The sequence below is a fragment of the Bubalus kerabau genome, chromosome 12, assembly GCF_029407905.1.
Source record: "Bubalus kerabau isolate K-KA32 ecotype Philippines breed swamp buffalo chromosome 12, PCC_UOA_SB_1v2, whole genome shotgun sequence".
NCBI lineage: Eukaryota > Metazoa > Chordata > Mammalia > Artiodactyla > Bovidae > Bubalus > Bubalus kerabau.
The window spans coordinates 91,033,947-91,172,394 of NC_073635.1; the positions used below are offsets into that span (position 1 = coordinate 91,033,947).

A 138,448-nucleotide genomic window follows, 5' to 3' on the forward strand; every position below is an offset into this window, starting at 1 on the left:
CAGGCCCCCAGCACAACCCCAACTCTAGGGTCCAAGGTCACCCTCAGCCTGGGCAAACAGAGATAGCAGTCGCATGTAATCACCCTGTGAGCCGGAACCCCTGTCCCCCCATCGGCAGGGGGACATCAGGGCTGGGAGGCACACAGGGCTGTCCAGCGCTCTGATGGGGAAGGTTCAGGCTGAGGCTGGACTGGCCCATGCACACGGCAGGGCTGTAACTGCCACGGCAGCTCCTGTGATGACTGAAGGCACCGTCCCCTCTGGGCAGGGCTGCTGCCCGGTCATCACTCGTGTCGTTTAAGATCATGATTCCTGATTCCTGTGGTCTGCATTAAAACTATGCGCCGTAAGAGGGAGGCGGTGTGGCTGGCTCTGAAGAAGCGTGAAAACCCTTGAGGGTGGGGGCCTCCACAGCCCCCCACACAGCTCCTGGCAGCGCTTGCTTGTGCTTCTCGGGGTCATGAATCTTTTCCCTGTTTCAAGGCCAGGGCATCTCTTTTGCTGTGCAATGTCTGTCCATCGTTACTGCTCACTTTTCTGTTGGGTCTGTGGTCTTTTGTATTGACTTGTTGGTATCTTCATTTACTAAAGAAATGACTCTCTGTCTTAGATTATAGTATGCGAATACCTCTGGGTTTGTGTCTTTGGCTTGTGTTTTGTTAAAGATATAGTTTATTTTTCTGTAATAAAATTTATTGATAGATTTATTTTTTAATATAGTGTTTAATCAGCTAACCCAAAGACCTTTATTTGATTTTTGAACAATTGTATTTTAAAACTGTTTTCATTAGGGCTCAGATCCCATGTATTATTGGAAGATTCTTCCAGGGATGTGATGCTATGTTGTGCTATTTTATTTTTAAAATTATTTTTATTAACTTTTGTCTTCTGGAGTTTTGTATCATACTGTAGAAAGAACTTTCCCTCTCACATTATTTTTAAAATAATTCTTATTTTCATTTACTACTTTCATGCTTTCTTTGTCTCCAGTTAAATTTCGATTTGTCTTGAATTTATTTTGACTAAGATATAAGATGTGGATTGAAGCTAATTTTTCAGATGGCTCTTTAGTTCTCTCAGACCACATGTGGCTAATCCTTTCCCTGATTATCTGAAATGGCATCTTTATCAGTAGATTCCTGTGTAAACTTGTATTTCTGGGTTTTCTAATTTGTTCGTTGATCTGTCTGAGGACCAGCACTGCGTGAGTCTTCTTCCGCAGGCATTTTTGTGGCTGTCTTTGCTTCTTTGCCTTCTCTAGTTAAAAAGGACATGCAGCCCCGTGGGCGTGTTCTCTTCAGGATCGTCTGTCTGGCGTGGCTCTGCCAGCTCTCCCACCACACACGCTCTGACTCCCTCTGCTGTAGGCCGGTTCCAGTTTTGTGATTCAACCCGACAGTCTGTCTTTTAGAAAGTGAGTTGAACTTACTTAAGAGCAATGGGTTGCTGGTCACACTTCCAGTGTCCTCAGCCTCGTGGGGTCAGTCCCTGAGCCGCTCAGGAAGTTTTCCTGTTACGCACTTGTGGTCGCTCGTCCTGTCTCTCTGAAACCCTAGTATTCAGACACTTCACTCCCAAGCTGACTACAGACCACCTCCAGCTCTTCTCGGGGGTCTCCCCATCTCTACGTTTGAGCTCCGTCCTGGCCGACAGCTCTTCGTGGGATTTAAGTTCAGTAAGCCCATATTTTAATTTCTTTCCTGTTTTCTGCCTGTTAGAAGATAGCATCCTGTTCTTACATGATGGATATGCGCTATTTTCTGAAAGGTTTCTGAGGTCAGTAATTCGACCTTTAATTTTCTATTTTTTTTTATGTAGCTGTCTGCTCCAAGGTCATGTCAGCTCATCTCTGTGAGGATGCTTTGCATCGAGAGTGACAATCCTCTGGGTTCACTAATAGGCCAGATCCCTAAACTCAAGTGTAAAGAGAGGAAACAGTATCTACTGGCCATGTTCTCTAGGTACCTGCATGTTTCACCTCAGTGTTGCTCCACTAAATTGGTAAGAATTGTGCTGACTCATTGCCCAATTCACTGACATCTTTTAAAATTAAGTTTCACAGCAAATTGTTATTCCATGCTCAAGGGCGAAGTATCACATACTGTGTGTTAGTTATTAGCTTTAACATTTAGGATTCCAGCCACGGATTAGTTTGCTTTTCATAGTTTCTCTGAGTTCCAGGAAGTTTTCTTCACACAAAAACGCAAAACCAAATATTAAATGTGTCCAGATAGAGTATCTGGTTGAGTGTGGAAGGCTCTTGGGGTCCTGCCGTCTCAGCCTCACATCCTCTGGTGACCCAGCGACCACCCCCTGGAGACGTCCATCCAGCAGGGAACACAGGAGCAGGGAGGGGTTGCAGAGAAGGAAGAGGTAGGAGCAGCAGCAGGTCCTGAAGGAGGTATGACCGGACGCTGGGGGAGGGGGTCGTCTATTGAAAAGAAAAAGGGTTAAAGTTATGAAGACAAGACCACTCGCGTCTTCCCAAGGCCTTGGGGTGCAGTGGAGGCTCTGTACTTCAGGTCTTTGGCTTCAGGGCAAATCTGCGTTTCTCCTGCAGAGAGGCCAGTGGAAGAGAGGCGGGCGGGGCAGAAGCAAGATGAGGTCAGGGTGGGACTGAATCTTCGGGTTTGGCAACCAGCAAGTAAGATGTCAGAAACTTTAATTGGTGAGGTCTCCATGAAGGCTCGAGGTCAGAAACCCGACTGAAAGGGTCCCAGAAGCTCACACAGCAAAGGACACCACTGGTGTGAGCCGGTGAACCCGCGAAGGAGGTAGGACACCTCGCTCCCCCTGGCCTGGCCCTGCCCTCCCCTCCCCAGTCAGTGACGCCGCAGAGGGAAACCGCTTTGCCTGCACCCCACGACCTCAAGGCAAGCAGCAGCTCGTCTTCAGCTGAAGACCCATCAAACCTGCTGCCTTGCGTGTCCTTGACACCAAGATACCTACCGTGATGTCTGCAGAAGGTAGGTTATTTCACCAAGGCACGGCAGACGCTGAGGCCTAGGCAGAGGGAAACATCCCTGACCCAAGGTCAGAGCCCCCGGACCCAGCTCTGTCTCCACTCCAGCCAGGCCTGCCCTGTGAGGTTGAAACACGTGTTATTGCTATCCACTGTGTCTGGGGCCGTTTTCACAGCATCGCTTTCATTTTTAAAAGTTAAGTAGCTCAAGAGTGCCTCTGGACCTAGGACAAGGTGACTCTAAGACACTTTCTGACAGTTACGTTCAATTTCGTCCTGGAAGAAACAAGCTTCAAGAACTCATCCGCTTATTTTAGTGAAGAGATGACGGTAGGGCAGAGTCTAAAAGCAGAGAGACCACACACATAACTACTTATGCTAACTTTGCCAGCGAGAAGGCCCCACCTCCCCACAGGACCAAGACACGACCTCTGCCTGGTCACCCAACAGCATGCAAGGCCAGCTGCCTCCACAGCGAGGTCACACAGGCACACGGACGGGACAGTGAGTGCCCCCAGACCTCCTTCCCACACAGAGGCCAGGACCCTTCGTTATAGAGCATTTCCAGTCTCTGCACCCCATGTGAATATGGCAGGTGACCTGCCCCCAGAGGACGCTGCAGGCACACCGCCCCACCAGCAGTAAAACTAGAAACATGGAAATTCATCATTTGTGTTCAAAACTTTTCTCTTCTTCTGGATTAATTCCCTACGAATATCTCCAGAGCAGGATTAAGAGACATAAGTGAACCTTTTTAGGACTAACATCCCTGAAAAGTGATTGCATAACTGAGGCTACAGATAACCCCACTAATTACTGGCAACTAAAACTCCTTGTTTTCAAAACACCCAACAAATATATCAGATGTATCCTGAAAGCACACTCACCAGCTGCACGAACACCCTGTCTTGTTCTTGACCTTGGAGCTCATCCAGATACAGGTGATCCCTCTGCTTAATCCTCAGCTTAATCCCCACACTGCCTCATTATCTGTATGATCATGGTTCTTTGAAACTTGTGGAGACTTTTTACGGCTCAGCATATGGTCAAATTTTGCCAATTTTGTAAATGTTCCTCATGTGTTGAAAATTTTGTGGTTTCCTGTTCCCTGAAGATATTTCCAATTTCATCTTTTTTTCCATTTAAAACACAGCGAGCACCATTGTCCTCTAATCGTATTGTGATTTCAGTAGCTGTTGTCTCTGGGAGTCAGTTCTGAGGTTTCTACTGGTTCTACTCATGTCGACTCACTTTGCAAGATGCCCATGCCCTGGAGACACTGGGCAGGTTTTGGGCCTTGGATGGAGACTGTCGTTTCTTCTTGGTGTCTTGGGATGTCTTCAACCATGGCTGCTTCAGCCAGTCCCGCGAGTGAGAGCGTCCGGCTGCCCAGGCACAGGGGCTGGGGGCAGGGACTCCCGGCTCCGTCGCTGCCCTGCAGGAGCCTGGAAGCTGCTTTTAGAGGTTGTTTCTAGTTCACCTTCCCCCAGGGCTCTCCTGTGGGGCCCCTATGTGTCTCTCACAGAGACCTCAATTTTTGGTACCTGGAGTGCCCCCAGGAAGAGCCCCCTCTGTGCTGGCTCAGGACTCCAGCTGCTTTGACAGCAGCTTCGCAGCTTTGAAACTGTCGAGCCTGAGTCAGCCCCTTGGTGCATTTAAGGTGCTCTCTGTGCTTTCAGGTGTCTCAGGTCAGAGGAGCAGCAGCCCTGACTGGACAGAGGTGTCCCCATCAAGGCCCCCCGTGACCCTAGTCACCAGAGGCCACGGGCGCACCTCTGTATTTCTCAGAACAGACATCTGTGGGCCAATTTCCCTCCAAAAGGGAGTAAGTTTGAGGCAATTTGAGATTCCTGCAAAGTAAGGATGGAGCCTGTTGCTCACACTGCCCTTGTGGAAAGGCAGAGGGACAGAAGAGTCAACTGTGGTCACAGAGCACAAGAAAAGACTTACAAACATTAAGGATTTAACCGAAACATAATGTATCACAAATGCTCGATCCTGTGTACACATCAAAATCAATCGTGTGCGAGGGCTTCATGTAGTTGTGGTATCATTGGTAACATCTCAAGACCTTACTGCTGCTAAGTCACTTCAGTCGTGTCCGACTCTGTGCGACCCCAGAGATGACAGCCCACCAGGCTCCCCCGTCCCTGGGATTCTCCAGGCAAGAACACTGGAGTGGGTTGCCATTTCCTTCTCCAATGCATGAAAGTGAAAAGTGAAAATGAAGTCACTCAGTCGTGTCCGACTCCTAGCGACCCCATGGACTGCAGCCTCCCAGGCTCCTCCGTCCATGGGATTTTCCAGGCAAGAGTACTGGAGTGGGGTGCCATTGCCTTCTTCATAAGACCTTACTAATAAACTCAATTTTCAAGTCAATATTGGACCAAAACACTGATTAAGGCTGAGCCAAACACACAATCATCATGTGAATGAGCAAATCAAAAAAGGCCCTGGTATTTATTTTCTGCAGAACATATGTAGAAACTTTTAATATTAAACATTCAAATCTAGAACCATGGAAAAATTCACTACTTAAAAGTTCACAGAATGCAAAATGGTGTCATGGATCGGGTCTTGGACAGAAAAGAACATCAGTAGAAACCAGCACTGTCTCTTGCTACAAACTGAACTCTGGGCCTCCCAAGCTCTCACTTCTATGAGTGATTCCTCAATGTGTGTGGATCCTTGTCAGTGTTTCAGATTCTTCCCTCAGGACAAGCCCAGAGGAGCTCCGGACTAGCAGACTTCTCTGCTCTAATCTTGTTGAGAACGTCCTAGCAACTGAAACTCAGCTCCAGCCGGGGTGGACTGGCGAGTGGGAGCCAGACCAGGCAGCTGATGGTGACCTTTCTGTTCCTGGGGGCAGGTCCAGTTTCTCCAGGTTCTCTGCCCTGGGCCCCACCATCAAGTCAATCAAATAGCAAACGTGAATTAAGTGGTCAGGGAAGAGCAAGCCCAGGTGGACAGTCAGCACACAGCTGGAAGGGCGAGTGCAGCAAAACTATGCATTCAAAGCCCTCAAGCATCCTGTGACTTGTCCAGCTTCTTCTCTGCCCTCCATGCCCAGGCTGTCCACACAGTGTGAACAAACTGGACAGAGTGGCTTCTGCCCCAGGCACCTGGCAAGATGCTGAGGTTATCAAAAATCTCTCAGCTGTGTGGCCAATAGGCTTCAGGAAAAGAAAGACGAGAGTCACGAAGACCCACAATTGAATGAAAAGTCTCAGATTCCCAGATCACCAGCTGCGGACTCAGTTGCTGACCTCAGTCCTGTGCCATCATTGTTAACGGCAGGTACCCACTAAGCGCCACTGACTGTGAGCTGGGTAGTGACTGTAACCAGGCAAACAAAAATAACTTCACAGAAGTCTTTTGACTGTGACGTGCAGGCTTTATAGGCTAAGAAATTTTAAGGAAGACTTAAAGTGCCGACTATTTTTTAGGCAGTAATTCTTACATTTATCTTCTACTGTGCGGAACCCAGTTCCTCATAATGTGCCCCTCTCCCACAGAGCAGCATGGTGAACTCCCGCTCACTCACTCTGCACGCAGGGTCTTGTGATGGATCCTGTAATGCAGTAAAGACCAGAGTTCCGCAATGAAAACAGCACCGCTATTTTGTGATTAACCTGTTCCTCCAACTACGTCATCCTCAAAATTATGCATATAATTCTGACAGAGAAGAATGACTCAAAAGATACTGCTATCATCACTGTGTTTCCTTTGTCTCACAGAAAACCCGCTCCTAACAGAAAAAGCTGGGGAGAGAGGAGTGGCTTAAAATGGCTAAAACTTTCTGTCTCCAAGTCCACTGGAGGAAAAGTTACTGAAGATCTGCCACCTAAGCTGCAGATAAAAATATTTGGAATTGTCCAAGTTATTATAAAATTCAAAGACAGAAGAAGAAGGGACTAAGGAAGGGAAGGGGACATGGGAGGATGCAGGGAAAGAGAGGAGGAGAAGATGGAAAGAGTTAGTTGGGGGAGAATGTCTTCACCTTGTTCCCGAGTGTGGGGCGCTGAGGTGCGCTCCTCCAAGTGGCTTCACTGAAAAGATACCCCCTGGAGGGAAGGACATTCAGTTCCTTCTGCCAAGTGCAGAGGCCACTCTCTGGTCTCTTGCCTTCCCGGAGCTTCGGTGCCATGGAGACTGTCATGTGACCCGGCAAACACAGTTGTCCAGGGCTGCACCGGACGGGTGTCCACTCTCTGTCCTGTCCGAGATGCTTGCAGGCCCCCGGCTGGCCCTTTCCCATGGCAGGGGGTACCTGCAGGGCACGTGGGAGAAAGCCTACCAGGACCACAGGAGAAAGGTAGGGGTAGGTGTGCAGAGTGGCACCTTGAAGCCACAGCTCCCCTGGAAGCCAAAGGTGAATTTTCTTTTTGGAGATGGAATAGGTGAAATGGCATATCCTTAAAAGGTGGGCCATGCCATACAATAAAAATTCCATTAAATAGACTATGGCTTCCAAGTGCCATGTTTTAGGACCATCCTTTCTCAATCATGGCATATTTCCCCTATCGAAACAACAGACTCCAGAGGGGACTGCTGCTGCTGCTGCTGCTAAGTCGCTTCAGTCATGTCCGACTCTGTGCGACCCCATAGACGGCAGCCCACCAGGCTCCTCTGTCCCTGGGATTCTCCAGGCAAGAACACTGGATTGGGTTGCCATTTCCTTTTCCAATGCATGAAAGTGAAAAGTGAAAGTGAAGTTGCTCAGTCCTGTCCAAGGGGACTAGGAATGGACTTTTATTTCTGTTAAGAGATACAGTGTTATTTCCATCTATCTGACGCAAACGTGGGTCTCATTTGAGAAGGCGGCCCTGTGGTCCCGAGTGGCTGGGCAGTCTTCTGCCCTCAAGACCTCTCAGAGCCATCCAGGCGCAGGGTGCTGGCTGGCCGTCAAAGCTGAGAAACAAAGAAGCGGCTGTGTGGGAATCAGTGTGCCACAGAGTGATCTGAAGGAGTGAACCCAAGGTCCCTGCTCCTCCCGGGGTACCGCCCACCTGGGGGCGAGGTTTGTACGGTGCCTCATCACCTGGCCTTGCACCTGTGCCCCTGTGGGAGCCCCTAGGAGCCACTTGGCTTCGCCCCAGTTCACCTCCCTTCCTGCGACCCCTGGTTCTGGAGCCTTCCCTGCTCACTGAGAACAAGGATGGGCATGCTGCCTCCCCGTCCCGCTCCTCACCTCCCCTGTCTGGGAGGGTGGCCGGTCTGGTTGCCCAGAGCACGTCGGAGCACTAAAGAGCTGTGGGTGGGAAGGACTCACCCTGGTATCCCTGTGGTTCCTCTTCTGTACTCGAGTGGGGTCAGCTCTCCTCACTGCTGAGCTGAGAACCCCTGAGGGTAGGAAGGGACTCCGTGCGGCTTTAGGATGACTGGGCCCCTCCCCCAGCACTCCCAGAGTGAGGCCCCTCCCCATGTCTGGGCAGGGCCCCTTCTTGTCTCAGAACCTCATCTCACCCATTCATGCTAAGAAAATTACCTTAATAAAACAGAAATTGCTGCTGATATTTCCTTAACAAAAGCCCGCAGCACCTCCACCTTCCTCTGACCCCACCCTAATGGGCTTGCACCATGGCAGGAGGGCATGAGTCTGGCTCACCTCTGCCCGCTCCCACACCCTGGGTGATGGGGCAGTGCGGACTGTCCAGCCTCATCCGGCCATGTCCTCTCTCTTGCCTGTCCTTCTGGGGTCCCCTTACTTCAGGGCACAGGTGCTGGTTCCCGAGCATGTTTTCCAAGACCCCCGGCCAGCTCCTGGCTCTCTGCGAAGACGCCTGCTCCGTCACCACACTGCTCTGTGGGTTCGGGTCCCAAGTGCCCGGAGCTCAGGTCCTCACACTGGAAAGACGCAGTCGTGGAGCTGCCATTTCCAGATGATCAGATCAGAGGTCTCAGCAGCTGGGTATCTGTGAGCAAGTGGCTAGAATATGGGGGTTCCTTCTTATTGCAAGTGTAATACTTATGGCCCTCGTGCATTTCATCCATCACATTTTAAAATACAAATTCTTCCCTTGTTTGTACAATTTCTGATACGAAACTCTGCATGGATCATTTTGCACTTAATGGCTAAGATGCTAATGCTGAAAATACTGCTGGAGGCTCAGAAATTAGAGTCCAGTGGACTTGGGAACGTAATTCACTGTCTCAAAGCCGGGCAGTGCAGAGTGGAAACATCAGCAGGTAGTTCTGTTTAATGAGATCTCATCCCACACACACTCAGTTCTCTACTTGACAATGACCATGTTGGGCCATGTCTGAGGGCTGCCTGTTCCCCTCCAGGGGATGCTCAGGTTCTGAATCAAGTCCGGAGCCTCTTTCAGAACTTTCTGCCCAGGCCAACTTGATATCTCCGATGCTGTGAGTAACAACCTGCATGTGTTTCCAGGGCCCACAGAGCAGAAGCTGCCCAACAAAAACTCAGGGTGATTGACTGGTGAGGGTGTGTAGGTCACACTGCCTGCTCTGCGCAGGTGCGGGAGGCCCGGCCGGTGGTGGACAGCCGCGCCCCACCAACCCTCAGTCACCTCCGCCTGAAACTTGGCAAACTCAAGGTAAGTTTCAGTTCTACTCCAGTTACTGTTACAGCCAACACAACACAAAAAATATCAGCTTAAAAACCCAGGAAAATGAAAAAAGCGGGCTCATAGGGAGTAAACAAGTCATGTATCAAAAATAAAATGCCTCTAAGCAGCCAATTAAGCCTGTCTTGCTAGGAATGGAGCTGGTGACAAATGAAGCAGAGATCTCCCTTCCCCTAGTCTCCCTGCTGACCTGGCAGGGGTCCAGAAGTGGGGAGGGGGCGGGGGGGATCCACGGCCGCAATTTATTCAGCACAGATCTAGAGTAATTAATTAGCATTGTTTCTTTAAACCAGACCATTCCATGACCACCTCGAAATTTTTATTTCTTGGAGTTAAAGCCATCTGGTGAGAGCCAGCATCGCATGGCTGTGCTGATCCTTACACCTCCCAGAGCAAAATGCTGCGAGCTTTCTGTGCCCCCAGCGTCAGCCTAACCGGGGAAAACAAAGAGGAGCAAATTGGCAGATCAGTCGGTTCAAAACCCGAAATAAAGTAGGAGGGCTTTCATTTCCTCTGGCCTCAGACCTTCTCTTCTTCTGAGCAGTATAAAATCTCCCTCCTAAAATATAAAGTGATTTCCTTTGTATTTCACTGACACAGCTCAGAGGTTTTTGAGGAATGACCTAATTTCTCCCTCCCTGTTACTTCCACTCCAAGTCTGTGAAATTTGGCCCCGCCCTCGGGTATCCCAGTTAGGACACAGGAGCCCACCAGCTGCCCAGGGAGCGACCGCAGCAGCGCGCGCAGGGGCGAGGAGGCCCCGAGGCCCAGGGGCGGGGCTGCAGGCCCCCTGGACAGGGCTGGGCACAGGGCAGCCCTGGCACGGCCCTGGCACGGCTGGTGTGTCTGCGCAGCTGGAGGAGGGCCGGCTGTCCGTCATTGACAGGGACAACCGTCTGCTGCTGGAGAAGCTGTCCTGCAACGTGAGGACCGGGGGGCGGACCCGCAGCGGAGTCAGCTGTGCACACAGGAGGTGAGGGGGCCCCATCCACGGGCGGGACCAGACTGGGCAAGCCAGGCGCCTCCACCCCCTGCAGAAAGAGAGCCAGTGCCTCCAGAGTCAGGCCGGTTCCCACCCTCAGCGGCACCTGGACGCGAGCAGCAGTTATCACGGCCGCAGGCCCTGGTCCACACCGGCCCTGCCAAGCCCGTTCACTTCATTGTGAACGAGAGGGGACACTCCTGCTCAGGAAACCTTCCCGCCCAGAAGGCTCCCAGCTCCTTCTCTTGAAATGAGGATGAGAGTTGATGCCACCACAGGCTTCAACTCTCTCCATGTTTCAACATCTATGCTGTTTTTTGGGCTCTAAATAGGGAGAAAAGAGAGCAGGAACTTTGCAGCCTGAGAGAGAAAAACCCGTTCCGGAGAGGGTCACAAACTCAGCTCAGGACCCGTTTGCAACACACCCTGTGGAAGGTAGACCCGCCGCCGGAGGAGGTACCTCACTTTTCTACTCCTTCCAACCCAGAGCTGTCTGAATTTCCCATTCCCTCCATCAGATTCACCACCTGCATGGACACACAGCCTCTTTGCTGCTTTAGGGCATTTTACTCTATTGTCAGCAAACGTGTGCTGCGTGGTCGTAGCTTAATAACGGAAGACACAGAACAACAACCCAACTGAGGAATCCGTCCACTACCTCCTCACTGAAAATGACGTGTGTGTTAGTCACGCAGTCGAGTCTGACTCTTTGCAACCCTATGGACCGTAGCCTGCCGGGCCCCTCTGTCCGTGGAATTGTACAGGCAAGAATACTGGAGTAGGTTGCTGAATACTGGAGTGGGTTGCGGGCTCCAGGGATCTTCCTGACCCAGGGATTGAACCTGGGTCTCCCACATTGCAGGTGCCATCTGAGCCATCAAAGAAACCTCCTTGAAAAATTATAAGGAGATAAAAATGAGCTCAGTTGATCAATTATAGGTTGTAGGAGAAACATTTGGTGAAAAGCTTCCTCGGTGGGAAGTTTTGTGACAATTCTGGAATAGCGGTCCCATGCTGCACCCAGAGAGGCGAAGGAAATTAATGATCTGAACGTGTTTGCCAGATACTTGAACTGTATACTCTCCCTTTTCATCTCGTCCTAGTTGCTGGCAAAACCATAATTCTGAATGAAAAAATGATTTTAATTTTGACCTTAATTACCCTGTTTATGAATGTCCCAATGAATCCAATTAAAGGACCGTCACTCGCCCCGCCTGTAGACATGGCTCTGGTATTTCAGGGCCTTGCTTTCCCTTGAAATGCAGCCCATCATGGGGAACAATGCTAGAAACCAAAGTTTAAGTAAACACTTGGTGCCCAGCCTCCCCTGTCCCCTGCCCCCGCAGCCTGACCCAGACCCCCTCAGGGGCCCAGCTCTGTGAGGTGGTTTCTGAGCCTGCAGGCGGTGTGAGTGGACTTGGCTCTGCTAAAGCCTCTCTCCTCACTTGGGGGGGGGTTGTTGAGAAGCCCCCACCTTCCTGCCTACTTGCCTTGGACACTTCTTACAGAATCCGGAGGCATGGAAAGAACACATACATTTCACAAAGATACGTAACTTACAAGTAATCACTAATAACAGGCACACCTGCTCGGCCCCGTTCCAGAACACCACAGCATAGTGAAGGCCACGGGAAAGGGAGTCAGGAGTGTTCTGGTTTCCCAGCACGTGTGAAAGCTGTGTTCACACTATACTGTGGACTATTAAGTGTGCAGTAGCACTGTCTCTTTAAAAAGTACATTCCTTAATTAAAAACAACAACACCCTATTGCTAGAAAATGCCAGCCATCTGAGCCTTCAGTGAGTCAGAGTAATGACATAGCAGATCACTTAACAAATATAATAAGAATGAAAAACTTTAAAATATTGTGACAGTTACCAAAACGTGACACAAATACACAAGGTGAGCAAATGCTGTTGGAAAAATGACGTCAATGGACTCGCTGGACATAGGGTCGCCCCAAACCATCCATTTGTATAAAAATGCAGTGTCTGTGGAATGCAGTAAAACAAGGTGCTAAAGCACTCAGAAAATCTAGCTTTCAATTTATATTGAAAACATAAACAGTTCATTACAAATCTTTATTTTTAATTATAAAACTAACACTTGTTTATTGTAAAAAATAAAGTATAAAACAGTACAGAGTGGCTGAGTAAAAGGTGGGCTTCTCCCAGTTTGAACTCTCTGGAAGTGCTCATTGCCAACGTCTTGCTCGTGAGCTCTGACTTTTCTCCCGTGTAGAGTCCCCTGTTTAAACAAAAACAGCACCACATCCTACATAGTTTTCTTTCAGTTGTTCATTTCATCCAACAACAGATCATGAAGACAGTTTCATGTCAGTGTATAAAGATCTCCATTCCTTTTAAGCAGTTACAAAGTATTTTTGCACAGATGTGCCCTAATTTATTTAATCAGCACCCTAACTATAGAAATTGAGGTTGTTTCCAGGTTTTCACTATTCCACGTGGATCTATGCTAATCATCCTAGCCCATGTTATTCTTGCAACTTATATCCCTAGAAGTGAAATCATTCAATCCGAAGGTGCACACTTAACTTTTTGATGCTACCAAGCTGCCCTTGAGAAGCACCCAGCAACGTGCACGTCTCCCTGTGGCGGCTGCACCCGAAACCCCGTCCACTCACACCCTGGCCTCCAGACTTCTGCAGAGTAACTGTCTGCGCCTACCTTTGGTCAACTTCCTACTGGTGTTGTAGCCACGTGTTCCGGAAAACACACTCACTCAGAAGGACAATGCAGATAGCAGAGTACAGTTTATTACACCGGCGGGCCCAAGGCAGAGTCTCCTCTCAGCCAAGGACCCCAACCAGTTTTTGTGAAAACCTTATATACCCTAAGTGTACGTGCCCAAACCCACCTCCCCAAATTCTCTGAAACTAGTCTGAACAAAGGAAGAGAAAGATACAATCAAAGTTAACCCGTGATTCATATGCCTTAAGCCTAGGTAGTTAACAGTGGACAATTATCAATAGGCCTGTGGTCATACCCCAATAAGCATAATAGAATTTATGATTCTATTTGGTTACACAGATAATTAGGATATTCTTTTAGGCAATGGAGAGTCTAGGTACGAGCCCTGTGGTTCTTCCATCCGGGCGCCTGGTTTTCCAGGTGGTGTGTCGTTTCCATAGTATTGGGCATAGAGCTCCAAGTCCACAGTCCCGCCCAGGATGGAATCCTGCTTTCAAGACGGAGCCTGTTCTGTCTGTTTCCTCCTACACCGGTGTGTCTCCTTTAGTTTTTAACATGCATTCTCAATATTTAATTTTTCTATTATCAGTGTCACAAATATTTTTCCATTATTATTTATCATTTCACCTAGTTTATTTCTAAGTCATCAAATCTGTGACTCTTTTCCTTCATGGCATCTGGTTCTTCTGCTGTACATAGAAAGGGCTCTCTCAAGCTAGGATTGGAAAAATATTCTATGTTATCCTTAATTTTTCATAGTTTTCCTGATTCACTTTAAATCTTTAATTAATATAGAATTAAAAAAAAACATGGAATTTTTGTTCATAGTGTGAGAAAAATTTCCCCCAACTGTATTGCTTAAAAAATACCAGCGTATTATATCAGAAGCTTTTCATACTTGACACAGACTACTTTCCAGAGGGTTACAGGCTCACACCCTAGAGCACAAACGGCTCCTGGGTCCTCCCGGATGGAGAAGGGGTCACCCTGCATGACCTTCACGTGGGTCCTGGGCCTTTTCCATTAGGATGTCATATGTTTACTCCTGTGGTTTACAAGACTAATTTTTTTTTTTTTACATCATTTAATTCGTAACATTTCTGTGTCATTTTACTTCAGATGTGTATCTTTTAAGTGGAACACCATAATTCTGTTTTATGATCTAGTCCGAGTGGCTTTTCCCGTCTTACCCATTCATAAATATTGACTTAAGTATTGTATCGTGTTTGCTCTTGTTTCTGGCTTTCTGTTTGTTTATGTTTCCTTACTTTTTTCCCATTTATCATTTTGTTTAGCAAATGTCAAGAAAATGCTTGGATCCTGTGCTTCAAATTCATTCTTCATTTATTTACTTTGACTCCCCTGAAACCCTCCTTTTGCAAAACAGGAAACAGATAAAGCACAGGAGCAAAGGGAGATGTTAAAGCCAAACAAAGAAAGGGAAACAGAAGCACCTCAGCAGGGTTTCCTGCACTTTATTTGGAGTGTCACCAGCTGCGCTGAGTGTTTAAGTGTGGGGCCAAGGAGCTGCCAGGACAGGACAGGAACCGAATGGGGGAAAAGCTCCCAGTTTTGACAAAGACCAGGCCCCAGGGAGCCGGCGGGCAGGCGTCCCAGTGCTGGGCTCCCGGCGAGGTCATCGCTGCTCTGTGCTTCCCTTTGTGAAAAGACAGCCATGGAAAGCACAAGGAAGCAACTGCCAGCTCACAGCCTCTGGTCCCAAGTCAGAAATGTGACCCGAATGTCACAATCCAGACCCAAAGGCAGCTCCCTCCCAAGCGGCCCCCACACCCGGTATGGAGTTTCCAACCTCAGCTTCTGTGCAGGACGAGGGTGGAGACAGACACAGGACAGAGGGACAGACGCCCCGCTGCAGAACTCCCCTGCCGAGGGTCCCCTTCCCTGCCTCGAACCAGCAGGACTTTTCCTTGACAAGCCCCTGCCCTCTATCCTTGAAATCCAGGTGGCAGAAGGGGTTGCAACAAAAAACCAAGCTATTTGAAAACTGCAGGTTTAGGGAGGAGAGAACTCTGTTATAGGACCAGAAAGTTGGAAGATGGTCCAAAGAAAGCCCAGTAGCTACCCTTGACCAGCTGTCTGAAGACTGATATCCCCTACCCAACGTCCGGTCAGCTGAGCCTGGGGCCTTTGCTGGTCAGGCATAGACAGGATATGCTGCAGTTTACATTTAAAATTCCAGAAAATATGCTCATTGACTTGGCAGAAAAAAACAGCCCTTCCTTCAGCACCCTGATTCTTTCGTCAGAGCAGCGTCTCCTCCATCTTTCTGTAGTTTTTGCTAGTTTAGATATTAACTTGCAAAGTATCTCAAATATTTTGAAGGAAAGGTTTCAACCTTTCATCTTCCTTGCACTTTCAAATCCTCACTTATCCCTAACTCCAAACTGAGAAATCACTTAACTGATTTGATAGCTTTTTATTGAGGGAGGATAAGATTTCTAAAAGATCAACCGATAAAACCCACTAGGCACCCTGGGTTTGCTGGAGCCTGCAGTCCCTAGAAGTGTGTATTATTGTAATCTAGTGCCCCAGCCCCAAATAACCCACACACGTGAGAAGGAGACAAAACGGAACAAACACAAGTGACCCTGGAGACAGGCAGCGCAGGGTTCTTGCAGCCACTGCAGAGGGCACGAGGCTGACGCCGAGCTCCCTCGGCCTCCGTGAGCTTCCATCGTGCCTCTGTAAAGAGAACCTGTTCCAGAACTCATGTCAGGGTCAAAGACTTGCAAAAAAGACTACCGCAGTGCCTGACGTTTACTTGGCAAGCGTGAAATCATGAAATATTCTTTCCTTCTTTACTGTATGCATCTGCCACACAGGATAAAAACACTAACCAAAAAACGCACTGACTTGGAAGGTGTATATGCCCCCCATGTTCACAGCAGCACTGTTTACAACAGCCAAGATATGGAACCAACCCAAGTGCCCACCAACGGAAGAATGGATAAAGAACGCGCAAGATACATAGTCATGCATATAGATAGTACTCAGTCACCAAAAAGAATGAAATCTTGCCATTTGAGAAAATGCGAACGGACCTCCTGGGCATTATGCTGAGAAAAATAAGTCAGACAGACAGAGAAAAGCAAACACTGTGCAATCTGTCTTTTATGTGAAATGTAATAATAATAACAAACTCTTAGATACAGACAACAGATTGGTGGTTGCCAGAGCTGGGGGTGGGTGGTGGGAGGTATGGGTCAAGAGGGTCAAAAAGCTTAACAAAGTAAGACGGAGCCTTTGACATTATGCAAACCCCAAATTCTGTTTATCTAAAATCTTTAATTAATAGCATATGAAGAGGGGCTTCTTTGGCAGTTCAAGGGTAAAGAATCTGCCTGCCAATGGAGGAGACAGAGGTTCGATTCCTGGCCCAGGAAGATCCCACACGCCCTGGAGCCACAACTACTGAGCCTGTGCTCCACCAGAGAGGCCACCGCAGTGAGAAGCTGCTGTACCTGAGAGCAGCCCTCACTCACCGCAACTGGAGAACAGGCCCACTCAGCTATGAAGACCCAGTGCAGCCGTAAATACATACATTTGTAAAAATCTACCCTTTCTGCCTCTGCTGCCACCATGGCGCCGGTGAAAAAGCTTATGGCGAAGGGGGGCAAAAAAAGAAGCCAGTCCTGAGGTGCACTCTGGACTAGGCCCATCCTGCAGAAGATGCTGGTCATGGATGCCACCAAAACCGAGCCATCTCTTCAGGAGAGAATCAAGGCGAATGGACACGGCTGCAATCTGGGCAGTGGCGTCACACCAGTCAGAAAGAAGCGAAAGCAAGATCGCTGGAACTTCTGGGGTCCTTTTCCAAAAGGCATTTGAAATATCTTACAAAAAATATTTGAAGAAGAATGATCTACATGATTGGTTACGCATAGTTGCTAACAGCAAAGAAAGTTATAAGCTGTGTTACTTCCAGATTAATCAAGATGAAGAAGAGGAGGAAGATGAGAATTAAAACTCAATCTAAAATATTTGTATAAGTTCTTAAATAAAATTTGTCAACCCCCCAAAAAATTTTTTTTAAAGAACACATGGTGGGCAAGTGGTACTTTAAGGTATTTGCCCACTTCAGGGATTTTATAATCTTGGGGTGTGTGTGTGTGTGTGTGTGTGTGTGTACTGGAAATAAATGAATGGTGAAACATTAGGGGATGCTGTCGTTAAGATTATTTCAATTCTTACATGAGAAGATTGAACTAGGAACTGGGTGACATTTTTACACAGGTGACTGAATTTAATTATTAAATAGTCTTGTATTATCATTCAATGTGTTTTATGAGAGCCTACTACTTACCAAGCATTCAGCATCCACCAGGGATTTATTATTTTAGGCTTATAGTTAAAGGTGAAAGAGAACACAATAGTTTCTAGTTAAAGGTTTTAGCCATTTAAGATAATGGGGAAAAAACAGAGTGGCTTTTTAAAAATGTATTTTTAATTGAAGGATAATTGCGATATTGTGTTGGTTTCTGCCAAACATCAACATGGATGAGCCATAGGTATACATATGTCCCCTCCCTCTTGAGCTTCCCTCCCACCTTCCACCCCATCCCCCTCTGCTTATTTTAAGCCACAGGATTCCATCAATGTGTTGACTGAGGTGGCTCTTCTACCTGCCAATAAGTTTTGGGAACATCTTGTGATCATGCAGGCTATCCCTTGATGGGTTGTGTGCCTGATTACTCCTTAACTATATCATGCAAATAAAAACTGTAAGAATTCAACTCCTAGTATTTCACGTGAGACTTTGTTTTGCACTGTGTGGTCTCCCTGACACACGCAGTGTGCAAGGCCAGGGTAAGCAGACACGCTCCAGGGCAGGACATGACCGAGAGCCTTCTTTCTCTCCGCTTCCGAGTCCTAATGCGTCCACAGCAGAGAAAGCAGCCCTCATCTACCCTTTCCCTGAGAGACCTGAACGACTAGGTCCCATTGCCGCAGTCTCTATCCAAGGGCAGTTCCCAACACAGCCTTTCAGGGAGGGATGAGGGAAATAACAGAAAAAAGAAAACTTCTGGGATGTGGCTGACTTTCTAAAGGCCCAGCACCTTCCAACACCAACAAGCCAGAAGGTTCAAAGTGAAATTGTGGCAGTACAGTCTAGTATAAAAGTACTTTGACCCATTTCAGAAAGATTTTCAACAATACAATTGACATAGCAAAAGATCATCTGATTATTTAGATATTTCTCCAAAGAATATGGACAAATGGCTAAGAAACTCATGAGAAGATGCTCAATACAATTAGGGGAATGCAAGTCAAAACCACAATGAGAACTCACTCCACACCCACCAGGTGACTAAAATCAAAACACAGAAGACAGGAGTTGAGGCGGGCTGTGGTGATGGGATGTGAAATTGTGCAGCCAACATAGGAAACAGTCTGGCCTCTAAAGTTAAGCACAGGTTTACCATATCACTTAACAATTCCACTCTTTGGTATATACCCAAGAGAATTAAAAACACATGCCCACACAAAGAGTTGTACAAGAATGTTCCATCAACTGATGAACAAATGAACAAAATAGGATACAACCACACTATAGAATATTATGCAACCATGAAAAGGAGTAAGGGACTTCCCTGGTGGCTCAGACAGTGAAGAATTTGCCTGCAATGCGGGAGACCTGGGAGTAAAGTTCTATACACACCACATTGCAGATAAACATTGAGACATTCTGCTCAGTGAAAGAGGCCCGATACAAATGGCCACACAGTGCGTGATTCCACTTCTATGAAACGCCCAGAATGGCCAGTCCGTAGAGACGCAAAGTAGATTCGTGGGTGCCGAGGGCTGGGGAGGAGAACTGGGATCCGTAGCTGCATGTGGCCCTTTGGGTCGGAATGACGAAAGTTTCCTAAAATTGGATTTGGGGATGACTGCACAATGTAGAATATACCAAAACCACTGAAAACACAGCTTGAAATGGTGAATTTTATGTTATACAATTGTGTCTCAATAAGGCTGTTATTTTTGTAAAGAGGGCCAGGAAGATCCCCTGGAGGAGGGGATGGCAACCCATTCCAGTATTCTTTTCTTGCCTGGAGAATCCCCATGGACAGAAGAGCCTGGCTGGCCGCAGTCCATATGGTTATACAGAGTCAGACATGACTGAAGCAACTTAGCATGCACACAAGGTTGTTTTTTTTTTTTAAGGTTATATAATTAATTCTAAATAAAGTAGAATTGTCAATGAATTTAAATACTTCATTTCCCAAGTGTTCTAGAAAACTGACATTTTACCGTCTTTACCTAAGGAAAGTGTTTGTTTCCAACATGTATTTTTGATCCCATGGGAACTGAAGCTGAAGTTCAGCAAGGCCACCTCCTGGACCCAAAAGATGAAGTGGAGGGAGGACTCAGCACACAGAGGAGGAGGAGGAGACGCATCAGAAGCAGTGGTGGACAAACGGCAAGGCCGGCACGGCCTCCTGGGGCAGCCCCCTGTCCTCAGGGACGCTGCCTCCCACCCTGGCCAGGCCTCCTCACCTTATCACGCAGGGACAGCCACACGTGTGTGAGTCAGCATCCCAACTGTGTGTGTTCACAGGATGTCTGAGCAGATGATGCAGCAAAACTATTTGCTGTGCTTCTAGGGCTGATAGCTGAAAACAAATTATGCAGAGTAATACTGGGAGCTAAAGGCTTTTGAATTGGATTTTTCTCTCTAGTTAGGAACACATACTCTGTTACCATATTTTGTGTTGTTGTGGATTTGTTTATAATTTTCAGATGTATTTGTATAATTTGCCTTAAAGGTCTGTGATTATTACTTTAACAAATATCTAAATAAATCAGATTAAAACTACTCAATGTGATGAAATTACATCCAGATCCCAAGACACAGACCCTAAGAAGTAAGAGCAATCAGTAGGTCTCAGTTAGAGACCTGTGCATGTGTGCACGTGCCAGGCCCTGGGACAGGTCTGAGGCTCCAGACGAGAGGATGGACGTGGTCCCGCTTCCCAGAGCTGGACCCTTGCGAGCATCATGGCACATAACACTTAGCTGTATTTAGCTCATACTGCAGGTTTAGGTTGAATTCTCCACTAAAATAAAAGAGGAGAACTAGGAGCTCACATCACCCCTTCCTGCACAAACCCTTAAAGATCCATGGCCCGTCTCCTCTCAGGCTTCCATGTGCACGTGGAACCACCCAGGTTCTTCCCTGCTCCCAGCACGCAGGCCCTTCAATGACGGTGTTTAAAATCATAGGCCTGGAGTCAGACAGGCCTGGATGTGAGTTTTGACCCTTCAGAGGATTCTCTGCGTGACTGTGAGAAGATCACTCAGCCTCTCTGAACCCCCATCGGCAGAGAGAGCTGGTGCTAGAACCTGGCCCAAGACTGGATTTGGCCTTCGTTATGTTAGGGGGAATCCTCAGAACCCCTGCAAGCTGTCCACGCCCCTTCCCTGTCCAGAAGCCTCAAACTGGGCATCGTACTGTGTCAAGAATCTTGAGCTCAGTGCCAAATTGCTAGAAAAAGCTCTCCAGTAGCAATCGAAAGTTTGGTTTATGAGCCCTCATACCTGCGCCTCCTTTATAACTGTGGCTACTTAGGGTCGACATCTGCCCTTCCCAACCACAGCCAGTGTTTGTCTTGCCTTTGTCCCCACCCCAGTGACCACTTTACTCCCAGAGGTGAGTTTTAGTAGCTGGTCTCTGCAGCTTCACCCTGAAAAGTCCCAATGCAGTGAATTTATTCAATATGTTTCTGATGTTTGAGGCTCTTGGTACTCAACTCCAAAATGCAAAAGAAGCTTGGTTGCACACAGAGGGAAAAAAAGATTTGTTATACATGAAAAAGTTGTCCAAAAATGTCTTATTTCTAGCAAAAAACCACCACCAACAACTTGTTATCTGTTAAGCTTTTGAAACAATTACTCAGCTACCTGTATTCACCAATGTACTGTGTGCTCAGCTGTGTCCGACTGCTTGTGACCCCACGGACTGTAGCCCACCAGGCTCCTCTGTCCATGGAATTCCCCAGGCAAGAATACTGAGTGGGATGCCCTGCCCTCCTCCAGGGGATCTTCCCTACCCAGGGATCCACCCAGTGTCTCCTGCATTGACCCAGAAGCAAGTTGGGGAAACCACAAAACAAACTGACCCTCGAAACAATGGCCGAAACGGACAAGGCCTCCGGATCCTCAGGGTCCGGCCTCTCCAGGCCCTTCGCCTGACCTGGCTCGGGTCCAGCTCAAGGCGTCCGCAGAAGTGACCGGCCGGCAGCCTCTGCAGGGCCTGGAGGAGCCGGCAGAGGTGCGCCCTCTGGTGTTGGCCCCTGGGGCCGCAGCGCAGCTCAGAGGCTGCCGTGCGGGTGGGACCACAGAGCCCCCAGCTGCCTGACACGAGGCTTCTGTCCCTTCCTGCCGTTTGATGAGAAAGGTCAGGAGCCCACAACTCCAGCTCGCCTAATTAGCACTCTTTCTCTCAGGCTGTTTCCAATATCTTCATCAAATTGTAAATTGTAGCAAAGTAATCAATTGTCTCAGCAAATATGTACTAAGTCACCCAAAATACTGAGGCCTGATCAAGAAGAATGAGTGAATCCAATCACCCCAGGTGCTTCCCTGGTGGCTCAGGGAAGAATCTGCATGCAATTCAAGAGACCTGGGTTTGATCCCTCGGTCAGGAAGATTCCCCTGGAGACGGAAAAGGCTACTCACTTAGTATTCTTGCCAGGAAATCACATGCACCCAGGAGCCCGGCTGGCTACAGTCCATGGGGTCACAAGAGTCAGACACGACTGAGCAGCTAAACCACCACCACCACAATCAGCATCGGCTCCCTGTGCTCAGATCTTCAGCATGATTTTATGGGCTGTTTTATAACAAGTCTCCAAGTCATGAAATCCAATTCAGGAAGATAATAGATTCCCCAGGAATTTTAACAGAGTCGCGTGTAGAAGCAGCAGGGGTAAGACCTGCCCTTCAAGGATCTGTGTCCATTAGGGCAGTAATCTGTGGGGCCGTGGCTGGGGGATGAACCGGGGACACAGGCACCGGTTTCCAAGTGGGTGTTAGCTGCAACCCTTGGAGCCTGTCTGTAGTGAGCACAGTGGGACACAGAGAAAGCTCTGGGAGACAGATCTGATGTTTGGACGGAGGTTAGTCCCAAATTTGTAGAACTGTCATTGTAAAATGATGACAGAATGTCTGAAAATCACTATCTTTTTAAGAGTTACCTGTATCCTTTCAACTTTAGCCAATTAGAGTCTTTTGTTGTTGTTGCTCAGTCACTCAGTTATGTCTGACTCTTTGAGACCCCATGGACTGCAGCACCCCAGGCTTCCCTGTCCTTCACCAACTCCCAGAGCTTGCACAAACTCATGTCCATCGAGTCGGTGACGCCATCCAACCATCTCATCCTCTGTCGTCCCCTTCTCCTCCCGCCTTCAATCTTTCCCAGCATCAGGGTCTTTTCCAGTGACTCAGTTCTTCACATCAGGTGGCCAAGGTATTGCATCAGTCCTTCCAATGAATATTCAGGACTGATTTCCTTTCGGATGGACTGGTTTGATCTCCTTGCAGTGCAAGGGACTCTCAAGAGTCTTCTCCAACACCACGCTTCAAAAGCATCAATTCTTCGGCACTCAGCTTTCTTTATAGTCCAACTCTCACATCCATACATGATTACTGGAAATAGCTTTGACTAGATGGACCTTTGTTGGCAAAGTAACGTCTCTACTTTTTAACGTGCTGTCTAGGTTGGTCATAGCTTTTCTTCCAAGGAGCAAGCGTCTTTTAATTTTATGGCTGCAGTCACCATCTGCAGTGATTTTGGAGCCCAAGAAAATAAAGTCTGTCACTGTTTCCATTGTTTCTCCATCTGTTTGCCATGAAGTAAGGGGACCTGATGCCATGATCTTCGTTTTCTGAATGTTGAGCTTTAAGCCAGCTTTTTCACTCTCCTCTTTCACTTTCATCAAGAGGCTCTTTAGTTCCTCTTTGCTTTCTGCCATAAGGGTGGAGTCATCTGCCTATCTGAGGTTATTGATATTTCTCCCTGCAATCTTGATTCCAGCTTGTGCTTGTGGTATTTCGCATGATGTACTCTGCATAGAAGTTAACTAAATAGGGTGACAATATGCAGCGTGCTGCTCTCCTCTCCCGATTTGGAACCAGTCCAGCGCTTCGTAAATGACTCTCCTGCCATGCCTGATCACAGCACTCCTCACTCCAGTGAGCAAGATGGCTCTCTTTTTGTTTCTGAGTAATTTAATTTCTTAAGAAACCCCTTGGGATGTTTAATATTCTGGTCAGACTGAAAATCTGTGCCTTGTTTTCCGGACTGTGTTTCATGGACTATTTTAGGAGGGACTCATCAGAGAAACAGCAAAACAGAGACTTGCACGTGTGCGAGCTCACAGAACGTAGTACTGCATAAGAATATCAGTGAGCAGCTGCTTCCCAGGATCTTGCTGGCTTCAGACAAGTTCACATGCCAGGAACCCCTGGACTAGGGGTTTGGAGCCCCTTGGAGGAGGTTGTATTGTTGTCTAATGTAACTCATGACGTGACTGATGGTATCAGGGTCTTGTTCTCTTTCCATGTGTGATTCTTTATTGTCCCACTTTGCAGGCAGTGGAAGTGAGTCCTGCAGAAAAAGCAGGCAGTTTGAGGGACCACCCCTCAGACACCGGAGGTATTGCCTCTGATGGGAGCTTTTGTGTCGCAGGCGTGAGGGGGCGCGTCGGGGGACAGGCGTGCGCGCCTCGCTGCGCTGGAGCTGCTGCCGCTGGAAACGGCATGCCTGCGGCTGTGGTCCCCTCACACCCCGGTTAGAACCTGAGCACCAGGGCAGCAGGCCAAGGTCTGTGAGGACATGACAGGTAGGGAAAGCAAGTCCAAGTCCAGACCAAGCTGCTACTCCAGAAAGAAACGAGTGCTGCTCTTTCCAAGGTAGAAGCCCAGGGCAGTCAGCCTGGCCTGCAGTAGCTGGCTGGGCCTTGGCACCAAGGCCCCTTAAAGGCACGGGGCTGGCCTCCTGGAGCTTGTGACAATGGCTACCTCATCGGAGGTGAGAGAGGCCATGCCACCTTCTCAAGGCCACCAGGCCAAGGAAGGAAGGGGCGGGAGAGGCAGGAGGAGGAGAGGGGGAGGGGAGAGCAGTGGGATGGCACCGGTTGACTGAGGAGTTTGCTCTTTGGCCAGGCTGAGACTGGCGTGGAGCTGCCAGGTAAACATAGTCCTGAGGGAGGTGTGTTAAAAGTGTCAGTCGCTCCGTCAGGACTCAGACCCCTGATCTGAAAGGAGGTGACCCTGCCACAGCCCAGGAGGTGCTGAGGTGCATGATTGCTACATAGGCATACATGTGTGCTCAGGCATGTTGACTCTTTTTGTGACTCCAGGGACTGCAGCCTGCCAGGCTCCTCTGTCCATGGAATTTTCTGGGCAAGAGTACTGGAGTGGGTTGCCATTTCCTCCTCCAGGGGAGCTTCCTGACCCATGGATCAAACCCATGTCTCCTGCATTGGCAGGCGAATTCTTTACCACTGAGCCACCAGGGGAGGGTGCTTTGAAAGTTGAGAAATCTCATTTGGATATTGGTTATTGCTTCATGATTCTTATGACTTTGAAATTAAACTTTCTCAAGGTTTAGATTCATAACGTAGTCGAACGCCACCATGATCATCTTGATTGTGTGCAAGGAGACGGTTCTGGAGCTGCCATCAAGAGCAAGAAAGAATGTACTGGAAAAAAGTGATAGATTGTGTTTTCAGGGGTATATGTTTACTTTATTAAATCCTTTTGTAGTGAAGCTTTTAATGCCTGAAGACATTTGGAGAATCTGGCCTCATGGAATGAATTAAAAGATACGTAATCTTCAAACTACTGCACTATTGCCCTCATCTCACACACTAGCAAAGTGATGCTCAAAATTCTCCAAGCTAGGTTTCAACAGGACATGAACCGAGAACTTCCAGATATTCAAGCTGGATTTAGAAAAGGCAGAGGAACCAGAGATCAAATTGCCAACATGTACTGGATCATAGAAAAAGCAAGAAAATCCAAGGAAAACATCTACTTCTGCTTCATTGACTATGCTAAAGCCTTTGACTGTGCAAATCACACCAAACTATGGAAAATTCTTCAAGAGATAGGAATACCAGACCACCTGACCTGCCTCCTGAGAAATATGTATACAGATCAAGAAGCAATAGTTAGAACTAGACATGGAACAATGAACTGGTTCCAAATTGGGAAAGGAGTACATCAAGCTGTATAGTCACCCTGCCTATTTAACTTATATGCAGAGTATCTCACGTGCAGTGATGGGCTGGATGAAGCACAAGCTGGAATCAAGAATGCTGGGAGAAATATCAATAATCTCAGGTATGCATATGATGCCACCCTTGTGGCAGAAAGCAAAGAGGAACTAAAGAGCTTCTTGATGAAAGTGAAAGAGGAGAGTGAAAAAGCTGGCTTAAAGCTCAACATTCAGAAAACGAAGATCATGGCATCAGGTCCCCTTACTTCATGGCAAACAGATGGAGAAACAATGGAAACAGTGACAGACTTTATTTTCTTGGGCTCCAAAATCACTGCAGATGGTGACTGCAGCCATAAAATTAAAAGACGCTTGCTCCTTGGAAGAAAAGCTATGATCAACCTAGACAGCATATTAAAAAGCAGAAACGTTACTTTGCCAACAAAGGTCCGCCTGGTCAAAGCTATGTTTTTTTCCAGTAATCATGTATGGATGTGAGAGTTGGACTATAAAGAAAGCTGAGTGCCGAAGAATTGATGCTTTTGAAGCGTGGTGTTGGAGAAGACTCTTGAGAGTCCCTTGCACTGCAAGGAGATCAAACCAGTCCATCCGAAAGGAAATCAGTCCTGAATATTCATTGGAAGGACTGATGCAATACCTTGGCCACCTGATGTGAAGAACTGAGTCACTGGAAAAGACCCTGATGCTGGGAAAGATTGAAGGCGGGAGGAGAAGGGGACGACAGAGGATGAGATGGTTGGATGGCGTCACCGACTCGATGGACATGAGTTTGTGCAAGCTCTGGGAGTTGGTGAAGGACAGGGAAGCCTGGGGTGCTGCAGTCCACGGGGTCTCAAAGAGTCAGACAATACTGATCTGAACTGAATCTTCAAACACATCTAGGAAATGTCAGAATAATTCAGTTACTGAGGACTTTAATCCAAACTGAATTCAGTCTTTTATTTTGTCATTTTAAAAGTGTGTTTGAAGGAAGGAAAATTTTAGATTATATTTGTGATTTTACTAAATGTTCATCTCAAATATATGACTTTAGCACTAATATATGTTAATTTAAAAATGTTCAATTAAGACTCTAAACGTGAAATTGGGTATGACAAGTCACTTGGCCAGTCTTAGCACAACAGAGACGTTCCAGGCCTACCTGAGGTTCCAGAAACTGTCTGGCATCCTGGCTAGCCATTCCATGGAGCTGAGTGGGTCAGAAGGTAAACAAGGGCTGTCTTGGTGCAGAGACCTCAAGTGGAGTAGAGCAAACCATCTGGCCTTGAGATGGGCTCAGAAATGGCTGATTTTCACTCTGTTGGTTTGTGTCTCTAGGGCTTCTTAGCAACACTTCCACTACAACTATTGCCATTAGTAATAAATGGCATTAATAACGTAATCTAATGTGAGGCAATGTATCTTGATATTCATGTTAATATAATATGCTCCTTTCAGAAGACATTGCACATTGCCAATGTCCTAATTTGTCCTCCTGTGGATAGTTTAAGGATCTTTCTACCCATTGTTCAGTTAGTTTTCTATTTTACCCAAATGGTCACATGTGATCAGCACTTCTCTATCCCTTGCTTCTTCCCCCTTAATATATGTTGGAGGTTGTTCCATATCCACACATAGAACTGCTTGTTCCTGTAAATAGATGCATGGTATTTCACTATGTGAGAATGCTGTGACTTTTTTTTATCCGTTTCCAACCTGATGGATTATTAAACTGTCCCTAACTTTTTGCTTTTACAGACAATGTTGTAATGACTATCCCCATGCAACAGGTCACTCTGCACACATGCAAAATGCGTCTCTAGAAGATATGTCCCAGAATTGGAAGTGTTAGGGCTGAGTATCAGAGAAGGCAATGGCAACCCACTCCAGTACTCTCACCTGGAAAATCCCGTGGACTGAGGAGCCTGGTAGGCTGCAGTCCATGGGGTGGCTAAGAGTCAGACACGACTGAGCGACTTCACTTTCGCTTTTCACTTCCATGCATTGGAGAAGGAAATGGCAACCCACTCCAGTGTTCTTGCCTGGAGAATCCCAGGGCCGGGGGAGCCTGATGGGCTGCTGTCTGTGGGGTCGCACAGAGTCGGACACGACTGACGCGACGTAGTAGTAGTAGTAGGGCTGAGTATGTACATTCGTAGTTTTGGAAGACATGCCAACTTGTTCACCATAGAGCATGTATCAACATCACTCACAAAACAGTGTATGAAGAGGTCTGTTTCCCCTACTTTAGCCAACAAAGTGTCACCAAATTTTTTGATCTTTGCTAATGTATGAAAAGTGATATCCCACGATTTTAGTTTTCTTATTATGAGTGAAGTTGGGCTTTCTTTCATATGTTTAGAATCCACTTGCATTTCTTATCCTATGAATTGCATTTTCATATCATTTACCCATTTTTTTCCGCCTCTTGAGCCACTGGTCCCTTTATATTGGCTTATTACATCTAAAGGAAATTAGTATCTTATGGTAGATTTAAAATTTCTCCCTACCTTGTCTTTTGACTTCAAGTGCTGTTTGTCTACAATTTTTTTTTTTTTTTTTGCGGGGGTTATGATAATGAGAATGCATTGTCTTTATTTTAAAAGTTGAACTTCATTATGGGGAAGAAAGGTTCAGCTTACATCACCGCCACTCCAATTGCTTACATGTCACTTGATTTCTGACTTTGTTAGTACTGACCATTCCCTGTTAGTCCCTCCACTCTTTCCTGAATGCATCTTTGCACTTTGCACTCATATATTTACTCATCTGTTTCCCTCTACTAGACCGAGCATTTTCCATGTAGACATTGCTCTCAAGTAAGCATAGGGCTTTCTCATCTTTCACAGCTACTGCTGGCACCATGTCATGCACAGCATGGAAAACGTATTTGTCAAATAGCTTCTTTTTGCAAATTGTCAAAGATGAGCTTTTAAAGGCAACTTTATTGAAATATCTTTCACACACCATAAAGTTGAAAGTGTAGAGGTTGTGGCTTTCAGTTTATTCACGGAGCTATGCAGCAGCCACGACAATCCATTTTAGATCATTATCATCATTCTAAAAGAAACCCCATACCTTTAGAGGTCACTTGTCATCTGCCCAACCCCATCCCTCACTCCAGCCCCTGACAACTACTCTCAATTCTCTATCTCTATCGATTGGCCTCTTTTGGATATTTCATTTGAATGATGTTAAAGGAAAAAAAAATTCAAATTACATTCCTTAAGGCGCTGTAAGGTTTTATTCAAAGGTGGGAGACTGTGAACACGGGTACAAGGACCTCTGCGATGGAAATTTGCAGCGAGGGGGAAACGGGTTAACTCAGGACGCAGCACACGCGAGTGGGAAGGCGCAGCCAAGGAGCTTGTGTGGGTCAACCGGAGGAAAAGGACTGGGAGGAGACCTCGGACCTCACGGAGCTCTCCCTGAAGGCAGGCCAAGGCGATCAGACACCATCTGGGAGATTGCAGTGGATAAGGAGGGTTAAGAGCGGGGGATTCCGGCTAAACGGACATCAGAATTCTTGCAAAAACTGGACGATACAGAAAACAACGTAGCAGTCCGAAAGAGAGCCCCGGCCACCGAAAGGGCGAGAGAACGCCTCGGAACCCACGGCGCGACGCCCGTTTCCGGCTCCAGGGGGGGGACTCCTTTGCATGGGCTTCCGGGGCGGGGCCAGCCGGGAACGGAAGTTCCCGGGCTCCGCGAGCGGTCCAGTGGCGTTGGCGCGGGCGCCGGGCGCGGGCCCAGGTCCGCCGGGTGGGCAGCGGGACGCGGCGAGCGCGCCGGGCCCGGCCCCGCAGCCATGAACCTGGAGCGGCTGCGGAAGCGTGTCCGGCAGTACCTGGACCAGGTGGGGTCGGCCGGGGACGCGGGCGGGGCTGTGGAGACGCGGTCCTGGCGGCGCGCGGCCATGCGGCCCTGGGCTTTGGTTCGGGCCGGAGCCCTGGAGGGAGCGTCGAGCGCCGGCCCTCTGCGGCCGGCCGGCCGGGGAGCGCTGGGCGCCGGGCGTCTCCGAGAGCCCGGCACGGGTCGGCGCCCCCGAGCCCGGTCCGGCCAGTTCAGCACACCCTTCGTACTGAGCGCAAGTCGAGGGGTGGCCTGTGAACTTCGCTAGTAAATAGAAAACGTTTAAAGCTTGGTTGTCCTTATTTGGGCAAGTTTAAGTGAATAATGATAAAGACAAACTTCTAGTGTCAAAATCAGTACTTTAAAAAGTTCGTGTTAACTACACCTCCTCTCCCTTCCCTTCGCTTGAATGAGCATCAGTGTTTAAGGAAAGACGTATTTCCAGAATCAGCAGCATCCCTTTAGTCTACGATGTCACCTAGTCTTTGTGAAATGTATGTGGTCCCCATAAATTGGTAACCAAGAAGGGTAGAGAAAAGCCTGTTCAGTGTGAACTGTTAGGAGTTGAATGTGAAATATTGTTGCTGGTTGTTTGCAACATTGAGAACGCTGTATTTTGGTTTGCCCTTAAGTCAGATGAGTTAACCAAATTCTTCCGGAGCACTTTTCCTCTGGCTCTGGGTGAGGAAGGGGACAGGCCTGCTTTCAGCCTTCCTGGCACGAAGGTTGGGCAGATCTGTGACCCTGCCAGAGCATCCCTCCTCCCACATTGATTGGCAGCAGAGTTCCTGGTTTGCATCTAGGAGGCCTGAGGCAAAGACTGAGAACCTTGCTAGTGATCACTTTAATTAGCCACTTTCTTAAATACCTGCTGAGGTACTTTTGCAGAGTATAAATTTTTTTAAAAATCTGCCTTCTTAAACTGTATGTCAACAGTCTTCCAATAATATTTTTATTTTTTTTGTACCACGGAAGTAAAACTCACCTGGGATAGAAGATAGAGATATGATTGATACTATACATTAAAAAAAATACTGTATTGAGATGTTGGTTTGTTATATAGCATTAAAACCTTCTAGTAATACTAGCTATCTGTGTAAAACTGTTGAAAGAACAGGGTGATTACAGCTTTTTCTTTTTATGATGCAGCAACAGTATCAGAGTGCTCTATTTTGGGCAGATAAAGTAGCTTCACTCTCTCATGGTAAGTGACAAATTCTATTTTTCTGATTTCTCTATCCTTAAAAGAACTTTCTACTTTACCTTGCACCTCTGACCGTGTATGTAATTTTCCCTCCAGAGGACCCCCAGGACATTTACTGGTTGGCTCAGTGTCTTTACCTGACAGCCCAGTATCACAGGGCGGCTCATGCACTTCGGTCTCGGAAACTGGACAAAGTAAGTGAGTCCAAAGGTGTTAAAAATGTTGTTAGGTTAGTATTTTAGGTATATGTTCTTTTTACGTGAAAATACTTTGAAGAATATTTTAAAGGATCCAATTTCTCTTATGAAATGTAAAGAGAAATTTCTTGTGTTTCTTTTCATGTTTCTTTTTGGTCTCAGCATGAGGCATGTGGAAGCTTAGTTCCCTGAACAGGGATGGAACCCATGTCCCTTGCGTTGGAATCGCCAGGAAAGTCAAAGAGAAATGTTCTTATTCCTAACTCAGGTCACTTTGTTTTTCCCTCCTGCCACCCCCACCCCCCATCTAGTCACTAAGTTTTGACAACACTCTTCTAAATAGCTCTGAAAGTACCGGCTGTCCCTTCTGTCTGATTACCACTCTGTACATCAGGCCTGCACTTTGTCTGTTTGTTGTTTTAGCCTCTCTCTTTTGTTCAGTAACATCTTTCCCACACCCCTTTCCTTGTCTCCAGTTCATCCTTTAAACTCTCACAGCGTGGTCTTCCTAAAACAGATCTGATTACATCGCTCACAGTACCACTCAGCGCTTTCTCGGTGCTTTCCCAGTACCTACAGGATTCCCTAGTGGCTCAGCTGGTAAAGAATCCACCTGCAATGCAGGAGACCTGAGTTCTATCCCTGGGTTGGGAAGATTCCCCTGGAGAAGGGAAAGGCTACCCACTCCAGTATTCTGGCCTAGAGGATTCCATGGACTGTATAGTCCATGGGGTTGCAAAGAGTTGGACACGACTGAGCGACTTTAACTCATAAAGTCAGATGCAGTCATGGACGCCTCCCCCAGGTGTTCTGTGGTTTCTCTCCAGTTGTCACGCAGCCACCACCACCGTCAGTGCGTGGAGTGTGTGTCCAGTCATGCCCCCTGCTCGCAGCTCCTGAGACGGGTGACAGGTGCTCACGCTCAGTGCTGGGATGCTGACCAACGCCTAAGTTACCTTCTCGCCCAGAAGGGTTTCCTTATTCAACTGGCTAGTATTTTTTTATGCGATTCTTTCATAGCTTATAAAAGAAACTATGTGCTGTACTTATGTCTCCTCTGTTACAACCTCCTTGAGGCAAGTCCTTATTCCTTTTTGAATCCTTGGTGCTTGGCAAACAGTAGGTTCATGATGAATATGAGTTAAAAAGACTTTTTTTCTCTGTGAGAGTAGAAGAGGAATCATGAAAATAACTTTGATCTCTTTTTTGTTATAGTTTTCTTTTTGATCAAAGATGCATGTTATCTTGATCACTTTTTTGATTAATTTCTTTTCTAGTTGTATGAAGCATGTCGCTACCTTGCAGCTAGATGCCATGTAAGTATGCTCTGGTTATTTGGTAAAGGTTTAATGCTGTGAATCTTTGTATCCCTCACATGAGAGTGAGAATTCAGTATACCAATTCTCCATTTACTAAAAGCTGATGTGCATGAAGAAAATTCTACTTTAAATTTTAAATTTAAATAATGAGTGGGTACAATATTCATGACCTTTTAAAATCTTCAGTGACTGTGTTTATTTGGTATCAGAAGTCATAAGTGACAAAGGCTGTGTCTGTTTTTTATACAGTTTGCTGCGAAAGAACATCAGCAGGCTCTTGATATTCTTGACATGGAGGAGCCGATCAACAAACGGCTGTTTGAGAAATGTTTGAAGGATGAAAGTGGCTTGAAAGACCCCTCCAGTGACTGGGAAATGTCACAGTCCTCAGTAAGTAATACAGTAAGAAGTTTCAGTGACATCAGTAAGAATTGCCCACGGGAGAGGGCAAATATAAATCACCTTCTTTTACTTCAGTATGATTGTCTTAAAATAGTTGGGTTGCCAACTTACTTGATTTTCCCAACCCGAAAAGATTTTAAGACATTTCTGAGCCATCAGTTAGAAGTTGTAATTGTGTCCTCAGATGCTTGAATCTGAAATAGGCAAACTTAAGCTCTTTCTTCTCAACTTTGATGTTTTAAATTCCTTCCCACTTTTCCCTTCCTAACTGTGTTGGACGAAGCGACTTAGCAGCAGCAGCAAGAAACCTTGTTCTTTCCAGGAAGTGGTTTGATGTTACTATTTGTATTATTTTCTGTATTTCAGTTTGTGTACTTCATACCTGTCTGAAATCGCAAATTCCTGCTGGCAGAGATTATATAATGTAATGTAATAGATAACATTCACAGCCAGATTACTAATCTGGACTGTTATTCTTTTTTTAAACAACTGTCTTGAAATGTAATTCACATAACATGCAGTTCATTCTTCAGAAGTGCATAGTACGTTGGGTTTTAGTATATTTACTGAGCTGTACAATCCTTACCATAATCACTTTGAGAACTTTTTTTTTTTTAATTTCAGCAAGAGACCCTATATCACTTAGCTGTTAGCCACCAATTCCTTCATATCCCAGTTACTCTTTGTAACATATCTATGCAGGAACTTGGTTACTCTGCTCTTCACCATATAGTGGTAGGAATACTAAACATTCTTAGGTTTTTTTTTTGTGTGAAGAAACACATTGTTTTTTGTGTGAGGAAATGCATTGATGAGCGAGTTGAGGATTATTACTTTTGGACCTCTTATACATTAACTGCTAAGAAATGCATGATTTATTTTTAATGCAGTATTTATTTTATTGAGTTTATATTTTTTTAATAACTCACAGATACTGCATAGGTCTAAGATTCTCCCATAATGTCCTCTACTGTTTTGAATTGTGATTTTATGATGAGTCTCCTTCATCCCATTTCCAGTTAGTGGCGTCTCTGCATGCATGTGTGCTCAGGCGCTCAGTTGTGTCCTGTCTTTTGCGACCCCATGGACTGTAGCCCTTCAGGCTTCTCTGTCCAGGGAATTTTCCAGGCAAGATGACTGGAGTGGGTTGCTGTTTCCTTCTCCAGGAGGTCTTCCCCACCCAGGAATAGAGCCCCCGTCTCCTGCATTGGCAGGCAGTTTCTTTAAGCCACCTGAGAAGCCTAATGGCATCTCTGGACAACCTTTAAGCTCACTTATTTGTTTTTTTGAGGTTCAGAATCTAGAACATAAATCTGGTTTCTCCATCCTTTTGTTACTGGTAGTAGTGAGGTGGCTACTGTGTGAGCTGCTTACCATGTGCTGCCTCCGGATGGTACCACCTCCGACCCTTACAGCGCCTGTGAGTTAGATGAGGACGGGGACTGAGGCATGAGCAGCTGGAGCATGGTCCAGGGTCACTTGGGAGCATCACAGCTGGGACTGGAGCTCGCCTCTCTCTGGTTCCCGAAGGCCAGGCTCCTGACCCCGTGCCGCGTTGCTGCCAGTTCTCTAGTGCTTCCTAAGGTTCGTCCCTGAGACGCACTGTCAGGCTGTCTTCATGTTTACTCGGGGTGTGTGTGCTCTGTGTGCCAAGTTACTGCCCTCTTTGAGGCAGAACAAGGATGAACAAAGTAGCAGTGATGCATAACCGAGTCATAAAGGTTTGTTGACGTGAGGGAACCTCGGGAAGTTAGATGACAGAAGTTTTACTTTGTTTTTATGTTTCTGTTAATGTATATTGTGTCTGACACTGAGATGGAGTGAATCCTTTTAGATATTAAAAAAAAAGTCTTTGCCTTCGGACAGCATATGATTTTTGATCAAAATTAATTTCAGTAGTATTGACTTAGTATGTGACTTATTTTTCCAACAGATAAAGAGTTCCATTTGTCTTTTACGAGGAAAAATCTATGATGCTCTAGACAACCGAACCCTCGCTACCTATAGCTATAAAGAAGCTTTGAAGCTTGACGTGTATTGCTTTGAAGCATTTGATCTGTTAACGTCCCACCATATGTTGACAGCCCAAGAAGGTTTGGAAACCCAGGTGTTTTTATGTTTAGCACAATTAATATTATTTGTTTTTTCTGAAACTTACAGATTCAATAGCAGGCTATGTACAGGTTTTAAATAAACCTGTTCACTTCCTTCATGTCTTCAGACGTGAAGCATTTTGCAAAATACAGTATTGGGAAGTGCTTCTTGCAGTCAGCCTCTTGATGACTTGAGGTTGTGTAAGAATTCAGGATCTGATTCAGTGATTCCCAACATGGCTGCACTTTAAACCCCGAGGAGTTTGACAAATATTCAGTGTGCAGGTCCCGACTCCTGACCAGTCAAGTCAGAATCTGTGGTGGGAGCCTGGCATCAGGTGGTTCTAAGGTGACGCATGGGCTGAGAGCCATTGACCGAGTGTGTGGCCAGTGGTGCGAGGCACCTGAACGAGAGAAGCAGAGAAGGTGGAGATGTGTTAACGGGACTCAGACGTATTTTGGCCTAATGAGTTCTCAGCCTGTGGTTTTGTCCCCTGGAGGACGTTTGGCATTGTCTGGGGAGAGTCTGACTGTCTCAGCTTGGGGGCAGGTCAGGGTGGGGGTTGGAGGTTTCCTGTGGAATCCTGTGGGTAGAGGGCAGAGGACAGCCAGCATGGCAGAGATTGTCCCTGCAGAGTCTGTCGTGCTGAGGCTGGGGGTGGCTCTCAAGCCTGAGGGTGACTAGAGTTGCCTGAAGGTTCGCGCACAGCTGTTGCACGGTTCTCATCACCTGGGTTTTAGTTTTCTGTAGTACATTTGATCTTGTTATTTTCTTTTGACTTCTGTATGCTTAGACCAAGAATTATAGAAGAATAATTTTTGTTGCTGATTTTTTTCACCATAATTACTGAGGACATTCTTTTTTTGTTAATATTTTTTAGAAAAAGAACTTCTTGAATCACTACCTCTTAGCAAGCTCTGCACTGAAGAACAGGAATTGCTACGTTTTCTGTTTGAGAACAAGTTGAAAAAGGTAAATTAAAATACCAAGTTAGTATTTGCTTTATATAAGTATCGTATTTCTTTCTTTAAATTTGGTCTCTCTTTTATGGGTTAAGAATTTAAACATTAATTTTTATTAGTTTAGCACATTTGCAGGAAAACACATAGGTTATTTTAAATAATATGATTCCTAACAAAGCTTTCAAAAATATGTCTTTCTCCCAGGAACAACTCTTACTTTTATTTTTTTTTTTCCTTTTCTGCCAACTTTTAAATAATGTTCTAAATCAGTGAGTCTCCCATACTCTACAACTCTTACTTTTAAAAGATGAAACTGTTAGATAATGGGATGATGATGTGTAAAAATGAGGGTTTTTTCTTATGCTTCCTGTACTTCTACTTTGTAAAATACTTCCTACCATGGAATTCTGTGATAAAAGTGAGAAGAGAATCAGACTTGTGAAAGGAGTGTTAGTAACACTTGCGGTTGGAAGTTTCGAGAGTGTCGCACCTGTTGTGTGTTAGACATCGAAACACTCGGGTCAGGTTGAGTATGCCTTCCGTGCTTCCCACTGAGCCATGTTTGCGTTCCTCTGTTTCAGTATAATAAGCCTAGTGAAACTGTCATCCCTGCGTCTGTAGATGGTTTGCAGGAGAATCTGGATGTGGTCGTGTCTTTAGCTGAAAGACATTATTATAACTGTGATTTTAAAATGTGCTACAAGCTGACTTCTGTGTAAGTACATCCACTTACTTTTGTGCAGGAACAGAGTATAGCCCGCTTTACATGAGTAGTGTGTGGGATATGCTTTCTGAATGATGTCAACTGATGGGTGCGCCTTTGCAGAGTACAGAGCGGGTGTTGGCTCAGAAGAGCAGTCTACAGACAGAGGCTTGCATGCATTTGTTGCTTCGTGTCATTAACTCGGGAGTGTCCGTGTCCATCCCCAGCGATAATGTGCAAGTTTGGGAATCCCATCCTGGCACGTGCTGTATAGAGTCCATTCTTTGTTGCAGTAGAGACGAATAAAATCCCACAGGGACTGAGTGTCAGGCTCGCTTGCCAAGCCTCCTACCCCACCGTCAGTTCTTCTGTGTACATAGTTCACATTTGCCTCTGGGGTTGCTTAAAATAACTTGAATTCACAAAGATTTTAATTGACAAGTAGGATTCATTTAATATTTCATATCATTTTTGATCCTTCTAAATAGACCACTTAAATTATATTTGTTAATTTAAAGCAAATGTTTGTAGTGATGTTTATATTTATTACTTCTGAATAAATCAGGATTTTCACTTTAATTTATAACCTAATCATTGCCTTAACTAAGAAAGTCTGAGGATAATGGAGTTAAGAAACTAAAAATGTATTACAACCCACAGTATTGTGTGTAGTGTGGAAATGACTGTTTAAATAAACGTAGCTGATTGTAATGAGTGCTGGTACAAACTGTACCTACATACATAATGTGCTGCTTTAACTTTCAGAGTGATGGAGAAAGATCCTTTCCATGCGAATTGTTTACCTGTACATATAGGAACACTTGTAGAGCTGAATAAAGCAAATGGTAAGACTATTTTAAAACTAAGAATTTTTATAACAAAAATATTCTGTAACTGGAAATTTTCTCTCTCGAGTCCTGGGTAATTGCAATTGCAGGTGACAGCTGGGGGAAGAAGCGCCCGTCAGACTGACCAGTGGTCTGTCTCATCATTGCAGCAGGACACGCTTCCTTTATCCCTACTTTCTGCTTCCTTTTTTAAATGTAATTTGTGTTCCAAGATCTCATAACTTTAGAGTGTTGGGTGGCAGTTTGCCTTTTTCTTTTTCTTGTAAAATCCATAAGAAAGCTGATACGGCAAGAGTCAGTAACTTTAGAAATTGTAAGGGGGCAGAGTTTTAATGTTTTCCGTATTTTAACATTTCAGAAACATTTAGAGTTTGGACTATATTTGCCCTTAATCTTTTAAACTGAATGATCAGCTCTGTCAAGAAGGGTAGCCAGGCACTCCAGCTCTAGGCTTGCTGCTCCAAGTACCATCCGTGGACCTGCAGCATCGTGTCTCCTGCAAGTTGCTGGGGGTGCAGGCGCTCTAGCCACCCTGGTCTTTGTGTCACTCAGGAGGAACTCACCTTGCTGATGCGATAAACGGGAGAGTTTGGTCAGCCAACCTGGTGGTGGGTGGTTGAGATGGTCTGTGATAGGCCCCTGGAGTAAGAGACATGGGCTTTAAGACCGGCGAGGCCCTTTGAAGCAACCCAAGCACGTGCAGTGCTCCGTCGTGTGCTGCTCGTCCAGGCTTCTAGGCCCTCTGAGTGCTGCCCGCCCACTTAGTACCAGGTGTGGGGTGGGGAGTAAATGACAGCCAGTGACTGCTCGTGGAGTTTCTGTGTTGCATCAGGTAAATGAATTTTGTGTCTAGGAAGAAAGAAAAGTATAAGATCACTGCTGCTAGAACACAGTGTATATGGTTGTAAAGAGTTGTAACTGGGGGAAACTCATATCTTAAAATTCATTTGCTATGAATAATTTTATTCTTTTTTTTTTCTTTTTCTCTAATGTAGAACTTTTCTATCTTTCTCATAAATTGGTGGATTTATATCCTAGTAATCCTGTAAGTAAATATAAACTTTTTTTCCTTATAGTAATTTTTTCTTACCTAAACTTTAAGAAAATACTTAACTAGTATTTAGATAGAGGCTAAATTTAAGTTGATACAGATGTTTTATTTTAAGTTGTTGGAGCAGAATCTTCTAATGGTTATGATCAGTAGAAGCAGTGTTCACTTTTTCAAATCACAAAAGTATTTTTTTAGTATATAACTTAAAAATCTTTATTTTTTATGATTATAGGAATAATATATGCTTATCATTTTAAAATATTTAACATACAGAAAAATTAAATACTAAAAGTGAAAGCCATATATCTCTCATAAGCAGTGTTAATACCTGCTTGGTATTTCTCCTGTTGCATGTGTGATAACTTACTGAATTATGCACTGAGTGAATCATTGTGTCTTCCAAATTGCCATGGATCAGAACGAAAACATAGAAATTGAAAACGGAATTAGAAACTAGGTGCTTAAAGACAAAAGTCAGGAGTCAGGGTTTAAGTCTCTGAGAAGAATCTGCACCCCATAGTGGAAACCGTTTATAAAGTGGAGAAATCAGTGCAGGAGAAGTTAGCTAACGAGGTGGAGTCTGTAGACCCAAGCTGGGGCCTCGTGCTTCAGATGCTGCAGGAACACGGTGGGAGGCACCTGGAGCAGCAGCTGTCGAGAGTCTGGTCTCTCTTCACCCGGGACCTTTCGTAGACAGCCTGTGCAGAGAAGGTTCTGTCGTGAACAAGTGTGTGCTGGGACATCTGACTTGTTGCTGATTCCCAGTGCAAGATTACGTGCCTTTGGTCATGGTGCATTTTAAACTTTTTAGGTGTCTTGGTTTGCAGTGGGATGCTATTATCTCATGGTTGGTCATAAAAATGAACATGCCAGAAGATATCTCAGGTATGAACTTACTGTCTTCCTCCCTCTGTAGTGAACCTACAGGAAGTAATTTCTTTGTCATCTGCCTTAATATAGTAACTTGTAGTACTTTAAAAGCAGTATGAAAGAAGGTGTTTTCTCCAGATTTTATTCAGTTGTATCAATTGTGTTCCCTGCTCTTTATAAGGTGCTGTAGGGGGAAGGGGAGATAAAAGTAGTTAGTGGTATAGACCTTGTCTTCAAGGGGCTTATGATGTATTTAAATTTTTATTTATAAATGAGAATAAATATGAATAGGGAATAATATGAAATATTTTGGCAGTTTGTTATTTACAGAGACAGTATTAACCTCTTACTATGAGGACTTTTTTAATTGTGAAATTACATGAAACTCTGAGGTCAGGGTCACTAAATGTGACTGTAAAACAGAATTCCTGGAGACTTCCCTGGTGGTCCAGCGGTTAAGACTCTGCTTCCACTACAAGGGCACACGTTCAATGCGTGGTGTGGGAACTGAGATCACACATGCCACGCTGTGCAGCCTAAATAAATAAATAAAAAATACTTAAAATCACAATGCTTGGCAAAGTGAACAGGTTTACCTAAGGATCTGCTGTGGTATTAGCTTGAGGAGGTCCCATGCAGCCCAGTCCAGCTGCTTAACCAGTGTTATTCAATTACTCAAGTACAGAAAAAGCTCTAGTAATACCTGTGACTTCCTCCATGTGAACAGAATAGAAAACGGATCTGTGGGAAAGTTCATAAACTTTGGACCCAGCCTTGATTTCTAGACCCTGTGCTGCCACTTACTAGATATGATTCCTTGGGAGAGTTCATTCCCCTGATCCTCCCTCTCCCGTGAAATGGGGAGTGATGTATCTGTATGCCAGGATTGTTAAGAAGATGAGATGACTGGAGAGGATCCTGCACTAGGGGAAGAATTAGGGAGAGCACTCTGACTGAGTGATAAGCACTTTAGGAACACGTGCTTGTGTTTTGGGGAGCAGGATGATTCGTGTTACAGCAGTTCTCTTGGGCTGTGCTGCTTTGATTTACTGCACTTATTCAGTGATGGATTCTATGTGAAACAGGGAGCATCTGGGTAAAAGAAATCTTAGAAAATAAAATGCTAAGAAAGTGGGAATCTCATCCTTTATATTTTTCATGTTTTGTGATATGCTGTCTTGATTGCTAATTGTGGGTCACCTAGTTGAAGACTGTGTAAAACTATGTAGTCCTGTCCATCGAACCCGCATGAGTCTCCAAGTCATCTGTAGGCGGTCACTTAACCTTTCCATCCTCGATATGCTTAACCCTTAAAACATAAATAACCCTGAAAGTTACCAGGGTTAGATGGTGCATAGCAGGCCTTCATGAAAAGGTTGCTGCTGCCGCTGGTTATCTCCTCCACTTTGAAATGAAGCTCCTTGGTCAAGTAATGTTTATAAAGTCTATGCAGAAAGCTAATGGGTTCCACTATATACCTAGGAAGTTGTGGACCTCTCCTAAAATTACTTAAAATTTTGCTTGTACTATTAAGCATTATTTTATTTCAAGTGAATTAACAGTGTTACACTAGTGTTTAATACATTGACAGCTTTCATTGACATAATTCTGATGTCCTTGAAATAGTCAACTTACATAAAATTAAGCTAACACCTTTAAACATTACACACATGAATGAAATTTCATCTTTTAGCAAAGCTACGACGCTGGAGAAGACCTACGGGCCAGCATGGATCGCGTACGGGCATTCGTTCGCAGTCGAGAGTGAGCATGACCAAGCGATGGCCGCCTACTTCACCGCAGCTCAGCTGATGAAAGGGTGCGCGGGACAGGCTGATGCAGCAAGTGGGATTTCGTTATCACCGTCTCAGCCACTGGGTTGCTAAAGCGTAGTGTGTCTCGTTAGTAGCTTACGCTTGTGAAGTAGCTATGGGGGCGAGAGGGAAGACAGCTGGCGTGACTTTGCCAAGTAGTTTATTCTGACCAGCACAGAGGGGCGCTCACACGCCGGCTGAGGGAGCGGAGGAGGGCGGAAGCTGTCTCACGTGCTCGTACAGCAGTGGCCGGGCCCGTGAGCCGGGAGGCTGCTCGTACCCTGCTGCTGTGCAGAAGGTGTCTTTGTGGCTTCTTTCATGATTCAGATTCAGGACTGAGCCTGCCAGGGCTGTGAATTCATGTCCGTGTTAAATGTCTTGATACTAACTGAGCCCTGGCAGTATGTTGCTTTGCGGAGCAGAGTACTGCTGCTCTTCCTGTTGACTCTTTTTAGGTCTGCACTGGTTTCACTTTGCCCCGTTCTCTTGTGCGGGCTGCTGCTGCTGACCACAGCCTTACCTCTGATGGGGAGGTGGTGGAAGTGCCAGGGTGCCTGCTGATCTTGGCCAGTTACTCACCTCCTGAGAAATAGGAGCAACAGCAACACTTAGGCCTAGGCTGACTGAGGAGTAATGAAGAAGGTTCTAGTTACAGACTGGGATCAGTTTCTGACACACAGAAAGCGCTCAGTGCAAGTTAGCTGCCTTACCTTGCTGCTTGGATTGCATTTGTTTGGTTTGATTTACTGGCACTCAGTTCTGCATCTATATTATTTAGCATCCCAACTTTTTCAAGTGTATTACATTTTCTGTGTATGACTGATATCTAAGTAGCTGTCCATGACACTATTATAAAAGACACAGCTCCCTAAGAATCCTAGTCTTTCAGGCTGCCATAACAGAGACCACAGACAGTGGTTTAAACAAAAGAAGTCAGGTTTCTCCCATCTCGGAGGCTGGCCGGCCGGTTTGGTTCCTGGTGAGGGCTCTCGTCCTGGTCTTTGGGCGGCTGCCTTCTCACTCTGTCCTCATAGGGAGCTCCGTCTGCCATCCCTTGTAGGATACTAGCCCTGCTGTGTTGGGGCCCCACCTTTACACCCTCATCTGACCTTTATTATTTCCTCATAGGCCCTCTCTCTGAGTGTAGTCACTGGAGGCCAGCATGGGGCCTGCGGCATGGGTTTGGGGGAGACAGCCATCAGTCCATGATCCTGACATGCTACTGGTGCAGTCTTCCGGATTACAGCTGTTCAACCAGTTACTGACCCGCCTAAGTGGTCCTCGTACCCAGTCCATCCTGTTCACCACGACTGCGAGATGCTTTCCAGTGCTTTGCTGAAGCTTGGCTCGGTGTCCGCACGTACCCCTAATGTGTCAGCCTGGCAAACTGCAGCAAATAATAACTTGCTGTGGGTTGTTTCTTCCGAGCAAATGCTAGAGTCTGCTAGTTTTATTTTGCTCTTCTGGGTGCTCACAATCCCAGAATAGTTATTACTAACAAGTAATAGTTACTTCTTAGTTACTGATCAAGAGTCAAAACCAATAGTTAATTATATGATTAACACTTGTAATGTTTCCCAGTCGAGCACTTTTTTAATTAAATTTTCACATTACCTCATCAGGATAAGCATTATTTTGTTCTCCGTTTTACTTCCTCATCAGAATAGCTTTGTATTCCCTTAGCTTACTCTGTGTTTGGTTAATTGTTTGAAATTGCATACATCTGTTAAAATTTTCTTCATGACTTCTTGAGCCATTGGTTATTTAAGAGTGTTGTATAATTATCAGATATTTGTGAATTTCCAACATTTCCTTCAGTTATTTCTAATTCCAGTGTGATTGAAGATCATACTCTGTGATTTCAGTGTTTTAGGTTTCTTGAGGTTCTTTACAACCTAGCGTGTCTGTCCTAGAGGACACTCCATAGCAGTCCTCCCGTGTGCGAGAGCCCCACTCCTGCCAGCGAGCGGCTCACTGCCTTGAGCCCTGCGGGGCCGCAGTGGTGCTCGTGGCTTCTTTTGTTGCTGCTGCACCTTGTGATTTCGTTCATGACTGCAAGTGGGTGTGGGTTTCTCCTTGTCACAAGTAGAGTGTTCCTGTGAAACCTTTAATAAGCTGAAGTCGTGCAAAGTTTCTTTCCCATAAAAGCAGATACCTTCTTCATATTTCCGTTGGTTAGCCAAAACGGGTGGGTCCTTCATGCCCATGAAGTGGCGTAAAGCATGTTTTCAAATGGCAGCTGATATCCTTATTGAAGTCTCCAACTGTTCTGTTGAATTGTCTTTTTCCCTCCAATTCTGGCAGTTTTTACTACTAGCTTTGGGGTCTCTCCTGTTAGATTCTTGATGGATTTAGCCTTTTATCTTTGTGAAACATCCTTAGTTGTTTCTAGTAACAGATTTTGTCTGAGTTTATCTAATGTTTAGTGTAGCCATTCCTGCTTATTTTGGTTGTTACCTGCATGGTGTATCTCTTTCAATCTTTTCAGTTTCAACTTGAGTCTTTTGAATCTAAAGTGTGTCACTTGTAGACAACAAATGGTTGGAACATGGTTCTATTATTGATTCTGCCAATTTCTTGCCTTTTGTTGGAGTTTTATCCGTTTGTGTATAATATAATTAGTAATAAGGTAGGATTTAGGCTTGCCATTTTGCTCTGTTTTTTAATAGGTTACATGTTTTTTTCTTCTATTTCTCCTTACTCTTTCTTTGGTTAGATACTTTGTAATTACCACTTTAATTCTCTGTTTTTTTCATATAGTACATTTTTTGAGGTTTTAGTCATTATCTTGGGGGGTTACAATGAACATCTTAAACAATCTACTTTGGATTAATACAGACTACTGACTAGAGTACTTTCCAACACTAACAGCCAGTTCTCTGATTCTCCAGACACCTGTGGAGTCCTGCAAGTCAGTTCAGTTCTCACGCTGGTCCTGGGTCACTTGTCCTTCTGACTGACTGGCTGTAAATCAGGGGTTCCCACAGCTCCTCCTCGGGTCTGATTATTTGCTGGAATGACTCACAGAATTCAGGGAAGTGTTTTGTTTATCATAAATGATACAACTCAGAAGGAACCAAATGGAAGAGAAGGGCAGTGCAGGGTCCATGGGTAGGAGTGCACGCAGCCTCCAGCGCGCTCAGGACCGTGCTGTGTTCACCAGCTCAGAAGCTCTTGGGATCTCGCAGTCAGGAGTGTTTCCAGAGTTCAGCCTTCAGCCTCCCTACCAGGAAGTCTGTGCATGGGGCTGAAAGTTCCAGTCCTCTCAGCACCTGGTCTTCTGGTGACCAGCCTCGCTCTGAGTCCCCATTAATGTAAATTGGGTGTAATCAGGAGGGGCTTGTTGTACATGACAAAGGACACACCTCTCACTCAGGGACTCCCCAGGCTTTTGGGAGGTCTGTGCCAGCAACCAGGGACAAAACCAAATGTGTTTTTTATTTTATGACACCAACTTAATTTCAGTAGGTCAAGTTCAAGAAGAGCTGCAAACAGAAATACATTTATACTGTGTTATCCTTACCTATGTGGTTGTTTTGTCCAAATTGTTTTTCCCTTTGGATTTGAGTTACTGTCTAAGTGTCTTTTTTTTCAGCCTGAGGACTCCCGTTAGTATTTCTGGTTGGGCAGATCTGCAAACAGCAGATTCTCTGTTATCCGTTGTTGTAATGTTCAGTGTGTAATGTTGTTTTTCAAAGAAGCTGTGAGAAGGAGAGCAGGTATATATTTGTGTTGTTTGTTACATCGACCTTTTTTTTACTGTTCCGAGTTCTCTTCATTTGTTCCTGTGAATTTGAGATACCATCTGGTGTCGCTTTCTTACTCCAGGACTCCGTACTTCCTCACTCCAAGGTACTGTCCAGTGTCACTTGCTTATTCCAGGACACGTTGCTTCTTGCTTCATGACTCCTTACTCCACGTGTCCTTACTCCAGTGCTGTCTGCCGTCTCTTCCTTGCTCCAGGGTTCCGTACTTTCTCACTGCAGACGCTTTCGGTGTCGCGTGCTTTTCCTCAGACACTGTCAGCCGTGCCTCCTTACTCCCAGGCAGCTTTTGCTCCCTCCACCTCATTTGTGCTGTTAATGGTAAACATTACAGTTCTGTATATGTTAGGCCTATCAGTCAAGAGAAGAAAGTTGAAATGTAATCACCTTTATTGGCGCTCTGTTTTTTATGTGGATTTGAATTCCTGTTTGGGGTCAGTGATTGCCCGATACTCCTGCAGGTGTGTGTGTGGAGGCTCTTGGTGGCGCTTCTGTAGGCAGCGCGGTTGTAACTTCAGCCGTGACTCTGGAGTGGAGCCCGGGTGGTCGGTGCTCACTGACACGGTCCGACCACCTTCAGGGAAGGGTCCTCTTACTGTGACCACTGTCTGACAGCACGAAGAGATGAAGTTCAAGGAAGTGAGTTCCTCTGCCTAGTCAGAGGCTATGAGAATGGAATATGACGTATTCCAAGCTCTTTAGCATAGAACTGCTACTAACCGACGCAGTGGAAGTCCACTCGAGGGCGGGGCTGGTTCCATAGTGGGAGCGGGGACTGGGCACAGCCACGAGGGTCTGTGTTGCTGAGTCAGTGAGAGGAAGACAGTCTTGGCTGGCGGCATGGATGCGAACACATGGGACCTGCCTTCTGCTTTACACGGGTTTTGTTTTTGTCTTTTTAGTGTAGAATAATGGAAAATATGGGTAAATAGGTTGCTGATAGATTCTAGAAGTGGCAGCTGATTATTCTAAAAGCTTATTAGATACTCATTAAATATTAGTAAATGAAGTGTTAGAAAAAAATTAAGTGCTCTTTTTGGTATGTTAAAGTAATTTTGCAGACAGGGTTTGAAAATATGAATTCTAAAGTTTTGAGTGTTGAATATGTGAACTTTTCCAATACTTTTAGGTGTCACTTGCCAATGCTGTATATTGGATTAGAATATGGATTGACCAATAACTCAAAATTGGCTGAAAGATTCTTTGGCCAAGCTCTAAGCATCGCGCCAGAAGACCCTTTTGTTATGCACGAGGTTGGAGTGGTTGCATTTCAAAATGGAGAGTAAGTACCCACGGGAGCCCTTTTGTTCCTTTTTGTAAACAGAGCAAAACCTTGATCACGAGAGTTTAACCTTAACTGGCCAGTGACTGTTAATACATGTCTTATTTTAGAAGGAGGTGGACAGTTAAAAAGAAATAGCAACTATTACCTTGGAAGTCTTTAAAAATACTAAGCCCGGGTTTTGATCCCCTTCACTGTGGGCTGGCACAAGCTCTTAGGTCCAGGCCTGGACGCTACAGGTGGCCTGGAGGCACTGCAGAATCCCTTGTCATCTCTTTGTTGACCAGGAATTGGATTCATACATTTGAGAAAGATTTCTCACAATTTTGAAACAAAAATGTTGCCCTTTCAGTTATCAGTTAATCCAAAAGTTAACCAGTTAGGGTGGCCCAGCCTCTGAGCTTCCTGGTCAGTGGCCGAGGCTGCTGTGGCCCTGGGTGTTTACAGAGCAGGCAGTTCAGTGTCACACCGACAGAACTGCCTGTGATCTGTACACTAAACTATGTGTACATTTTAAACCAATAAATTAGTACCAGTGTAGTGTTCTTTGTGGCATTGGTGTGTATTGTAAAAACTGGGTTATCTAGTCTTTATGAGTTTGGAGCCTCTTAAAATAATGTGTAGTGATGATTTCATACAGTCAGTTTAGTTGGAGTCTATTTTGGGCCCCTCCGCCGCCCCCCTCCCGCTTGTGCTTTTCTTGGTTATTTCACAGTTTAACATGACCCCCAAGCAGAATGCCGGAGTGCTGCTCGTGTCCTAAGTGCAGGAGGGCCGAGACGGCCCTTGAACAGAGTGTGGGGTTAGACGAGCTCTGTGCAGGCGGCAGCCACCGTGCTTTTGCTGTGAGTTCAGTGTTCATGAACCAGCAGTGTGCATTAAGGAAGACGGTGCCACCCTGCAGTGTGTGGAAGCAGGTGCTCTGAGCAGCTGGGGAGCCTGCGAGCAGAGGGTGTGGTTCTCCCACTGGGAGCGGTGGTTCCGTGTTGGCGAAAGTGCTGTTCACAGTCTTTGTAGAACCTGATTACTCAGAGTAATGAGAATATGCTCTATCTCCCAAGTACTGAGCTCTTGTGAAGGTAATGCCATAAAAGTAATCATTTGTCTCCCTTGAATTTTAAAAAACTAATTACACATGTTTACCTCATTTTTATTATTAGAAGAAGATAATTCAAATATTTTTAAAATGTTTATACGTGCTAATTTTAAATAAACTACAGCTTTTTCCCTCCCCTCTATTTTAGATGGAAAACAGCAGAAAAATGGTTTCTCGATGCTTTGGAAAAAATTAAAGCAATTGGGAATGAGGTATTCTATATAATATCTGTAAATACAGACACACTCATAAATATGTTTAGTATTGAGTGAAGAAAATAGTATCTGTCTTGCCTAGTATGTATTAGCCTAATATTTATCATCGCAGATGTTTGTCAGTATTTGACTTATCCTGGTACGTGGTGAAAAAAGAGTGTGAGAGGGCAGTTGGCTGTTTGCTTCTTCGGAGGCTCTAGTTTTGATCTGTGGGCGTAATCGGAATGCATTTGATGATTGTTCAGTGGGGAGAGTATGTGATGATCCTGGAAGGGGGTGGGCATTGTCATGTCTGACTTGTCCTTTCTTTCTGATGAACGGATACCTGTAGCAACAGGTCCCCTTTCTGCAGGAACAGGACCAGGTGTAATTAAAATTAGACCTGTTGTTGTTCTTCCCTACCTGGTATTTAAGATATGTTCAGATCTGTAACCAGGCTCTGGTTCCTGGAAGATGCATGAATTTGTGCTTCCAGCTCTCTCGGATGTGTTGAACACTGATCTTACATTAAATGTGGCAGCTTTGGGCCCCGTGCACTTCCGTAGGTCAGAGGTTTGCATGTTGTTGTTCTTTGTGTCCTGATTCTTTTTATTCACACCCATGTTGTCGTATTCTGTTCTATTACCACTTCCCGTGTCATTCTGTTCCGGCCCACAGGAACACTTACCCACAACACACATCTTCCTCAGCTGTCAGTTTCTTTTTACTGAGGAGACAGACGGAGCTCCCCTGGGCTCCCTACCCGGTGACAGCTTACTTGTCCCTGTAGACACAGCTTTGCTTACTTTGGCCTCTTGTCACATGAACTTAAAAACACTGTATTCTGTGTGTCTGCACGTTTGTATATAAGCGGGTCGTCCGCAGTTCAGTCTCGGGTGGCCTGGATGATGTGTGTGTTTCTGTTGACACAGGGCTGCACTTGTGATCCTGCCCATTTTCAAAGTGTTGAATACCTTAGGATCTTGCCCCTCAGGCTGGGGCAGTGCGTCGGCATCAGTTGGGAGCTTGTTAGAAGCGCAGAATCTTGTGTCTGCCAAACCAGAATCTGCAGTGTTAGCAAGACTTCCAGGCGATTCTCATGCACAGAGAAGTTTGACATGCACTGTTGCAAAGCACAGTTGAAATTGAAATTATAACTTTGATGATTTGAAGGCACTTTGGGTTCTTGCAGATATTTAAAGTAATGGTTTAAATGCAAAAGCACAGTACTATTAAACTTTCCAAGTACCCATTAAAAAGTTACATGAGGAGGCAAAGATAACTGTGTGACTTTGTTGCAGATGTCAGAGTAGCCGCAGGAAAGCAGTTTGCACCTAAGAATCTTAGAGGATTTGTTTCTTTGACGTGGGCAGTGCCTCCCAGAGCTGGGCTCAGGGGAGTTAGAGGGTGTGGTCAGGTCTGCTGATTCACTGGGTCCTGACTCACGGCAGCCTGTCAGGCAACAGAGAACGGGCCCGATACTGACTGCTCTTAGGTCAGTGCAGATATAAATTGGCAGTAACAATGCCAGTGCACGGGAAGGGCTGTGATTGAGGAAATAAAGGAACCGACACAGACCAGTGGGTGGGTCAGGACAGCCTTCTGGGTTCAAGGAAATGCACTTCAGTCCTAAAGCGTGGACGGCTGGCCAGGCAGAAGTAGGGAGCAGGGCATTTCAGGTATTGCAAAGGGAATGTGCAAAACTTCAGTATGGCTTGGGTTTTGAGTTCACAGAGAACATCAAGAAACAGGGCAGGAGGGCGAAATGTGGGTCTCCAGGGGCCTTGAAAGGACGTGAGAGTTTGCACCTCGTCTTGAGATGGTGGTGGGACAGGAGCAGCTCTCATATGGGCGGCATGGTGAGACAAGACTTGTCCGTGGTGGGGTGGAGCTCGGTGAGGAGTCTGATAAGCAGGTGGTTCCTGGAGGGATTGGGTCGGGGATGGCATGGATGTGTGTGGGGCACTCAGAGGGGTGATGTTATTGAGCTGGGATAACGGGAGAGAGGATAAGGTTAGCATGTGACTTGTTGGATTTGAAGTGATTGTGAGATTTCTAAGTAGAAACATGTACTAGGCAGATGGAGAATTCAGGGCTGGGGGTACAGAATTTGAACATCTTTAGGCATAGATGGGCTCTTTGACAAAATTGTGCTCATAAAATGAACCTCAGAAAGTGTCCTTCAGTGGGAAAGATGGAGAAGCCACTAACCCTGGCTCAGTGCTGTGGAAGCACCAGGGGATACCCACAGACAAGTGAGGTCCTGCCGTGCGGACGGGCAGGGCGGAGCCGCTTGTGAGTCGTGGTCTGATGTGCTTTGTTTTAGGTGACAGTTGACAAATGGGAACCTTTGTTGAACAACTTGGGCCATGTGTGCAGAAAACTTAAGTAAGTGAAGTAAAGCATTTCTCAGAAATTTTCTTTGTGACTAAAATTTTACTTAATTTTGTGTATAGCTATTTCCATAATTTTTTTTTCTATTTCCATATTTTTGAGATCCTTTAGTTTTCTTGTACTTGGTTCTTCAGATACAGCAAGCAACTGAAGAAATGTTTTTATTACCTTTGTTAGTATAATTTTATTTTAGAAATATATTGAGAATAGTAATAACTTCTGTATTCTTGGATTAAAAATGCTTAACTGTTCAAAATTACTTTAGAAGAATTAGGACAGTAGCACCTAATTAAAGCCATATTCGTATCCTAACTCACTGCTTTCCTCTAGATGCCAGTTTCACAGAGTGATAACTGGTATGATATTAGATCATAATTGAGAAAGAGACTCTTTGGTTAAATAAGTTTGATAACCTTGAAGTTACTCAGAAGTTAGCAGGTTTTTCAGGATATCTTGCAGTCTTTACTATGCATGATGAACTGCAGCGTTTCCCAAACATTATCGTGCACGAAACCTTTTTTCACCAGGGTTTCTATAGAGCAAGTATTCTAGAAAATTTGGGGAAATGCTACTCCAGGTGACTCCTGTGGACCTTAAAGCAAAACCATTTAGTTCCTTTAACCACCCCTGGCATGGGAGGCTTGCCTTCACCTAACAGAGGCCTTGCTGTGTGATGGGGCCAGGGCTAGGCCCAAGAGTCAAGGGTGGGATTCAACTGGTGGCCCTGTGGGACTGTCTGCACTCGGCTGGGAGACACACTGAAGTGGATACACAGTGGATGTGAGGGGCGTTGCCACATAGACCATGACTCTAATATAGGGAGGTGTTTCTGTATGTGCCCATCTAGGAAAACCCGCTGTACCCACTGACTGCTTCTCTCTTCTGTTCTCCCTCCTCATAGGAAGTATGCTGAGGCCTTGGACTACCACCGGCAGGCCCTGGTGTTAATCCCTCAGAACGCGTCCACCTACTCCGCCATTGGCTATATTCACAGTCTGATGGGCAACTTTGAGAACGCTGTGGACTATTTCCACACCGTACGTCTTTCGTTTGTACCAAGAACTTGAAATCTGATTGAGAGTTAGCACTTGTTTGAAACATCTTTTCTAGGCAATATTTTCTTATTTCAGAGAAGTGCAATTTAAAATGTACGTTTTAAAATTCTTCAGGCAACCTTGGATTTTACTCTTTTCTTTGCAGAGAAAAGTGTGTGAGTTGTTGTATAGTTCTCAGATGTGAGCCTTACCTGAGTATCTGTCAGCGCAGCTGAGCTGGGTGCACGTCTAGGGAGCCCTTTGGGAAGTCCAGTCTTTCTATTTACGACTTAAAAGTAATTGCCCAACATGAGCAGAACTGCTGCATTCGTCATTGGAACAGGCTCTCTCCTTAATCCACATGCAGTATTTCATCAAATCTAAGCCACCGTTAGTAATTAGAAAGAAAAATGATTATATCAAAACTTATGCTGCCATTTAAACTTTAATTCTTTCCTGTCACTTTGGTTTTTTTGTTTGCTTAGAAAAAGTTCTCTTTTGGACATATTAGGGCATAGATTTTTGTCAGGGAGCACTCTACTATCTACATAAAAGAAGATATAAGTGAAATTGTTAGGATATTCAGTTCTTCACATTCAGAGTTTGGTTCTTCTAAGTCACTTTTGTACCAAGTGATCAATATTCCTGTTTTCCCAAGATTGTGTCCACATGCCAGTACACATGCCCCACTCAGGTGTTTCCCAGCTAGCAGCATTGGCCGTGCCAGAAAGTGTGCCAGAGCGTTTCTGGATAATGCCCACAACTCAGTGCCTCCTTTGGGCATTCTTCAGGTGGTGTATGGTCTAGTCTGTATCACTGATGTGGCCGCCAGGCCCACACTGCTGACACAGGCGTGCTCACCACAGTGAGACCAGCTGACAGCAGTAATAAGAAGCCACCTGTTGAAAGACTTCCAAAGTTCAGATGCTAGAATTTGAAAACACGTGGGTCTTTAAATTGATGAAATAACTGTATTTGGAGAAAGAGATAAAATATGAGAAAATACAACATTTCAAAGTTACATTAGTGAATGATAGATTTGTAACTGGTTTGCAAGGGTTGGTTAGAGATTTCAGGGAAGATGAAGTCCTGAAGTACCACCGAGATGACCAGATACTTGTTGAGCAGGAGTGTGGACTAAGCAAGTTTTCTAGTTTTTGTGACCTTTCAAATTCTATATTTAAGTGTTACATAATGTATTTCTTTTCTATGTTTTAATTAATACAGAAGGCTTCGCGGGCTTTTTAAAAATCCTTCTGGAGGGCAGCATTTCAAACATAAAAGAGAGAATAGTGTAATGACACGCTACATACCCATCATCCTGTTTCAGCAGTTATGATAGCCACTCATGTTGTCTGTATCCCCACTAACAACCTCCCTTCACTGCTATCCTGAGTTCCCTGGAATATTTAGAAATGAGATCCATGGCAATGCTTTAAGTCAATCAGAAAGAAACAGATTTTCTTGTAATAACCAGGCTGAATCTTCTCTGCAGGCCCTTGGTCTTAGGCGAGATGATACATTTTCTGTTACAATGCTTGGTCATTGCATTGAAATGTACATTGGTGATTCTGAAGCTTATATTGGTAAGATTATAATTACTCTTATTGATGTTGTAGTCCATATCTTAGATCGTTGTATATCTCTGTGTAGGTGTCTCAGATTCTCATATAAAGTTCTAAGTTTATTTGTCTGATCATTCTTGCTATAGTAATATCAAGAAACTCCATTTATTTCAATGGAAGAGCATGTGGGGATTAATGATTCATGGCTTCCCTAGTGGCTCAGAGGGTAAAGTGTCTGTCTGCCCGCAATGCGGGAGACCTGGGTTCAGTACCTGGGTTGGAAAGATCCCCGACCCAGGAGAAGGAAATGGCAACCCATTCCAGTATTCTTGCCTGGAAAATCCCATGGACGGAGGAGCCTGGTGGGCTGCAGTCCATGGGGTTGCAAACAGTCGGCAGGACTGAGCGACTTCACTTTCATTTTCTTTCACTTTCACTTTCTATGTATCCATTCACTTTAAAGTCAAGTACTTGCTATATGCAAAATACCATTTTAGAATATGGGTGATATACAAGAATCAATCTATTTGCATAACTGAAAAAATCTTGAGGGATTTTTCTAATAAGTAAATGCTTTACTGTTTTACAATGCAGAGTATAGCATGTTAATCTTGGCACTTCAGTGGACTGTTAAGTTGGCTTATGTTCACATTTCAATGCTATGTAATTTTTTAAATTTTTATAAATGATTAGCAAGTCATAAGGTAAGTTGGTATGGAGTTGTTGGAAAAGACCCTGATGCTGGGAAAAATTTAGGGCAAGAGGAGAAGGGGGTGACAGAGGATGAGATGCTTGGATGGCATCACTTACTCAATGGATACGAGTTTGAGGAAACTCAGGGAAATAGTGATGGACAGAGAAGCCTGGCGTGCTTCAGTTCATGGGTCACAAGGAGTTGGACATGACTTAGTGAGTGAACAACAGCAAGAACTGCAAAGGTAAGTTGGTGTGGAGTTGTGGTCCTTGGTCAGGAACACTGTAAAGGAAAGAATGCTGCAGTGAGGTTGCATCCTGAGATCTTGGGGGGGGGGGCGAAGACTTCTCTAACAGGATATAAAAGCCTAAGGGGAAAAAGTGTTAAAGTAGGCTTCAATAAAATTAAAAACTTGAGAGCAAACAGGCACACAAGAGACCAAGAGAGGTCCCTTACAACATATACATTCATCAAGGAGCTTGTCTAGATGCAAAAAATCCTACACATAATCCTACAGTAAGAAAAAGTGTCATCAAAAATGGGCAAAATACTTGAACAGGAGTTTCACCAAAGAGGGTATTCAGAGAATTACAAGCAAATGAAGGTGCTCGGTGTCATTACTTACCAGGAGAGTGGATAAAAGCCATGATGAGGCATCACTATAACCTGCCAGAACGGCGAGAAGAAACAAGTACTGGTAGTACCTGGGGTTGGCAACGGCGCAGAGCAGCTGGGACTCGCCCATGTTGTTATTGCTGGATTATAAATAGGTCAGACTCTTTGGAAAACCGTTTAACAACACGTCTGCTGAAGTTAGACAGGCCTGTTGTTGCCCAGTGTGCGGCTCTGGCCAGCAGAGGCATGCCGTTTCCCACAGCCCTGCGGGTCGGGTGGTGACTTGTGTGCTGGGCTTTCACTTGGCAGGGCTGGCGGTCTAAGATGGTATCATGCACAGGGGAACCACTGACAGAGCTGGGCCTCTCCGTGGGTCTTTACCCCAGGCTTCTTTATAGCATGGTGGTCTCAGGGCCTGAGGGAGAAGAACTAAAGTTTCAGGGCCCCCTGTAGGCTACAGTTTGCACAAAACCATTTCTGTCACATTCTTGTCATCACAATGAGTCATGGGTTCAATCCCTGATCCAGGAAGGTCCCACATGCCACGGAGCCCCTAAGCCCATTTGCAGCGACTGAGCTGGCGCTCTAGCAGAGCGTGGGAGACGCGACTACTGAAGCCTGCGCTCCCAGAGCCTGTGGTCCGCCACAGGAGAAGCCGCTGCCGTGAGAGGCACGCCCTCCACAACCAGAGAAGAGCCTGTGCAGCAGTGAGGACCCAGCACAGCCCAGAATAAATGCATGAATGAAAACTATTAAAAAATGTCTGGAGACCCAGTACTAGGATGGATGTTTGCCTGCCCTCATAGAGGTCTTACAAAAGGAAATTTCTAAGGTGGTTCATTACATATTATTGTATTGAACATATAATGTTACGTTACATTGGGGTGTACAGCATAATGATTTAATATCTGCATTGTAAAATCACCACCACAGTAGGTCTAGTTAACATCTGTCACAACACAGAGACATTTTTTTCTTGAAATGAGAACTTACAAGGTAAACTCTCAGCAACTTCTGAATATGTAAAACGGTGTTATTAACTAACTGCCATGCTGTGCTGTCTTTATCTTTAGCAGACTTGCATGTTATCTGTCGAGACATCTGTCACTGAAGCTATTAGTGTGAAGCCTGTAAAACTGTCATGTTGTTCATGTCAGAATAGTTGAACCTGTGCTAAGACACTTTAGTCGTGTCCGACTCTTTGTGACCCCTTGGAGCAACCTGCCATGCTTCTCTGTCCACGGGGTTTTCCAGGCAAGAATACTGGAGTGGGTTGCCATTTCCTCCTCCAGGGATCTTCCCACCCAGGGATTGAGCCAGCGTCTCTTGGTCCCCTGCATTGGCAGGCAGGTTCTTTACCAGCGTCTCTTGGTCCCCTGCATTGGCAGGCAGGTTCTTTACCAGTAGTGCCACCTGGGAAGCCCTGATAGAGCTGGGCCTCTCCGCGGCCCATCCATCATTCTTACAGTTTTGATTTGTGGAAAGTCAGTATGTTTCTCTGTGCCTGGGACTTGTGACTGTACTCGGGCCAAGTGCCAGCCAGGAGTTCTCCATCTGCAGCTGCTGAGGAGGTCCTGCCCACAGGCTCCTGTTGGTGCTGACTCCCTTTGAGGGTAGGAGGCGGCTGCTGAAGCCCTGGAGCTGAGCCTGCCTGTGCTTCTGGGAGCCTTCCCCATAGTCTCCCTTCATCATAAAGACCCATGGGGCAGAGAGACATGGGAACATTTTCGTTAGCTATGCACATGCTCTTACAAGGACATGTGACCCAAATGATAGAGCAGTGTTATGTATTGCTGGAAATGACACATGGGATTTTCTGTGTTCTTACTGTGCTGTGTCTGTCTTTTTAGGAGCAGATATCAAAGACAAACTAAAATGTTACGATTTCGATGTGCATACAATGAAGACATTAAAAAATATTATTTCACCTCCGTGGGATTTCAGGGAATTTGAAGTAGAAAAACAGACTGTGGAAGAAGCAGGGCTTGCACCACTAGAAACCTCAAGGAAAACCCCAGATTCCAGACCTTCCTTGGAAGAAACCTTTGAAATTGAAATGAATGAAAGTGACATGATGTTAGAGACGTCTATGTCGGACCACAGTACATGATTCCAGACTAGTCCCAGTTCCCCTTTGTCTTAGAGTAAGTCTTTCCTCTCATCCTTGTCTTAAACATTTCCAGTTTCTCAACATGCATCCGGACCCCATCTCTGCATTTAGGAATGGATACTTGCCTTAAGAGATTGGATTGCACACTTTTGCAACAGATGTTTTCAGAATCTACAAAATAGTAATGCAAAGTGAAATAAAGAAGGTAAACCATCTCTTATGTCTTTTTTTCAGCAGACTTTTATTTGGGGCTAATTTTGAACTTACAGAAAATCTACAAAGATAGTACCAAGAGCTTCCATCTGCTCTCACCCAGTTCTCGTATTGTTAACATCTCATGAGACTATGAGACTTTGATCATAACTTAGAAATCTACCTTGGTTTTCAGTAACCAAACTCCAGGCGTTTGGGATTTCACCAGTTTTCCTGTGAATGTCCTCTTTCCACATCTGCATTTGGGAGGCCTAGGCTGTCAGATCTCGTAGGCTCCTTGGCTGTGACGATGTCTCAGACCTTGTCTTTCATGATCTGGACAGTTTTGAAGAGGAGTCGTCAGATATTTTGTAGACTTTCCCTCAGTTTGGGTTTGTTTCAAGGATTTCTCTTGACTGGACTGGAGTGTTGGGTTTGAGGTGTGAGGTACCTTTCTCATCACATGTGTCAGGGGTGCGTGTTGTCAGCGTGACTTACAGGAGGTGTCAACCTGATCACTGGTGGCATTGGAGTCTGCCACATCTGCCCTCTGAGAAGTCATTGTTCGCCCCTTTCCACACTTTAGAAACAAATCGTTAAGTACAGTCTACCCTCCGTTAGACACAGGGTTTACGTTAAGCTCCATCCCCTGGGGTGGATGGTGATTTCATCTGTTTTTTTCTGTTTATTCATTTTATTTATTGATCCCATTTATTTATCAGCACTGACTCGTGTAAATGTATTTTCTGTTTTCGGTTGTAATTCTATACTGTTACTTGTGGCTTCGTTTGTTCTAGCTTTGATCGTTGGAACTCTCTCAGCTCGGCTCTTATGTCCTTGTCACTTGCCCCAATCCGTTTGTGTTTTTCTTCTGGATTTTCCTTTTATTTTGGTAAAATGTATGTAACATAAACTGTGGACTTTAGTTAACACTAATGCATCACTCTTGGTAACAACTGTATCACATTAATGCAAGATAGGGATCTGGGGTGGAGGGGAGCAGTTAATGTATGGGAACTCTGCTTTCTTTTCCATTTTTCTGTAAAGAATGTGTGCGTATGGGCATAGGTAGTCCTTTTATTCAAGTGTATAGTTAGTGGCATTTATTTCCAGCTTTTTTCCATCACTCTATAAAGAGAAACTGGCCACTGAGCAGCAATGCCCCACTTGTCTCTCCCTCAGCCCCTGGGTTTCCCAGGAGGCACAGTGGGAAAGCATCTGCCTGCTGGTGCAGGAGATGCAAGAAACATGGGTTTGATCCCTGGTTTGGGAAGATCCCCTGGAGGAGGAAATGGCAACCTACTCCAGTATTCTTGCCTGGAATATTCCATGGACAGAGGAGCCTGGGGTCGCAAAGAGTCAGACACCACTGGAGACTCAGCGCTGAACATCACCTGGTAACCTCTAATGTGATTTCTGTCTCTGGATTTGCCTATTCTCGATAATTTCATATAAGTGGAATCAGAATATTTGTCCTTGTGTGTCTTCTTTTTTACTCTAGCGTAACACTCCCAAGCATTATCCATATTGGAGCCTTTTTTCAAAACTTTGTTCCTGTTTACAGTTGGACGACATTCCATTCCGTGTGTATTTACTGCATCCGTCTGTTGACGGATACTTAGGTGGCTTTCATCTTCTGCCTGCCGTGAATAATGCTGCTGTGAACGTGGCTGTGTGCTTGTCTGTCTGGCCCCCGTTTTCAGTCCTTTGGGTCTGTGCCTAGGAGTGGGATTGCTGGGTCATGTGATGATACTGTGGTTGAGAGACAGCAGACTTCACAGTGCCTGTACCATTTTATATTACCACCACCGCTGCACAAGGGTTCCAGGTTCTCTGCATCCTCACAGTGCTCTTTACTGTTGCTTTTTCACTCTAGCTCCCATAGTAGGTGGAAATGATAAATTTCATTTTGGTTGATTTGCCTTTCCCTAATGACCAGTGATGTTGATTGGGTGCTCTGTGCTTATTGGCCATTTGTATATCTTCTTTGGAGAGATGTCTGTTCAGATACTTTGCTCACTTTAAAATAGGTTAGGGTTAGGGTTGAATTGATGGTAAATGTAAGGAATTATTTCTGGGCTCTGAATTCTGTCCCATTGGTCCATCTGCATATCCTTAAGCTAGTACCAGTGTTTTGTTAACTGTTGCTTTGTAGTAAGCTTTGAAATTCGGAAGTTTGAGTCCTACAACTTTGTTCTTTTTCAGGGTTGTTTTGCCTATTATAGTCCCTTGAATCTTCATATTAATTTTAGATTTTTTTTCATTTCTGGAAGAAAAGCCATTGGGAATTTGATAGGGATCTGAGTATTATGTCTATCCCATAAACAGGATGAGCTTTACTTGTCTTTAATGTCTTTTAAGAATGTTTTCCAGTTTTCATTGTCTTTTACCTCCTTGGATAAATTTATTCCTAATTATTTTATTCTTTATAATACTGTTGGGAATGGAATTGTTTTCTTAGTTTCCTTTTTGGATTGCATCATTCCTAGTGTATAGAAATAACTGAGTTTTGTTTGTTGACTTTGTATCCTGAATTTGTATCTTAGCTTTAATTTGTGTGTGTGTGTGTATTCATTTTTTAGAATTTTCTACACAATAGGGTCGTGTTGTCTGCACATTTATTTTTGTCCACCAGATGATGACATTGCTTCATTTAGTTTCTTCACTGATCATGTGGTGTTATTTTTTTAGTTTTTTGGAAAAGTGAACACCTCATAATTAAGCCATGACCTCCTTGACAGTTCTTTAAGACAAGAGCTTCAAGACATTTGACTAAGCGGTTTTCCACATCAGCAGCAGTTTAATATCAGTGTTTAATCTTCAGAAAGTGTCAACAAAACAAAACAAAACAGGTAATGTGTAATTGTTCTGCCAAGTACTTTTCTGTTACAATTCAGATCTCTAGTATTTCGTAATAATGCATAGTTTCCTAAAATATCAGCCTTCCTGCCAACTTTAAAGTGACCGTGTTGTCATCTTTGAAGAAAAATAAGAGTGTAATGGTCACCAGTTGCTTTAAGTTACTGTCATTCATCCATTAGACCTGTGTTCTGGAGTAAAAGGTAACCCTTCCTGTGACCAGTGCCATGTTCATGGGTGGAGTGTTCAGTTAGGGCTAGGTTCTCTGACATTTGGAGACTACGTAATACTGCTTTTGTTTTGGATGTAGTTCTGTGTGTATTGTAAACAAAACATGCTCGGTAATGTGTAGGAAGCTAGATTTTCTTTCAGCTGTACTTTTTTTTCATGTAAAATCATAAGTGATTTTACAAGTGTGTATCCTTCACTGTCTTGAAATTTGTATTATAAAATTTTATGTAAGAATAATTTCATTATGCAAACATGAATTCTAAAATTCTGCCATTTCTCACCATCAGCCCATTCTGCCCCTACTTTCCACCCTCAGGATGTAAGTAACTCTTGTCTGACAACTGCATTTTCCTTGGCTTCCCTCATAGCACAGTTGGTAAAGAATTTGCCTGCAATGCAAGAGACTCCGGTTTGATTCCTGGGTTGGGAAGATCCGATGGAGAAGGGATAGGCTCCCCACTCCAGTATTCTTGGGCTTCCCTTGTGGCTCAGCTGGTGAAGAATCCACCTGCAATGTGCGAGACCTGGGTTTGATCACTGGGTTGGGAAAGTCTCCTGGAGAAGGGAAAGGCTACCACTCCAGTATTCTGGCCTGGAGAATTCCATGGACTGTATCATCCATGGGGTTGCAAAGAGTCAGACACGACTAAGTAGCTTTCACTTTCTTTGTCACAATAAAAGCTTTTGATCAGCATAACTAGGCTTTCAATACGGAGTTGATTGGAGACAGACAAGGAAAGTATTGATCTAGTGTGTGCAACTTCATCATAGTTTATTCTTATAGGATTGCTTTCAGTTCAGTTCAGTTGTTCAGTCGTGTCCAGCTCTTTGCGACCCCATGGACTGTAGCGTGCCAGGTTTCCCTGTCCATCACCAACTCCTGGAACTTGCTCAGACTCATGTCCATTGAGTCAATGATGCCATCCAACCATCTCATCCTTTGTTGTCCCCTTTTCCTCTCCCGCCTTCAATCTTTCCCAGCATCAGCATCTTTTCCAATGAGTCAGTTCTTCGCATCAAGTGGCCAAAGTATTGGAGTTTCAGCTTCAGCATCAGTCCTTGCAATGAATATTCAGGACTGATTTCCTTTAGGATGGACTGGCTGGATCTCCTTGCAGTTCAAGGGACTCTCAAGAGTCTTCTCCAACACCACAGTTCAAAAACATCAATTCTTCAGTGCTCAGCTTTGTTTATAGTCCAACTCTCACATCCATACGTGTGTACATGTGTGCACATACATATGTACATATATAGGATTCCTTTAGACTTAATGAAACAAAACGACTCCTTGCCCCCTTGCTGGGGTTTTTGAGAACTTGGTTTTGGAACTTTTTTTTTTCCCCCTAGTTTTTTTAGCTCATTTAAAATGACGCATTTCTGGGCTTCCCTGGTGCTGCAGTGGTTAAGAATGCAGGGGCACCAGTTTGATCCCTGGCCCTGGAAGATCCCACATGCCACGAGGCAACTAAGCCTGTGCACAACTACTGAGCCTGTACTCTAGAGCCAGGGAGCTGCAACTACTGAAGCCTAGAGCTGGTGCTCAACCTGAGAGGCCCGTGCACCGTAACCCCATGTGCACAGGAAAGCCCAGCCCAACCAAAAATAAATAAAACGACCCATTTCGAGTTTGTTCATAGGTAGCGAGTGGTTCAGGGATAAAAGACTGGATTGAGTTAAACCTGGATAAAGTTAAAATGGATTGAGTTAAAACTGAGTTACTCCCAGTGGCTGCCTGCAACTCCCCTCTCTCTTAATGCCTCAGTTACTCCATTCTCATTTGTTCTTGAAGTACTGGGAAGGTGCTACAAATGAAAAATATAGTCAACATGATTAAGTCGAAAATATGAAAAGACATGGCACTTAAAAATCAACCTGTATATGAATTATTCTAACCAAAGGTACTTCTGCCTGCATGTTTGTAAAAGGAAAACATGGTTGCTGTCCCATTGAGCGCTTCAAAAAATGAGTGAAGATTAAAATGGAAACATTGAGGCCCTGTTTTGTGAGTGCTGAGCGTCTGAGTTACTCTAGTCACTGCAACCTGAACACTAAGGGCAGGTGAAATGAAACTTCTTTGCGGCCAATTTCTTCTCTCAACTCTGGGGCATGCATTCTACTTCGTAGGGGAAAGCCATGTGCTGATTTGTGCTGTCATTTCCTTGCTTTTTCTTAAATGTAACTGGTATTCTCTGACGAAAGGTTCAGATTTCCTTGGAAAAGAATACAAGGCTGTGAACACTTTATTGGGCTTCCCACGAGGCACAGTGGTGAAGAATCCACCTGTCAATGCAGGAGACTGCAGGTTGGATCCCTAGGTCGGGAAGATCCCCTGGAGTAGGAAATGGAAACGCACTCCGGTATTCTTGCCTGAAAAATTACATGGAGCCTGGCGGGCTACAGTCTTGGGGTTGTAGAGTCGGATACGACTGGGCGCACAAAACAAAACACTGTCAAGCGCGCGTGTATAATTTTCTGGAACGTTTCTTCTCCGCGGGAGACATTCCGCCCCGCCCCGGCCCGTTCAAAGCTCCTAGTGAGGCTAAGCTCGCGCCCCGAATTTCCCGCTGACCGTGGCTCCAGGCCGACGGCCCGCCCAGCGCAGCTCGGGTCCGCCTCTGGCCCGCGCGCGCCCCTCCCCCGCCCGCGTCTTCGGCCCCGGCGGCGGGAGGGGACGCAGACGCGGAGCCCGGGCCGGGGGAGGGGACTTGTGGCCTCACAACGGTGGGGGCGGCCCAGTTCTCGCGAGGTTTCCGCTCTGACGGGAAGCGGCGGCAGCGCCGCGTGGGGTACGGATGCGCTCGGAGGATGGAGCCGGGGGCCCCAGTGTGGCCGTTGCTACGCGGGGTCCGAGCGGGAGGGAGAAACCATCATCCGCAGAAAGCCAGTTCCGCCGGGAGTCTCCGCGGCGGGAGGCCGAAGCGCCGCTGGCCTCCTCTTCCAGCTGTGGGAGCGGCGCAGGCAAACCTCGCGAGGAAAAGAGGACGGTCTTGAGCAAAGTGAGGGCGGTGCGGGGGCGGTGCGGGGCCGGCAAACCTCGCGATAAGAGACTGCCCTGAGCGGGGGAGGGGGGGAGGGCGGGGCCGCCGGCTCTCCAGCACCGCGGACAGCGGCGTCTGGGCGGCGAGGAAACGATTGGCTGCCCCACTGCAGCGTACTTGCTCCCCACTCCAGTGTTCTGGCCTGGAGAATTCCATGGACTGTGTAGTCCATGGGGTCATAAAGAGTCGGACGCGACTGAGCGACTTTCACTTCGACTTTTCTGACTCTGGAGGAAGAAAAGTCAGTTCAGCCTGCGGGTGTTTCCCGGCGAGGCTGGGACGCCGGGGCCCGCCAGTGCCGCGCAGTAGCTTTCCTCGCTGAGGAGAGCCGGGCGGGTCCAGCGGGGCTGCAGGCGGGCGGGCGGCGGACGCTGCCCCCTGGGCGCTCTGCCGCGGCGCCGCCTGTGGGGGCCCGACCGCGTCGTATTGAGCGCGTGGGCCGCAGTGCGGGAGGCTGGCCCTCTGGCTTTAATGACCATTGCCTGGGGAAGTGCTACTGTCCGCAGCCTTTTCTGACCTCACCGATCCCTTTTAGACTATTGAGCCCTCGTTACCCTTTTGACAGCCTTGTTCTCCGTGCGCATATTTCACGCATTTTTGGATATTTGTTGTTCAATCGCCCAGTCCTGTCCGACTCTGCCACCGCATGGACTGCAGCACGGTAGTCCTCCCTGTCCCTCACCATATTCCGGAGTTTGCCCAAGTTCATGTTCATTGCAGCGGTGAAGCTGTCCAGCCGCCTCATCCTCTGACGCCCTCTTCTCCTTCTGCCCTCAATCTTTCCCAGCATCAGGGACTTTTCCAATGAGTCGTCTGTTCGCAAAAGATGACCAAAATACAGGAGCTTCAGCTTCAGTCCTTCCAGTGAATATTCAGGGTTTGATCTACCTTAAGATTGACTGGTTTGATCTCCTTGCTGTCCAGGGGATTCTCAGGAGTCTTCTCCAGCACCACAGTTGAAAAGCATCAATTCTTTGGTGTTCTGCCTTCTTTACGGTCCACGTCTCACAACAATGATATCCTAAAATACTCCGAGCTGGATATTCGGAGCGGAAACGGGGTGACCGGGATCCGGGTGGTTGTTGGTTAGCCGCTAAGTGGTGTCCCACTTCGTAGCTGAAGCTTCATGAGGTTCTAATGAATCCAACCAGTGACCTCTCTCCCCAGGTGGTCATCCGGCGGCTTCCCCCCAGCCTCACCAAGGAGCAGCTGGAACAGCAGCTGCACCCGCTGCCTGCACACGATTACTTCGAGTTCTTTACTGCTGATGTCAGGTGAGATGACCTCACCAGCCTTAGGAGGCCGAGCGGGAATTCCCCGGCGGTCCAGGGTTAGGACTCCGAGCTTTCACTGCCCGCCCGGTTCAACCCCTGAACGGGACACTAAGATCCCACAGGCTGTGCCGTGGGGCCAAGAAAAGGGGGGGGAAAAAAAAAGAGCGAGGCACTGTTGTTGGGTGGTAAAGTAATGTAGATAATAGAAGCCATCTCTGTTTCAATGTCTTTCCCACACGTACGCAGAAATCAGTGCAGATCATTATTTCTTCAAGTTATTTCCAAGTAGTCGAATTACTAAATTCCCTTAAAATGATTTGAGTATCTCCATAGCATCAACATAGTCTAAAAAGAAAAACAGTCTAACACCATATTACTTAATTTTGTTTTGGATATCAGTAAACTTTAATATTACCTTTTATATGAAATAAATTGTATTAAAATGTAAGAAAGAAAAACGAATAAATAATAGATGTATAAGCCAATGAGTTGTTACAGGTGAACACACCTATGTAGCTCAGCCCCCAGTGCTCCCTTCCAGACCTGACACCCCTGCTTTCAGCCACCTCTGCTGAGTTATGTCTCTTTCTATTCTTGTCTGCAGCTTGGGAGTAAGATGTTTCAATGCTTTAACAGTTCAATATCTACTTTTTATTAAAAAAGAGCAGACCTCAAGTTAGCCCAACAGGGGGACAGATCAGCTAGAATTTAGTGAATTTCACTATGTGATTTCTTAGTGATTTCACATTATCTGGATTATTTTTCTCTTCAATATCATGAGTTCTCATTTATAGCAGTCATACATATTTTCCTTTTGAATAAATACCTTGCAGTAAAAACTGTCAGTTCAGTCAGAGAAAAGTATCACAGGTAAATATAGATTTGTGTTTTTCTTAAAAAACCAACATAAACACGATTTTTTCAAATGACTAAAGTTTAGGCTACAGTTAAAGGAGGTCAGGCACGGGACTCAGAGTGACTCGGATTGGAATCTCAGCCCCACCTTTTTACCAACTGCTCCCTCAGCAGGTACCTGATTTCTCCGAACCTTAGTGTTCTAGTGTTCTCATCCATGAAATGGGGTTGAAAGTTCCTGCCTATGAAGGACATTGGTAACTGTGAGATAGAGGAGAAAGGTTTAGTTCTGTATATCCCATGCTGCATGCTATAATAAATACCTTTTTAAGATAACCTAAACATGCTCTTTAAATCTGTAAGGGATCTCTTTACAATATAACATTTTCTCTAAATGAATCATGACTGGGTTGTGTTGCAGTCATGATGTATGATTAGGAATGATCTCTGAATAACCTTGACTTTGATTTCCTACGTCTGAGAACCAGTATTTTAACCCTGGCTCTATGCAGTAGAGAAACCAACCTAAAGTATCTCTGAAATCTTTAAAAAAAAAATCTCAGTTAATATTTTGTTTGGATTTTTTTGATGAAGAGTACCCAGATTGTTGTAATTAACTGAGAAATGATTCTTTGGCATAAAGGTTTTATCTGAAATAGTTTGTTGTATCCAGAAAAGAAAAAAAAATTAAAATAAGTCTTAAGTTGTTTTGGTCTTAAGTTTTTTACTATTTTCATTGTTGTCTCTTCTTTCAGTCTTTATCCTCATCTCTACTCAAGAGCATACATTAACTTTAGAAATCCAGATGACATCCTTCTTTTTAGAGATCGTTTTGATGGATATATCTTCATTGATAGTAAAGGTTGGGTCATTGGCTTTTTAAACTCTTCATTATAATTTCTGGGTACATTAATTAAGTTTTGCTAGATGTTTGTGAGTTTTAATTGAGTCCATAGATGCTAATCTAAAATAACTTCTTAAACTTTGATTATGTTACTGTGGTTATGAGCTTATGTTGAAAATTAAAATTATATATAAACCAAAGAATTCTAGCAATTTTGTGTAGACAATCTACTTAGGAATTATCACTGGACAGTGAAATTTTTCTCATAATGAGTTTCCTGGATAAGTAAACTTTACTATTTTATGTAAAATTTTTCTGAATAAGTAAAATTCATTCTTTTATGCAAACTAAATTATTTTATCCTAGTGCTATGTACTAGGCATTATGGACACAGCATGAAAAGTGAATCAGACATTGTCCCTGTCTGTCTGAAGCCCTACTCTTCTCCTGGTTCTTGACTTTATTCTGCATAGTTGAGTATCAAGCAAATATAGAAAAGTGTCTTGCAGATAAATGAGAGTTAAAATATCAGTCATCTGACAGATATAGAAGTGGCTAAAGGGTTTGGTACCAAGGTAGAAGTGTTTCATCTCTTGATTAAGCAGATTCTCTTAGTAAACTTTTCTGTCTGCCCCCACCCCAGTATAACAACAAAATTAGTTTAAAGTTACTTTTATTCTGAATTTTCTGTATGAAGCAAATCTTACCTGAATATCATGTACATCCTTTGAAACCCTGTCTTTAAATAAGTGTCTCTTGTAAACTATGTCACTTCCTCGAATTCATATAACAGATTGATCATTGAATTAACCTTTAAAATTAAAAATATAAGCTATGACTAGGAAAGCTATTTAAAGGTATTCCAAAATAAGCTCTTTGGTGGGAGGGTGAAGAGGTTTATTGAGGTATAAGTTACATATGATTAAAAAGTACCACTTTAAGGTATATAGTTTAATGAATTTTGAATATCTCCAGTCATGTAACCACAACTACAATTAGTTTATTTAGTAAATAATTGCTAATTCTTTGTTTAAATCTGGAGCTTGATATGCTAAGATTACTATTTGAAAGTATAATTAAATTATAGTTTAAATAGTAACCTTATCAATGCTATGCTCAATGCTTAAGTAAGCTAGATTATTGTTTCAAAATGAATACAGAAAAGCCATTTCAGAATGGCTTTTGTAATTTGTTTCCTGTTAAAGGGCTAGAATATCCTGCAGTGGTAGAATTTGCTCCATTCCAGAAGATAGCCAAAAAGAAACTAAAGAAAAAAGATGCCAAAACCGGAAGCATTGAAGATGGTGAGTCCTTTTTCAAGTAATGGATTGTGAAGCTTTGAAATTAAGCACAGTGGTCAAATATAATTCTTTCCCATACATGGGAAGTAATACATTCCTTTTTTTCTGTTTTAATTTACAGACCCAGAGTATAAGAAATTTTTAGAAACTTACTGTGGGGAGGAGGAGAAAACTAATGTCAGTCCTGAAACTCTTCTAGGAGACATAGAGGCAAAGACACGAGAACTTATTGGTCTGTTTTGCTCATTTTTTCCTCTTTATTGAGATATATATTTATAGAGTATATTTTTTCTTTTTCATGATTATTATAAAAAATGGACGCATGTGACAGGCTTGGCAGAAATATAGAGTGTTCCCCAGTTTTGACAAAAGGAAAAGGATGTCAACATGGCAAATGGGGAAAATATTTCTGATTATCTGTCGGTGGAGAGAGAATACCTGAGTTTTCAGCTACGGTCATTCTGCTTCAAAGTTCTGATGCTCTGAATTGGCAGCTGAGAAGACATTTGAGTGCTGTGTGCTGGGCTGCATCAGGGAAGCTTATGTCTCAGAGCTGAAGCCAGTTATCTTTGCAAAGAGCAGCCACGGTAATGAGGTGCTTTGCTCAAGTGTGATGTCATCTTGCCATCATTCAAAACCTGTCACAGCCCCTAAGCAAGTGAGGCAGATGCAAGGATAAGCCCAGCCCGAGTGCTGGGTCTGGTTTGAACCCGGCCTTCAGCCTTCTCCCCACAGGTGGTCTATTTCGGGAATGGCTGTACCCTAGTAGCAATCTGCCCGAAGATTAAGGGTAGACATGGAACTCCTTTCTCTAGCAGGCAACCTGCTTGTCACTCCCAAACACATGTGTAGTGTCTCCCTCCTCACCTCTGTTGGGTCTGGGGCCTCCTTACTGCCTAACACTCCTCTGCCCTCCCCTCCCATGCCTACCTCTTGCTTATCCACTAAGACTTAGGAGACAGAACAGCTACACTGTTACACTTTATCTTCTTTGTTCTCTCCCTCTACATTAATTCTCCTCTCATTCTGCTTCCCTGCTCCCCACCCCCGCAACAGAATGGTATTTTTGTCTTTGTAGTCTCAGCACATAATACATTTCTTGGACAAGTTAGGTATTTGGTAAATGTGTGTTGCATAAATTAGTAAGAAAGGTTAACATTATTGAAACATTCTTCATTAGTCTAATAATGAAGTTTTATATTTTATAGGAGATGATTTAATGTGTGGCTGGAAGGATCTTTAATCACTGAAGTATTTATGGAGCCGTGCTTAGCTCATGTTGACTGGGTATCGACTCTGCGTCTGGGTCCAGGGCAGTATGAGAACAGGACACACGCTTCCGCTCTCTGTAGCTGCCCTCCTACTGGGGTGACTGGAGGAAACACAAGCAGAAACGCTTAAGCCCAAACATCTCCTCTTGTGAGAAGTGCCACAGATGTGATGGAGGAGGATATTGGGATAGAGAGTGAGACCTCTCTGGGACTATATTTGAGCCAAGTCCAGTGGAGCCAAGAGATAGAAGGAGAGGGCTGGAGGCTGGCACTCTGGGCCTGTGTGGTTGGACACAGTGGGCAAGAGGCAGAGTTGCTGGAGAGGCAGGGCTGTTGCATAATGGGCTGGAGACCATCGAGGGTGTGATCTGGTCTGATTTATTTTTCCCCATCACTCTGGTTGCTGCGGAAGATGGGAGAAGCTGGACTCTGCTTAGAGGCTCTGCTGTCCTTGGGGAAGGTGGCTGGATGAGTCCTGCAGAGTCAGCATGTGTTCTGGAGGTCGAACTGACAGGACTGGCTGAGGACTGGGTGTGGGGGTGAGACAGCAGAAAGAATCATGGCCTTCAGGTGCTCAACTTGAGCAGGTCAGTGGTTTATGGCATCTTGACTGAGGTGGAGAAGAAACAGTGTTGAGGGAAAATTGCAGTTTCGCTGTAGAATATAGTGATTTTAAGAAGAGCTAAACAAGGAAGCAAACTAGAAATTATTTATAAACTCAACTTCCTCCCCCTCCCATCTCTTTACCGCTTCTTCTTAAGCACCCTTGTGCAGGACCTTTTCTTCTGGGCAGTTGGATATCTGCCTGCTGGTCACACACACACACACACACACACACACACACACACACAGTCCCACAGAGTCCAGCCGTCCTCTCGCAGAGGAGAGACCAGTTGTCTTCTACGTTCCCAGCGCCTTGCCCAGTGTCTGCTGCATAGGAGATGCAGCGTACCTATTTACTAAATGAATAAATGTGACTTAGAATCCACGAGCCCAGAGGAGCCTGTAGAACTTTGTTTCTGTGATTTCCTGTTTCTGCCTATTTAAATGTAAACTTAATCAGGAAATTCATGGCAAATGCCTTTTTCTTTTCTTAGATTCTAACCTTTAGTGGATGCTTAGGCTCAAGTGTGAGCCATGTGAGTTATGTGCAAGTGTTAGTTCACTCTAAAGTTGCAGTTCAGTGCTGGCCTGTCAGTCTTTAGGGCAGACAGACCTGGGCCCAGGTCCCAGCTCTGAGACTTAGCAGCTATGGGACTTGCTTCCTCATAGGTGGTTGTGGCCGAGCCTAGTAAGTGGGGACTGTTCTACTGTAGGTTAAATCAGGGCTACATGACCATGCATGTTCTCTTTAGTAAAAGATGCACCTTTATGGTTTGTAAAGCACTTTCTTTGGGGCTTCTCTGATGGCTCAGTGGTAAAGAATTCATCTGGAATGCAGGAGATGCAGGTTTGATCCCTGGGTCAGGAAGATCCCCTGGAGGAGGAAGTGGCAACCCACTCCAGTATTCTTGCCTAAAAAACCCCATGGACAGAGGAGTCTGGTGGGCTGCACAGTTCATGGGGTGGCAAAGAGTCAGACATGACTGTGCAACTGAGCATGCAAAGCACTTTCTTATACAGGATGTCACTTACCCATCATATCAGGCCTCTGAAGAAACAAGGCAGGTGTTTATAGTAAAGGAGGGAAGGCAGGTGGAGTCTTCATATCAACCCCCATCACCCCCCTACCACCTGTTCCCCTGTAGGTCTCAGCCCTGCAGCAGCTGACAAGTCCAGAACCTCCACAGTGCAGAGCAGAGTCCTCACTCATTTCCAGCCCTGCCCCCACCCCATGGATACCAAAATCTGTGGGTGCTTAAGTCCTCTCTATAAAATTGTGGTATATTTGCATGCAGCTTACACATATCCTGCTGTATACTTTAAGTCATGTGTGGATTACTTATAATACACGATACACTGTAAATGCTGTGATCGTTGCCACTGAGTCACAAATTCAAAGTTTTGCTTTTTAGAACTTTTTGTAAATTTTTTCCCAAATATTTTTGATCCATAGTTGGTTGAATCTGCAGATGCAGAACTGATGATGTGAGGGCCGTCTGTATATAAATGGAATATTTGGGAAGTTTAATGTATTCATTTTGCTGTTTTGCTTTTATATCATTTTTGGGTAATATATAAGACTCCTTTAAGAATAAGGAATTAAATGCCTAGTATGTGTAACTGTCAGTAGCTCCAAATTCCTTGACTTTATAGAGATAGAGTAAGAATTCCCCCAGATAAAATGAATGCTCATGTAAACTTTAAAATTATATATTCTTCCCTTGTTTTAAAGGTTGAATTGAAAGCAAGTATTTAAAATAGGGAAATCTTATTTTACAGTTAAAGACTACATTGCAATTTTTGTATTTTAGCTAGAAGAACCACACCTCTCTTGGAATATATTAAAAACAGAAAATTAGAGAAGCAGGTAGGTCTGGCTTTTTACCCTGTGAATAGCCTTCTTGTTTCCATCATGTCTGTGCAGACAGTTTATACACACACTTTTCACATCTTTAGCGAATTCGAGAAGAAAAACGAGAGGAGCGGAGGAGGAGGGAGCTGGAAAAGAAGCGCCTACGGGAAGAAGAGAAGCGGAGGCGGCGGGAAGAGGAGAAGTGCAGGAGGAAAGCAGCAGAAAAACAGAAGAAAACGGCGGAGAAGGAAGTAAGGATGAAGGTAACTTCCAGGAGTGTCAGAGAGCGGGCTTCTGCTTAGATTTGCCCTTCAAGAAAGATTTCCTAACTAAAAAAGTGCATGTTTGAAACCCGCTGGCTGTGTGTACACTGCCTTCTGTGTGCAGGCTGACTCATAGAGCTGGTTGTGTCATTTCTTTTGTGGTAGCAGCAATGGTTTCTGCATCTCTTCCCCGGCTTTTTCTTTGACTGACGCATTCATTTAGCAAGGTGATTTAGGTTTTTTCTCCGTGTAAAATTTACTCCCCAGTTGGGGTCAGCCATTACCTTCTTAGTATTCTGCTCAGGTGACTTTAACTCAGTCTAGATTCCAACCTATCATGCATCTTACCTCTTCAATGAAGTGTTTAAAGTGCCCTTTAAGGATTCATTAAAATCGTGTAATATAAAGGGAAAAAAATGAAAGGTCAGGACCAGGTGGGAACTAGGTGGAGAGGAAAGGAAAGAGATCACAGTTGCCATAATGGAGCAACAGATCAGTTGCTGATATGCTCAGCAATCAGAAACAGAAAAGTTGATGCGAAACGTTTTCATTATCCACGAGGAGAAAACACGCCGTGTCTTCGAGGAAAGCAAAGCTTTTTCTAGGCCTTTTCTCTCATAGGTGTTCATATGGAGTTCACTAGCATTGAAGGGAATCTCCTAACGACGTGCCTGTAAAACACACAGCCACGTGTGTCGGTCAGGACTGGCTTGGTGACGCTGCAGGGAAAGCAGCCCCGGGACCTCACTGGGCTCATGCAGCCGTCCCTGCTCACAGCACGTGTCTGCTGTGCACTGCGCATCATGGCCCTCCAGGGACCCAAGCCGAGGAGGCTCCATCTTGCATTTGCTTCCACAGTCTTTCTGACGGAGGAGGAGGTGTGTAACACAGCAGATTGCACACTGATTCTTAAACCTTTTGTATCTGCTGCATTTCACTGGCCACTGAAAGGCACATCCCCACCTAATGTCAATTTGAAGGACAGCAGAAGCATCAGGAGGAGAGCCTGAAACATCTGATGAACAGCACTACTGCATGACGATTTCTGAAGACCGTTCCTTGAAATGTGTCTCCTTAAGTTTAAGGATTTGCTGAAAAACTCAGCCTGATGGACGGTGTGGGCCAGGTTATGTTGTTCCAGCACATCTGCTGCAAAGATAAACTCAGCATGCAAGATGAGCAAGAAGTCGGACAGAGTGGTTTCCCTCATCTTGGCTTTGATGACAATTCTTACAGATCTATGTAGCTTTAAAATCTCATAACCTGATAATAATATTGATGAAATTGAGGAGCACAATCAGGATTATTAAGTGAAGATTGTCTATCTTGCTTATGCCAGGGCATGGACCTAATAACAGGCAAAGCAAGGGTGTCCCCTGAAAATAACTCAGAGAGTGTCTCCTGTTTGTCCATGTGGTTTAGTGTGAGCACAACTATTCATAGTAGAAATGTAGCTGATATACTTCCTATAACAAACTTACATAGTCTCAACAGTACAAATTAACAGCCCTTGAAAGATAATAAAATGAAGCTGCAATACTATGGGAAGGGCTTTGTCATTGTAGAATGTCGGCTCTGTCGTGACCAGAGGGGAGGAAGGTGTATCCTTAATGCAGACCTTACGCTTGCAGGTATGCAGATATTGTCTAACCTTCTTCTCCTTTACCTTTCTCAGCAAAATGTAATAGCACTTAATGCTTGATATTCTCAAAAGTGTTTTTTCAACAGCTTTGAGAGTTGTTCAGGAAGAATCATTGAAACTTCTAGCCTACAATTTTGACTATAATTTTAAGTAAGACTTAATGGTATTTGAAGTAGAACATTTTATTTTTACATGTTTGAATATAGAATTAGAAATCAAAATAAGCCAAAGAAATAAAAACAAATTATGTCAGTAAAAGTAACTGTAGGACTCTTCACATAGAAAAAGAAGCCAAAACATGGGCACAGCAGGAGAAAGGCTTAGTCTTATTGAATCTGGTAAAACAGAATCCTGGTGGCAGATTAGACCCCACTGACACAAGTCGTCCACAGCTCTGTCCTCCGAGTGTCTGATCTGATCTGGGCTTCTGATCTTACAGTACGTATCCGACTCCAAGGGGAGCCTTTTATGAGCATGTGCTCAGTGTGGGGATCTCTGACCTAAGATTCATCTGGGGAAATCAAATTAAAAAAAAAGGAAACCTAAAAAATAAAATCTGTAAAGAAAGACCAAAAGAATTTGTATTGATAACCTAAAAGTGAGAAGGCAGAGAGAGGTCCTCATGGCCCTTTTTACCATAAAGAGAATACGCAGCCCAGTGGTTCATTCTCCTCAGAAGACTAAGCAGTGAGCTCAAGTTGAGGAAGGCAGTCAGGCTGCCGGAGTCACAAATGAAATTCCTGAAAACTTTGTAAGTTGTAGGTTACTATCTGAAAACGTTGTGTGATCTTTTCCACGAAGCTCTGTAGGAACAGGTGTGTGAGATCAGTTTATAAGCATGGATGTGGACTGGACGGTGCACACATGCCCTGACCCCCGCTGTCCTCCCTGCTGTCCTCCGTGCTGTCCACCCCGCTGTCCTCCGTGCACCCTCCCTGCTGCCCTTGTGCTCCCTCCCCAGTGTCCTCCCCACTGTCCTCCATGCTCCCTCCCTGCTGTCCTCCCCACTGTCCTCCATGCACCCTCCCCGCTGCCCTCGTGCTCCCTCCCCACTGTCCTCCCCGCTCCCTCCCTGCTGTCCTCTGTGCTCCCTCCCCACTGTCCTCTCCACTGTCCTCTGTGCTCCCTCCCCGCTGTCCTCCCTGCTGTCCACCCCACTGTCCTCCGTGCTCCCTCCCCACTGTCCTCCCCGCTCCCTCCCTGCTGTCCTCTGTGCTCCCTCCCCACTGTCCTCTCCACTGTCCTCTGTGCTCCCTCCCCGCTGTCCTCCCTGCTGTCCACCCCACTGTCCTCCGTGCTCCCTCCCCACTGTCCTCCCCGCTCCCTCCCTGCTGTCCTCTGTGCTCCCTCCCCACTGTCCTCTCCACTGTCCTCTGTGCTCCCTCCCCGCTGTCCTCCCTGCTGTCCACCCCACTGTCCTCCGTGCTCCCTCCCCACTGTCCTCCCTGCTGTCCTCTATACTCCCTCCCTGCTGTCCTCCCCACTGTTCTCCATGCTCCCTCCCTGCTGTCCACCCCACTGTCCTCCGTGCTCCCTCCTTGCTGTCCTCCCCGCTATCCTCCATGCTCCCTCCCTGCTGTCCTCCATGCTCCCTCCCTACTGTCCTCCATGCTCCCTCCCTGCTGTCCACCCCACTGTCCTTTGTGCTCCCTCCCAGCTGTCCTCCATGCTCCCTCACTGTTGTCCTCCCTGCTGTCCTCCGTGCTCCCTCCCTGCTGCCCTCTGTGCTCCCTCCCCCGCTTCCTACACAGGGAGCTCCTCTGCCCCCCCGCCCCCGACTCACGCCCTCTCAGGATGGCTCCCTTCTCTGTCTGCTCCCTGGGCACATCCTGTCTGTGCAGGGGGCCCTTCCCTGACCCCTTGAGAAACCATTCCTCCTCCCTCCCCGACATCTCTTTGTACTTGTATTCTGTTTATTATGTGTCTGTAGCGTTTTATAACCTCCTGAGATTATCTAGCTCACTCTTCGTCACTGTGGTTACGGTTCTCCCACTCTGGAGATGCCACCGCCTTGGCAAGAATATCATGTGTGAGGCCCTGACTGTGGGCCCTCATTTCGCACAACTGCATTCCTAGCCCCGAGCCCGGGCTCTCCTCCCCAGTTCAGGGCACACAGCTCATCAAACCCTTGCTACCTCTGGAGCGATAGGAATGTCCTGTATGCTAAGAGCTAAGAGGTGGCTGGGGCCCTGGATGGCTTCAGGATGGAAGCTGGTCACCAGAGAGACCAGGCCTGATTACAGGGTTAGAACTTCCAGCGCCATCCCCACCTCCCACAAGGGAAAGGGCTGGAGATTGAGTTCAGTCATCAGTGGCCAGAGGTGCAATTGATGATGCCTATGGAATGGCATCTCCATAAAAGTCCTGAAGTGTGGGGTTTGGAGAGCAACCTAGCTGGTGGACACACACATCCTGCTGCCGAGAGAGTGGAGGTGGGAGGCCTTAGACTGCTCCCAGGTACCACGCCCCGAGCTCTCTCCCAGCTGGCTCGGCCTGAGTTGTACTCTTCATAACAAACCAGTGATAGTAAGTAAAGTGCTTCCTGAGTTCCCTGAGTCATTCTCATTCAAGAACTCCCTGAATTTATAGCCTGTCAGTCACAAGTACTGGTGACAACCTGGGACTAGCACCTGGCCTCTGACGTGGGGATGGCCCCATGGGGTCTGACCTTGACCCCAGGTAGATGGTGTCAGAACTGGTGTTGGAAAAACTCTTTGGTTTCAGAAATATTGTTACAACAGTTTGTAGGTGCATAAACTACTAGTTGGATTGATGGAGACATTCACTATTGCATTTCCCTGTGGTTTGCATATATTACTTTTTAAACTAAAAAAAGATATTAGACTGTTACCTGAAAGGATTCTCCATAGGCAGGTAACCTCTGATGAAAGGCAACTTTCACAATTGTGTCTGACAGTCTGTATTTCATTCTTAAATGATCGCGTTTAGTGAAATATGTCTGTGTATAGTTTTCCAATACCACAACTTAAATAAGTTCACTTTTATAAGTGAGAACAAAATTCTTACATGTAGACTTAAGTTCATGACCCTGCCTGTAGTACTAAAGTTCAAAGAGTAAGAACAGAAGGAAGGTCCAATTTCATACCAGAAGCCGTGTATCGGCGTTACTGCTAAGTCTGTTACAAGAAAGACAGCAATAGGTAGTTTGAAAACTATTCTCAAAGTCATCAACAGTAAAATATTTTTAAAAAGTTTTTTCTGTATTATAAAAATAATACGTGTTCATTTTAGAAAAACTAGAACCTATAGATGAAAGGAAAGAAAATCATTTCATTTCTGCTAACTGAAAATAATAACACTATTGCATGCCTTTTAGACATTTTTCTATTAATATATCTTTGAATCAACATATAAATAGGAATCAGATCATTCTGCTTTGTAACATTCTTTTCTTCATTTATATAATATCTTTTTATCACATTATCCTAAATTGTTTTTCATAACTACAAAGTACCTCATTGACTGAATGTTCCCATGTATATTTAACCAAAAACCTGTTCATTGGATCTTTAGCTTATGTTTTTTGCTATTCAAACATTTGGGCTCGATATTGGTGTATATTTTAAATTATTTATTAAATACTTTCTTTTTAATATACTCTTAAAGTGGTATTTTACTAGCATTATAATTTCTCAGCTTCTCAAAAAACCAGAAAAGGGAGAGGAGCCGAGCACTGAGAAACCAAAAGAAAGAGCGGAGGAGACTGACCCTGGAGACGGGAAGTGGGAGCCCTGTCCCAGTGGGGTGGTCCTGAAGCCCAAGTCCCCGGAGGGCTCGCTGGAGGCGCTCCGGGAGAGGTGAGCCGAGCTCTTGTCTCTCTGACCATGTTCCGCACCTGAAGTTGTCATCAAGTTGTGGTCGTGTCGCCTTCTGCGGTGTGAGTAAATGCTTATATTTTATAAATATGCTTGGAATTCAGGAGTTTTGCTGGGATGCCCTTGTCCACACCTTTGCCTCTGTGGTCAGGGTCATGCTGATGGTGAACCATCAGTCTGCAGCCCGAGGCTCTCTTCAGGCAGGGAGTGTCCTGCCTCCAGGATCCACTCTTCTGCTGCTCCTCTTGGATCCCTGCCTTTGCCTGTCCCGTCTTCTCTTCTTCTCACTCTCTTCCTCAGGGGTCTCTGTCGGTTGGTAGCTCTCTTCTGTGCTCTTGTCCTGTTTCTGGCACAGATGCGTGCTTGCAGATCTTTCTGTTCCATGAGCCCTGCTGCCATCGTGTGCGGAGCCACAGATGGTATGTGGGGCTCATGCAGAGAAAGACTTTAAGATGAGCTAAGCAGTGACTGAACTGAACTGAACTGAAGCAGCGACTTATTTACTTAGTATTCATTTAACAGTTTGATATATGCATGTGTTAATTTTTTAAGTTAATTTTAGGTCTGCTTGGAACAGAAACTCAAACTGACAGTTCTGTGTCATGATGGATGTTCATCTGGTCTACTAGGAAAGTCCCTTGATTACTTCTAGTCTCATTTGCTTTATCTGTAAAAAAAAAACCAGAGGGTTATATTTACTAGGAATTACAAGAATGTGTGTGTGTGTGTATGATACCTTAGTTTAGTGCCTATTACATATATGTCACTCAAGTGTAAGAGTAAATGTTGTTACTACTCTTGTTTATTCATCTTTTCAAAAGCTTCTTATTGAGCATCTGTCGTGTGCCCATCATGTGCAAACCTGCACAACAGTGATGAGCACACTGTATGTTCCCTGCCTGTTTCTGAACTTGTAGTCTGGAAGGGAAGACAGATAACTGTCAGGCAGTTTATGTAAGGTTACTGATAATTTGTGTTGAATCACAGGTCACAAAATGACAGTGATAAAGAGCAAAGGGATAAGGAGAGAAGATCCCGAGAAAAAGAACTTGAAGCACAGCGATGCCACGTGGATGACAGCAGGAAACACAGAGCCCACCATGAGCTGGAAAAATGTTCGGGAAGAAATGGAGAAGAGCTGGCACGGGGCAAGGGGTCGGCCGCAGACGGAGGGAGGAGAGGGAGCCAGGATAGGGGCTGCCCTGTGGAAGTGGCAGAGAAGCCGGGAAGGGAGAAGAGTGAAGACCGGCCGGCACCCAGAAAGGACCGCATGGGAAACAAGGTTCTTTTATTCTTCAGGGATAATCTTCCATTCATTTCATCTGCTCAAAGTATAAACTATAATCCTGCAGGCTTACAGCTGCTTTTCCAAACAAAAATGTTTTATTTAACCAAGTGTCTTGAGGTGTCTTGAGATGCAGGACCACAAGCTTTGACAGTGTCTTAGACCCTGTCCTGAAAGGCTGTGTCTGTAGAGCAGTGATTCTTGTCCAGTGAGAGGGTACCAGGGCCTGAGATGAAACCAGCATCTCCTTTACTCAGAGAATTGATTTTTTTTTTTTTAACCAAGAAAGGAAAAAAAAAACCAAACACACAAAACCCTTTTATTTAGCATAAAACTGCACATTCACACTACTTGCCTAAGAATAAGTAATGGGAAGATTATCTATTTTACCCCTAAGACAGTAAGGAAAACATGATATGTCTTTTATGTTATTAACAGTGTTCTGATTTTTTAAATTGAAGTTTAGTTGATTTACAGTATTGCGCTAGTTTCAGGTATACTGTGAGCTGGTTATTTTTTCCAGATTATATTCCATGATAGGTTCATACAAGATATTGAATGTAATTCCTGTGCTATACAGTAAATCCTCGTTGCTTATCCATTTTGTGTTTAATAGTTTGTATCTGTTAATCCCATACTCCTAATTTGTCCCTCCCTCTTTCCTTCTCGCCCTTGATAATCGTAAGTTTGTTTTCTGTGACTGTGGGTCTATTTCTGTTTTGTATATAGAGTCATTTATATTATTTTTAGAGTCTACATGTAAGTGTAATCATATAGTTACTTTCTCTGTCTGACTTACTTCACCTAGTACGATAATCTCTAGGTTCATCCACGTTGCTGCAGATGTTCATTATTTCATTCTTTTTATGGCTGAGTAATATTCCATAGTATATATGTACCACATCTTCTTTATCCACTTATCTGTCAATGGGCACTTAAGTTGCTTCCATACCTTGACTACAGTAAGTCTCCCACATACGAACAAATTCCAATCAGAGAGTGTGTTCATTAAGTCCAGTTTGTTCCTAAGTCCAACAAAGTTAGCCCAGGTACCCAACTAACACAATTGGCTAGGTAGTACTGTATTGTAATAAGCTTATAATACTTTTCACACAAGTAATACATAAGTTTACTGAGTTATATGAGTTGTTTATGTAGTTTGGATATTAACCCCTTGTTGGTCACATCATTGGTAAATACTTTCTCCCATTCCATAGGGGTTTTTTATTGGTGGTTTCCTTTGCTGTGCAAAAGCATCTAAGTCTAATTAGGTCTCATTTGTTTATTTTCTTTTGCTTTGGGAGACTGACCGAAGAAAATATTGCCTTTGATTTGTCAGAGGATGTTTTACCTGTGTCTTCTTCTAGGAGTTTTATGATGTCATGTCTTATATTTAGGTCTTTAAACAATTTTTGAGTTTATTTTTGTGCATGGTGTGAGGGTATGTTCTCATTTCAGTGATTTGTGTGTAGCTGTCCAGCTGCCCCAACGCCCTCTGCTGCTGAGACTGTCTTTTCTCCATTGTGTATTCTTGCCTCCTTTGGCTTAGATTAATTAACTATGGATGTGTGGGTTTATTTCTGGGCCCCCTACTCTGTTCCATTAATCCATATGTCTGGTTTTGTACCATAATGTTTTGATTACTGTGGTTTTGTAGTATAGTCTGACATCTGAAAGGGTTACACCTTCAGCTTTGTTCTTTTATGTCAGGATTGCCTGGGCAGTTCTGGGCTGTTTGTGGTTCTATATACATTTAAGGATTATTCTAGTTCTGTGAGAAATATCATGGGTATTTTGATAGGGATTGCATTACCTCTGTAGATTGCTTTGGCTAGTGTGGCCGTTTTAGCAGTATTAATTTTTCTGATCCAAGAGCGTGGGAAAGAGCGTGATAGGCTACACAGGCCTACCAAGCTCTTTCCCACTCTTCTCATTGGCCAGGCTGGTATTAAGGAAAAGGACGTTCTGGTAAACCCCACGGTAGTAGTGGCTGTGGGGACTTCACACACAGCCCAGCAGTGGTGGGTGAGGGTGAGGGGTGAGCCCTAGAGAAACAGCATAAGACATGCCCCTGAGTCACACTGCCCCTCAGGTGGCCAAGGCTGCTGTTCTGCCCAGGCACACATACAGCTCCCGGAGGCCTGGCTGGCCTCCTCAACGGTCCTGGCCTGCAGGATCGCTTTGTCCTTCCCTGGTTTTGCTTTCCCATGCCCTGAAGCAGTTTTATTTCATTTCGTGTACTTTACTCAGTCATGTTTTTTATCCCACCACCTCTAAGAGTTTAGTATGATGACTGGTTAGTATTTTCTATAAAGGGGACAGTGGAGGAATAAGGTACACAGAAATTGTAGCTTATTACAAATGTGTGACTGCTCAGCTCATAGCTCAAAGGCCATGTCTTAGTTTGTTTCCAATTTTGCATCCAACGTGCATGGTGCGTTTGAAGGATTGTGATGAGTGTGTTTGAGTTTTCACCTCTCACAATAGGAGGGAATGCCATGATTATACCAATTCTACAGCGTGGTCTAGGTTTGAGCAATAACACTTTCTCAGAGACTATTTTCAAGCTATTTTGAATACTCTTTTTCATGGCCTATTTTAAAATCTCAAAATGCCTAGTTTCTGAGATAGTGCTATGAAAAAGGCTGATTTTTACCTGCTAGACTGATTTTCTTTAGATAATTAGGGTTATCAGGGCCTAAAATAGAGCTGTTGCCCCAACCTGTGTTTCTGGCCCTTGGAAGAGTAACACGCCTTCTGTCCTGGCAGGACCGGCCAGGCTTGCAGCTGTACCAGCCCAGAGCTCGCATCCGAGCCCGTGACTGTGATGGAAGACACCCTGAGGAGGGCCGCGACGGGAGGAGGGGTGAGGCGGAAGACTCAACGGTGGCTTTAGCTGAGAAGAGCGAAGAGGCGGTGTGGGGCGACATGCATGTTGGTGACGTGGGTGGGGGCTCCCCACCTCAACACTCTGTGGATTCGAGAGGGCGTTCCTTCCGGAAGTGTATAAATTAAATTATCCTGGGATAAAACCTGCACACTGAATTTACTAATGAAGAAATGAGAAACCAGAACTATAAAGGTGGCATAGAAATACAAGAAACCATTCTTAAGTAATCTTTTAAAACTTTGAACAGAGTTACAGATTTTACCATTTCTGTTATAAACTGGTATATATAATTTAACCAGAACCAAAAGAAAACTAGTATTGTGTGAATTCTGAAGCCCTTTCAACATGTTGTAGGAATAACGTGGCCTTTGAGTTTTACACATTCATAAGTAAATGGTCTGCATCTCATGCCTTTGTTGGTTCTCTGTGAGCTGTAGTTTCTGGGAAGTAAGCAGCTCCTGTAGTTCAGTCATTCATGCACCTCCTTTCATAAGGGTTCACTAAGGCTGTGGTGCTGTTGTCCCTCTGATAGGAACTCTAACTCTGCATAAAGCCCCAAAGGTCTAATTGTTGCCCTTTTAACAATATGGCCACAGAATTAACAAAAACAGTTCCAGTCTTTTGATGGGGTGCTCATGGTTTATAACATAAATGGCATTATTTTGAGAGAGGGATAACTTAGGTATGGCATTGGGTTTTTTCTTTTTGCAGCCTGAGGCAGTTGTAAAATAACTTAATGTAGCTTTTTGCAACTGTGTGTTCTATAGTACTTTTTCTTTTGGTGAAATTTTAAATGTTAATGTTTTTGGCACTGTGCTTTGTACCATTTATTAAATAAAAATTTTAGTTGCTATGAATTTGAACTCCAGTTATGATACTTTCCCTATGTAGAATGTTATGTGATAAAAAAACTGCTTTTTAAAATGTAGCTTTAATCATCTGAATATTTTGATTATTCCTTATAAGATATAAAATGTGTCTCAGGAAACTAAGATTTGTTGTGAGAAAGTTCCTTGCTTGTGGGCAGTCAGTCCGCCAGCACTGCTGTGCTCTAGCTCTTGACTCAGGAGGTGGGGGTGGAGAGGAGGGCTTGCTGTGGATTCAGTGAGATCCAGGTGACCTAGCAGCTTCAACTCTGGCAGAAAAGGGCTAGATAGTAAACACTTTAGATTTTACAGGCGGTAAGGTCTGTGTAACAACTATTAAACTCTGCCGTCATAGTGGAAAAAGCAGCCTTCGAATACATTTACAATAGAAAAATGAATGGGTAGGGCTGGGTTCCTATAAAACTTAATTTATAAAAACAAGAACATTCAATATTTGGCCTGTGGACCACAGTCTGTTAGGGTTCATTTTCAAGATCCGTGGTTTAAAGGAATGATTGTTAATACTTTTTGGTTTCAGGAACACTTTGTATTCTTAAGAATTATTAACAACCACAAAGGACTTTTGTTTTTCAGCTATTGATGTTTGCTGTAGTCAAAATTAAAACAAAATGTTTAAGCACAAGCATATATAAACATATGTTCCTTTTAGCTATCAGAGTAATAACCTCACCATACAATTCTACTCCTGGGTATATATCTGAAAAAAAAAAACAAAAAACAGAAAACACTAATTCAAAACGATACTTGCTCCCCAAAGTTCACAGCAGCATCACTGACAATTGCCAAGGCACGGAAGCAACCCAAGTGTCCATCAACAGAAGAATGGACAGAGAAGGGGTATATATATACAGTGGAATACTGCTCAGCCACAAAAAAGGAAATGTTTCCATTTGCAGCAACATGGATGGACTTCAAGGGCATCATGTTAAGTGAAATAACTCAGACAAAGATAAATACTATATGATATCACTTATATATAGGACCTAAAACAGAAAACTAGTGAATAAAACAACAACAAAAAATGACTCACAGATACAGAGAACAGATTAGTAGTCATCAGTGGGGAGAGCCAAGGAAGGAGGGGCAAGATAGGGCTAGTGGGTTAAGAGGTGCCAACTATGGTGTACAAACATTTAAGCTACAAGGACATATTGTACAGCACAAGGAATATAACCAGTATTTGATAGTAACTATGAGTCGATGGACATGAGTTTGTGTAAACTCCGGGAGTTGGTGATGGACAGGGAGGCCTGGCGTGCTGCGATTCATGGGGTCGCAAACAGTTGGACACAACTGAGCGACTGAACTGATGAATGGAATATAACCTTTAAAAGTTATGAATGACTGTTTTACACCTGTACCATGTAATACTGTTGTAATGATAATGCAACTGATGTAATACTGTACATCAACTATACTTCGATTAACAATAAGAAAAAGTGGGTGAATGGAGTGACACATGAGGTCACCACATGCCTCTGTACAGCAGGCACTTCTCCAGGTGTCAGCCACGCAGTGGTGAGCAGAGCAGACCAGCCCAACTTCAGAGGCCTCAGTGCTCTTCTTTTCCCACAAAAGGAATGGAAGCCCCTGAAAGCTCACAGGCTTCCTCAAATCCTCCACATCACAAATGGCAGAATCAGTCCCCCTAAATCAGGAATTCTTAATCCAAAATCTGTTGTGTGCTCTTGTGACATTGTTGTCCTCACCATCGGTAGCTACCATAAATTGGGATCATGATATTATGAAAAAGCATATTGTACACTTCTGTGGAATGGCCTATATAAGCTTTCATCAGATCCTCAAAGGAATAACTTTTCAGAAGATAAAATTTTTATATATTAGGCTGTCAGTAATCTGGCTTAAGACTAAATATTTTAAAAACTAAAATCATGGCATCCGGCCCCATTACTGCATAGCAAATAGAAGGGGAAAAGGTGGAAGTGGTGAGAAATTTCATCTTCTTGGGCTCCAAAATCACTGCAGACAGTGACTGCAGCCATGAAATCAGAAGACAATTGCTTCTTGGCAAGAAAACAATGACAAACCTAGACAGTGTGTTGAAAAGTAGAGACATTACTCTGCCAACAGTTGATGCCTTTGAACTGTGGTGCTGGAGTAGACTCCTGAAAGTTGTAGCAAGGAGATCAAGCCAGTCAAGGACTGATGCTAAAGCTCCGGTATTGGTCATCTGATGCAAACAGACGACTCATTGGAAACGTCCCTAATGCTGGGAAAGACAGAGGGCAGAAGGAGAAGAGGGCGTCAGAGGATGAGATGGCTGGATGGCATCACCGCTGCAATGAGCATGAACTTGGGCAAACTCGGGGAGATAGTGAGGGACAGGGAGGCCTTGTGTGCTGCGGTCCATGGGGTCACAAAGAGTTGGACACGACTGGGCGACTGAACAACAATAATCCAGCGTTAAATTTTCTTCAGTCGTCTTGCAATAAACATAAAATGGAAGAATTCAATATTATTGGCAGAAACTATCACCTAAAGTGACCAAGGAGGCCCAAGCTGTGCACTCAGAACAGAGGTGGAAAGGCCATGGGCTCCTCCTGGTGGCAGTGCTGGAGCAGCTCACCCTGGACTCCCCTCCCTGTGGACAAGGGACAAGTCTTGTTACTAAAGCAGTCTGAGTCACTGTGTCTGTTTCTTTTGGTTTGAATGCATGAGAAACTTTGTTGCTCTGCTGTGATGATTCTCAGAGAGTGGCCCCCCAGGCCCCAGCAGCTCCTGGGGGTTTATTAGAAATGCATCCTCAAGCCCTGCCTCAGAACTGCTGGTACTCCGGGCTTCCAGCTGACTCTGAGCTGTGTGAGATGCTCCCGGGAAGTTCTTTTTCTGCTTAAGTTAGCTAGAATTGGTTTCTGTTGCTTAAAACCAAGAATTTCAAAGGAAAACTGATAAATAGGGGAGTAAGGAAATTTGGAGAAAGAAAATTTGGGGCGATAAGTTGCATTGCCCTGAGTAAAAATTCCACTAATATTCAGGAATGAGAATCTAGCAGCCTATGCCCTATGGTGGAGAATGACTAATTACCTGTGGTCACCTAAAACAAACTGTTCATCAGGGGCCAGGTTTGAGGAAGCTGCGTTGGCAATGCCACACAACAGTGTGAAAGTGAAAAGGAATTCAGGATTGTAGGCAGAGCAGCAATTTCTAATAGCACTGAAAGTTTTCAAACAGCAAACACAGTGTCCAAAGTGTTCCCACTTTATAGACATAAGAATTGGGACTTGCTATGCAGATGCTAAAATAATTTATATCTTACAATCACAGGGTTGAAATAGCCACAAAATGCCTGTGTGGAAGTTGGGACAATAATCTGGCAAGAATGAGACTATGTATCAGAACTGAGGTACGTAGTCGGCTTCAGCACACCCACAGACACCCACCTGAGCGCCACCCTCCCATGCCACTCCCCCCACCAGATCAGATCAGATCAGTCGCTCAGTCGTGACCAGACCAGATCAGATCAGTTGCTCAGACTCTTTGTGACCCCATGAATTGCAGCACGCCAGGCCTCCCTGTCCATCACCAACTCCCGGAGTTCACCCAGACTCATGTCCATCGAGTCAGTGATGCCATCCAGCCATTTCATCCTCTGTCGTCCCCTTCTCCTCCCGCCCCCAATCCCTCCCAGCATCAGAGTCCTTTCCAATGAGTCAACTCTTCGCATGAGGTGGCCAAAGTACTGGAGTTTCAGCTTTAGCATCATTCCTTCCAAAGAAATCCCAGGGCTGATCTCCTTCAGAATGGACTGGTTGGATCTCCTTGCAGTCCAAGGTAGCTGGTTTTCTTCTGCTCCCCCTCCCCACCACCATCTCAGGGCTGAAGTAGCCAGTAACAAAGTTGATGTCTAGAGAAGGCCGCTCCCAACCAAAGGAACAAGTACTTTACTAACTCATGCCCACAAACATGAGGGGAGCACATGCAGGCATGGGTTCCCAGTGTTGGGTTCTAAACAAGAAGAGAGTGCTGGGTTGGGCTGAATTTATGGAGTGTGGTGGTTTAAACATCAGTTCTAGTTGTTTACTCAACTGGTCATCCTAAATTCAGTGGTGGCCAAGTGAAGTTCGAGTTTGGCACAGGGAATCTAGCGAGGTACTTTTCAAGCTCAGACAGGTGCCTCCATCTGGGAGGAATCCACAGAGCTCAGGTAAAAGATAGCTGAAAAAATTTAAAGGCTTTAATTATGTGTTAAAGTTAAAGTCCCTCAGTCCTGTCCGACTCTTTGTGACCCCATGGACTATTAAGTTCATGGAATTCTTCAGGGCAGAAAACTGGAGTGGGTAGCCGTTCCCTTCTCCAGGGGATCTTCCCGACCCAGGGATCCGAACCCAGGTCTCCCGCACTGCAGGCGGATTTTTTACCAGCTCAAACACCAGGGAGCGCAGATACTCACTGTACCACCAGGGAAATCCGAGAAGTTTTCTTCTAAAGCTATTAAGTCCGGTCCAATGTATGGATCATTTTGCTACAAAAACCTGAAAATTTCCTAGACTGAATATGTTACTATTTAAAGTTAGAATATTTCCAGAAATTAAAAGAACAGACAATATTCAGAATTTGGCGTGAAAGTGAGGATAAAATAAAAAATAAAGGAACAGACTAGAGATGCCTGCAACTGAGGTAATGGATGCCGTCGGTTCGCACACGGAACCCAGCGGCCAGACGCCGTCCTCCCCGCGGAGCTCCGTCGCGGCCGGGCACTCAGGAGCTGTCAACGGGAAAGCACTCGGCCACAGGCAGAGATAAACCCAGGACTCAGCAGCCGGGCGCTCGGCCCCGCGGGAAGCACAAAGGGTTAGTGTTAGTGCGTGGACGGGAGACCGGCCGCACCGCCTGCTCCCGGAGCTTCGGGGCCGGCCGGGGCGGGAGGCGCGTCACTTCCGGGCGCGGGAGGGCTGCCGGAGGCCGCCGCGCTCCGCAAGGGGCGCCTGAGACCAGCGATCTGATTGGTCTGCGCGGGGGGCGCGGCGCCAAAGTCGCGTGAGCGCGCGCCCGCCCGCCCTGGGGCCGCGCGCACGTTCGCGCGTCCAGAGCCCGCGCCTGCGCCTCGCCGCCATTCGGGAGGCCGCCGCGCCGCAGGCCTTGGCGGAGCCGCCGGGACCGCGAGCTTCCCCCTCCTTTCCGGCCCGGATGCCGGCCGCGGCCCGCTGGTGAGGAGCGCGGCGGGCGGGGAGGGCCGTCCCCGGACCGCTGCCCCGAGGAGGCTTGGGCCTGCCGCCGACGAGGGCCCTAGGCGCGGCCGCGGGCCGGGTAGGGCCGCGGGCCTTGGGGCGGGAGCCGTGCGTCATCCCGCCCGAGGTCGGAAACGTTTTGTTTCAAACCGCGCTGGGGCGACGCAACCCGGGCCCACCAGCTCCTGGCTCTGGAGGCGGTTTTTTCTGCCCCTCGGCTGCGTGGGCTTTGTCATTAATGCCGCTTGGAAGTCAGGGGGCAAACCGTGGAGTGGGGTGGCGTGTATATGATAACTCAGCAACAAAAGACCGTTTAAAAGTGGGCAAAGGACTTCAGTGGGTATTTCTCCGGAGGAGATGTGCAGATGGCCCCAGAGCACGTCGAAGGATGACTCTTAGCTATCAGTGTTGTGAAAATGGAAACCAGCATGCGATACCGCTTCACACTCGCTAATATTGGTAAAAAAAAAAAAAAATTCTGAAGTGTTGATGAGGACCTGGAGAAATTGGAACAGTCCTGCTTTGCTGTCTGGGAAGTGAAATGATGCGGCTATCAGCTATGGAAAATGGTTTAGAAATTACCATTTGAAGTTACCAGTATGAACCAGCAGTTCCCCTCCTAGGTATAAATTCCAGAGAATTGAAAGCAGAGACCCAGGTACTTGTACACCAGTGTCCATAGCAGCCTTATTCAGAGTAGCCAAGAAGAGGGCTTCTCTGGTGGCTCAGTGAGGAAAAAACCTGGCTGCAATACGGGAGACCTGGGTTCGATTCCTGGGTTGGAAAGATCCCCTGGAGGAGGGCATCGCAACCCACCCCAGTATTCTTGCCTGGAGCCTGGTGGGCTGCAGTCCCTGAGGTGGCAAGGAGTCAGACACGACTGACTGACTAAGTACAGCACAGTCTTTGTTCAACCAGAGTAGCCAAAGGAGGTAACAAGCTACATGACTATCAACAGATGAGTGGGAAAAAAAATTGTGGTGTATACAGTGGGCTGCTGCATATCCCCGAAGGAATGAAATTATGATGCATGCTTCAGTGTATACATGCTAAGTAGAAAAAGCCCGGCACAAACCCCCCAATATTTTATGATTCCTCTCAAAGAGGGAATTGTTGAATGGGTATAGAATTTCTGTTTGTGATGATTTTGGAAATGGGTAATGGAAACGGCCATACAACATTATGAATGTACTTAATGCCACTAGATTATGCATTTAAAAATGGTAAGTTGAATGGTTTATTCATTTTTAAAGTGGTATTTGAGAAAGAACCTGGATAGATAGCAGAACATTATTATGGTCCTTCATCAGATGCTATTTGCCTCATCTTGAGTAAGTTATTAATGTCTAGGTTTCAGTTTTCTTAACTGTAAAGTTTGCTTATTCCTGTAGCATAAAAATCCATGCTTCGGGATTCAGCGAATTCTTGGCAAGCATTTTTGCCTCCTGCTGGTTGTGGAAGCATTTTCCCTGCAAAAAGTTGTTGAGATGCTTGAAGATAGTGGTAGTCTGTTGGAGAGAGGTCAGGTGAATACGATGGATGAGGCAAAACTTCCTAGCCCAGTTCATTCCACTTCTGAAGTGTGGGTTGTGTGACATGTGGTTGGATGTTGTTGTGGAGAAGAATTGGGCCCTTTCTGTTGACCGGCGCCAGCTGCAGGTGTTGCAGTTCAGGGTGTATCTCATGAATTTGCTGAGCATACATCTCAGATGTCATGATTTCACCGGGATTCAGAACGCTGTAGTGGATCAGACGGGCAGCAAACCACCAAACGATGACCATGACCTTTTTTTGGTGCAGGTTTAGCTTTGAGAAGTGCTTTGGAGCTTCTCAGTCCAAGCACTGAGCTGGTCATCGTTGGTTGTTGTATAAAATCTACTTTTTGTTTCACATCATAATCTGATGGAGAAATGAATCATTGTTGCATAAAATAAGCGAAGACAACACTTCAAAAGGATGATTTTTTTTTTTTTTGATTTGTGTTCAGCTGATGAGCTGGCCACTTATCAAGCCTTTTTACCTTTCCCATTTGCTTCAAATTCTGAACAACTGTAGAATGGTTGATGTTGAGTTTTCTGGCAACTTCTCATGTAGTTGTAAGAGGATCAGGTTCGATGATCATCTCAATTGATCATTGTCAACTTTGGTGGCCAGCCACTGCACTCCTCATCTTCAAGGCTCTTGTCTCCTTGGTAAAACTTCTTGAACTACCACTGCACTCTACTTGCGTTAGCAGATTCTGGACCAAATGCATTGCTGATACTGTGAATTGTCTCTGGTGCACTTTATGACCCATTTTGAACTCGAATAAAAAAACCACTTGAATTTGCCTTTTATCTAACATCATTTTCCTAGTCTAAAACAGCAAGTAATGTCATTAGCAAAAAGAAGCCATAAAGTGAGACATGCATGTTAAAATGATGTATATCGTGACCACATTTATTTAAGAATGTATTCCAATATCAAACAGCAAAGTTTAACAATGCAAAACCACACTTTTTCATCAGCCTAGTACTGTAATGGCTGCAGTCGCCATCCACAGTGATTCTGATGCCCAAGAAAGTAAAATCTGTCACAGCTTTCACTGTTTCTCCTTCTATTTACCATGAAGTGATGGGACTGGATGTCATGATCTTAGTGTTTTCAGTGTTGAGTTTTTTGAATGTTGTCAAGCCAGTTTTTTCACTCTTCTCTTTCACCATCATCAAAAAACTCTTTAGGTCCTCTTCGCTTTCTGCCATTAGAGTAGTATCATCTGTATATCTGAGGTGGTTGATATTTCTTTGGCAGTCTTGATTCTAGCTTGTGATTCATCCAGCCTAGGATTTTGCTCTGTGTATATAATTCCATAGTGGGTCATTAAATTGAAACTCAACAAGGGCGATGTCATGCATATTACCTACCGTAATCTTTGGTGTCATTTTATTAAAGTTAATGTCTAGGCTTTGGATTGGACCCCTGTTGCTGTTGGAAGGGGCAGGATAGTGAGAGAAATTATCAGAATTACAGAGGGCACAGATTTTCACAGTGAAGTAATTTTGATTACCCTTCTTTTTGTTTTTTTCAGGTTCAACTTCTCATCTCTGTCCTTCATGTACTATACATTGTTTTCTGTGGTCTAGTCAAAAAGCCATGTACACTTGCCTGCCCTTTGAAGACCATTTTAAAGAATTCTTCTAAGACAACTGGTAAGTCTGCTAATGAAAAAACATGGTGGACTATATTTCTTCCTTGTTCTAAAACTATTTGTCCTGAATTTATACAGTAATATTCTAGTAGCATTGCTTTGCATATATTTTTGTGTGCTTTTAACATTTCTCACTTTCTAACATTTAAGAGAATATTTTATGATGAGTGCATTTTTTAAAAAGTGCTTAGAGTTCTTAAGGGAAAACGTTAAAAGCATACGTACCCATATTGATAGTGGTATATGAACATGTATTAATTGTGTTAGTTACAGAATCTGGTTTAGCAGTTGTTGGATCCATGCTAAGAAGGGCATACCTGATATAACTGGTGGAGAATAGAGTCCAGAATATAATCACAAAACTTAGTAATTGCTATATAGAATGCTGCATCTCAGGAAAAGAACATTATATGTCATTGATTACATGTGTAATCAATGTTGAGATGAAAACTATCCATTTGGGGTCAAAAACAGGCTGGATACCAGAGAATTAAAGATACAAATATGTAAGAAGAGAATGAAGTTATCATTATCATAGGAAAAATACTGAGTTATTAAAGTATTTGAATGAGAAGGCATAATTTAAAACACAGTCATAAGAGAAACAGTTGTAAATTTTTAATTTTTGTGTAAACCAACTGGTCAAAAAGTTCTTTTGGATTTTCCCATGATATGTTATGGAAAACCTGAATGAACTTTTTGGCCAACCCAATATGTAGTTTGGGGGGGGGAAAAGTCAAAGTCAAGAGACAAATGGTAAATTGAGAAGGTAGTTTCCTTAAAATGACTGACTTCTTTTATATACAAAGACTATTTACAAATAATTAAAAAAATGCATAAAGTACATCTTAGAAAAAAGATATACATGTGGCTGATAAAAAGGGAAGATACTCAGTCTTTCTCATTAAAGAACGTTAAAACAACAGTGAGATGTCAGTTTTCACCTAATGAGTAGCAAGGGTTTGAAGTGGAATGATCCTCGGGTGATGAGGGAGTTGGGAATTCTGGAATTATTCCTCACATAGACACACTTGGTATGTAACGTATGTAATAGTGCTGCAGGTTTTTGAGAGTTTGGTGAAACATTAGTTTCAGTTGCAAATAGCCTTCGAAACATTTCTAGGAATTTCCCCTACAAAAATACCCTCACATTCAAAGATCTGTATAAGGAATTTCAGTGCTTAGCCTGTGTGTAAAGATACCCTAGGAAATGCCTTCTAATTCAGCAGAAGCCTGTATGTGCTGTTACTGTAGAAATAGAAGCTTGGTCCAGTTGCTCTCAGAGTCACCAAAACACGTTCCTCTCACTTCCCTGCGGTCTGGCCCTGTTGTTTCTCCTGAGCCACAGACTTCTCTTCTTTAAATGGAAGCTCATTGCAGAAAAATATGTTTAATACCTTATTTATATAGAATGTATTCGTGCCCTTTTGTAAACACAGAACTTCTCTTTAGTGATACATAAGTACAGTGACAACCCCTGGGAAGTGATACTATGTGAATGTCTTGTCCGCATGAATGAGTATGTGAGTTTTTCTTAACTTTTACCGCCTAAGAAGATTAGCTTAAAAGTTTTAAAGTCCTGTTTTCTGGCAAGCAAGTTGCCTCAAGGGTGTCCTCCATCTGAATTGCTGTTTTTGACAAACCCCCCTCACAGCCTTTAAGGTCTCTGCTGAGAGCCTTCTCTGTGTTGTCTTCCACATTCGTATCTTCTCAATTGATGTAAGCACCACATTGTAAGACACCCCTAAAACCCCAACACCTAGAAGAGCATAGGGCACAAAATAATTAATTCATTAAATGAGTGGATAAAAATACATTAGGATGGATAAAGCATTACAAGATATGTTGTCTTTTTTTTAAAAGTTGTCTTTTCACAGTTAGATTTAGTTTAACAAGCACTTTGTAAAGTGGGTCTAAAGTTTCTTGCTCTGCCTGAATAGCCTAGCTTTAACTTTGACATTTACTCAGCCTTTGTGTGCTAACAGCTTGTTGATTCAGGGTATTAAAGTATAAGGCACATGCGGTAGATAATTCTGGAATCAGGCTTGGGTTCCTTACAGTCTTATAACCTGGGTAATTGACTTTGAACATTAGGTTCGTCATCTGTAGATGAAAATAATATTGGAGTCATATTGTTAGGATTAAATGAGATGATATATGTAAAAGTAGCAGAGTTCCTGGGACTTGGTTAAAAATTAGTTAGATTTTCCCCTTCTCTTCACAGTCTTTATAGAGATATATATAAATAAATGCATGTGCCATTCTAAACTTAAAATTTTTCAAGTATAGAATGGACTAGAAATAGCATTTCATTCAAATTATGATCCCTGAAAATCATTCCTGTATTTCTCCTTTGTCACAGCACTGTTTTTAAAGAATAAAATCGTGTGTGTTAGAAAATGGAAGTATTGCAGGAACGTGGTAAGACGCCGGCACGTTTGGAGTGTGACCACTGCAATTTCAGAGGCACAGATTATGAAAATGTACAAATCCACATGGGTACCATCCATCCAGAATTTTGTGATGAAATGGATGCCGGTGGGTTAGGTAAAATGATATTTTACCAGAAAAGTGCAAAGCTGTTTCACTGCCATAAATGCTTTTTCACCAGCAAGATGTACTCTAATGTATACTATCACATCACATCTAAACATTCGGCTGCAGAGAAATGGAATGAGAAACCAAAAAATCAGTTCAACAAAGAAGGAGAACCTGTGAAAAGCCCCCCTCTTCCTGAACACCAGAAAACAGCCTCCAGTTCAGCAGAGCTCCTGAAGCCTGCCCCTGCCCTTTCTATAGAAACACAGAAACTTGGCCCAGTTGCGTCTCCAGAATCACCAGAACCTGCTCCTCTTCCTTCCCTGGACTCTCAGAAGCCTGGCCCTGTTGTTTCTCCTGAGCCACAGACACCTTCTCTTCCTTCTCCTGAGCCTCCAAAACCGGCCCCTGTCTCTTCTCCTGAACTTCCAAAACCAGCCCCTCTTGTTTCTGAATCTCAGAAACTAGTCCCTGTTCCTTCTCCAGAACCACAGAAACTTGCTCCTGTGTCTCCTGAGCCAATAAAGGCCACTCTGACTAATCCCAAACCCCAGAAACACTCCCATTTCCCAGAAACATTGGTGCCGCCTTCCGCCCCATCCCCCGAGTCACCAGTACTAGCTGCCTCCCCAGAACCTTGGGGACCGTCCCCAACTGCATCTCCGGAGTCTCGGAAGCCAGCCCAGACTGTCTCCCCTGAGCCGAGGAAGCTGTCCCCATCAGTGTCTCCTGAACCTTGGAAGCTGTTCTCTGCTGTCTCCTCAGAGCCTCGGAGGCCAGCCCCATCTGTGTCACCAGGCTCTTGGAAGCCAGGGCCACCTGGATCCCCCAGGTCTTGGAAATCCAGTCCGTCAGCAGCATCAGGACCTTGGAAGCCAGCTAAACCTGCTCCATCTGTGTCTCCTGGACCTTGGAAACCGGCTCCATCCGTGTCCTCCGCCTCCTGGAAGTCTTCATCAGTCTCGTCTGGCTCCTGGAAATCTCCTCCTGCGTCTCCTGAGTCCTGGAAGTCTGGCCCACCGGAGCTGCGAAAGACCGCTACCACCTTGTCACCTGAACACTGGAAGACAGTTCCTCCAGAGTCTCCCGAGCTTCGCAAACCTGGCCCAACACTGTCCCCAGAGATCCGGAGTCCAGCAGGATCTCCAGAGCTCAGAAAGCCCTCAGGGTCTCCAGAGATTTGGAAGTTTTCTCCTGATCAGCGGAAAACATCTCCTGCTTCAGTTGATTATCCTGAGTCCCAGAAAAGTTCCCGTGGTGGTTCCCCTGATCTCTGGAAGTCTTCCTTTTTCATCGAACCTCAGAAACCTGTCTTCCCTGAGATACGGAAACCAGGTCCTTCTGGGCCATCTGAGTCCCCAAAAGCAGCCTCTGATATCTGGAAGCCTGTTCTCTCTGTCAGTACTGAGCCTAGAAAGCCTTCCCTGTTTTCTGAGCCTACCAAAACCGCCCCTCCTGCTTCTCCTGAACCACGAAAACGTGTTCTTTTTCCAGAGCCCCGGAAGCATGCCCTTTTCCCTGAACTTTCAAAGTCTGCCATCTTCTCGGAGTCTCAAAAGGCAGTTGAGCTTGGTGATGAACCACAGGCAGATGCCATAGATGATCAAAAGTGTGATGTTTTAGTTCAGGAAGAACTAATGGATACACCTAAGAAACTCTTGGAAGACACTTTATTTCCTTCCTCAAAGAAGCTCAAGAAAGACAACCAAGAGAACTCTGACGCTGAGCTTAGTAGCAGTGAGTGTATCAAAGCAGATTTGGATGCAGTAGATGGTAAGGGCCAAGAATCCAGCAGTGACCAAGAGCAGGTTGATGTGGAATCTATTGATTATAGTAAAGAGAACAAAATGGACATTACTAGTCCAGAGCAGTCCAAAAATGTATTGCAGTTTACTGAAGAAAAAGAGGCTTTTATCTCTGAAGAAGAGATTGCAAAATACATGAAGCGTGGAAAAGGAAAGTATTATTGCAAAATTTGTTGCTGTCGTGCTATGAAAAAAGGTGCTGTTTTGCATCATTTGGTTAACAAGCATAATGTCCATAGTCCTTACAAATGTACAATTTGTGGAAAAGCTTTTCTTTTAGAATCTCTCCTTAAAAATCATGTAGCTGCTCATGGGCAAAGTTTGCTTAAATGTCCACGTTGTAATTTTGAATCAAATTTTCCAAGAGGCTTTAAGAAACATTTAACTCATTGTCAAAGCCGGCATAATGAGGAAGCAAATAAAAAGCTGATGGAAGCTCTGGAACCTCCACTGGAGGAGCAGCAAATTTGATTTTTAAACATGGTGTGGATATGTGCTCTACAGAGTTGTCTATTGAACTCATTTGTTGAAAGTATTGGTTAGAAAGCCTAGTTGGGCCAGTAGATGCTGATGTTTGTGGTGTACTGTGTTTGTCTCAGTGGTGTTACAAAGAATAAGTGTTTGTTATTTTTTTTCTTGGTCTCTTGTTTATGTGGCTGTTGTTTAAGTCAATAAATGCATATTGTATATTCCATATGGGTAAAATTTCTCTAATTTCTTTAGTATATTTGAGTAATACGAAGAGGTAGGTGTTCTGTATAACAAGACTAAGTCGTACCCAGTTGGAAATGTCTAGTTACATCTTTTTTGTGCAACTAATTTTGGACAATGGAAATTAGGCATGAAAATTCTGAGAAGTTTTGTTCTCTTAAGTGTGTTTTCAGATCATAAAAATTATTTTAAAGTTTCTATTTGGTCATAAAATATTAGTTTATTAATCTTGAACCACTTTTAGGTGTTTATTAGCTTTTATGTCATGGAAGTTTGGAGTCTCAGGGTTGCTGATTTTCTGCTAAAAGAGGGGAAATTGAGTCAGTTTAAAAGATAGTTTGCAGTCTTCTCCTGTAGGAAACAGAAACAGGGGTGTGATTTTAGGTCTTGTCCTTAGTTGATTCCTTTGGGGTCTTCCATTCTGTACCCTACCCCGGATCTGGCCCTTCCCTTCCCTATGAGCTCATACCAACAGGTGATCCTTACTTGCCAAATGTGTTACGAGTTGCACCTCCTTCTGGGCCTTACGCACCATCTTTTGGGGCTTCAGACCAGGGTCATGAGCAGAACCGAAAGTCTTCCAGATTCACCACAAAAAGTTTTATAAATAAACATTACTGTTTAAGAAATACGTCAGTTCTGTGTTTTTCACAGTTGTTACTGTAAGTACTTGGTGCCTGTTTATGGATTGTTGTATTCTAAAATATTTTGTCAAATGTGTATCAACCAAATTAAAAACAAAGGCTTTCATGTTAGCAGCATCTTCCTGTGTGTTTTCTTTTGTGTAATTATTTCCAGTTTCCACTTGTTTTCACACTGATTTTCGTATCTGGAGCAGCATTTTCTAAGCTCTGTTTTCTCAGAGTGGTCAGGTAGGTTCAGGGACTGTACGGTCATCCTTTGGTGCCCACAGGGAATTAGTTCCATGACACCCTGCAGATACCAAAATCCATGGATGCTCGTTTCTTAAAAGCATGTAATGTTTGTATTTAACCTGTGCACGTCCTCCCATACTTTAAATCATCTCTAGATAACTTAGAGTGCCTAACACAATGTAAGTGCATTGTAAATAGTTATCAGCAAGTGGCAAATTCAAGTTTTGCTTTATGGAACTTTCTGGAAATTTTTTCGAATATTTTTGATCCATGATTGGTTGAATCCATGAAAGTGGAAACCAAGGATGCACGAGTCCTAGCTTCATGAGGCTTTGTATGAAAATTCTCATCAATCCATGTTAGCCTATTAAAGGGCACTTAATCCTGGTGGTGGTCAGTCCTGACTGCTTCATTTAAACAATAGGGAGCATTTAGTGTCGTAAGGATTCTGATTTGTAGCCAGAAATGAGATATTGGCTTATGCACTTGAATTCCATCAAACAAGCAGCTCCAGACCTGTCATTTCAGAGAACATGGTCTGGCAGGGAAGGCACTGCTTGATGGGATTGTTGGTTTACACTGGGCAGCTTAACAACAAGCTTGTGAGTTGTGGAGTTAACTCCTAGACATGATGCCAATAGGCAGGAGGGGGAAGGTGTCTTGGATACAGCTGTCTTTAATATGCTGACTTGATTAAAATTATGAGTAGAAAAACAAAGGGCCTCCAGTGCCCAGAAACTGTTTTGAAGCCTGCAATCAAAACAACCATGTCTGAGCATGTAACAGCATGCAACAGGTTCTTTGGAGTCATATCTTTTGGTGCAGTCTTCTCAGAGAGTCCTCTATATCTGCTCAAGGGGAATCTGGCTAGATCCTATAACTTGGCATCTCATGTTGGTGTTTAATAATGCTGTCATAAGATGGATTTGGTGCTAGATTAAGGAGCTGTGCTGCATGTGTAGTTTGGCATTAAGGCCAATTTTAGTTGAGTAAACCACCATGTTCTTGGCTCACCTCAGTTGTAGCTTCCCAAAATTTTCTCCTTTTACCTCTAAGGGGTAAACTGTCCTTAGTTTAGAACCTATTTACTTTCTTTTTACTTTTTAATTTGTTTATGTATTTTTGGCTGTGTAAGAGTTTTCCACAATGTGATCCACACAGTCAAAGGCGATGAAGCAGTCACTGAACTGATTGTGACTTTACCCTTCTGGTGTCAAAGAAACGAGATTTCTTTGAGGAACAAATACAGATTGCCATTAGACACATGAATGCTCAGCATCCCTATCAGTTCAGTTCAGTCGCATGGCTCTTAGGAAATTCTGGAGGAATATATCAAAAAGAACGGGTTTCCCAGGCCAGATTAGATGTAAAGAGCCTGTCTGCCAATGCAGGAGAAGTAAGTTCAATCCCTGGGTGAGGAAGACGCACTGGAGGAGGGCATGGCAACCCACTTCAGTATTCTTCCCTGAAATACTATGGACAGAGGAGCCTGGCAGGCTACAGACCACAGGGTCCACAGAATCAGACATGACTGAAGGGTTAGGGTTTAGGGTTAAGGTTAGGGTTAGGATTTAGGGTTAGGGTTGGGGGGTTGGGAGGGTAGAGGAGGGGGTCAGGAGTGTGGAGGAGGGGTGGGAGGATGGAAGGCCTGATGTCTGCACATACGTTCCCCACCCCCGACCATCTTCAGAATTGCTCATTCGTGTAGCAAGATCCTAGTTGGGTTTTCACCTGTGTAACTGGTGGGTTCTTAATGAGCAATGTGAACAGTGACATTAAATGTCCTCAGTCAGGACTAGATACTTAACTATGCCACATAAAGGTGTAAGAACCTGGGGAGGCATGTGCAGCCAGTACCCCTAGGGACAAGGTTCAGACTTGACCCCTCAACATTTTGGGGTCCAACCACTGCTTTATCATTTATGAGGGCCCAGTTCTGACTCTAAGGGTTCTGTAATCCAGCCTCCATCCTCCTTTAATGAGACCCACACTTCTAGGATCCTACAGAGCAGGGCCTGTGTGAGTTCTCTGTGGCTTCTCTAACAAACAACCACATGTTGGGTGATTTAAAGCAGCAGGAGTTCATCCTCCCCCAATACTGGAAACCAGACACCTGAGATCAAGGACTGAGGTCCCTCCAGAGGCTCCAGGATAGGGTCCTTCCTGCCTTCTCCAGCTTTGGGGCTCCAGGGGTCCCGGGGCTTGTGGCCCCCTCCTTACCCCCTCTGCCTCCATCTTCATGAGGCTTCTCATCTGTGTCCTCTTTCATCTCTTATAAGGACTCTGTCAGTTGGATTGAAGGTCACCCTAACCCTAGATGACCTTACCTTGAGATCCTTAACTACATCTACAAAGACCCTTTTCCCAGATATGGCCCTGTTCCCGTGTTCTGGGGGGACACATCTTTTGGGGCCACCATTTACCCCATTATCTGTATATAAAATAACCCTTATTTTAGGAGATCACCACAGGCCCATATAGACGGGCACAGACAGCGACCACACTCGTGGCATCTGGAGAGAATCAGGATCCTGGAGTCACCTGGAACAGATCATGCCTGGCTTCATCAGGTGAGGGGACTCACAGGGAGGAGCGGGGCATGGTCTTGTTCAGGCTTCAGAAAGACCATGTTGGGTGGGATGTGAGATGCACCGTGAGGGCAGGGAGCTTTGTAGGGCCTGATGGAGGGATTAGGCTTGGGCCAGGGCCGTGTGTGTAGAGTGGAATTAGTGTGGGGGTTGGCCATATGCCCTGGAGAAGGAGCTGACAGTCCCTGGGGCACAAGGAACTGGGAACCTGGGAGGCTTCTGTGTTACTGAACAAAACTTGAGTCCACACACCTGAGTGCAGTAAAGCCAGTCGCCTGACACCAGGTGCAGTAAAGGAAAGTGCAGCATTAATTGTAAAGGCACCAATACGTGGAGACGGGTAACTCGTGCCCTAAACCCTGAAATCCCTGAAGGGCTTCAGGAAAGCAGTTTTACGGGCCACATGAGGGAGGTGGGGTCATGATGATTTCGTATGTGGATCCTCACCAGTATGTGATTCGCTGGTGCACAGTTCTCTGGTTGGTGAGGTAACAGGTGGCTAACCTCACAAATCCTCAGGTACTGGACACTCTGGGGGTGACGTGTTCATGCTCATCAAGTAGTTAACTTCTTCCACTCAGTGAGGCTTTTAGCAGCTGTAAAACAACTCCCTGAGTGTGCCTCAGATACTATTATCTCCATACTTCAGAGAGGAGTTACAGCAGAGGATACGGGACGGTGTCTGTTCTGGAAGGGCCCCATTGGCTCCTGCTTGGTTACACCAGGTGTCTGGGCTCAGCCAACTGGAGAAGTTGGGGCTGCCTCCTGGGCGTGGGGAGCAGCAGGATTGCAGTCCTTGAGGGGCCTGTTTGTCCCCAGGATGAGATGGGGAGGCCGTGGATGGACAGATGCACCTGGCCTAGGAGAGGGGTACAGGCTGGAAATGTCACTGGAATCATTGCAGGGAGGAAGGGGAAAGGCCAGGAGGGGGCAGGTTGGTTATAGCACCTATGTGCAGGTGATGGTGGTCCTGTTGGACACAACTCAGAGCCATAAGGAGTGGTGGTCAGGGGCTCAGCTTCGTCCTCTTATTCTTTGTTTATCTGTAACTTCCCACTCCTGCAGCGAGGAGCCTGGCCCCCACCATTTGCATTTTCAGCTCTTTTCTCCTCTTCAGATTACATGTACAGTGGTCTCAGAATTGCTAGCTACTGCACTCTGGAACGGAGAAGGCGACGGCACCCCACTCCAGTACTCTTGCCTGGAAAATCCCATGGACAGAGGAGCCGGGTGGGCTGCGGTCCATGGGGTCGCTAGGAGTCGGACACGACTGAGCGACTTCACTTTCACTTTTTGCTTTCGTGCACTGGAGAAGGAAATGGGAACCCACTCCAGTGTTCTTGCCTGGAGAGTCCCGGGGACGGCAGAGTCGGGTGGGCTGCTGTCTCTGGGGTCGCACAGAGTCGGACACGACTGAAGTGACTTAGCAGCAGCAGCACTCTGGAAAGATCTCTATAAAATGAAGCCCAGTGTTTATGTGCAGGCCATTTTGCCTTTTGTGTATCCATTCATTTCCAAAGTCAACACATTTTGCCCCATCTCCTACAGTGAGATATCTTTTCAGTGCATTTATAATGTGGTTAGGTTTTGTTGCATTGTGTATTCTGTTCTGTGATTCTCCTACACTCTGAATAACCATACTTGAATAGATTGTTTGATCCTTTGGGCTATACAAATCGATGAGTGTAGACAAACACATAGTGACAGGGGTCTATCCTAAAGCATCACAGGGAATACTTCAACCCCCTTCAGCAGATGATCTGCTTATCATCTATTTAGCTTTGCTTTTCCTAGAATGTCATAAATGAGGTCATACTGTGTGCTGTTTCTCCAGACTGTATTCTTTCACTGAGTGATATGCACGTGAGAGTTAACCATGCTTTTCAAGGTTTGGTGGTTCATTCCTTACTACTGATGAGTAATACTCTATTGCATGTGTATGGGAGGAAAAACAATTTTCACTCTGCCCTTCCATAATACAAGACAAATCACCAGGAGAAAAAACAGAGGCATACCTCCTCTATGCTTCCCTGGTGGTTTTGTGGTAAAGAATCTGCCTGTAATACAGGAGACTTGGGTTTGACCCCTGGGTTGGGAAGATCCCCTGGAGAAGGAAATGGCAACCCACTCCAGTATTCTTGCCTGGGGAATCCCATGGACAGAGGAGCCTGGCAGGCTATAGTCTGTGGGGTTGCAAGGAGGCGAACATGACTTAGTGACTAAAACAACAAGTAGCTTCTGTATACAGGGGAGCTACCAAAGAAACCTGAGTCACTCCCTGAAATGGCCAAAGTCATCACCTTAAATGCCATCTTCAGCTAAAAACAAGACCCTGAAGGATGGGAGAAGCCCATTATGGAAGGTAATTACACAAAACACAGTAAAGAAGGGTATGATTGTTTATAGATTTAAGTCGGGACCTCTCCATTGATAAGTTACTTGAGTTTTAATTCGCCTTTTATTTCTGGTGCAAACAGGGACAGCCCTTAAATGCAGAGATTTGTCTGCTGTAAATGTCCATCACAAAATGGCAATTGCTACTTAGTTTACTGAGAGCCCTCTTTTTTTTTTTTTCATGGAAGTGGACTTAAGCAATCCTCATAGCAGAGAGGCATATTTTGGGGTGGCATGTTCTACTTGCTTTGACGTGGATATACCCCACTTTGATTATGCATTCATCTATTGAAGGATACCATGATTACTTCAAGCTTTTAACTATTATGGGTAGTGCTGCTGTGCCTAAGTTCATCTTTGTTTGCCTTTGGGCATGGATTTTTCAAAGCAGTTTCCTAAATACTGGAAGTACGATTGTTGGATCTCTAGGTGAGGTGTGCTTAGCTTTAGAGAAAACTGCCCAACTGTGTTACAAGGTGGCTGTGCGTGCATCCCACCAGCACGGAGGGAGCGTTCCTGCTCTTCCTCAGCCTCGAGCAATTGGTATTGTCATATATTTAGAGTTTAGCAGCCCTAATATGTGTAGTGTGATAGCTTGTGACTTTAATTTGTAATTCCCTAATGGTGTATGGTGTATGATGTTGAGTGTGTTTTTGTTTTGTACTATCTGTATAACTTTTTTTTTGGCTGGGTGTCTCTTCAGATCTTTACTTATTGTTTATAGGGTTGTTCAAGAGGTCTTTCTCTATTTTGTGTCCAAATCCTGTATCAGATATGAATTTTGCAAGTATTTTTCTCCCAGTTTGTGGCTTGTATTTTGATTTTCTGAATGAGGTCTTTCAGAATAGACATCTTTATTTCTATAAAGTCCACACTATTTTTCTTTTTTAGACTGACAGCTTGTGTGTTAAAACTCAAAGCTCATGATATACAGGCCAAACCCAGGGTCATGTAGATTTTCTATGTTTATGTCCACAATTTTGATAGTTTCAAAATTTAAATGTCTGTTAATAAATTTGAGTGAATTTGGTGACTACATTTCATTCTATACAGTTTCAAGTTATTTATTCCTTAACTATTTTGGAGAAGCTTTGGATATTGGCAATATTTCAGTTTTAATTTCCATAGTTTAATGGACCTAGCAGAACTGCCCCAAGGGGCGGAGTCTCCACTTAGCTGTGCCTGCGCGAGTGAGGGCAGAGAAGGCGATGGCACCCCACTCCAGTACTCTTGCCTGGAAAATCCCAGGGACGGAGGAGCCTGGTGGGCTGCAGTCCATGGGGTCACTGAGGGTCGGACACCACTGAGTGACTTCACTTTCACTTTTCACTTTCATGCATTGGAGAAGGAAATGGCAACCCGCTCCAGTGTTCTTGCCTGGAGAATCCCAGGGACGGGGGAGCCTGGTGGGCTGCCGTCTCTGTGGTCGCACAGAGTCGGACACGACTGAAGCGACTTAGCAGCAGCAGCAGCAGCAGCAGCCGCGAGAGTGAGGGAGGCTTGAGCTGCAGTTCCCATTGGCTGGCAGGGAGCGAGGAGCCCGCCTCCTCGACCACCCGCGCCCCAAGCTGAATTCCCGCTCTGCCTGAGCGCCTGGCTGCCCGTGGCTGCTGACTGGAGTCTGGTCTCCTCAGGACGCGCTGGGGCTTCAGCTTTGGGACGTTGTGGGGTTCACTTCAGGCTGACAGGAGATGGGTCTCCTCAGGACCATTGGTGTTTCGGCTTTGGGACATTGTGGGGTGAGTTCAGGCTGGATGGGTGTCCTTGTAAAGCACAGGGAATAAACATGATGCCCCAGGAAGCTGTATCACACTCTGTTTTGCGTCGCCCTTGCCTGGAACTGGGGCCGTGCATGCTCCAGTTAGAGACGCGTGTAGGCGTGTTGTCCTTGGAGTTAATCAAAGCAACTAAACGGAAAAACGATCCAAGTGACTCCCGACACTGCCAGTGCGGTCGTGAAAGGGAAAGGCTTGAGCCGCATTTCAGGACCGGAATACGGAAAGTGTGTGCTAGCTTCCTGCACTCGCGTTCCAGAACACTTCAGAAGGATCGAGGGGATCTCCGAGGCCCTTACTAGGGAAACAGTCTGTGAACCCAGAGGCCCCGGCGGCGTGGGCGTGGCCGTCCCTGCGCAGCTGTCTCCTGACCGTCGAGCAGGGGCCTTTCCACGGCGAGTTCCCCTGTTTACAAAGCGCGGTGGAGCAGCCCCTCTGAGAGGCTGGACCACAGTGGGAGCTGCTGAGTAGCTCAGGTCCTGGGGATGCTCCTGTGAGCCACACGTCTCAGGAGGAGGAGTCAGGAGGAGACACAGCGGCCCAGAAGGGCGAGGGTCAAGGAAAGGGCCTTTAAAAAGCTAAGTTTTAGAGTCCCAGGAACCAGGTGTTTCCACTTTAGGTGGTGCGTCTATGTGTCAGATGTCTGTCCCGGCGCTTGCACATGGGCTCCTGGAAGCCCTGGGCGGCTGCATGTGGCCCAGGGGCCCTGTGTGCCTGGCTGTCACCACACAGTGACGCTGCCCATGTGTCCACACTGGACCAGTCGGAGAGGACCCTCCTCCAGGCCCAGAGAGTGGGCTGGGAAGCAGGAGGACTGGAACAAGGTGGGGGCCCTGCTGTACCCCTTTATATTCCCAGTTCTGGCTTTCTTTGCGCTAAGATCCTCAGGACCTGCTGGTGCTTCAGCTTTCGTCAGCCTATGCAGTCCCTGCCAGCAACAAAGAGTGAGTTTTTTCCATGCATTTCTAAGTCATTTAGACTCTGCTGCATTCTGTGTTTCATTCTGTAACACTCTCATATCCTAAATAACTAAATTTGAATAGATTATGATTTACTAACTGAGGTCTAAAGGTCTATGTGTTTATACAAATGCACAGTGGTAGATATTCATCTGTAATGTCAGTTCAGTCGCTCAGTTGTCTCTGACTGTTTGCGACCCCATGGACTGCAGCCCGCCAAGCTTCTCTGTCCATCACCAACTCCCGGAGCTTACTCAAACTCATGTCCATCTAGTCAGTGGTGCCATCCAATCATTTCATCTGTAATGTATCAGATGGAATATTGAACCTCCTACCTCATAATCTTTTTCTAAGTCTGTTTTGTCTTTTTCAGAATGTCGTATAAATGGGGTCATTAGTGTGTAGACTGGATTCTTTCACTTGGCAATATACATGTAAGATTCATCCATGATTTTTGCTTGGTTTGATGGTTCATCCTGTTATATTTCTGAATACTATTCCGTTGCATGTGTTTTGGAGGAAAAATAATGTTCCCTTTCCATTTCTCTTTTCCTCATTGAGACTTTCCCCCGCGATGAAAGGCAGATGAACTGGAGGAAAACAGAAGCTTATTACCATGCATACCCCCTATATGCTTGTAAGGTACCTAGGAAAACCTGAAATGGCCCAAGCCTGTAACTTATGTGCTGTCTTTAGCTAAGAACAAAAGAAAGACATTGGGCAGGGGGTGCACGGTGGAATGATTTGGGAGGTTTGGAGGCAAAGCACAGTAAACAGGGGTCTGGCTATTATGCAGATTTACATCCAGACCATCTCCATGGACTAGCTTCTCTTAAGACTTAGTTATCCGTCCATTTCTGGTACACAGGTGGAGACAGCCTTACAAGTGGAGATTTCCCTAATAAATGTAAATTTAATTCCTAAAAGGGCATTTTCAAACATTCTCCTGGATCTGCTGTTTTTTAAATGTCAGTCCAGAATTATCCTGATGTCCAAAAGACACAACTTGGGGTGGCATATTCTGCTCCCCTTGATGTACATGTGCCCTAATTTGCTTATTAATTCATTTACAGAAGAACAGTCTGATGTCTTTCAGTTTTTAACCAATTTTTAACCCAGAATAGAGCTACTGTGCATTATTTTATGCACAGTTTTTCAAAGCTGTTGTCTAAATACAAGAGGTGTAGTATTGCATCCTGGAAAAGGCAATGGCACCCCACTCCAGTACTCTTGCCTGGAAAATCCCACGGACGGAGGAGCCTGGTGGGCTGCAGTCTATGGGGTCGCTAGGAGTCAGACAAGACTGAGCGACTTCCCTTTCACTTTTCACTTCATGCATTGAAGAAGGAAATGGCACCCCGCTCCAGTGTTTTTGCCTGGAGAATCCCAGGGACGGCGGAGCCTGGTGGGCTGCCGTCTGTGGGGTCGCTAGGAGTCAGACAAGACTGAGCGACTTCCCTTTCACTTTTCACTTCATGCATCGGAGAAGGAAATGGCACCCCGCTCCAGTGTTCTGGCCTGGAGAATCCCGGGGACGGGGGAGCCTGGTGGGCTGCCGTCTGTGGGGTCGCACAGAGTCGGACACGACTGAGTGGCTTGGCAGCAGCAGTGCTGCATCCTAGATGATGAGTCTGTTTAGCTTTGGAGAAAACTGTCAGACTGTCTTCCAAAGGTGGCTGTGCATGCATCCCGCCATGATCTTGAGTATGTTTTCTTATGGTTGTTTACTATCAGAGTACCCTCTGTGGCCAGGTGTTTCTTATGGTTGTTTACTATCAGTGTACCCTTTGTGGCCAGGTATCTGTTTCAGTCTTTACCAATTATTAATGGGTTTGTTTGCTCTAGAGTTCTTGGTATAATTTGAGTACAAATTCTTTATCAGATATGTGTTGTTTTAAAAAAAATATTAATGTTTGTCTGTGCTGTCAAAGCAAGAGGTTTTATTGGGAAGGGCTGCCTGGGTGGAGGGCAGGAGGGTGAGGGAAGCTGAGAGAACTTCTCTGCCACGTGGCTCACAGTCTCGGGTTTTATGGGCATTGGATTAGTTTCTGGTTTATCTCTGGCCAGTCATTCTGAATTGGAGTCCTTCCTGGTGGCATATGCATCACTCATCCAAGGTGGATTCTAGCAAGGAGGATCCTGGGAGGTTGGTAAGACCTATGGATTGGAATCTCCCATCTCCTTTGACCTTTCCTGAATTCTTCTGGTTGGTGGTAGCTTGTTAGTTCCTTGTTCCTTACCCAGGACCTCCTGTTGTAAGATGACTCCGGCAAGTGGTTTCTCTGGTGCCTGACAAGGACGGGCAGGTAGTTTTAGTTAGTGGTTCCCCTAACACTTTGTCCTTTGGTTTTCTTGAGTAAGGTCCTTTACAGAGTGAATGTATACATTTTTAAAAGTCAGTGTTTTAATTAATTTATTTAAAACATTTTGTATATTGGCTTTTTTGTTGTGTTTTAGAACTCATCACCAGACTCAAGGTCATGTAGATCTTTTGTTGTTTTCTAAAATGTTTATAGTTTTAATTGAAATGTGGTGTCAGTTGCAAAGTTTGTGTTTATGTTCCTTTCATTCTGTATGGTTTTTAATCAATTTTAATCAATTGTTCCCTGGCTGTGTGTTGAGCAGTGTCATGGAGATTTTTGGCTCCGTTTCAGTTTGGGTTTCCAGTCTGAGTGCTCACAGCAAAGCTGGTTCTGGGTGAGCCCTCTGGGGTCTGTGAGCGCAGGGCTGCCCGCTCTTCTCTGGTGGCCTGCTTGGGGCACCAACCCCCTCTCTGACCTGTGGGGACAGGACATTTGCCTTCAGATTCAGCTCGGTGACCAGCTGGTGAGAGCTTTGTCTTCTCAGCACCGTCAGGGCTTGGGCTCCTGGATAATGGGGCTGTGTCCAGGCTGAGAGGAGGGGGGTTGCCTCGGTGCCCACCAGCAAGGGGGCGCTGCAAGAGGGAAAAATGAGGATGAAGTAGACGTTTCCTGTGTCCAGCTGAGCGCTGACCGGAGGTCCATCTCAGAGAACTCGTTGGCGGAGGGTGGGGGGTCGGGGGGTGGGGTTGGGGGTGGAAAAGAGCTCCATGTGCAAAATGGTGAGTTTTTAGTTAGATTTCTGTTAGATGATCTAGAGGATGCCCAGTGATGTTCTTTGGTGTAGGTGGCCAGTTTTCCTGTCACTGATTCTTGAAAGGACTGTCCTTTCCTCTTTGCATGTCCTTGGCTTGATTTTCATGAACTGTCCACATACATGTGGCTTTATTCCCGGGCGCTCTATTCTTTCCTCGAGTCCCTGTGCCTGTGTTTGTGCCAGTCCCTCACTTGTGGTTACTACAGCTCCATGATGTAGTTTGAAGTCAGAGAGGAAGATGCCTCCAGGTTCATTCTTCTTTCTCAGAGTCTTTTGGGCTGTTCAGGGTCCTTAGTTGTTGCAGAATATTATTAGGAATGTTTCTATTTCTATGAAAAATGCCATTGGATATTATATTTTGAGTGCAGTGCATTTGCTGATGGCTTTGGTTAGAATGGACAGTTTAATAACTCATTTTTCCAGTGCATGAGCATGGAATATTTTTCTGTTTATTTGTGTTTTCTTTGGTTTCTTTATCAGTGCTTTCTAGTTTTCTAACTACTGGTCTTTTATGTCCTTGGTTAAGTTTTTTCTTAATTTTTGTTTCTGATTGTTACTAGTGTATAGAAACACAAGTGATTTTCGTATATTGATTTAGATTGTAAATTGTAGTATTTTATATGATTGTAAATTGATCCCAAATTATTCAACTTTACTGAATGTATTCTAACAACTTTTTGTGAAGTTATGTGGGAAATTTTGTTTGTAAATTCCATGTGGACTCCTTCAAGGACAATGAGCATCACAACTTCCCTTGAACTTTGTCTGGGTAAGTCTTGGCCTCTATAAGAAAGTTTCAAGCCTGTCTGATCTGATTTTCTTTTGTGGTATTGACGTGGTTGTTTTGAAAAATAATTTACTTTTCAGTAACTTAAAATGTGCAGTAAACTCTTAATAATGGTTAAAAAAATACTCACATTTGCCACATCACCTAAAATACTCCATGCGTTTTATCCAAAATGGGCGCATTCTCCTGTGGAACCAGCACATAATCTCCAAAATCAGGAAATCATATAGTTTCTACATTATAATGTAATCCACAGCCCCACTTCCACTTTCAGCAGTTGTCCAATTGTATGAAAATATCTTTTTTCCCATCCGCATCCAATATTTTTTTAGATTGTTACTGAGATTTTCAGACATTTGGACAAATTTGGTGGATGTAAAGCAGACATGGTGAATATGGGATCTGGGTGGCCTTTTCTATGTGGATTTTTTCACTAAAGATGTTTTTAATGTTTATTCATTTTGTAACATGTACCAATACTACATTCTTTTTTCCCATAGTAATTAAAAATAAATAACATGCCATTTACTATTTACATATTTGTAAGCATACAGTGTTGTAGTATGAACTACCTTTCCTTTTTTGCAAACCAGTTTAATAATGTGCACCTTGTGTATGCTTTGGAGAAACTCGGGAAACTGAGTCAGTGACTGAAATGGCCCAAGATATCACCTTAGATACCGTCTTCATCTAAAAACAAAACAGGGGCTTCCTGGTGGTCCAGTGGCTAAGACTGGACACTCCTTAAGAAGGAGGCCCAGGTCCCATCCCTGATCAGAGAACTAGATCTCCCATGCCACAACTAAGAGTTTGCCTGCCACAGCTAAATATCTGGCTTGCCTCAATGAAGGTTGACCTGGCGCAGCCAAATAAAAAAACAAATAAATATTAAAAAATAAAACCAAAGGAAAGGAAGGGTATGGTTGTTGTACATATTTACATCTTAGCTTTCCCTATTGATAAAAAAAAAAGAGTTTCACAAGACTGTCATCCTTCTATCTGGTATATACAGAGAATTCTTTTGAAATGAGATTTCTCTTGTAAATGTGACTCAGAAGAGCCGTCTTGAACTTGGGTTTCAGAGATGATCATGTGTCCTCTTAAAAAAAAATAGTTAATTAAGTCCAACTAATTCTCATGCTGAAGGGGTATATTTTGGGGTGGCATTTGCTCCCCTTCACTTTGGATGTATCCCAGTTTGTTTATGCAGTCATCTATCGAAGACATCCTGATATTTGAAAGTTTTTAGCTATTAGAAGTAGAGCTCCTGTGTATAATTGTGTGATAATTTTTGGACACTTTTTCAAAGCTGTTTACTAAGTACTAGACATGTAGTGTTCAGGTCACAGGTGAGCCTTGTTTAGCTGAGGAAAAATCCAGCTAAGTTTTTCTGTGACATGTGGGATCTTCCTGGGTAAGGGATCGAACTTGAGTGTCTTGCATTGTCAGGCAGATTCTTTACCACTGAGCCACCAGAGAAGCCCTGCCCCCCGCCCCCCTTTTTGAGTTTACTGATCTAATAGGTGTGCAGTGCTACTTTACTGTTGTTTTAGTTTGTAATTTCCTAACGATATATGATTTTGAGTATTTTTGATATGCTGATTTACTATCTGTATATTGTCTTTGGCCAGGTGTTCAGATTTATACATTTTAAATGAGGTTGTTTGTTCCAGATTTTTTGGTATAGTTGGAGTACAATCAGAAGTAGATTTTTTTTGGAACACCTTTGCTTTCTCCATGATTCAGTGAATGTTGTCAACTTGATCTCTACACTTACGGTAATAAAAGAACCGTTGCTATTTAGAAGCGGGGGCTTTAGGGAGGTCATTAGGTCATGAAGGCTTGGCTTTGCCCTCATGAACTGAATTAGTGCCTGCTCATGCTTAGTCGTGTCCGACTCTGTGACCCCATGGACTGTAACCTGCCAGGCTCCTCTGTCCATGTGGTTCTCCAGGCAGGAATACTGGAGTGGGTTGCCATTTCCTGATCCAGGGAACATTCCCTACACAAGTATCAAACTCAGGACTCCTGCATTGCAGGAATATTCTGTACTTTCTGAGCTACTAGGGAAGCCCATGAACTGGATTAGTGCCCTCATAAAAGAGCCCAGGGCACTCCCTTGCCCCATGTGATGTGTGGGCACAGCAAAAAGACAGCCATCTACAAACCAGGAAGAATGCTTTCATCAGAACCCAATCCAATCTTAGACTTCCAGCTTTCAGAACAGTGATAAATAAATGCTTATGTTATAATTACTATAGCAGTCCAAACAAGCTAAAACAATCATCAACATAATGTTCAGATATCAACAGACTTTTCACCAGAAGACTATACATCAAAGAATGTGTTCTGTTTGATTTCACTTGTGTAAAATTCAGAAAAAGACACAAGTTATGTAGAGTGCTAAAAATAAAGATTCATCTAACTTGAGGAATACTGACTCAGAAAGAAGATGAGAAGTTTGTCTGATGTAGTGTCGGTCTTCTACTCAGTTTAGAAGTTTGGTCATAAACGCATTTTTACTTTGAAAAAATTCAATAAATTGTAAACATGTTTTGTGCACATTTTGAATGTGTACTGTAAATGTTTGAAATATATTAAAAATGATACTACTTTTCAAAGAAGCAAAACTTCCTTTGAATATGAAATCAGTCTCTTTGTCTACTGAAGGCAGAACATATTAGTTTGCGAGGGCTGCTATAACTAACGGAGAAGGCAATGGCATCCACTCCAGTACTTTTGCCTGAAAATTCCCATGGACGGAGGAGCCTGGTAGGCTGCAGGCCATGAGGTCGCTAGAGTCAGACACGACTGAGCGACTTCACTTTCACTTTTCACTTTCATGCGTTGGAGAAGGAAATGGCAACCCACTCCAGTGTTCTTGCCTGGAGAATCCCAGGGACGGGGAAGCCTGGTGGACTGCCGTCTCTGCGGTTGCACAGAGTCGGACACGACTGAAGTGACTTAGCAGCAGCAGCTATAACTAAGTACCACAGACTGGGGTGGCTTAAACGAAAGAGACTGATTTCCTTCCAGTTTGGAGGATAGTAAGTAATTCAAGATCAAAATGTTAGTAGGGTTGGTTTCATTCTGAAGCTTCTGTCTGGCTTATAGACAGCCATCACCTCCTGTGTCTCTCACAGTCTTTCCTGTGTGTATGTTCTAATCTCCTTTCTTAAAAAAGATACCAGTCATCTTGCGTTAGGATGCACGATTTGAGCCGATTACAATTTAATTTCCTCTTTAAAAACTATATCTACAAATTCAGCCATATTCAGAAGTACTGGGAGTCAAGATTTTGATATAAATAAACTTTTCAACCCATAACCCAAAGTGAGATGGTAATAGGTTGTGGCACAAAGTTATGATAATTGTGTGGAAGAAATTGTGTTAAATTGGATTAAACAAATATTACGGGTAACAGAATATGGCATGAGTATCGATGGCAGACATCAGTATTATGATGTAGACTTACCAATGTATGAAGGAAAATATTGACACGGAATCTAAAGAAGAAAAGCACCAGAAACCAGTTGGGCCCCATGGCAAATCTGCATTGTACCCAATTGTTATTTCTCCAGAGAACTCATTTAGTGCAAAATACAAGCTAACAAAGCAATTACTTAATACTCACCTATATGTATAATCTCTTAAGGAAATGGCACCAATCTACAAATAATATAAATCCTGCCTGCATTATTCAGCAGAAGAGCCATGACATTGATGCTCTTTCTAAAATGGCTCTTCCTTCAAAGATATGTAGACTTCTGTGTTATACATTTATTTATAACCATCAAAACTCTGCTTTCTTATTTGGGCAATCATGTGCCAAAACTAGACTTATGATTCATAAATGACAAAGAAAAAGGAAATACCAATGACCAGAAAAGTGTGGATATTTACTATTTTAGGTACTATTACTTATATAATTCATTGAGTCATTTAGGTGGATGATAAGGAATATATTGAATGCCATTCTCTATGATTCTTTACTTAATGACTCATAGCTCCCATTTATTGATGACTACCCAGTCCATGGATGTACAAAGTGTCAGAAACGACTGAGCATGCACACAAACACACAGACATGTATGGAGAACAGTATGTTCCATAGTGCATACTTTCTGTTGCATAATCCTCAAAATAAACCTGCCCATATAAGGAATCCAGTTTGACAAAAAAAAAAAAAAAAAAAAAAAAAAAAAAAGATGAAGCCCAGAAATATCAAGAGACATTGTCCAGGGTGCATGGATCAAAATTGTTAAAGCCAGAATGGGAATTCAACAAGTTGACTCCATAGCCCATGTTTTTACCAGTGAATTCTACTCAGTTCAGTTCAGTCACTCAGTCGTGGCCGACACTTTGCAACCCATGGACTGCAGCATGTCAGGCCTCCGTGTTCATCACCAATTCCTGGAGTTTACTCAAACTCATGTCCACTGAGTTGGTGATGCCATCCAACCATTTCATCCTCTGTCATCCCCTTCTCCTCCCACCTTCAATCTTTCCCAGCATCAGGGTATTTTCAAATGAGTCAGTTCTTTGCATCAGGTGGCCAAAGTATTGGAGTTTCAGCTTTAACATTAGCCCTTCCAATGAATATTCAGGATTGATATCCTTTAGGATGGACTGGTTGGATCTCCTTTCTGTCCAAGGGACTCTCAAGAGTCTTCTCCAACACCACAGTTAAAAAGCAACAATCCTTCAGTGCTCAGCTTTCTTTATAGTCCAACTCTCACATCCATACATAACTACTGGAAAAATGATAGCCTTGACTAGATGGACCTTTGCTGGAAAAGAAATGTCTCTGCTTTTTAATATGCTGTCTAGGTTGGTAAGTGTCTTTTAATTTCATGGCTGCAGTCACCATCTGCAGTGATTCTGGAGCCCCCAAAATAAAGTCTGTCACTGTTTCTACTGTTTTCCCATCTTTTTGCTATGAAGTGATGGGACCAGATGACATGACCTTAGTTTTCTGAAGGTTGAGCTTTAAGCCAACCTTCTCACTCTCCTCTTTCAGTTTCATCAAGAGGCTCTTTAGTTCTTCTTCACTTTCTGCCATGAGGGTGGTATCATTTGCATATCTGAGGATGTTGATATTCCTCCCAGCAATCTTGATTCTAGCTTGTGCTTCATCCAGCCCAGTGTTTCTCATGATGTACTCTGCATATAAGTTAAATAAGCAGGGTGACAAGATACAGCCTTGACAGACTCCTTTCCTGATTTGGAACCAGACTGTTGTTCTAACTGTTGCTTTCTGACCTAGATATAGATTTCTCAAGAGGCAGGTCAAGTGGTCTGGTATTCCCATCTCTTTCAGAATTTTCCACAGTTTATTGTGATCCACACAGTCAAAGGCTTTGGCCTAGTCATTAAAGCAGAAATAGATGTTTTTTTTTCTGGAACTCTCTTGTTTTTTCAATGTTTTTCCAACGGATGTTGGCAATTTGATCTCTGGTTCCTCTGCCTTTTCTAAAACCAACTTGAACATCTGGAATTTCATGGCTCATGTATTGCTGAAGCCTGGCTTGGAGAATTTTGAGCATTACTTAACTCGCATCTGAGATGAGTGCAATTGTGTGGTAGTTTGAGCATTCTTAGGCATTGCCTTTCTTTGTGATTGGAATGAAAACTGACATTTTCCAGTCCCATGGCCACTGCTGAGTTTTCCAAATTTGCTGGCATACTGAGTGCAACACTTTCACGGCATCATCTTTTAAGATTTGAAATAGCTCAACTGGAATTCCATTACCTCCACTAGCTTTGTTCACAGTGATGCTTCCTAAGGCCCATTTGACTTCGCCTTCCAGGATGTCTGGCTCTAGGTGAGTGATCACACCATTGTGGTTATCTGGGTCATGAAGATCTTTTTTGTACAGCTCTTCTGTGTATTCTTGCCACCTCTTCTCAATATCTTCTGCTTCTGTTAGATCCATACCACTTTTGTCCTTTATTGTGCTCCTCTTTGCATGAAATATTTTCTTGATATCTCTAATTTTCTTGAAGTGATCTCTAGTCTTTCCCATTCTATTTTTTCCTCTATTTCTTTGCCAAGGAAGGCTTTTTTTCTGATCACCGAGGAAGGTTTTCTTATCTCTCCTTGCTATTGTTTGGAACTCTGCATTTGAATGGGTATATCTTTCCTTTTCTCCTTTGATTTTCACTTCTCTTCTTTTCTCAGCTATGTGTGAGGCCTTCTTAAACAACCGTTTTGTGTGTTTGCACTTCTTTTTCTTGGGTATCATCTTGATCCCTGCCTTCTGTACAATGTCATGAACCCCCGTGCATACTTCTTCAGGCACTCTGTCTATCAGATCTAATCCCTTGAATCTGTTTGTCACTTCCCCTGTATGATTGTAAGGGATTTGACTTAGGCCGTAGCTGAATAGTCTAGTGGTTGTTCCTACTTTCTCCAATTTAAGTCTGAATTTAGCAAGTGAATTTGGCAAGTGGATTTGGATAATATTTGTCACCTCTTTTTTTTTTTTTTTAAGTGAACCACTTTCTCTACTCTTTTGAGATTTGTTTCAGTGTTGCATGAAGAATGATGATGTCAAGATTCTTGGTTAAGTCATGTTCCTGGTTTTAGTTTCAAATTTTCAAAATAATTTGCAGGTGACCTTAAACCACTCATTTTGTGTCATTCATCCAGTTAATTTTTAGGATGAAGTATCTGACCTCCAAGATCACTTCTAGCTCATAATCTCCCCAAATCTTGATTCTTTTGGAGAATTTAGAGCAATTTTGCTATTTGCAGAAAATTCAGGATAGCTCTGTAAAGCACTTTAAAAAATGGATCTCATTCATACATTTATTCATATATCTATCAATTTTTTTTATAGTTAAGTATCTCTAGTATAAAATGTATTTAACCTTGACTCTCTTCCTTGCTCTCTTCCTGTTTAACACGCGCGCACACACACACACATACAGACACACACACACACAATGCTTTCTTGTTTTAAATTCCCTTTTTCTTGAGGGAGTGCAAGTTAAGTTATAATAATCTGGTGCCAATGAGTTTGCCTTATGTAGCTTCTCCATAAAAGGTGAGAAGGAACTAAGGAGTCTGGGATCCTTGGGCACTGAAGAGGAAAACTTTGCCTGAGTATTATTCTCTCCATGATTTCCCAGCAAAATTGAGGTAGTACAAATGGGAATTTGTGAACAATCTTGGTTTCCACTCAGATTCTTTAATCTGCTAGCTATCTTTAATGTCTGAGCTTACCAGAGAAGCACCAAGAATACTGGAGTGGATAGCCATTCCTTTTTCCAGAGGATCTTCAGGACTCAGGGATCAAACCTGGGTCTCCTGCATTACAGGAAGACTCTTCAGTCTGAGCCACCAGGGAAGCCCCTACTATCCATATTTTGTGGAGAAACTGAACCTCAGAATTATTTTACTTAGTTTTTTTTTTTATTTTACCCTTCAACACAGAGATCGTACTGATCACGATCACAAAACTGTTAATAGGTAAAAATTCACAGCTCGTCTCAATTTTTTGACTGCCTTATCAGAGACAGGCGTCGTGCTAGGAATTTCCCTATGTTGTCTGCAATCCCCGTACCTCACTGGAGACAGCAGTTTCCTTTTTCTACAGATGAACTTTGAAACTGAGAATCCTTACTTTTCCAAAGACAGGCAGTTAATTATGGTGCAGAGTTAAGATTTTATTTCCACTCTAACTGACATCGAAGTTGATGCTCTACTGACTCCAAAAAGAGCCTGAAAAGAGTTCACTGATGAATTGTTCTACTACAATCAACTTCTCCACCAATGACCTCTACTTGTACTCATTCTCCCTAGACATTTCTCTGTGATCTGTACTTTGGAGGCACCTGGGATCTCTTCAGCAGCCATGAGATGCATAGGGTGTGCATTGCTGTGTTTGGCCGGAAAGATAATGCTTATTAGAACTAAAGTACAATATAAAAGAACGTGACCGAACAACATTGCATAATGCAAACCAAGAATGTTTTCCTGAGGTCCAAGGTGCTTTCCTGAGGCAGGCATTATACCATGTGAAGATGGGAGAGATTATACCCATGACATTAAGGATACTGGTCATGTAATGTTATCAGAAGACATTCTTCTAATTAACCCTCCTTAACTTCCCTTACTCCTGAGATATTTCTATAATTTTAATTATAATGTGTTTCATCATTATCTGGATAGTTCCTTGGGGAGATGCTCTCAATGTGTGCAGTGTTCAAGATTCTATTATAAATAGTGAGGAATTATCATCGTTTTCTTGTTGCTGCTGAAGGTAGGTCTGCAAATTTTATACTCTTTGCAATAGAGATTAATGCAGTCACATCTTTAGTTTTTAGCCCTTTTTTGAAGAAGAGACTAAGACCTTACTTGTGGACCTATTTGTTATCACAGTGTTTTATTTTCTGGAATTATATACTTGGGAAATATTACTATTTATATTAATAGTTGATATAAAAATTCATAAGAATATCTTGCTACCATAGGGACTTACAAGAATTTTTGCTTTTTAGGTTTTGCCTTTTATATCTTCCCTACAAACCCAGTGATTTCCACATTGTGTTTTAAAATGTATCTGAATGGAATTGAAAGTATTGTGTCTTTGGGAATGATTGTTATTCCCAGTTCAGTCACTAAGTTGTGTCCTACTCTTTGCCATCCCATGGACTGTAGCATGCCATACTTCCCTGTCTTTCACTACATTGAAGAAATAATTATACCTTTGCTGTATTGTGTGTGTGTGTAAAATTCCTGAAAAGGTAATGAAAGTGATTTTTAAAAATTTCTAAATTATACATTCTATATGCTTAATTGCTTTAAAAGATGATGCACAGTTATTTAATAAAGTGGCTCTCTATGAGAAGTTACTTCGGTCATCTGGCCCTAGGACTATGGGATCATACCATCCTTATAGCAGAATGTAAAGAGGAACTAAAAAGCCTCTTGATGAAAGTGAAATTGGAGAGTGAAAAAGGTGGCTTAAAGCTCAACATTCAGAAGACGAAGATCATGGCATCTGGTCCCATCACTTCATGGGAAATAGATGGGGAAACAGTGGAAACAGTGTCAGACTTTATTTTTTTGGGCTCCAAAATCACTGCAGATGGTGACTGCAGCCATGAAATTAAAAGACGCTTACTCCTTAGAAGGAAAGTTATGATCAACCTAGATAGCATATTGAAAAGCAAAGACATTACTTTGCCCACAAAGGTCCGTCTAGTCAAGGCTATGGTTTTTCCAGTGGTCATGTATGGATGTGACAGTTGGACTGTGAAGAAAACTGAGCACCAAAGAATTGATGCTTTTGAACTGTGGTGTTGGAGAAGACTCTTGAGGGTCTTGGACTCTCAAGGAGATCCAACCAGTCCATTCTGAAAGAGATCAGGCGTGGGATTTCTTTGGAAGGAATGATGCTAACTAAAGCTGAAACTCCAGTACTTTGGCCACCTCATGTGAAGAGTTGACTCACTGGAAAAGACTCTGATGCTGGGAGGGATTGGGGGCAGGAGGAGAAGGGGACGAGAGAGGATGAGATGGCTGGATGGCATCACTGACTCGATGGACGTGAGTCTGAGTGAACTCCAGGAGTTGGTGATGGACAGGGAGGCCTGGCGTGCTGCGATTCATGGGGTTGCAAAGAGTCGGACACGACTGAGCGACTGAACTGAACTGAACTGAACCTTGAGAGGCATAGAGGACCAATGGTGGTCCAAGAACTCTGTTTTTCAGGCTCTATAGCCATGTCAAGCTCTTCTGGTTCATCAAGCATGAATTATCAAAAGGATAACTTTTCCCCTTTTTTGGATGATAATCAAACTGCATTTTAAATGTAGAGAAATAGAATATTAGAAAAAGTTATCAAAGAGGCAGTAGTGATATAAAGTTGTTGAGTGTACCCCTAGAGTTCAGTTAATTGGTTTGCATTTCCGTCTGGCCAGTTTGCAGATGTCGGATCCAAGGAGAGCCTCTTAGTCTGTCAGTGCTTCAGTTTTCTCATTTTTTAGAAAGATATGCTAATTAGAACCTCTCTCATGGGACCTTTATTTATAAAAGATTGTGTAAGGATTCAACAAAAGTTAGCTAATATCTTACCTTTTTTAATAGAGATTTTATTAGTTATGGACACAGTAATGCATTCTATGAAGCTGATCTGGAGATCAGGATGCTTAAAAATCATGTGTGAATATCCCTGAATGTCTACAATATATAACAACTAATGTAGTCAGTTTGAAGTGTTCTAAAATGAATGAGACAAACTCTACTATCACAGAGTTAATGATTGATTATGAAAAGTGGAAGAAAACCCACATATCACACAAGAAGGGAAATTGGAGAAGTAGTATTACTTTGTTTCTTAGGTGCCTTGATGATTTTTTATATATTTTATACTTAGTTGCTGGTGTTGTTCAGTCACTAAGTCATATTTGGCTATTTGAGACTCCATGGACTACAGCATGCCAGGCTCCTCTGTCCTTCACTATCTCCTAGAGTTTGCTCAGACTCATGTCTGAGTTGGTGATGCTATCTAACTATCTCATCCTCTTATAATTAGTTGTACCAATAATCCAAATCAAACTCTGTTAATTAGGTAATTATGGGTTCACCAAGCAGAGGTAAGAGTTTTTATATATGAAAATTCTTGGTCTTAGCTCTATCTCCCAGTCAAAATCAGTAACTCTCATCTGGCTTAGTTTATCCACACTTAGAAGCCAGAAGATCTATGATCATGAAAATACAGGGTACAGGTGAACCCAGACCAGAACTGAAATATCAGTGACTGTTATGTGCCCAAATAATTTTCTCTATGATGTATTTAATTCCCATATGAATAATTTCAGGGGTAGGAAGAGTGTTTACAAAGATTAATCAGCTTCCAAATTGTGAGTTGCTACTAGTTGGAGGGAGCCATGATACAATCGTAGAGTTTATACATTTTTAAAAATAGTTCCTCTTCTAACTTTTTGTATTTTCATTTTCCTCAATATTTTTACATAACTGGCTACTTGCCCATAACTGAAAAGTCACATCCTCAAAGTCACATCCTCAAATGTCACATCCTCAAATGCACTACTCTGTGTGCATTTGCCTCTTCTTATTTCTGTGTTTATCAGCATGCTCCTTTTTCGTCTCACAGTAGTTCTATTCCCTAAATTGTCTCAGCATGCTTCATTTTCCTCAATATTTTTACATAACTGGCTACTTGCCCATAACTGAAAAGTCACATCCTCAAAGTCACATCCTCAAAAGTCACATCCTCAAATGCACTACTCTGTGTGCATTTGCCTCTTCTTATTTCTGTGTTTATCAGCATGCTCCTTTTTCGTCTCACAGTAGTTCTATTCCCTAAATTGTCTCATTTCTGTATTTTTCATTCACTCTTTTTCAAGAAGAATCAATTATGATGCAAACCAAAATCTCGTGTAGCTTGTTCAATTTCATATTGCAAAACTTAGACTACTTCTAGATATAGTAAATAATAAATATAATATAGCAAATATATTTGACATAATATTGGTTTTGATGTTTGTAAATGAATTATTATAAGCAATTATAACTACAGACCATTTTATGTCATAATATTCCCTTCAAGCAATGTTATTATGGGGATCTTATATTCCCGAGATGATGTTAATCCTACAGATGCATCCCTAAGTACTCAGAGCAGTTTACTTCTCAGAAGACTTATCTAGGGAAGTGTATTAAACAGAGAAAACATTCCTTGTGGACATTTTAATTGTAATGACATTGAATTTGAAAATAAATAATTATACATATAATGGACTTTTGCTGAAAAGCAGTAGAATCTGAAATAAGACAATAATTTTAAGAGCATGGCACCTGAATTTTATTTTATATGTATATAGAATTTATCTATTGATATAATTTTGATATGGTGATTGATCCACTTGTGGTTTACTTTTCTGAGATAACTGTTAAACTGATACAGTCTGTGTTGTTAAATACCGCTTACCTCATCCTGCAAGCAGCAGTAATCAAGCAAGTGAAATATATAGCTAAATAAAATAAAACATGACTAGGGTTTTCATAAGTTGAAAGCTTTTTACATCATATGCTGGCATAGTGTAGAAAAGTATGTCATTGACTAGATTGTAAGACCAAGGTTTAAAACAATCCTCCCATAAAATTCCGTAGATAAGAAGATATCTTCTGGACTTCCCTGGTGGCTCAGTGGATAAGAATATGCCTACCAATGTAGGGGACATAAGTTCAATCCCTGGTTGGAGGGAGATTCCACACGCCATGGAGCAGCTAAGCCCGAGAGCCACGACTACTGAGCCTGCGCTCTAGAACCTGTAAGCCACGACCATTGAAGTCTGCTCACCTAGAGTCAGTGCTCCACAACAGGAGAAGCCCTGCAGTGAGGAGCCCACACACCCCAACCAAGAGGCGCCCAACAACAGCCAAAAATAAACAAATGCATTTAAAAAAAGGATATCTTCCAAGTCATAGGGAAATGAGTAAGTTAATATTACATGTGCCTTTGTATTAATATAGACAATGAAAGGCAACCATCATACACAAAAATAGTATTCAATGGCATTTCAATGATTCACTCTTATTACTTCCCTGGTCAGCACAAAGTGGTTGTCTGACCTTATTGAATATTTACATTTATGAGTCTCAAGTCATTTCCTATAAGACAATATGTTTAAATGGATTTGGTCATTCTCTGATGACTCTCAGTCTAGCTTTACTTCTATTAGCACTCTATGATGTTAGCATCATTGAAATAATTTATCAAAAATAAGTGTCTAATACTAGTAGTATGTGAATGTAATTGTTTTAGAGTTAAGAAACTAATAAATATTGTAATAATTACTTATAAGGCCTATTAAAGGAAATAAATGATTATATACTCTTATATTAAACTTTGTGCAAAGTCTATGTTGATTTTTATATTATTTGAACTAGAATACTGATAAACATGACTCAAAATTTTCAAGAATAAAATAAATCCATTCATTTCTTTTAATTTGTCCATAGGCAATGCAGACTGGGTCTAAGTGAAGGCAATGCCAAATTTCACAGATGTGACAGAATTTGTTCTTCTGGGGTTGACCAGTCATCAGGAACTTCAAGTTCTCTTTTTTGTGGTGTTTCTAGTAGTTTACATGATCACTCTGATAGGGAACATTGGTATGATTATTTTGATCAGCATCAGCTTCCAGCTTCAGAGCTCCATGTACTTTTTCTTGAGTCATTTGTCTTTTGTGGATGTGTGGTTCTCTTCCAAGGTCACTCTGAAGATGCTGGAAAACTTACTATCAGGGACAAAAACCATTTCCTATGTGGGGTGTTTGGTGCAGTGTTACTTCTTCACAGGCCTTGTCCACGTGGAAGTATGTATCTTGGCTGTGATGGCCTTTGATCGCTACATGGCCATCTGCAGCCCTCTGCTTTATGGCAGTGAAATGTCCAGGACTGTCTGTGCTCGTCTCATCTCTGTGACATACATCTATGGGTTCTCTGTTAGCCTAATCTGCACACTGTGGACATATGGCCTGTGCTTCTGTGGAAACTTTGAAATCAACCACTTCTATTGTGCTGACCGTGCTCTTATCAAGATTGCCTGTGGAGGGGTCCACAGTAAAGAATGCACCATGATTGTTATTGCTGGGATGAATTTCACATATTCCCTCTCAGTGGTTCTCATGTCCTATACCCTCATCATAGCGGCCGTGCTGCGCATGCGCTCTGCCGATGGCAGGAGGAAGGCATTCTCCGCGTGTGGGTCCCACCTGACAGCTGTTGCCGTGTTTTATGGGGCTCTCCTCTTCATGTATCTCAGGAGGCCCACTGAAGAGTCTGTGGAGCGGGGGAAGATGGTGGCCGTGTTTTACCCCACAGTGATTCCCATGCTGAGTCCCATGATCTACAGTTTGAGGAACGAAGATGTGAAAGAGGCGGTCAACAAAGCAAACGTCAAGGCAAGCTTGAGGCAGTGAACCTGCAGTACATAATTCCGGGTATGCCGCTTCCTGTTATAAATGTCCAGGCATATAAATAACCCTGTTTAAAATAGACTGTATACAGGCAACACAAATATACTAAGAGGTCCAGTCTAACACAGTGATGGTTTACCCCATGAACGGACTCTCAGGACTAAGCCTCCTTTATCTACATATGCAAACATTCTAACCCTGACCTATTACTGTTAGTCCCAGTGTATGTGAAACTGTGCCAAGTGTGGTGATCGGATAACTCATAAACACATTTGGATAAGCACACGTTAAACTGGAGTTATCTTTGTAAGACTTGAATATGCTTTCTTAGGATATTTTCTATATATAATTGCTTTTCACTTGTTTTATAAGTAATATATAATTTCATGAGAAAAAATTAAGACTTCATCACTTTTCCATGAATATAAACGTTGCTGGATCCTCATTTACCAAAAAAGCTTTCAATAACATTCATACATGCATGGACTCTTGAAAACAAACATGTATTCAGAATCTTCAACTAGTGTCATGAATCAATCAGAAGGTTAACTCTCAGTATGTATTGCTCTATAATTAACAGTATTTGTATTTCAAACAATCTGTTGACTCACCGTAATTGTACTCTTTGGTTTGGATTTTGTCTAGTTGTTTTTCTCTTCATTAATTTAAATAGGTGAAAAATTTCTGAGTAAAGCCTATTATGTCCTTCTCATAGTTTAAAAAAATGAAGCAATATGGATTTTTGTCATTTAAAATCTAACTTTTGATCAGAAGAATGTCCTGTTAAACATTTCATTGCTATGATGAAGGTATTGTTTGATTCCAAAGTCTTGTCACTAACATTACATTCTTAGGTCTGTATTTAGCTCCTTAAGTCTGATTACACATTTACAATTCAATTTATGTTGATTGGTGTCCACTTAATCTACCTTCATTCTTAATATAAGTGGAATGCATTTTTTTGTCCTTGTTGACTCTTGCTAATAATACCAGCATAAAAGCAAATCGGAAGCAGAAGCAATTTCTCATGAGTGAGTTTATTCTTGTTTAAGGGCTAATCCAATTAAAAGGGCTGCACAACTGAACGTGTGGAGAAAGACTCTGAGAAGTAACAGTTACTTGTGGTAGTATCACGGGAAAGATGGATTCATTTAAGCACAGAAAGTATTGTTACTCAGGCTAATGTACTAATTGCCCACAAGCCACATTCCCTCAGATTGGTTCTGAGAAAAAGCAGATGGTGGGAGGAGAGTTCTTTTTCATAACTTTAGGTTCTAAGTAGGAAGAAAAAGTACTATTTGATTAGTATTGGAAACTACATTAACAAAGGTTTTTTTTTTTTTAAATGTTTTTAAATCACCCAAGTTTACTTCTAACAAGTTGGCGTCAAGTATGAAATGATAGGCTGCTCAAGAAACAATCGTACGGACAGAAATCATTATAACTTCACCCTTTAAAATCACATTTTCTGTGATCCTTATGGCAGACATATTCCTCAGTGTCCACTATTTTATGTTTTATTTTATAAGTAAAACCTTTGTCATCCAGCTGCTCACCACGTCCCATTGCCCCCGTCAGTGGGAGACAGAATGCTTCAAGTCTTGGCAATGAGCCATCCGTAGAAAGTGGTGCCTGAAACCTAAAGATCACCTTCTCTATGTTAAAGCCATTAGATACGGACTGTATTCTCTTCCTTCCCACTTGAAAATGTTGCCACTGAAATGATCACTTTTTACACAAAGATGGAAACCACATATTGAGGGTCTAATTGCCTTTCCCAAACCCCTTAACTCATACTGCTGCCTGAGAAAGGAGTAAATTACTTTATTAAGTCACTGCATCTTGGGAGTTCACTTAGCTATAGTGCTATATTTGCTCTTATAATACTTTCCATAAATGTATCCTTGGCACTTCACCTCTGCATCTTACCACTCAGTAGGATGATTTTTACCTGAGAATGATCAAGTTTCTTTGAAACTATTCTGGTATTGAGAGAAGGGCATCTTGTCTTCTGTCTTAACCAGAAGGAGAAAAACTCAAGGTTCTGATCTATATTAGATATTAGGTTATATATCTCTTTGTCCTAAGTACTTGATGAGTCCTTGGGCTTGTTATGACCTTTAAGAGTCCAGTTGTCACATTAACTGGTTTTGGATCCCTTTTGACCCGTCATCTAGGCCATTTCGCCAACCTTTTTAGGTATTTACAAGTATCTTTCTTAAGCTAAGGAAATCTCAGCTATTTTTTGTCTGCACTGTGCTTGCAGGTGTAGATAAGGTGTGTTTTCACCATACATTTGAGTCAGCACATCTTTAACTGTCCTTACTTATTAGTGGGGCTTCCCCAATGGCTCAGCAGCAAAGAATCATCTGCAAGGCAAGAGACATGATTTCAATCCCTGGGGGAACATCCCCTGGAGAAGGAAATGGCAACCTACTCCAGTATTCTTGCCTGGAAAACCCCGTGGACAGAGGAGCCTGGTGGGTTACAGTCCATAGGGTCACACAGAGTCGAAGACAACTGAGCATGCACACACTTACACGCACTTATTCTGAGTGAAATTGTTCCCCCAAAAGATGTGTTAAATTCCTAACCTGAAGAACTTCAGAGTTTGGTTATAGGATATTATTTGGATGTAGGGTTGTTGAAGATGCAATTGTTAATATGAAGTCATACTGAAGTACGGTGGACTGTTAATCCAGTGTGAGTGATGTCCTTACAAGAATGAAGGAATTTGGACACAGATGTAGAGGGAAGATGACCATGAGAAGACAGCAGAGACTGGAAAGATGCTTACAAGACAAGGAATGCCTGGGACCATGAGCAGCTGGAAAAAGCAAGGAAGGAACCTCCCCTAGAGCTTCATAGAGAGCCTGGTTCCGCCAATACCTTGACTTCAGACTTGTAGGCTCCAGAACTGTGAGAAAATAAATTTTTGTTGTTCTAAGTCAATGAGTGTGTGGTCCTTTGTTAATGCAGACTGATGAAACTAATATATTTCTTTAAGTAATTTTTAAATGTTAGAACTTTGGTTTCACTTTAGTTTTTCTTAGTGTCCCAGGCTATCATCCTTTCTGCTCTGGGAGCTCTTCAAATGTATCTGAAGTTTCCTTGGTAAACCTGTGGTTTTGCAGCAACCTCCCCTGAATCCAGTGTGCTACCCAGAAGGGGCACCAGATTCCTTTTCAAAGATTCACTGACCTTTAAACCCTTCTCACATTGCCAATCTCAGGTCCAGCCCTTACTCTGTAGTTTACTATAGAAGCTTGCTGCTGTGCTTTTAACTATTTAAATTATACTTTTGGAATTATTTAAAAAATAGCAATAACAAAGATGTTCTCCTCTCTTGAGTTTTATCTTGGGCAATGGACAGTCATGATTCCCAAGATTAATTTCTCTGCAACTGTGCTCCCTGACCCCAAAAGAAGTTGATTTAAGAACTTGAAAATCAGGATTGCAATTCATTGCTTCTCTTCAGAATTTGTACAGTTTACATCCACTTAGAACACCTTGCTGCTGCTTTAATAATGGTGTTGAGGTTAGGTGAGGCATAAATTAAAATAAAGTTTAATATAAATAATTTAACATGGCAATATTGATGTCTTCACATAAATGTGAAATCTAATTTAACAATGAAATGTTTACTAAGATAACTTGGATAAAATAAGCTAAACTGTTTCTAAATAACTTCTACAATCATTTTTTTGCCAGTATTTTCCAAAATAGCAGACTATTCAGCATATTCAGGAATGTTTTTGATTTTGCCCTATGAGAAGAGCTCACAATATCACCCACATGGTAGACACCAAACATTTGAATCTGAATTAAAAAAAAAATTCCAGTTGATGGTTTAAGTGGATCTTAGATTGCATCACTTTACGACCACCCCAACATAGAATAATATTCCTGACATCTGACAGCAACTACATTTATAACTTGGTTTTAAACTACTGCTTCCTGTCAAACCATTGTAATTTCTTCAAATCCCGAAAATATAAAAGGATCTTAAGCTTTGCTGAGGGAATATAGGTATGTCTGCATTTTTGTTTTGCTACAGAAAAAGAGAGTATGACTTTCCAAAAGCTGACCCTGATTTCCAGATCTGCATGTCGAAAAATGACATCTTTTCAAATAACACGAGAACCATGGAATTACAGAGAGTGACTGCCAGTGAATCTAGTGGGAGTCAGAAGCAGAGAGGAATGATTTTTAGCAGACAGGGTGCAGTTGAGGAACAGCTACTGCCTGGAATGACCTGGGGATGGACAAGAAATTTACTTTACCACCTCCCTTTTTCTGTCTCCACCATGTATAAAATAGAAACATTTTTTAAAGCAGTGGCTACATCTTATTATCAGTTGAATAGAAACTATCCAGGTCAAAACTATCAAGTGCCACAGATGCAAATAGTAGCAATTTATTAAAAATGTGCATTATAATCTTTTAAACCTTTTATCTTATAATTATATGAAAAATAGAACACATGTGCAAAGTCATTTTGCTCATATAAAAATGGTAGAAATAAAATTAACCTATCAAAGATAATAAAAACAACACATCTGTGTGTGGCATAGTTCCAAGACAGTCAGTGTTACAAGATACATCTTAATGTTTATTAGAGACAGGAAATAACATTTTTCAGAGTCTTTCCTCAAGGCATTTTTTACCTCTTGGTTCCTCAGGCTGTAGATCATGGGATTCAACAAAGGAATGACTATTGTGTAGAAGACAGAGGCCATTTCGTCTGTGTCGAGGGAATGGTTTGATTTGGGCTGCAGATACATGAAGATCAGAGTCCCGTAGAATATAGTGACAGCAGTCAGATGAGAACCACAGGATGAGAATGCTTTGCGCCTCCCTTCTGCAGACTGGACTCTCAGGATGGCAGCCGCAATGTATAGGTAAGAAATAAGGACCTTGGTCAAAGAGCTGATCATGTTGAATCCAGCAAAGATAAAGATCTCTTTGAGGCTGTTGTCTGAGCAGGCAAGGGCCATCAAAGGGACATCATCACAATAGAAGTGATTAATAACATTGGGGCCATAGTAGATCAATCGAAAAGTAACAGCTGTGTGGAGGAAAGCAACAGAAAAGCTGTATCAGTAAGGGCCTGCTACCAGTTGCATGCACACCTTTTGGGACATGATCACCATGTAGAGAAGAGGATCGCAGATGGCCACAGAGCGGTCATAAGCCATGACTGCAAGAAGGAACGTCTCCAAAATCAGGAAGTTCAGGAAAAAGCCCAGCTGTGCGCACATGCATAGAGAGATATGGACCTGTGCTTGGTCAGGAGGGTCTCCAGGAACTTTGGGGCTATTGATGAGAAGTAAGAAAAGTCTACAAAGGCCAGATTACTGAGAAAAAAGTACATGGGTGTGTGAAGGTGAGGATCCAACCGGATTAAGGAAATGATGCCAATGTTTCCCACCAGAGTTAGAGAATATACCACTAAAATGAGAAGAAAGAGAAGCATTTCAATCTCTCTCTGGACTGGAAAACCCAAAAGAATGAGTTCCATCACCCTGGTAATATTCTCTTCAGTCATGTGTTCTGGTCTTTGAACTGCTGAAAAGAGACAAGTTAAAGACAGATAAGTTATCAGGAGTAAGGAATTGTCATCAGATGCCAAAACATGTGTGTTTTAACTTGAGAAATTATTGCTCATTGAAGCTGAATAAGTGAAGTCACTCAGTCATGTCCGACCCTTTGCGATCCCATGGACTGTAGCCTACCAGGCTCGTCCATCCATGGAATTTTCCAGGCAAGAGTACTGGAGTGGGTTGCCATTTCCTTCTCCAGGGGATCTTCCTGACCCAGGGACTGAACCCAGGTCTCCCGCATTGCAGGCAGACGCTTTACTGTCTGAGCCACCAGGGAAGTTCCCCAGAAGTTCTGAAGCAGAATATCAGAACAAATAAATATATCCCCTCTCAAACTCTCCCGTCTGACTATTTATAATTTTCTGAAGCCAAAAATTGAGGTTTAATAAAAAAAATGTTTATAAATATATGTAATATTTTAGGTTTAGATTTTTAGTCATATTAAGTAATAGAATAAAGACATTTTAAAATATCCTGCTCCCATATTTACTTCTCAGTGGAGCAAAACTTTAATATGGAACATTTTATTTGTTTTAATAGACATTTATTTTAACAAATGTTCATTATGCTAAATATAATACAAAGCTAAACAGGATATTCCATGGATAGAAAAGTGGAGGAAATTAAATATTTCTATTTGTGAATTAGGCAAATTTTGGATTCATATGTAATTTATTCATTTTCAAATACTATTTTCCAAAAGTGAAAAAGCACACTTGTAGTTATAATACACATATGTTAAAAAGTAGAGTTCTTTATAATCATTTACTCAATGGACTTGAGTTTGAGGAATCTCTGGGGGACAGCGAAGGACAGGGAAGGCTGGCATGCTGCAGCACATGGGGTCACAAAGAGCCAGACACGACTGAGTGAGTAAACAGCAACAAATAGTTTTATGTTAATTATTTTCAACACATAATCAGGAATACTTTCTAAATTATTGGTGTAACATTATTGGTGTTACCAATTTTTAGTGATTTTTTTTGCCCGGGGAGCCCTAATGCGGAGAGGCCCAGCAACTGCCTGCAAAGGCCTCCCATGGCTGTTTGCTTCCTTCTACCAGAGCTAGCTGTGCTCTCCACTTCGGTTTTTCGCAAGCCAGGGCTCTGCCTGCCACTCTTCGCTGGTGGCCCATGGGAGGTGCCAGGCGCCCTCGGCTAGGTGACCCCAGCATGGCACGCCCATGGGAGGTGCCAGGTGCCCTCGGCTAGGTGACCCCAGCATGGCACGCCCATGGGAGGTGCCAGGTGCCCTCGGCTAGGTGACCCCAGCATGGCACCCGCTGTGGTGCTGATACACTCCGGAAGCCTCCTCCCCCACGGGCAGTGCCGCGCTGACCTGGAAATGTGTTTGCAAGGCTCGGAAGGTGTAGGCGGCACACGGCCCTGACCTGGGAACTGAGGCCCTGGGAGCAGGCTTGGTGGGCTGACCTGAGGAGCCAAACCCCAGCTACGAGGAGGGCCCTGAAAACACACTCTCTGCCCTGCCTTTCCTTCCTCCAAGATAGATAGCTTTCCCAGTCTCTTGTGTGCTGAGAGTCACACAGGGCTGGAATGCACTTGCTTTAATGTCATTATTCGGTAGCAGTTGTCCCTGACACCCCGCACCTAGGTTTGGTTCCCACACTCACAGGCAAATCAAAGTGACCTCCAAATGAGTAAGCTCTTTGCATCAAGTGGCCTAAGTATTGGAGTTTCAGGTTCATATTTGTCCTTCCAATGTATATTCAGGCCTGATTTCCTTTAGGATGGCGTGGTTGGGTCTCCACAGTTCAAAAGCATCAAATCTTTGGCGGTCAACTTTCTTTATAGTCCAACTTTCACATCCATACATGACACATGGATAAACCATAGCCTTGACTAGACAGATCTTTGTTGGCAAAGTAACGTCTCTGCTTTTTAGCATGCTGTCTAGTTTGGTCATCATTTTCTTTCCAAGTCGTAAGCGTGTTTTTGGAGAAGGCAGTGCCAACCCACTCCAGTACTCTTGCCTGGAAAATCCCATGGACGGACAAGCCTGGTAGGCTGCAGTGCATGGGGTCACTAAGAGTCAGACACGACTGAGCGACTTCACTTTCACTTTTCACTTTCATGCATTGGAGAAAGACATGGCAACCCACTCCAGTGTTCTTGTCTGGAGAATCCAAAGGACAGGGGAGCCTGGTGGGCTGCCGTCTATGGGGTTGCACAGAGTCAGACACGACTGAAGTGACTTAGCAGCAGCAGTAGCAAGCCTCTTTTAATTTCATGGCTGCAGTCACCATCTGCAGTGATTTCCGAGCCCCCCAAAATAAAGTCTGCCACTGTTTCCACTGTTTTCCCATCGATTTGCCATGTAGTGATGAGGCCAGATGCCATGATCTTAGTTTTCTGAATGTTGAGCTTTAAGGTAGCTCTTACACTCTTCTTTTTCACTTTCATCAAGAGACTCTTTAGTTCTTCCCTTTCTGCCATAAGGGTGGTGTCATTTGCATATCTGAGGTTATTAATATTTCTCCTGGCAATCTTGATTCCAGCTTGTGCTTCATCCAACCCAGCGTTTCTCATGATGTACTCTGCATATAAGTTAAATAAGCAGGGTGACAATATACAGCCTTGACATATTCCTTTTCCTATTTGGAACCAGTCTGTTTTTCCATGTCCAGTTCTAACTGTTTCTTCCTGACCTGCATACAGATGTCTCAAGAGGCAGGTCAGGTGGTGTGATACTCCCATCTCTTTAAGAATTTCCCCCACTTTATTGTGATCACACAGTCAAAGGCTTTGGCATAGTCAATAAAGCAGAAATAGATGTTTCTCTGCAACTCTCTTGCTTTTTCCTTGATCCAGTGGATGCTGGCAATTTGATCTGTGGTTCCTCTGCCTTTTCTAAATCCAGCTTGAACATCTGGAAGTTCACGGTTCACATATTGTTGAAGCCTGGCTTGGAGAATTTTGAGCATTACTTTACTAGCGTGTGAGATGAGTTGCACTGTGAGGCAGTTTGAACATTCTTTGTCATTGCCTTTTTTTGGTACTGGAATGAAAACTGGCCTTACAACCTAGAGGTTTTCAACTGCAAATGCTAAAAGAACCAGCTTTGCAGTTTCCAAGAAAAAAAAAAAGTTTCATTTTAACCAATTTTCTCTGAAATCCAAGGAATATCATGGCCATCCTGCATCAAAAAGTCATCTTTCCTTTATGTAGTCATAGTTTCATGCCTAAATTATAGACCAAATAATGCTCAAATTGACTCTGATATCAGGGGAAGATCAGCTGGTAAAAAGCTTGGATTGTCCCTCTGGAGGGAAGTGAGACCTTGGTCCCATCAGAAGAATCTGAGGGGTTAAGGGAATTTGCAGGAGTGGGGAAAGCTTGGTCCATCCTACATGTACCATAATCTTAATTAATGCTTATTTACTTTACCAAAGTAAAAAAAAAATTATAAAAACAAATATAAATCACTGAAAGGTAAAGAAATTCATAATCTGTGGTCGACAGCTTCATTCTAAGAAAACTGTGTTCTCTTAACCTAGAGAGTAGACTAAATTCCAGTCTGACCAGCTTACCAGTTAACAAACAAACAAACAAAAATGTTTATGGGTAAGCTTAGAAAAGTCTTTTCCATATATCTTGAAGGAGCAGTATTTTTGAAAGGCATCAGTGTGAAACCATAGACGGCGTGTTTAAAACCTGATTAAACTGAAATTGGCAAAGTGATCTGGTCACCGCTGTAGCCTGAAGCACTGAGTATGATAACCAGAAACGTCACTGACAGCCTTTTACCAGAACGTATCAGATTTTCATGAATGTCACATAATTTCTAGGATATCTATATTAGGAGATATCTATCTATCTAGGATATGTATATATTATATCTATATTACTAGGATATCTATATGGTTGATGATCTGTATCATTAACCATACAATATAACTTGAGAAGATTCATCAGTCTTTCTGACAACACTTCCCATGTAGTTTAACATGCTAAATGAACTCAAGTTGTTTAATATCTCTCTTTGGGAGGTCTCAGGGGCCCTCTGAAGCATCCCAAAGTTAGATAGAAGTCAATTATTTAGGAAGGTTTGTTCATAAATATCAAAAGGGTTTATAACAGTCAGATAGGATCACATAAGTTACTGTGAAACAAAACTTCTCCACTTAGCCGAAGTTAACACAAGATTTCAAAGGTCAGCCTAGAACAGATCACTTAAGAGGTAAAGAAACTTAAAATCCATTAGCAAAGGCAGTTCAACATCTCAAGAAAGCTTGTAGCAGGCACAAAACTCTTTTCTGGGGGTCCACTTTCCATAAAACCTCCTTATCCCTTTCTGTATCCCTTCCTTTGCTTCTCTCATCCTGAAACTGCCACCTGTAAGTCAGAACTACTTCTTTTTCCTTCATAAAATGTGATTTCATTCCTCATACCTTATTTAATAACAAGACATACATTTTCCTTAAGCAACCAAGAACTGACTTTTATATTGGCATTCTATAAGTTGGTGAACATACACATCAGTGATACTATCGGAAAAAAAATTGCTTTCTTATAGTGAACATCTTAGGATGGCACCAGACACTATTCAGGATAGTCAAAAATCTCTTTAGTTTCTGTGTAAGAGGAAGGTCCTGTCAAGTCGTGAATGTTTCAGAACCTTAATTTATTTGGAAATGACCTAGCTATTCAATACACTGTCGTCACTTAGTTTAGCACAAGGATAGAAACTCGGGTAACCAAAATCTGGAGAAACTACTCTAAGTTCAGTTCAGTTCAGTTACTCAGTCGTGTCTGACTCTTTGCAACCCCATGGACTGTAGGACGCCAGGCTTCCCTGTCCATCACCAACTCCAGGGGCTTGCTCAAACTCATGTCCATCGCGTCAGTGATGCCATCCAACCATCCTATCCTCTGTTGTCCCCTTCTCCTCTGCCTTCAATCGAGACTATTATAGACATATTTTAAAGTATAATTATTTTTAATAGTTTATCTAAAAGCTCATATCGCATTTACATTTTTTAGGAGTTTTTTTTGTTTGTTTTTAGAGGTATTTTGTTGACAAGTTTGTGACAGATATAACAATACAGAAATATTTAACTTATAATAAACCTAGGCACAATGAAAATTTTATGCTTAATGTTAATGACTCTCAGAAATGCCTATATTAGAAAAAAATACTATATATTTAATATTGATTATTTCCCAGTTCACATAAATCTAAAAATCATTTAGCTCAATTTTTTTATTGTATTTAGAATTGTTTGGTTTGTAAGGGCTTCCTTTTCTTTCGATTATTTAAATAAGAACTCACAACTTCAGCAATATTATCAAAAAACAGAAGACTCACACTGAGACATATATAAATCCACACAGACAGACAGACAGAGATCTTCTAGTTTTCCGCCTAAGATTTAAAATATTTCTTTGACCTCCCTTTTGGGGTGTGGGGGCTTGAAGTTCTCATTTGCGGAAGGCTAAGGTCTCAGGTGTTGGAGAAGACTCTTGAGAGTCCCTTGGACTGCAAGGAGATCCAACCAGTCCATTCTGAAGGAGATCAGCCCTGGGATTTCTTTGGAAGGAATGATGCTAAAGCTCAAACTCCAGTACTTTGGCCACCTCATGCGAAGAGTTGACTCATTGGAAAAGACTCTGATGCTGGGAGGGATTGGGGACAGGAGGAGAAGGGGACGACAGAGGATGAGATGGCTGGATGGCATCACCGACTCGATGGACGTGAATCTGAGTGAACTCCGGGAGTTGGTGATGGATAGGGAGGCCTGGCGTGCTGCAATTCATGGGGTCGCAAAGAGTCGAACACGACTGAGCGACCGAACTGAACTGAACTGAAGGTCTCAGGTAAAGTGGGCAGTGTTTTTCAAGGAAAGGGTTAACTTCAAGCTTTGCCCTAGGCAGGCCTTTTTAACAAGCTAATTGTTTTTAATTGCATATGCAAAAGAACCAGCTTTACAGTTTGCAAGAGAAAAAAAAATTTATTTTAACCAATTTTCTCTGGTTCTATAGAATATCATGTCCATCCTAGGTCAGGTCATCTGTATTTCTGTAACCCTAACCCTAACCCTTTTCCTAACCCTAACACTGAATTATAGACAGATCAGCTGACAAGGTTTCCGTAGGTCAACCTGCGGAAGGATCTTTAACGTAGTCGGCTCCGAGAGCGGCGCGGTGGGACCGCCCCGCCCCGCCCCGCCCCGCCCCGCCCCGCGGCCTCGCCTTTCCGTGCCCGCCTCGTGAGCCTCTCCTCCAAGCGTGCGGCGCGGGATGGGAAGGTAGGGAGGGAAAAACGTCTGGAAGGCGGCGCGCCCCGGGTGGGCGTTGGGCCCAGTGGCCTTTCCGGTGGTAGGGGATGAGGGGCCGCGCGAGAAGGTGGGGGACGGAGTGCAGAGTAGGGGTCGGGTGGGAAAGGCGGCTCTCCTCCGCCTTCCCGCCCGCCCCTCCGCGCCTCCATCCCCGGCCGGGCGCCACCCTTGCCCTGCGCCCGGTGGCGTCGTCTCCGGTGTCCCTCTTCCGCCCGACCACCCTGCCACGTTCTTTCGAGGTTGGGTCCGAGAGTTCGGGGCGGGGGAGTGGGTGCTCAGCGCGCGCCCACCCCACCCCACGCGCCTTTGCCCGTGGCGCCGGCCACGACTGCCTCCCCCCCGGCCGCGGACCTCATGGCGCGGATCCTCCGGTCGCGTCTCGCGGGCTGTGCGGCGTGACGGGTGGCGGCTCCCCGCCGCGGGGCCGCTTGCTTGCCCGTCGCCTCCCGCCGCTGGCCCTAGACTGGTCTGCCTCAGCCGGTCGTCGGTCGTCCGCTGCTCTGGGCCTGCCGCGCGGTCGCCAGGCGCCTCCCCACGCCCTCCGAGCCTCGGGGCTTGCTCCCAAGCCCCCTTCCCCACGCGTCCCGCGGCTGTCTTGTCCGGTTCTCTCGCCCTCTCACTTCTGTCGTGTCCCTTGCCCGCTTGGCGCCACGCTCCCTTTCGGAGCCCCTTCCCTCTGCCCGTGGGGGTGGGGGGAGAAGGATGCCTGGGGCGCGGGCAGGGGACCCCGGTGGTTGAGGGGAGAGGTCGGGGGTGGGGGGTGCGGCCGTACGGGTGGAGCTTTTTTTTTAAATTAAAAATTTAATTAAAAAATTTACACGTTCTATTTATTCAGTTCTAAAACACCACACTTACTGCACAGGGTCCCCATGGAAAGGCCCGCTCTCAGCAGGACAGCCACAGATTCCACCATGAAAGGGCAGCAAGGTGCCCTCCTCCCTTCTTTTCTGCCTGGGTGGCCACCAGGTTTTTAAATCCCCACCAGGTGGCGGGGGAGGGGTCTGCCCCGTTTCGGGGGGACGTGGGGGTGGTCGTCTGGCGTCGGTGGGGACCTCCGGGGGCGGCAGTCGACCAGCGCAAGGCCGGGCCCCCAAGCGTCACGGGCCAGCAGCGCCTAGGCCCGCGGGCGGCCGCGGGCAGAGACGCGGTGCTGGTTGACATAGGGGCGGTGGCCCGTGGTGCGCGCCGTGCCGCTCGCTCGCCTCCCTCTTTCCAGGTACCTAGCGCTTGGGGCTTCCCTGGTGGCTCAGATGGTAAAGCGTCTGCCTGCAGTGTGGGAGACCCAGGTTCGATCCCTGGGTTGGGCAGATCCCCTGGAGAAGGAAATGGCAACCCACTTCAGTACTCTTGCCTGGAAAATTCCATGGATGGAGGCGCCTGGTAGGCTACAGTCCATGGGGTCACAAAGAGTCGGACACGACTGAACGACTTCACTTCACAGCTGATAAAAAGCTTGGGTTGTCTTGGTGGGGTGGATTTGCTCCTGGATGGATTTCACCTGGCGGCAATAGCGAGGCTCGCGGGGCTCTCCTGGCAGTGGGCGTATGCGCGGAGCACGCCTGGCCCGCGTCGGGGGCGGAGCGCACCTCCTCCGAGCTCCTAGGCTGTGGGTCCTAGGTCTCAGGGGTCGCCATTGCGGCCGGGAATGCCCATTTCGTGGGCTCCTGGGTCCCCATCGATCGGCATCCAGTGAGCGGAGTGGAGAGGTGTGGACCACAGGTAAAGGAACTGGGGCTCGGTGGCACAGGGTGGAGCAGGGAACCACGTATTCCGCCCTCTCTGTTGGCACAGTCTCGGAGCCCCCTAACCTGGCGGTCGCAGAAAGGCCTCGCCATTGGGGTCAAGGCCTTTACCACTTTACCCCTTCGCATAAAGCTCAGACCCGCGCGGTTTTCGAAAGCAGCCCAGTGCCTGCAGCGAGGTCCCCAGGAAGTCCAAGGGATTTATCCTGCCTGGTGATTTCACCTGCTGAGACTCCACAACCCTTACTCTGGCCGACTGACCCAGCCCTGCTACCGGCAGTTTGCAGCCCAGTGGGCCCTTGACCACCTGCTGGGATGGGAAAGGGGAAGGGTCCACGAATTGCACCCTAGCAACTTAGTAGGGTGCATGGATTTAAACACCTGGTGGCTACACAGGCTGAAAAGAAGGGAGGAGGGCACCTTGTTGCCCTTTCATGGTGGAATCTGTGGTTGTCCTGCTGAGAGGGGGCCTTTCCATGGGGACCCTGTGCAGTAAGTGTGGTGTTTTAGAACTGAATAAATAGAACGTGTAAATTTTTTTTTTTTAATTATGTGGTGCTTTAATTAAAAAAAAAAAGCTCCAAGTTTTTTTGCAAATTAAGGTCTAAAAATTGAAGGCATATTTTCCTTCCACTTTGGCATTCTATGGAGAAATGTGCGTTTTTTTTTTTTTTTTTTTTTTTTAAGAAAAGAGTCAGAAAAGTGAGGGAAACAGAAAGCCCAGAGGTGCTCCTGTAGTTTGGTGAAGGCTTTAGGAGGTCAATTGTAAATGCTGCTGGCTGTAGGGAGGCAGTCTCTTCCTGTGGCTGAGGGGCACAGAGCTCTGCAGGCTTGTCCTTTGCATGGATGTTCTTGTTTGTGGAAATCCAGCTTGGAGCCATCTGATGTGTAAGAACTTTCCAGACTAGACCCCTAGGCAAATCCCTTAGGGCCAGGGACTCCTTCCTTCATTGTATTTGTCTGTTTGACCGAAAAGCAGCAATGACATATTTTTTTTTAAAATCTGGTCTATCATCCAGGACTTGGAGTAATATTTCCCATCCCTCTCAATAAGCTTGGGTTCCAGGAATGAATTATAGTAAGTTGTCCATGATTTTACAGATGAGGACACTGAGGGTGGAGGACTGTCTAAGGGAGAATGGGATATCCTTCCAGGAACCCTGGCTCCTGGGTTTTTAATGAGCTTCCTACCCAGCATGGTCATTGATTGGCAAGTGTTGACATTGAGAATAAACTATTGGTGGAAATGTAAAAGGCTTTTTTTGAAGAATGTGCCTACCAGCTGTGCATCTTATGGAGTATTTAATTTCCTCTCCAACCCTTGGAAAGTGCTGGCCACAGGGCAGATGCTTCATCATTTTTATTGAACAAGTTCAATTTCACACAATTATATCCATAGTGTCAGCAACACTGTGAGGTATATTAGAACAGTGATCATCATAGTTGGTACTTCACGGATCAGTAAAGAAAGAAAACTTTTTCTTAGGAAAGCTGTAACAATTGCTAAGTTTTAAGTTTATCCCACAAGGTTATTAAAAAAAAAAAATGAAACAAATCTCTCCAATCATCACCAAGGCCATCGGTGGTCTGTTGAGGACCTCACACAAGGGAGGGTCTACCTCTTGGGACACCCCTGCTTCAGCATCTCCCTAAGCCAGCAACCTGGGACAGCTGAGTACACTTGAAGTTCCTTCCTTGACCTCGGGAGTTTTTTTGGAAGACAATTTTTTGACAGACAGTGTGGGGGAAGGTTTTGGGATGTTTCAAGTGCAGTCCACTTATTGTGCACTCTTTCTGTTCCGTGGTGGCTCAGTTGGTAGTCTATACTTAACAAATTTTCTGGTGGGCTATGAAGGGGATTCCTTGGCACGTTTTTCCCACTGCTTTTTCCTCCTGTCCTTCAGCTCTCTCCTGGGACTCAAGCCTGGCCACAACTAATGAGACTCAGGCTCTGATGTCTCATTGCAAAAATTCATTGAGAGACAAAGAGGTGGATTTGTTAGGATCCAGAGAGAAGCCACTCTTCAGGATGTGAACCATTGCCGAGGGCAAGGGCCGGGGCCCTGGAATTAGGCCTGGCTAGGTTTTGTGAGGGGGTGGAATTCATATGCTAATGAGTGGGAGGATCATCCCAGCCTTTGGGGAACCACCCACTCCTCCCTCTATTGCCTTGGAGCTGTCCTGCCACCTCTGGGTGTGTCTGTTGGCTTATAGATTGGGGATTAAGGTTTACTTGAATTTGACCTGTCATCTTGGACCCAATTGATTTTAATTGGTTTACATTATACCCTTGTGCTTTGTCAGTCTTTCAAAGGTTGTGCTCTGACCCCTTCCCTCCTGTTTCATGCTCTTTTCCTGAGCCCCATCCAGACCCACAAGGTTGCCTCTATAATCTTCTGGAGAGACAACCAGAAAATAGCTGGCCTTGGGAGGGAACTACTCTATAATATCCGACCCCCTAACCCTACCCAGTACTGGTCACACTGGAGATCTTGGGGACGCCCAATTCCAGTCTGGGGGTCCCAGGAGGTTATCATGCCTTGACCTGCCTAGGGATCTGGTCCTCAAAAGGTTGTCACGGCTCAACCTGCTTGGGGATCCACTAGTCCCAGGGGTCCCAGGAGGTCGTCACACCTCGACCTGCCTAGGGACCCAATTCTCCGGAGGCTGTCACGCCTCGACCTGCCCGGGGATTCGATCTCTAGGAGGCTGTCACGCCTCAGCCTGCCTGGGGATCTGCACCCTGACCCGGGGATGCCTGGCTCTCCAGTTGCAACAGTACTAGGTAGGATGAGCTTACATCATATCTATTCCCATCCACGGTGGGCAAACTAGCAATGAGTTACAAACCCCTTAATTCTACCCAGCACTGGTCACACTGGAGACCTTGGGGATGCCCAAACTCCAGTCCGGGGGTCCCAGGAGGTTATCACGCCTTGACCTGCCTAGGGATCTGGTCCTCAAAAGGTTGTCACACCTCAACCTGCTCGGGGATCCACTAGTCCCAGGGGTCCCAGGAGGTCATCATGCCTCGACCTGCCCAGGGACCCAATTCTTGGGAGGCCGTCACCCTCAACCTGCCCGGGGATTCGATCTCTAGGAGGCTGTCATGCCTCAGCCTGCCTGGGGATCTGCACCCTGACCCGGGGACGCCTGGCTTTCGGGTTGCAACAGTTCTGGGTAGGATAAGCTTCAGAAAGACTCACCCCTAAGGAAGTTCATCATGAAAACAAAAAAGCCTATTGGGACTGTGCCCAGTCTCAACAATAACTCAGGACCCCAATGAGAACCCCATTGCCTTTCTGGAAAGGCTAAAAGAGGCACTCCAAAAGTTTACCAATCTGGACTTAGACTCTTACGAGGGATAGGTGATTTAAAAGGACAAATTTCTGTCCCAGTGTGCATCAGATATCAGAATTAAGTTACAACAGCTACAACAGCAGGACCCTGCTGCTTCTTTAGACGAGATTGTCCAGACAGCCGCCAATACCTTTTATAACAGAGAACAGGAGAAGGAGGCCAAGGCCCAGGAGAAGGAGAGAAAGAAAGAGAAAAGGCATGCCCAGATGCTGGCCGCCCTCCAGAGAAGTCCTATGGCAATCCCTGAGTCCTTGAAGGACAAGGCAGGAGACAGATGGCTGATCTGTAGACAGGCGGGGCATTGGGCCAAAGAGTGTCCAAACTGTGACAAGTCTCCAAGAAGGGCTTGCCACAAATGCCATCAACTGGGACATTGGGTGGCACTCTGCCCCTCCGGACCCAAGAGCCTCAAGGTCAAGCGCCAAGCCTACCCTCACGATGGTTCAAGAGGACTGAAGCGGCTGCTCCAGCCAGCCCGCCTGTCACAGATAACCGTCACGGGGCTGGAGCCAAGGGTGCAACTGGATGTGGCAGGTAGGTCTGAGAGTTTCTTGGTTGACACAGGGGCTACCTACTCTGTCTTGATCTCCTACTCCGGAGCCTTCTCCTCCCAAACCTGTACCATTTTGGGTGCTACAGGAAAAGCAACTACTAAAAGATTCACCCAAGCACTTCTTTGTTGCTGGGATGGACAAATATTTTCCCACCAGTTTCTGGTGGTCCCTGAGTGTCCTACTGCCTTATTGGGAAGAGATATGCTCACTAAACTGGGGACCACCCTTGTGATGGGAAGTTTTTCAGCACCTAGAGCTCTACAGCTCCTGGTTACCACTGAAGAACCCATTACACCTTCAATAGAGAGGGACCAAAAACTATGGGAAGACAACATTAA

At 44.3% G+C, this 138,448-nt stretch overlaps 5 protein-coding genes, 1 long non-coding RNA gene and 2 pseudogenes across 19 annotated transcripts; 6 read left to right on the forward strand and 2 right to left on the reverse strand.

Annotated features, from left to right (window-relative positions):
- The first annotated feature begins 6,894 nt into the window (after nucleotides 1-6,894).
- On the forward strand, nucleotides 6,895-10,718 carry CFAP97D2 (CFAP97 domain containing 2). The gene is made up of 4 exons (XM_055541921.1): nucleotides 6,895-7,277; nucleotides 9,442-9,522; nucleotides 10,407-10,505; nucleotides 10,590-10,718. Exons 1-4 carry the CDS (start codon nucleotides 7,188-7,190, stop codon nucleotides 10,716-10,718), a joined length of 399 nt encoding a protein of 132 aa, XP_055397896.1. The 5' UTR covers nucleotides 6,895-7,187.
- Nucleotides 10,719-12,667: 1,949 nt separating this feature from the next.
- LOC129624218 (uncharacterized) lies at nucleotides 12,668-21,511 on the reverse strand. The gene is made up of 3 exons (XR_008700832.1): nucleotides 21,386-21,511; nucleotides 19,764-19,879; nucleotides 12,668-12,780 (listed from the first exon to the last, which is right to left on the reverse strand). It is a non-coding gene; the product is annotated as an uncharacterized LOC129624218 (long non-coding RNA).
- Nucleotides 16,845-17,229, forward strand: LOC129624217 (60S ribosomal protein L22-like; annotated as a pseudogene).
- Nucleotides 21,512-29,179: 7,668 nt separating the features above from the next.
- CDC16 (cell division cycle 16) lies at nucleotides 29,180-55,767 on the forward strand. The gene is made up of 18 exons (XM_055543088.1): nucleotides 29,180-29,344; nucleotides 30,490-30,544; nucleotides 30,641-30,738; nucleotides 32,019-32,057; nucleotides 32,310-32,450; nucleotides 34,396-34,555; nucleotides 35,437-35,528; nucleotides 36,100-36,233; nucleotides 36,987-37,066; nucleotides 38,065-38,114; nucleotides 38,932-39,005; nucleotides 40,684-40,809; nucleotides 45,698-45,850; nucleotides 47,095-47,158; nucleotides 49,467-49,528; nucleotides 50,436-50,571; nucleotides 52,064-52,154; nucleotides 55,293-55,767. Exons 1-18 carry the CDS (start codon nucleotides 29,297-29,299, stop codon nucleotides 55,550-55,552), a joined length of 1,863 nt encoding a protein of 620 aa, XP_055399063.1. The 5' UTR covers nucleotides 29,180-29,296; the 3' UTR covers nucleotides 55,553-55,767.
- A 5,819-nt stretch (nucleotides 55,768-61,586) lies between these two features.
- On the forward strand, nucleotides 61,587-80,645 carry UPF3A (UPF3A regulator of nonsense mediated mRNA decay). Of its 10 annotated transcripts, none has more exons than XM_055543090.1 (10): nucleotides 61,587-61,830; nucleotides 63,040-63,146; nucleotides 64,757-64,863; nucleotides 66,051-66,149; nucleotides 66,268-66,378; nucleotides 69,832-69,887; nucleotides 69,977-70,135; nucleotides 75,435-75,595; nucleotides 76,601-76,895; nucleotides 79,668-80,645. In XM_055543090.1, exons 1-10 carry the CDS (start codon nucleotides 61,627-61,629, stop codon nucleotides 79,911-79,913), a joined length of 1,545 nt encoding a protein of 514 aa, XP_055399065.1. In that variant the 5' UTR covers nucleotides 61,587-61,626; the 3' UTR covers nucleotides 79,914-80,645. The 10 variants fall into 10 exon arrangements, with proteins under 10 accessions (XP_055399065.1, XP_055399066.1, XP_055399073.1 ...); XM_055543091.1 differs by having other exon boundaries at nucleotides 69,977-70,123; XM_055543092.1 differs by lacking the exon at nucleotides 61,587-61,830 and adding an exon at nucleotides 61,900-62,113.
- Nucleotides 80,646-88,928: 8,283 nt separating this feature from the next.
- CHAMP1 (chromosome alignment maintaining phosphoprotein 1) lies at nucleotides 88,929-94,860 on the forward strand. The gene is made up of 2 exons (XM_055543101.1): nucleotides 88,929-89,052; nucleotides 91,414-94,860. The coding sequence occupies exon 2, from the start codon at nucleotides 91,451-91,453 to the stop codon at nucleotides 93,863-93,865; it is 2,415 nt and encodes an 804-aa protein (XP_055399076.1). The 5' UTR covers nucleotides 88,929-89,052; nucleotides 91,414-91,450; the 3' UTR covers nucleotides 93,866-94,860.
- LOC129624802 (olfactory receptor 5M9-like) lies at nucleotides 88,931-126,500 on the forward strand. Of its 5 annotated transcripts, none has more exons than XM_055543105.1 (3): nucleotides 88,931-89,052; nucleotides 97,439-97,550; nucleotides 118,746-123,182. In XM_055543105.1, the coding sequence occupies exon 3, from the start codon at nucleotides 119,627-119,629 to the stop codon at nucleotides 120,557-120,559; it is 933 nt and encodes a 310-aa protein (XP_055399080.1). In that variant the 5' UTR covers nucleotides 88,931-89,052; nucleotides 97,439-97,550; nucleotides 118,746-119,626; the 3' UTR covers nucleotides 120,560-123,182. The 5 variants fall into 5 exon arrangements, with proteins under 5 accessions (XP_055399080.1, XP_055399078.1, XP_055399077.1 ...); XM_055543103.1 differs by lacking the exon at nucleotides 97,439-97,550 and adding an exon at nucleotides 125,239-126,500 and having other exon boundaries at nucleotides 88,932-89,052; nucleotides 118,746-120,580; XM_055543102.1 differs by lacking the exon at nucleotides 97,439-97,550 and adding an exon at nucleotides 123,196-123,503 and having other exon boundaries at nucleotides 88,932-89,052; nucleotides 118,746-120,580.
- LOC129624264 (olfactory receptor 1038-like) lies at nucleotides 125,092-126,104 on the reverse strand (annotated as a pseudogene).
- Nucleotides 126,501-138,448: the final 11,948 nt, after the last annotated feature.

What these genes read in the sequence shown, in the direction of transcription:
- CDC16 (XM_055543088.1), top strand. Translation starts at nt 29,297, where the DNA reads ATGAACCTGGAGCGGCTGCGGAAGCGTGTCCGGCAGTACCTGGACCAG. An exon ending in AGAGCTGAATAAAGCAAATG is followed by an intron (nt 37,067 to 38,064) that starts GTAAGACTATTT and finishes TCTCTAATGTAG; the next exon opens with AACTTTTCTATCTTTCTCAT. An exon ending in GTTGCATTTCAAAATGGAGA is followed by an intron (nt 45,851 to 47,094) that starts GTAAGTACCCAC and finishes CCTCTATTTTAG; the next exon opens with ATGGAAAACAGCAGAAAAAT.
- CHAMP1 (XM_055543101.1), top strand. Translation starts at nt 91,451, where the DNA reads ATGGAAGTATTGCAGGAACGTGGTAAGACGCCGGCACGTTTGGAGTGT.
- CFAP97D2 (XM_055541921.1), top strand. Translation starts at nt 7,188, where the DNA reads ATGCTTGCAGGCCCCCGGCTGGCCCTTTCCCATGGCAGGGGGTACCTG. An exon ending in ACCAGGACCACAGGAGAAAG is followed by an intron (nt 7,278 to 9,441) that starts GTAGGGGTAGGT and finishes TGCTCTGCGCAG; the next exon opens with GTGCGGGAGGCCCGGCCGGT. An exon ending in GGGGGCGGACCCGCAGCGGA is followed by an intron (nt 10,506 to 10,589) that starts GTCAGCTGTGCA and finishes CACCCCCTGCAG; the next exon opens with AAAGAGAGCCAGTGCCTCCA.
- UPF3A (XM_055543090.1), top strand. Translation starts at nt 61,627, where the DNA reads ATGCGCTCGGAGGATGGAGCCGGGGGCCCCAGTGTGGCCGTTGCTACG. An exon ending in AAAGACACGAGAACTTATTG is followed by an intron (nt 66,379 to 69,831) that starts GTCTGTTTTGCT and finishes TTTGTATTTTAG; the next exon opens with CTAGAAGAACCACACCTCTC. An exon ending in AGGACCGCATGGGAAACAAG is followed by an intron (nt 76,896 to 79,667) that starts GTTCTTTTATTC and finishes CTGTCCTGGCAG; the next exon opens with GACCGGCCAGGCTTGCAGCT.
- LOC129624802 (XM_055543105.1), top strand. Translation starts at nt 119,627, where the DNA reads ATGCCAAATTTCACAGATGTGACAGAATTTGTTCTTCTGGGGTTGACC.